Consider the following 144,179-nt stretch of genomic DNA (forward strand, 5'->3'; position numbering starts at 1 on the left):
GGCGCCCATGAATCCTACGTGTTTCTCTTTAGCTGTGATACTCCCCAAAGCACATGCACACATGTGTGAACACCTGCTGGAAATCTCTGACTGAGTGAGGATCTGGCACCTCCAACTCACCAATCCAAACCATGCTCATCTTCCCCTCCATCCCTACCACCAAGCCGACTCTTCATTCAGTTAGGGAATCACCAGCCTCCAGCCCTCTCCCGGCATCCGTTGAGTCGCTCAGTAAACATTGATGGGGTCTTTCCCCCATGTAATCTCATTCATTCCCTTGGCTCTAAATAACATCTATATTCTGATGACTCCAAAATTTATATCTCTCCTCTCAGCTACAGACTCAGATACCCTACTGCCTACTCAACCTCTCCTCCTGTGACTTACCTCACAGGCACCTCAAACTTAATGTATCCAAAATAGAATTCTTACCTCTCTCCACCATGACTGTCCCTTTTCCATTTGAACCCATATTAGTAAATAGCACCTTCAACCATGCATTTACTTAAGCCCAAAACATGAACATCACCTTGATTCCTTCCTCTTCCTCATCCACATAATTCAGCTTTGTAGCAAGTCTCATGATTTCTTGTTCTAAAATATACCAAAAATCCATGTTTTCTCCCCACTTTCACTGCCACTCCCATGGTCTAGGCTATAATCACCCTTTCCATGGACGATTCCAATGGCCTTGTTCGGGTCTTTTACTCTATGCTCACTTCCCTCCAAACTCATCTGTACCCTGGACAAGAAAACAATTTTAAAATTGTAAACAGGATCGTGTCATTCTCCTACTTCAAACCTATCAGTGGCCTCCCATTTCTCTGAGAATAAACTCCAAATTCCTTCTCATGTCCTATAAGTGCGTTGTCTCTCCGAAGTCCCCTCATGCCCTCAGGTCTATCTGTAATCACCAGACTTCTTCAAGTTCTTCACGTAAGGAACAAGCCAAGCTCCTTCTCATCCTGGAGACCTTATGCTTCCTTTTTCCTCTGACTGTGATACTTTTCCCAAGATTGTTGCTTTTTTTTAAAAAAATTATTTATTTATTTATTTATTTATGGCTGTGTTGGGTCTTCGTTGCTGCATGTGGGCTTTCTCTAGTTGCTTCGAGTGGGGGCTACTCTTCGTTGTTGTGCACATGCATCTCATTGTTGAGGCTTCTCTTGTTGTGGAGCATGGGCTCTAGAGCTCAAGCTCAGTAGTTGTGGTGCACAGGCTTAGCTGCTCCGTGGCATGTGGGACCTTCCTGGACCAGGGCTTGAACCCATGCCCCCTGCTATGGCAGGCAGATTCTTAACCACTGTGCCACCAGGGAAGTCCCCAAGATTGTTCCTTCTTTGACCCTCATGTCTCAACATAAATTTGACCTCCTCTTAGAAGCCTTCCTGACATTCTTAGGTAGGTTTGTACTTGCTTACCCACCATTTTATTACCTTTCCCTTATAGTATTTAACTACTTTCTGGATTTGTTCCTTGCTTGTTTATTGCCTGTCTTCTCCATGAGGGTAGAGACCACATCCGTTTTTTTAACCACTGGATTCCCAACACGGAGAACATTGGTACATAGTAATTGCTCAATAAATATTTGTGGAATGAGTGAATGTTTGGAAAATAAATGCAACTTTAATATTCACAAAAAGTTGGATAAGACACAGTCCTTGCTCTCCGGGGATGAACCACTCAGTAGAATATAAACTCATAATTGTAACACAGTTATTTCTTCTGTGAGAAGCATAGTCCAAATGGTATGGAAATGCAGAGGTAAGCACAATCAGCCCTGCCTGGGGAATTTGTAGAAGACTTCACATAAAGCTGATAAATAGATGGCATGGGACTTACTACACATGATAGGGATTTGGTAGATTTTATGTGCAGTTGGTTGAATCAAAATTGAAATTTATCCTTGCATTTTAGCTTGAAGTCAACTCAGGTAATCACCTGATGCTGGAGATAACAGCTGGAAATTTTGAGTATCTTTATAAAATATAGTCTCAGTACTTCTAACAAGATAATTAATCGGCTGGTATCTAAAATGCATTTCCCCTCCTTCACCCTTCAAAAAGATAGTCCAAAAATTCTACTCAGTCCAATGTACCAATATTATGAATGGAAAACTGCATGCTGCAGGTATAAATGAATGAATTGAGTTAAGAACAGAACAAGAATCCTGTCTTATTCACTACATCTTCTTCTCAGCATATATGACAATCATCTTAGGCTACATCATGCTGTAGTAGTAAATGATCCCCAAATCTTAGTGGCTTCCACACCAGGGATTTATTTCTCACTCATGTTATGTGGGTGTTTGGTTCACCTTTATTCCCTGGGCCAGACTGAAGCAGCAGCTCATATCATGTTGGTCTGGAGGCAGAGGGAAGAAAGAGATGGCAGAACCAAGTCATGGCTCTTAAAGCTTATGTTTGAAAGTAGCTAATGTCGCAGTTCATTGGCCAAAGTTGATCACATGGCCAAGATGGGCATCACTGAGTCAAGGTTGTGAAATCCCTGCAAATATCTGGTGGTAAAAATACAACCTACCATGACATATATAAGTCAAGTTCATTGCTGACGTTATTTCCATTACTGTAAGAATGCTAAGAAATACTTATATATGATCTAAATAGGAAGTGCACTTAGAGACAACAGATGATGCTTGTGATGGAGTCATGTAGCAGGAAATATCCTCGCAAAGACACAAATTTCAAATCCTACTAATCCTGCAGAGCCAGAATGTCAGGTCTCCTGCAATATTTCAGTATATAATAGCTATATGAAGAACACAATGGTTTTCTCTTTATGACCAAATGAAATAAATTTCAATCCATAAATAAGGAATATTACCTTTTCTTCAAAGCACGTGAGGTTTTTTTTTTTTTGTAAAATTAGAAGTCTTTTGTATGCCGATGTATTTTATAAACTGGCAAATACTGTATACAGAAGATTTTGGTTGGCTTTAAGAATTAGGTTTTTCTCTGTATGTCATAGACATATTTAAAAAAATTTAAGGTCATATCCAGCACCTTCTCATTCACATAATTAAGTGTAACTTCAAACAGAGATTTTAGAGGGGGAGCAGGGGTCTACCGTTTAGTTAAAGCAAATACTCAACCACATGCTCCTTAATAACAGAGAACACGTCTTAAATATTTTTGGATCTCCAGCAGCTAGCTAAGTACCCAGTAAGTTCTCAATAAATGTTTCATGCTAACATGTTATATCAAATTTCAAAATGCTCATCAACTTGACCCTGAAATTCCCATTTTAGAAATCCATCCTAAGAAAATAATTGAAAATGTTCACAAAGAAAATAATTGGAGATATATATGATGTTTACCTCAGTCCTATATGTAATAGCAAAAATATTAACAACTAAAATATCCGACAACAGAGTACTAGTCAAATACATAATAGCATATCATATAATGAAATATTATGCAATTATGAAAAAGCATGTGTTCAAAGAATATTTGATTGTAAGGGAAAATGAAATATACTATGTGGGAGAAAAAGCAGTTAAAAAACTAGTAGGTACAATGAAATCTCATTCTAATAAAATTCAGATATAAATGTACACATATATATTCACACACACATACCTACATGCATGCATATGTATCTGAACAAAACAGAAAAAAATGATCTGTTACAAGGGAAAAAATTCACATGTTTCTTTCAAGCCCCTTCTGGCTTATAAAGATGGGGGATACTTAGTCTACAGAGAGGAGAGATACATGTGAAGATGTGAAGAGAGGGGAGTCTGGGGCTGGGGACCAGGCAGGCTCTCTGTGGCAAGACTTAGGACAAGCAAGGAACTGAGGCAGTTGGCAGTTGATGACAGAGAGCTCAGATGTAGGGTGGAGATTTCTTATTCCATGTTGCTGTGCAGTATGTATTGCATCCTTCTCCTTTGCCTTCCCCTGAAAACTTTGGCAAAATCTCTGTTTTTCTCTTCTACTATGTGAAGATAGATTTACTTTGAAAGGAGATGTCCACCGTGTGACTCTTGCTCAGGGGCAAGACACAAGGGTACCAGAGGGCCCAGCGTGCCTAAGAGATCTTTATGAAAGAAAATGCACCAAAATAGTAAGCAAACATTAGCTTTGGGTTAAGAGAGAAAAAGGTGATTTTCATTTCCTCTTGGTACTTTAATGGATTTCCCAAATTTCTGCGATGAATATGTATTGCTATTATAATCAGAAAAAAAATGTTATTTTTAAAAAATAAATTGATGTTGAATGAATGAATAAGTGAATAAATCAATGAATGAGTGAATTAACTGATTAGTGAAATGATTGACGTGGGCAACAGAAGTGCAAACAAGATTCTAATAGACAGATTTGCTTGTTCTTATTTCCTGCTGTGGACATTAGTCAGCCTCTATCTTTAGATGAGGCATATTTTTAAAAAGAGAGAGAGAAAAATACTCTTCAGATGGAAGCAATATTTTCATGCCTTCTACTCTCTGACGTGTGCAAAATGCCTGCATCCCATCCAACCTGGGTTAAGACTGACACGTCTCTTATCTTTTTCTCAAGGTCTGTGGCCAATATCCTCAGAATTCACTAGCACAGAATTCCATGAAAATCAAAGAAAACAGGCAATCATTGGAAGAGGCAGCATCTACAAAGAAGCCTGCTGCCTGCTGACTTTGAAATGTTGTGGCTTTGTGTTTATATGGCTTTGTAATATCAATGTGTGTGTGTGAGACACATACAGGCATGAAACCAAGGCTGCAAATTGCAAACATACTTAACACATCCAAACATATTCACCCTGAACCAGTGCCAACCCACATGTGCTGAATGTGTCAACAAACTGCCTCATGTGTTCCTGTCTTCCACGTAAACCCTGTCAGGCAGGGCTGGAAATCGGGTGCCCTGCGCTGGATGGAGCTATGAGGGCTTCTATAGAAAGTATATTGTGAGCCCATATGGGCTGGTGGAGGTGACAGCTGGGTGAGGACCTTGCCGCCTGCCAGGGAGAGAGACGAGAAGCCTGCCCCAGAGTTACAGAATCCAGGCTGAGGATGGCTCAAGGACATGGGGAGCTTTCTGGAATATTTGGGGAGGACAATTACTGGGTGGACTCTTGGAGAGGAGAGGGAATGAGAGGGAAAGAAGAGCCTGCCTGACAAAGCTGAGTTAGTTAGTTAGTTAGTTAGTTTGTTTGTTTGTTTGTTTTGTACAGACGCTGCTGGCAGCAGAACATAGTGGGAGAGTGTGTTCAGCTACATTAGTCAGGGATGGAGTTTTAATAGGGCTGCAGAAGGAAATGATGACGGCAAAGTTAGGAGCAGTGAGTAACTCAATTTGTGACAGCCAAGCTCCCGGGGAAACGACAGCAGAAGTACCATTTTTCTGTTTGGCCCCATGGGGACTGGGTTGCTGTTGGGGGTCACAGCAGAGACTGGTACTGGGCACTTTTACCTGAATAAACACGAACGAGGGCCTCTGGGAGGTAACCCTGCAGCTCCTCCTGCCGTGACCCCGAGACATCCTAGGGCTCGTCAGCAATGCCAACCTGTATGGAAATGATCCTGAGCAGCAGGGGACAGAGCTGTCATTTATGGTTACAGCAGGGAGGGACAGCACCTATTCCTGAGGAGGCTCTGTTCCTGGATGGGGCGGGGTGGGGGGAGCCTCTTAACTGCTGCAGCTGCTAAGGATGGGGAAGGTGACACCGAGGTGTGCCAGTGGTCAGCAAGTCTGATAAAGGGGCAACTGGTGACAAAGCTGGCTGGGCTCAGGCGCCTTTGAATTAGAAAAAGACATTGTCCTACTAGAGAGAGATGCATGGCTTGATGGAAAAGTGGGGGAGGGATGCAGTCGGCCTCCATTTGGCCCCCTGGCTGGGCACACTTGTTCAGAGTACCATCTGTCCAGCCATATGCAGCAGCCGTGAAAACCAGCCTTTGATAAACAAACTCCTTAGCCTGGCATTCCTGGCCCTCCGTGAGCCAGCCCCACTCTGACTGTTCATCTCAATCTCTCATACCTCTAGCCACAAACCCACCTTCCAGCAGAAGGCAAGTCCTAACCATTCTCCAAGACTGCATTCACATCCTCACGTTTATTTATACTTTTGCTACTACTGTTCTTTTTAGCTGTAATGCCCTAATCACATCTTTGCCTAACATTACCATATGCATTTTTAAGGTCCTGCTCTAATACCACCTCCTCCAAGAAGCCTCCTCTGATTGCCTCCAAGTCAAAGTGATCTTGTCGTAACTTAAGCTCTTGCAGGACTTTATCTCTATATCCTCATGTCATCATTTTGGGGTCACCATTTACCTTTTTCTACCCTGTGTGATAGTTTTTATGTGTCTTATCTTTTCTACTAGACAGTGAGCCCCCTGAGGGTAAGACCTGTTTCTCGTTAATATCACATACCCCATAGCATCAAAGTGGTGTACTTGGCACATGCAAGATGTTCCCTAGGCTGTCTTGTGGAAAGAGTATTGGGCAAAGGAGGTTTAGATTCCAGCTCTTGTCACTTGAAGACAATAATAGCTAATCATCATTTATTTTTATGTGTGTCAAACACTGTTAAAAGTGCTTAACACTGGGGCTTTCCTGGTGATGCAGTGGTTGAGAGTCCGCCTGCCAATGCAGGGGACACAGGTTCATACCCCACTCTAGGAGGATCCCACGTGCCGCGGAGCAGCTGGGCCCGTGAGCCATGGCTGCTGAGCTTGCACGTCCGGAGCCTGTGCTCCACAACAGGAGAGGCCACAACAGTGAGAGGCCCGTGTACCTCAAAAAAAAAAAAAAAGTGGTCACCATTCATAAATATGTTTTGAATTAAAGAAATAAAGAATTTGTCATCCAGAGTAGTATATCCAATAGAAATACAATGCAAGCCATACATGTTATTTAAATTTTTCTAATAAAGGCAAAACAAACTAAAATTAACTTTAGTAAGATACTTTATTTAACCCAATATATCCAAAATTTTATTATCTCAACACGGAATCAATATAAAAATCTCAATAAGATATTTTACTTTATTTCTTTATAGTAAGTCTTCAAAATCTGGCTTGTATTTTATATTTAGAGCACTCTCACTTTGTTTTTTGTTTGTTTGTTTTAACATCTTTATTGGAGTATAATTGTTTTACAATGGTGTGTTAATTTCTGCTGTATAACAAAGTGAATCAGCTATACATATACATGCATCCCCATATCCCCTCCCTCTTGTGTCTCCCTCCTACCCTCCCTATTCCACCCCTCTAGGTGGACACAGAGCACGGAGCTGATCTACCTGTGCTATGCGGCTGCTTCCCACTAACTATCTATTTTACATTTGGTAGTGTATATATGTACATGCCACTCTCTCACTTTGTCACAGCTTACCCTTCCCCCTCCCCATATCCTCAAGTCCATTCTCTAGTAGGTCTGCGTCTTTATTCCCATCTTGACCCTAGGTTCTTCATGACCATTTTTTTTTTTTTAGATTCCATATATATGTGTTAGCATATGGTATTTGTTTTTCTCTTTCTGACTTACTTCACTCTGTATGACAGTCTCTAGGTCCATCCACCTCACTACAAATAACTCAATTTCGTTCCTTTTTAAGGCTGAGTAATATTCCATTGTATATATGTGCCACATCTTTTTTATCCATTCATCTGTTGATGGACACTTAGGTTGCATCCATGTCCTGGCTATTGTAAATAGAGGTGCAATGAACAGTGTCGTACATGACTCTTTTTGAATTATGGTTTTCTCAGGGTATATGCCCAGTAGTGGGATTAGAGCATTCTCATTTTGGACTACACATTTCAAATATTCAAAAGCCATGTGTGGCTAATAGCTACTATATCAGGCAACACAGATCTAGTAGATCTAAGAAAAAAACCCTCTCTGAAAATCCTATTATGAAGTCAAACTTCCGCTATTTGAGTTATGATGAATTTTCTCTTTTCAACAGCTCATCATTAAAATGTAAATACTTCTGGGAAATATCAACTAATGCTGAAGCTGGGCCAATGTTGCATCTTAGACTAGCGGCGACACTCAGAAATACCTTCAGTGGTTAAAATTGTGAATCCCGGAGCTGGACAGACCTGAGTTCCAATCATGACTCTGCCTCTTACAATTCCTGTGACCTGGGCTGAGTCCTTTAACATGGCTGAGCCCAGTTTCCTTATCTGCGAGATAAGGAGACATTAGGATCGAGGGAGAGAAGGCTTGCAGTGCCAAGACAGAGGCTCAAAAGTGTCAGCACACCTCCTTTTCCATCGACCTCTGTGTCACTGTGTGTCCCTCTCCCTACCCCTCCTCTATTGCATAGAAACCCCTTTAAGGTTTTTGCCCAGATGAGTCACCATTACTGGGGCCCTGCTTGATTGACTCTCACAAGGATTTGTTGAGAGTCAATGATCCTAGAACATGAGGCATGAAGGGGGTCCCAAAAATTGCATCATGGTTATAAAGGTTGTCTCAGTGCCAGTACTGGTCTGATGAGTTTGAGGTCCATTATGACTCTGACTCTCCCTTGGAACCTGGTCTCAGCCTCTGTACCCCTCCTCTACCCCTGCCTGGGCCCCTGCTCCTAAGCCATGGGGTAGAGCAGGCTGGCCCTCAGTGTGCTGGCTCCCATCAGACCCAGTCCGAGAAGTGGACTCTCCCTCTGGTCCATCCACTAATGCCTCTTCTAATTATTTGCCTTCTACAAGCTGCCTCTCCAGGGCCTAGGACTTGTCTCTGTTACTCTGTCACACACAGTCTGTCACTTGACTTTGTCTTGTCCCACCAGTGAGGCAAAGGTAAGTTGTGTGAGAAGCCATGTGTGGAGGTGAGAACAAGTAGAAGAGCCCTGGGGGCCAAGGTCTACATGTTGGGTGTTATCCAAGGGATAAATGGAAAAAGCCATACAAGAGGAAAAGTCCATAAAAAAGAGCATACTGCTCTGAGCCACGAAGACCAGTGAAAGGCCTAATGGCATAAGGAGAGGTGTGAGCAGAAGTCTGGGGCTGTCAAGAGAAACAAGGGAATGACCCATGAATGGGTCAGGCAGTCCCAGAAGCTAAGTGTGCTAATGAGGTGTTGGTTTCAGAACAATCCTTTCCCTTGAGGCCCACGTAGGATCTTGGGGGTGGGAGTGCCCAAAGCCTCCTTGTTTGTTTGCCAGCGTTTGCAAACACCTCAAATGCCTTGCAAACACTCCTGCCCATGTGCTGAAAACACCCGCCATTTCATCTTGGACTTGTCCCCATCACTGCCAGCCACTCAGTGGGCCATGGCAGCTAAATCAGCACACGTGGCCAACTTGAAGCCAGTGCCTATGCCTCCCAGTCCTTCCAGCTCATGGCCTCGCCAGCTTTGCTCTAATTTACAGGCCATGACCACCTAATCCTGAGTCATGACATTCGGATGCTTACCGTTTGGAAGGGTTAGACTGATCCAGCTAGGAGGTAGCATAGGCTACCAATGAAAGGCTTTAGTGTCAGAAAGACCCAAATAGAAATCCCAGCTCTACCACTTGTACAACCTTAATCAAGTGGTTTCATCTCAATTTTCTCCTCTGTGGAATCGGTGTAATAAGATCTATCTTACAGAGTTGCCAGGAGATATAAAGGAGAGTATGTAAAGTGCATTCAGTACCTAGCATGTAGGAAGCACTCCATCCATGGTAGCTTAATTTAAACACACATGAACACCTCCAGTGGCTGATGATGCATGGAGTGCAAAATCCCTAGCCTGGCCCACAAGGCCCTGAGCAAGCTGATCCTGCATCCCCTCCATCTCATCTTTCACACTCTCCACAGATCCTCTTCCCTCCATCCATACTCAACCACACATAGTTCCAATACCAGCCACGTGCCCTGCTGCTACTGAGACTTTGCACAAACCACCTCTCTTTCTTAGGATGCTCTCTCCCACCGTCTTCACCTAACTGGCTCCGACACCCACCAATCAGCCCCCAAGCCATGTCCTCCAAAGCCTTCCCTAATGCTCCACCTGAAACGCAGGGCTTCCCCCTCTGCAGAGTCTAAGGCCCCTCGTCAGCCCCTTGGCCATATCTCTACTCTTTGTGCTGAGACCTCTAACCGAAAACTCTGAGAGCAGGACCACTTATGTGCCTCACACAGAAAAAATAGTTAAGAAGAACAAATATGTAGTGAGTGCTTACCCTGGTTCCAGGGAGGATCACCTCCTCCTCCATCACCTATGAAGTGGACACTGTCATTAGCTCTGTTTTTCAGCACTTGAGGCGTTTAGGCATTAAATAACTTGTCCTGGTAAAACCAACTGTGTGAGGGGGTGGAGATTCCAACCTGGGGTCATCTCACTCCAAAGCCTGGGCACATAACCCTGCCATGCAAGGACCAATGAAGGAATGAATGAATGACACGATCAGGTTCAAATGGTAGAGCAGTGATGTAGACTCTTTGAACAATCATTTGTGGTCTTTTTATTGCCTATCTATAATTTATGATATATATCATCACTCTTGATGGTGAAATATTTTACAGAACCAAAACTCAAAGAGAAATAAAACACTGAACAATGGTTTTCACTGTGGCTCTGCTCATGGAACACCTGCCTAACACCTTGGTTGTCAGCGACCACCCTTGGAGGACACAGGGGGTGGTGACCAGCCACCTCCTGCCTGTTTTCCTCCTCCTCCTCCACAGTGACCCTACTGTGTCACTGCAGAAGCTCATAAGGCACTGAGCGCCCACGAGGTCCAGGCACAAGTGGTGGGGATGCTGGCTGACCATCTCACCTCCTGAGGAGGAGACTGGAGGGAAGAAAGAAACATCTGGAAGCAGCAGCATTCTGTTCTGGACCTTGCGCACATGAATGATGCGCTAAGACAATTCTCTGCCTTATCATAAATTCTGCAAACTCATGAACTTCGCAATCTCTGAAGCTCAGCGCTGTATGGGAGCCACTTATCTTGTGCTGAAAGCAATATAAAAACAGATGGCAAAGAGTGCATCGGGAGATAAATCAGCGGCCTGGCTGCCAGGAGTTTGCGGACAAACCCAACATGGCCAGACTCTCAACTCTCGGACACGGGGCCTGCTGGGAGGGGCACTCCTTGGGTGACGTGGCCAAGCTGGCAGAGAAGGCGGCTGGCAGTGGGGAGAAGCAGAACAGAGTCCCATTGGGAGGACAAGGGAAGGGCACCTTCATAGGCAGCCTTGAGAGAGTGGCCAGCCCTTTCCCAGGAGGAGGCTGTGGGTGGAGGATGGCTTGGGCCTCTGTCCACAAAACTGCAGCTGAGACCCAAGCTTTAGCATTTACAAGGCACTTTCCCATAGTTGCCACCCAGAATCCTCACTGTGACCTGGCAAGGTATTTATTTTTGCAGATAGGGAAACTGAGGTTCAAGGATTGTGCCTTGGCTGAAGCCACACAAAAGAGGCAGAACTTCAACCAAATTGTCACAACCCCAGTGCTCTGTCACTCACATCACAGGGTCTGCATTGGCCATGTTTGACTCCCACCATAGTTCCCTGAAAAGATGGAACAAAAAGGAAAATATGACTCAGAGTTGAAGTACTTGCCTGGGGTCTGAAGGCTGGTGTGCAGCTGGGCTGAGGAACACCCCATCTGGTACTTCTTCTACCTGGGCTGCAAGCCAGGCTGACACACCACCTACAGCCCCCAAAGCAAGAGTGAGCTCCCTCAGACCCTGGATCAGGCCTGCAGGGGACAGGCCCCCCAAACAGAAAGACGGCGAGGAAAAAGGTAAGGAGACTAAAGAAAGCAGGAAGAGTTGGAAGAAGAGAAAGGGAACTTCAAAGGGCAAGAGCCACGGACAGGAGAATGAGAGATGAGGAAAAGAGAGAGGGGAAGGGCCTCCCTGGTGGCGCAGTGGTTGAGAGTCCGCCTGCCGATGCAGGGGACGCGGCTTTGTGCCCCGGTCCGGGAAGATCCCACATGCCACGGAGCGGCTGGGCCGGTGAGCCATGGCCGCCAAGCCTGCGCGTCCGGAGCCTGTGCTCCGCAGCGGGAGAGGCCACAACAGTGAGAGGCCCGCGTACCGCAAAAAAAAAAAAAAAAAAAAGAGGGGGCGGGGAGTGTGCACAGGAGGCCCAGGAGGTGGGAAGCTGGGGCCCGACATGGCCGGAGGAATGACTCTGCAGCACTGGGCCAGGGGCAGCCCATCCTTGGAACGTGTACGATGGAGTGGGACACCAGGGACGCTGCCTCTGTGTTCTCTTAAAATGCCACAAGTGCTCTCTTCTCAGAGGGGCCCCACAAAGGGCATCTGATCTTTGTCCCTGTGCAGCACAGACGTATTGAGTGAGCACCTACTCAGCGCCTAGATCGGCTGAGTGCGGGAAGGGGTTGCTGATACAGACAAGCATGGTGAGGTACCACGATGGGCCTGGAGTCTTCGGATTAGCTCAGGCCCACAGCTTCACAGGCTGAAAAGGGGAGCTCAATTAGGACCGGACTCCAAATAACAAATGCAGTGGCAAGAACACGAGTTTGGGAGGCAGGGTGAAGCCCAGAGCCGCGCTGCTGATGGTGTGAACTTGAGCCATTCCGGAACCTCTCTGAGGTTCTTCAGTGGTCACATTGGGCTGATGCTGCCCCTTCAAAGACTTGTGAGGTGATAGATGAGAGACCCGGAGCAGACATCTGACTCGTGGCATCCAGTAAATGCCTGCTCCCTCCCCCCACATCTACTTGAGGAGTGCCCTTTCCTGTATCTTTAATCCTCCCCCCACCCCTGTCCTCAGCCCCGTCCCACGCTGATCACACCTTCCCTCTACAATGCTTCAGCCTTAAGCACTAGGCTCAGCCTTGCCCACGTACAGGGGTTTAGAGATCCTCAAGTCTTTGTGTTGTATTTCTGTCCCTTTGGTTGAACTTCCCCAGCATAGAGACGGCACCTCCCATTCCCTTTAAACCTTCACAGTACATCCCACTCCAGGTCCCTGATCCTGGGAGCGTTTGGGCTGAATGACTGTGTCCAACACAACTTCATGTCGGATCCATTTAATGTATATGGAGTCCCTGTCCTGTTCCACATCCTACTGTGCAGGACATGTCACACTCATTGTCCTGTTTCATCTTCCCCCAAATCCCAAGAGGTGAGTATAGCATCTGTCTTATCAATGAGAGAACTGAGGTCCAGAGATGGGAGGAGTTTGCCCAAAGCCACACAGATCCTAAGAAGCCAAGCTGGGATTTCCATATTTAACAACAACAACACTAATAATAATGGTGAACATATAGCACTATTGACATTATCTAATTTGGGTCTCTCAACAAACTTATGAGACAGATACTATTATTATTCTCATTTTACAGATGAGGAAACTGAGGCACAGAGAAGTCAAGCAACTTTCCCCAGGTCCCATGTTGTTGAACCCAGGCAGGTCTGACTACAGACTGAGCAGATGTCTGATGCCTGAAGACTTCACACAGCTCAAGTGTAGCTTCTGTGACTCTGGATTCAGAGATGGGCACACAATCCCAGATGTACGTGCCCCCAGAGCCTCTCTGCATGGAGCGGTGGTTCAGGGAAGGATTCCACTCTGCCCTGCCACCCTGCCCTCTCCCAGGAAAGGCTGACACCAGTTTGGAAGCAAAGCAGAGAAAGACCAGATGTGGGGAGGGGCTGAAAGAAGCCTGCCTTTCACTCAGGCAACAAGCAAGATGCCTGCTCGTGTTTTTGCAAAACATCCCTCCCCTCCCCAAAATGAGCAGGCTTACAGCCACGGCTGCACTGAGACAATAATCACTAATCAAGTCGAAATTTCCTTCTAATCAGTTCAGTTGTTGAAGGAAGAAATGCAGCCGGGCTTGTGCTGGGAGGATGGCGTTCATCACCACCACATGCCAGAGGGGCTGCCCCTGACCATCCTGAGCTCCAAGCCTCTCTTGGCATCACAGGGCCTTCTCTGGGTGCTTCTGCCTCCAGTTCCCCCAAATCCCAGGCTCAAAGGGGCTAAAAATGGCAAGAATGGAGCCATAGAAAGAATGTTGCCTCTGAGGTCAGACACCTAGGGTTCAAGGGTGGCTCTGCCATTCTCAGCCTGGACCTTTGGAAACGTTACTTGACACTGTTGCCCTTCTGTTGCAAAAAAGCGATTGAAAATAAGTTGTGTCTTCCTGGAAAATTCTACTCATCCTTCAAAATGTAGCTCAAATATCACTTCCTCTATGACTCCTTTCCCAACCAGCATCTTGTCCCCTTCCCTGAATTAATTGTCCCTCTTCTTCATTTCCCAAATCACATTGCTCAAATATCTGCCAGAGTACTTATCACTCTGAGTGATGGTTTCATCATTTACAATTCTGTTTTCTAGACCAAGAGCACTTGAAGGAAAGAAAACATACTGTATTCATAACTGTGACCTCCACACCTGCCCACCACAACACCCAGCACATAACAGATGCTTATTAAACATTTGCTGAATGAACAGTGAATGAAGAATAAATAAGTGGTATGTGTACTTGAATCTGTCATTTGTATTCAAATATGATGTCTCCTGTCTTATTCGATGTTGTTATCAAGTGCAAAACCTTTTACAGAGTCTGACACTTCAGCAATCATCATCCACAGGACTGGAGATACGCAGGACATAAGAAAACTGGGTGATCAACAACTCCTGCAAAATTTCATCAAGAGTTTTCCAGTTACTGGCAAATGCACAGATCCTACTTTATTCAATCTAGATTAAACCTCTTATTGAGAAGACTTTAAATTAAGTGTGACTGAATTAGCTACTGTTACTCTTTTTTTTCCCCAAGATCTGCTAATCTCTGTGTGAGGCCCTCTCTTCCTGGACTGATCGGTTTCCTCTCTGGCGCACTGGGATTGATTCTCTATCTTCCAGGATATTGAGTGGCAAGGCTGTCAGGCAGGGAGAGATACTGAGCCTGCTGGTGCAGCAGGGCCCTCTTTGCTGTGAGATTCCCCCGCAGGAGGGCTGTCTGGCATTTGGAGAGCCAGCCGGGACAATAGGTACAGTGCTTGTGATGTGCTACTGCTAATAGTAATCTGTGCACTTGGATGAGCTTCGGCCGCAAACCCTCATTTCACAAAATGGAGATGCTGGGGAGTTAGCAAGGCCACAAAGCCTCTTATGGTACTGACTCTCCTCAAGGGCAGCAAAGGGCAGATGGATTTGCTGCTTTCCCTCCCCTGGCTTTGTTCCCTACCCCCACCTTCCAAAAGGAGGCCTATGTTCCTAGCCTCCTCTTGATGTTCTTGAGGCTGGATACCTAACAGGATGTCTGGATATCTGGGCAAGAAGCCCATGGAGCACAGCAAGCAGGGCAGCCAGGATGTATGGAAGGGAACATTTTATGGGTTCAATTGTGCCCCCCAGAAGGATGTTGCAGTCCTAACCCCTAGTACCTGTCAATATGACCTTCAGAAATAAGGTCTTTTCTGATTATCAAGTTAACATGAAATCATTTGGGTGAGCCTGAATCCAATAGGACTGGGGTCCTTGTCGAAAAAAATGTCCTTATGGGAAATTTTGACAGAGACCTACCACAGCCAAGGAACTGCCAGAAGGTAGAGAGAGGCCCAGAACAGATCATCCTCTGTTCTTCAGAGGAGGGCCTTCAGTGCCTTCAGAGGAGCAGGGCCCGGCTGACACCTTGATCTTGGACTTCTAGCCTCCAAAACTGTGAGACAAGGAATTTCTGTTGTTTAAGCCACGCAGTTTTTGGTACTTTGTTACAGCCACCCTAGAAAACAGTAGATAGCCTAACCAGGTCATTCCTGAGACAGAGGGGACAATGGAAGTCATCACAGAAAGGATGCAGGAGAGATGTCTCTCCTGTTTCGTAGCCCCAAAGCCGTAGTCAAAAGAGCTCAGGCTTTGGATCAGAGCCATGTTTGACTCTGTTTTCCCACTCACCATGCTTCAGTTTCTCCCTCTGTAAAATGGGATAGAAGACTGAGCTCGCATTTCTGCCAAGAAAATCAGACTAGAAAATGTATGTAAAAGCCCAATTTGACATAAGCACCTGATTCAATCCATTGAAACTGCTAATTCCTGTTGTTGTGATTGTAATAACTATTAAATGAATACCAAAGAAAGATACCAAGAAGACAGGCAGATGTGAGCACTTCATTGAGATCTTGCTGTAGCTCTCTGATTCAAAGCTGCTGGGTCCTGGAACCCAGAAAGCAGTTTCACCTGCCTGCAGCGCCTCACCAGCCCCCTTCCTCACAGCCACAGCTCCAGTATCCGGCAAGGAGGAGCAGTTCCAGCACCTGCCCACGCTCAGGAGTGTCCTTCGGGTCTTCTTTGGTGGGAGTGCGGTGATCAGGCATTGATGATTCATGACTCAGCCGCAGTAGCACAAGGACTCCAGGCGGGTTATGAAGCCATCAATCTTGAGCTGAGATTTTGTGGAAGGCTACAGCCAGAGAGAAAAGGTAGCAGAGGCCTGGGAGGCAGGGGCCAAAAGACCTTGCCCAGGAAATGCACGAGAAGAGAAAGGAGGCACCATCAAACCAGAGTTGTTAGATGCATTTTCTATTCCCATCCTCTCCCATCCCAGCCATGCCTTCTAACTCCCACCCACCCCACCCCAAAACACATACACACACGTGCTTGATTTATGCCCCCCAGGCCAGTGTGGCCCTCGAGAATCTGCCAGCCTTGCCAATGAATCGCTGGTTTTGGTTGCTTGAAAACTTGGAAAGTCTTGAAACTTCTCAATGGTGCAATTAACACTCCTCATCTGATTCCAGAATATCTTTCTCCTGCCATTTGCCTATTCAAGCCCCCCTCCATCAGACCACACACCAGCCTCATTCCCACCCTTGAGCTTACATGTGACCCCTGCTAAGAAAGAGCCTAGGTTTTAGAATCAGATTTGTATCAGTGGGGCCCCAGCAAGGAGTAGGGTGCACTGAAAACAAGGTAATTGATGGGGAACTCAGTATAGGCACTGTCTTACATAAGTGTGGGCAGCCTTAGGGAAACCAACAAGGTGTGATGAAGAGAAGGGCCAGCAGCAGCAGGGAGCCTTACCACCCATAGGTCAGAAGGGCAAAAGAAGGGAAGCCTGCAGAAGAAGATGTGAAAAGGAATTCAGTAGACCTGCACTGTGGCTTTCCGAAGAGGCACCAGTGGGGAGGGAGGTGGGAGATAAATATCCTGACCTCACTTCCCCCCAGCCAGTAAACTGCCAGAGCCTCCCATTGGCAAAACACAATAGGAAGCAGAGGGCAGGGGAGAACATTGACAAAATTCCTGAGTCTTATTCTCCAGGGAACAAATCAGGGTGAGGAAGGTGAAGAGAGGATCCAGGTGAGCAAACAGAAGATACCCAGCTTAAAACCTGAGATCAAATTTCAATTCTTCCACTTACCAGCTGTGTGATTTTGGACAAGTAAATTAACTACTCTGAGCTCCAATTTCTTTATCTATTTAAAAAAATGGAGTAACGCTCTTTCCATGAGTATATCATTGTGAGGCTAAATGAGGTAATATTTTCTAGCTAGTTAATGTTAATAAAATAAAATAAAATAAAATAAAATAAAAGACAGCCATTTATTTTCACATTCTGAATTTTTTAACCAGCCATTTTGCTAAATTCTTTTTTAGCTGTTAATAGTTTTTAAAATGCTGCTCTTAGTTTTTCCAGACTTACACTCATATCTAAAAATGGTTATTTTTCAACTTCCTTTTCAAAATATATTACTTTTTCCAGTATGTACATCACTGTCTCCAAAATAATGTTGAATAATTGTGATGACAGTGGGCACCCTTTTCTTATTCCTGACGTTAACAGAAATGCTTTTTTAACCGTTAAGCATGATGTTGGCTTTAATTCTACATGAAGAAAACGCCCCTCTCTTCTGAATTTAAATCAGGAACAGGAATTGCATTTTGTTAAATGTGTTTTCATTCAGCATCTTTTGAGCTAATCCCAAGGAGGATTATGCTGGTTTGACTGCCCCCCTGCTGCAAACCCACACCCTGAACTCTATCAAGAGTGCATCCAGAATTCCAGGCTGTCAGCACTCGGCCTGCTCACAGTGGGACAGGCCACCTGTGGCTGTGACATGGTCCTCAGAAGATTTAAGGGAAGCCCCTAGGGCTCCATCTGTCCCTGGTAAGACACCCCACCCCTGTTGTGAAGACATTTCCTGGCACACCAATCCCCAAAGGAGGTTACATGTAGAACCGATGATACATCTTCCCCTAAAGACTTTCAGGGCTAATCTCATCAGGCCCTACAACACTGTTTACCTCCTTTCCCACTCTACTCATATCCCCACACAAAAATGTTCCAATACAAATGCCACTCAGTTTCCCACCTCTTCAGACCCATAAGACCTTTCCCTGTACCTCTGGAACCCATGGTATCTATCACTGGCAACATCCCCTTAGGGGATGCTCAAGCTCTACTTGACTTGCTCAGTGAATCCAGGTTCATCACCTTCTTGCTCAGTCAATCCTGGCTGTGCCCCAAAGCATCGCTTCCCAGGAATCCCTCCAAATGGTGGCTGCTGGTGCATCCACAACCCACCTACTGCAGTCTGGAATGCGCCAAGGGTTCCCCTTTTCTTCCTTGCTGCTTCCAGGCCATCTCTTTTCCATCCTTCCTCTAAATCACCAGCTCCTTTGAAGCACATGTTATCTGTCAGCCCCCGTTGCAGTTACCTGTTAGCCATCCTCGCTGGAATGATTCCCTTCATCTCTTCCTGTCATTGGTCTTAGCCACTTCATCATCTACATGGATGATTCACACAACACCCGGCCTTTTCACATCTTTGAACCCTTCAATTCCAACGAAGTGAGGAGTTATCCTCTAACTTCACTCATGCCCTAGACTTTGTTACTCCCAGTTAACTGCTCTGCCTTCCCACTCTGACTCCCAGCTAATCTCCTTCTCTTACTCATGTCAGCACCTCTCCTCCAAAATTATTTGAATCCCATCACTAACTGCTACGCATTGGCTTCTCTTCATTTTTTTTGCTCTCTGAAACTTCTCTCCATTGTCTCTTGCCCTCTCCTCCTTGTTACTCAGCTTGCATTCCAAATCACATCACTATAATCTTTCCCTTGAGTATATCCTCAGCTCCCTTGCTCTTCTCCTCCGTTACATGCATCTGGCAAAACCCCAGCTCTCCCTGCTCACTCACACTGAAGAAGGAGGATATAGCTACTCAACAATTTTACTACCTTTCCTTCATTCCTTATCCCATTCTCCAACATAACTATTTCATATTGTGGTACCAACAGGTAGTCATCCCACAATATCTGTAATATCCTTAGTGATCGAATCTTTAGTTGGATATATGGTTGCCCAGAAGACTACATTTCCCCATCTTCCATTGTGCCCAGTGGAATCGTCATGTGGCAGCTTTTGAAAACTTCCTTTAAAAGACTGCAGGTGCCCAATCAGTTTACCTCTTCTCTCTTCTTTATTTTGCTGCTTGAAACATGCATTTGACAGCTGGACCTTCATTTCAGACTATGAGGGTGAGGGTCATGTCCCAAGAATGGTGGAATAGAAAGCTGGAAGACCCCTAGACCCCACGGAGGAGGTCTCCCACAGCAGCACTGGGTAGCCTACTTACAAATTTCTAACTTATGTAAGCCACTGTTATTTTGAGCTTCTGCTACTCATAGAAAAATAATACCTTAACCCAGGGGTCCCCAAACCCCAGGCCGTGGGCCGATAGCAGTCCATGGCCTGTGAGGAACTGGGCCACACAGCAGGAGGTGAGTGGCAGGCGAGCGAGCAAAGCTTCATCTGCCGCACCCCATCGCTTGCATTATCACCTGAACCATCCCCCCTGGTCGCTCACATTACTGCCTGAACCATCCCCCCACCCCCCGGCTCTGTGGAAAAACTGTCTTCCAAGAAACCGGTCCCTGCCAAAAAGGTCATGGACTACTGCCTTAACCCATACATACTCTCTCCTTAACGTCTAACACCCGCCTTCTTACTCTTACTCTCAACTGATAATCTTGCTTATTTTGCCAAAAAAATAGATGCAATCATAAAGGAATTTCCACATCTTCCCACCACGAAAACTATCAACCTACCTGCAGCTGTATGTACATCCTCTGCCATCCTTTCTTGATAGTGGACCAACCCAACTGTTCCTGTTCCTCCACTGGTGCATTGGAGCCTACCTCTCATCTACTCAAGGATTTCATTCCTTCAGTTTTTCATCTCTCTGTTGCATCATCAGCATTTCCCATTATAAAGGATCACTCCAAATAACATTTAAAAAGCTTCACTTTCTCTCATACTTAAAAAAAAAACCAACAACAAAACGCAAAAGTACACTGACTTCATAGCATTCTCCAGGCATTTTCCTCTGTTGCTTTATAACAAAACCCCTTACTTACCAGGTGTCTATTCTCCAAGTCTCCTCTCTTCCCATTCTTTCTTGAGCATCATTCCACTAGGCTTTCATTTCCATGATATCATGAAAATCCTCTTTGCAAGGTGGCAACAACCTCCACTTTTCCAAATCCAAGAGTCAGTTCTCACTACTCCTGTCACCTGATATCTCAGCAGTAAGTCAGCATGGTGGATTAACACCTCCAACTGCAGACATTGTCTTCACGTGGTTTGGGGGACACTCCTCTCTTTTAATTTCTTCCCCCTTCACAGGCTGCTCCTTTTCAGTCTCTTGGCTGGTTCTTCCTCATTTCTTTGACCTCTAAGTGATCGTGTGCCCTTGGACTCAGGCCACAGACCTCTTCTAATCTCATCCAGTCCAATGGCTTTAGTTACCATACATATACTGATCACTTCTCATTTCATTTTGTTAGGTCTGACCTCTCTCCTGAACTCCAGATTTATATTTCAATATGTCCAACTGCCTATTCCACATCTCCAGTTGGATGACTAATAAGCATTTTAAACTTAACACAACGAAAATCAAATTTATGACAATGCTAGACTTGTGTAAAGAGGGGAAACTAGGCTGCCCTTAGATGGACGTGACCATGTAAACACTGAGTACTCTTCCCCGAGTCAAAACCATCCTAACAAGTGGTTCCTCCATTCGCCTAGTTCCTCAGGCCCAAAACCCTTGGGGTCATTCTTCAATCCTCTTTTTTTCCCTCCCTCTCTCTTTTTCTTTCTTGACTCTCTCTTGTTGACTCCCCATCTAACCTGTTAGCAAAGCCTGTTAACTCTGCTTTAAGAATGAGGCCAGAAATTAATTACTTTCCCACTTTCTTTTGCTCCTACCTTTGTCCAAGCCAGTTATCCCTTCCTGGGACAACTGCAAGGACACCAAAATATTAGAATCTGTTCCCTGGCTACCTCTGTGGTTTCACCTGTGACCTCTTTGCCCATCTCCCACTTTGCTCCAGTCACACTGCCTCCTTGCTGGTCCTGCAAGCTGCCGAGCATGCTCCTGCCTTAGAGCCCTTGACCACGAGGCTCCTGATGCCTGAAATGTTCTTCCCCCAGATACTCACATTTCCCTCCCTCCCTTCACTTAGGTGTCTTCTCAAAATGCTCCTTGTCAGAGAGGCTTTCCCTGACCATCCTATCCAAAATAGCACCCACTTCCTCCATCAATCTCTGTCCCTTAGATTGCTTTACTGTCTTTATAGAATTTATCACTGCCTGATATTATATTATCTATGTATTTATTTCTCTGTTTATTGTATGTCTCTCCTCACTGAAAATTTAAGCTGTACAAAAATAGGCACTTTGCCCCCTTCTCCTCCTGCTAATCTCCAGCACTTAGAATAGTGCTTGAATAACAGAGGCATTAAGAATATTCCTTATTCTTAAAGACGCAGATGTAGAGAATGGACTTGAGGACATGGGGAGGGGGAAGGGTAAGCTGGGACAAAGTGAGAGAGTGGCATGGAATATATACACTACCAAATGTAAAACAGATAGCTAGTGGGAAGCAGCCACATAGCACAGTGAGGTCAGCTCGGTGCTTTGTGTTCACCTAGAGGGGTGGGATACGGAGGGTGGGAGGGAGACGCAAGAGAGAGGAGATATGGGGATATATGTATATATGTAGCTGATTCACTTTGTTATAAAGCAGAAACTAATACACCATTGTAAAGCAATTATACTCCAACAAAGATGTTAAAAAAAAAGAATATTCCTTATTCCTAAAAAGATGTAGTACATATATATACAATGGACTACTACTCAGCCATAAAAAGGAATGAAATAATGCATTTGCAGCAACATGGATGGACCTAGAGATTATCATACTAAGTGAAGTGAGTCAGAGAAAGGCAAATATCATATGATATCACTTATACGTGGAAACTAAAATACGACACAAATGAACCTATCTATGAAACAGAAACAGAATCATGGACATAGAGAACAGATTGATGGTTGCCAAGGGGGAGGGGGTTGGGGGAGAGGGAATGGGAGGTGGGGTGAGCAGATGTAAGCTATTATATATATACATAGAGAGAGAGAGAGAGAGGGAGAGAGAGAGAGAGGGAGAGAGAGAATGGATAAACGGCAAAGTCCCACTGTATAGCACAGAGAACAATATTCATTATCCTATGATAAACCATAATGGAAAGGATATATATATATGTATATATATATATATTTATGTATAACTGAATCACTTTGCTGTACAGCAGTAGTTGACACAACATTATAAATCAATTATACTTCAATGAAAAAAGATATTCCTTATTCCTTTTATTCTTTAAGAACCATGAGGACAGAAGTTAGCCTCGGCCACAGCTGGCTGGGGGCAGGATGAGAAATGCTGATGACCAGCCCCTCATGAGAAGCTAGCCCTCTGGGAGCTGGCTGCCCCAGCCTGGAGTGGAGTTTCTCTCTCCCTGGGCTGGGGGGAGGGAGCAGGTTTTGGCTTAAACACCAAGACGTTTGCTTTTCTTATAGTTTAGTAGATTTTCTTAAATAGATGTTTCTCTTTTTTTCTGTATGCCCTCAGGACCATTTCCAGAGAACTTAACTTTTTTTTTTCTTAAATAATTTTCACCAGTTTTGAAAGGGGACAGCTCCTTGGATCTCCTCGCACTGTCATGCCAGAAGTGAAACTGATAGTCCACATAGATCATCCTGCTTTTATCACAGGATGTGCCAGGCTATTCCCTTTGCTAATTTTTTTTTATGCTTCAGGTATAGAGAGTTGAGCTAATCATAGTCCTCAGTGAACCACCATACTATTGTCTGTGCAGGGCCCCTCTCTTGTGATATATTTTTAAAAATTTATCTCTTTTAATTCCAATTCCTCATTCCCATTCTTGTTCCAACCTCACAGGCATCCAGACTATTGTGTTTACTAAGTATTTTTTGTCCTTTATGTCATGTAAGATGTGTATTGCATTATATACCAACTTCTTTTTCTTTCTTTTTTTTTTTCCCCTTAGCACAGTTTTTAGGATCTAACCATGAATATATCCAGTTTGCCACCCTTTGGTGCTGCTGGTACTCTAGTATGTGCTCCCACCCCATTGTATCTGCCCACACTCCCAGCAATGGACACTAGATTGCCTTCAACTCCCTCGCCACAAATAATGTTGCAACAGATTACTGACCTGAGCCCTTGGACGCTTTAATCAGGAGAAATTGATAAGAGGTCAGATGAGAAATTCAGGCAAGGCTTTACTGGGACTCGTGCTGCAGCACAAGGCAGCGAGAACAAGAAAGAGGTGCCCTTGCTCACTTTCCGAGGACTGTGGGCTATTTCCTTAAATGCGGTGAGCGTAGGGGCAGATGGGTAGGTTGGGTTGGAGGCGGGGCTTAGGTGGTCAGCCCACCCCCTTGGTGGTGCCGTGTGCAGGGATCATGAGCAGTACCCTGCTTTTGCTCCCGGCACCTCAGAAGTGGCAGTTGGGTTTTGGTCTTTCTGTATCTTGTTCATAATTTGCCCCAACTGTGCATGCACCCAGTTAGTTTAGTCCCTATAGTTTCTTTGTATTCTGTTGCTTGAGGAGACGTTTGTCCAGGTGCAAGCACTGCAGCAAAGGGTCCCAGGTCCCGGGTCCCAGCCTGCCTCATTCCTATGGATCTGTGTAAGAATCTGTCTCAGTTATTTTCCACAAGTGCTGGACATAGAGTTTGCTAGATTGTAATTTGTTTAAGTGTGTCAACACTGCTGCACCACTCAATAGTCCTCTAGCCAGTCACAAAGGCTCTGCACCCCTTCCCACCAAAACTTGGCATTATCCTCATTTTGCCATTCTACTAGGTATAATTTCTCTTTCTTTGATCACTAATTAATTTCAGCATCTCTCCATATGCATATTCATCTTCAGGGTTTTTCTCTCTATATTGCCTATTTGTATCTTTACAGTTGACTTTTTTTGGTGTGTAATATATGTTTGGTACCATTTAAGTGCTTTATATTTTCTATATCATTTAGTTCTCATAACAGCCCTGTGAAGCAAGTAATATTATTAATTTCCTTTTATCAAGACCAAAACTGTGATTTAGAAAGCTTTAATAACTCTCCCAATGTCATATGCATTTAATTAGCTGCTGAGCCATGACTCAAATTCAAGTCTCCTTGGCTCTCAAACTCTTGTGCTTAATCCAACAGTGTACTCTGCCTAACAGAGGCACCTCGTATTGAGTGATGCCTGGACAAGACAGTCGGAGTCTTTCTTGGGAGAGAGGGCATTGAATGCATTCATTTCTTTAATAACTATTTAGCAAGTACCATGATGGGTGTTGGGAGTAGAGAAATAAATAAGGCAGAAAGGTTCTTGCTCTCATATAGCTTTGGGCCTAATGGGAAGACAAATACTAAATAAACACACAATGATTTATGAGTTACAATTGTGGTAAACACTTTAAGAACACAAGTGGACCCAGTCGGGCTGGTTTTTCCAAGAGTGCCATTTAAGGTAAGATGAAGCAGTAGAGAAGGCAGTTTAGTCAAAGCCCATGAGAGTAGAAGCCCCAAGCCAACAGAAGCCATTGGGGACAGAGGTGCAGAGGAGACAAAGACAGGGAGAAGTCTTGAGATTACTGCTGCCGATAGCATTTATTGATACAACCATTTTGGAAAACAATTTGACAATATCTAGTAAAGCAGAAAATACACACTCTATCGTACAGCAATTGATTTTCGGCCCATAAGCCCTAAAGACACTGTCGCCCACACATACAAGGATGTCATCGCACCAGTGCTTGTAATAGTGAAAAACTTTTTTAAAAACAAAGTGTTCATCAATAGAGGAATGGATAAATTGTGATATAGTCACACACAGTGGAATACAGTACAATAGCTAAAAAGAATGAGCTTGATCTGTGTATCGACATGAAAATATCTAAAAAGCATAAAATAGATACACACAATATAAAAGATTTATACGGATGTTAAAAACCCAAAACAATACTCCATTTATCTTTTATAGATTTACTTTTAAGTAGAAAAAGCATAAAAACATGAACCAGAAGGTTACAGAGAAAATTCATGATAGGTGTTTTCTCTGAAAGGGAGGGTGAGGAATGGAAGGGGGATGAGAAAAAAGGAAACTTTAGTTTTATCTGTACTGTTCTATTTATTTTATTTTAAAATGTGAAGCAAAATATACAAAGTATTAGTATTTAAAATTCTGGATAGTGGGTACACTGATGTTAGTTTTATTTTCTGAACATTAAAATATTTTGGACATTTTGAAAGAAAAAACATGTAAGCAAAAACAAAATAACCAAGTTTAGTCCATTAAAAATGGCATAACACTGAAAATGTTAATACCTTTGTTGAAGAAACCACAAGAACATCTTTTCCAACAGCAATTCTATTGCTATTGATGAAACGTTTCTCTAGGGTAAGGTATTACACTGGCAGAAAGTAATCTTTGGCATTTTAGTCTCTGTCAGAGTTTTAAAAATAATATTCAAGCTATTTTGATAACTGTAGTTTATTGTGCTGGAGAAAGAAAGGAATTAGTAATAGGTCACTTGTATGTCTGGAACAATACAGCTGCAGCTCCCTGTTTCCATCTAGAAACCAGCATGTCTTACTTCCTCCTCTGCTGCCTCCACCATGTTAGTTAGGCTGTTACAACAGTGATGATCCATTCCTCCAGTAGCATTAACCCTTGAGATGCTGCACTAAAACATAACAATCGTGAGAACTAGCTGTATGAGTCTTAGAAAATTTGATTGATCATGAGACATTCACCATGCCATGAAAATTGAGTACCAACTTGTAACTGGGCAGGACCCTATGGGGCCTTCCCGGGACAGACCCTAGCTTTCCTTGGCCTCCTCATATCAGCCTGAAATCCAGACTCAGCCTTCTCAGCTTCATTATTGTGAACACTCTAGTCTCTCCTACAACCTGTCCTTCTAAAGCTCTTTCTATAACTGAGCAGGACCCTGCACATCCTCTACTTTAGCTCTTCTCTGAAGTACCTAGATAACACTATCTGATGCACATTTCCCGAGTTGTTTTACAGATGTGAAAACCTCCACCAAATGGAAGACATTAACTACTTGATGACCATGAGCACATAGCCCCCAGACCTACTGGTGCCTAAGGATGGATAATGTTAACCCCTGTGACATGCCCTGTTATCCCACCATCAACCAATCAGAGAATTGTGCAGGAGATGATCACATACCCTGCGACTCCCCATTCTTCACCTGGCCTTTAAAAATGCTTCCCTGAAACCCATCAGAGAATTCCAGTGTTTTGAGCACTAGCTGCCCTGCAATAAACTCTGCACTTCCGTTCACCACAACCCAGTGTCAATAGATTGGCTTTGCTGCGCGGGTGCGAGTGGACCCAAGTTTGGTTGGGTAGCAAACTGAGCCCAGGTTGGACTCAGAAAGATCAAACTAGCAATGATTTGTAAGCATGACTATTCCAGTAGCTTCTTAGCATCCTTCCAACACGGTGCACTCCCTCCCACCAGATATGAAACATGCCCTCTTGTCTCATGTATAGGATCCATTCTTTGATGTGTAGATCTTGTTTATGTCCTCTGAAGACCCCAACTTATTTAAAGTTTATATAAACCTGGATCTGAGTTTTCTATTGGAAGGATTTGAAAAGTTACAAAGAAAGAAATTAGCTAGGGACACAAAAAAGAAAAGAAAAGAAAAATTATTAAATATGTGGTTATTCACAGTTATTTTGTTCTGAGCAGATAAAATTGGGGGTTGGCAGAAAACATGAGAGGACGAAAATTTGGCCCTGCAATTCAATTTCTACCCATGAAGCCTAAAGACACTGCCACACACATTGTGACAGTTGTCTCTCAGTAGCCTCCTAAACTGAATTAGGTAGAGAGATCAAACTATTTTGATGTTCTGGGACAATTCATATAACACAAAGGTTATGAGTTTCTTGAAAGTTGAAACTATCCACTGGTCAAAGTCCTGGACTGAGAATCTTTATTTCTGAGAAAACAATCCATTAGCCAAGACTTCTTGAAAACTTGAAATGTTTATATATGTTATTCTGACATAATTATAAAAATTGATAGTTTTCATTTTCTTCATGAATTTGAGTTATTTAGCCTATAGCTTTTAATTATATGTCTAAGTAGTTTTGATACTCACAAAGTTCTTTTGCATAATGAATTCTTTATTCCTGAATTCACACTTTTGTTCCATCTTAATCAGATGAAGTGCATCCTCAAGTAGTTTTCCCAATGAAGAATATTATTATTATTATTATTACCTACAATGAGAGCTAACTTTTTTTTTTTTTTTTTTTTTTGCGGTATGCGGGCCTCTCACTGCTGTGGCCTCTCCCGTTGTGGAGCACAGGCTCTGGATGTGCAGGCTCAGCAGCCATGGCTCACGGGCCCAGCCGCTCTGCGGCATGTGGAATCTTCCCAGACTGGGGCACGAACCCGTATCCCCTGCATCGGTAGGCGGACTCTCAAACACTGCGCCACCAGGGAAGCCCCGACAGCTAACATTTTTAGAGCTGAAAGGTGTGCAAGACAGTCTTCTAAATGCTTTATGCAGATTATATCTTTTAAGATTCAAAATAACTATACATGATATTGCAGTTCTATATAAGGCACTTAATAGTACTATTGTCCCCACTTTGTGCAATTTACAAGACCTTGAACATCTGAGAACATAAACAACAACAGACCAGTATATATAATTCTTGAGTCAGCCACATTCTCTACACAGGCAATCCAAATACAAATTTCTCTATTGATTTTCGTATTTAGTGTTGCTGAGAGGAAGTCAAAGGTCAGCAGGATTTTCATCCCTCGGCAGCCGCCTGTCTTGTTGTTGTCCTCAGTGGTGGTGGCCTGTTTTGTTTTGTTTTCCTCTGATGCCACTTATGGTGGCAGCATGGTGCACTTTCCATTATGGCTTCCTGGAACAAAGTGAGCCCTTGTGATCTGCTATGCAGAGTGTTCTTCATTTCTGGAAAGGTTTCTTCCATTCTGCCTTGTTTATTGAATTTGCTACACTTGACGTTGACTGTACCTTGAAGACACCAGCAGAGTTCTGTTCTCTCTCTTCCACATCAATCCTATTCTCTTCCAGCTTTCTCTGCAATAGACAGGAGTTTTTTTGTGTGTGTAGTAAGCATCGCTGTTTTAATGTTCCACAACGTCAGATCTGCTCTTCATTGCTTCCAATGGGATTTTAATTCTTCTATTGCAATTCTAGTATCCTTGGAATCCACCCCTAACTCGGCCTGTTTTCTTCTTGGTCCATATCCTTATTTAATCCTCTCACCCAAACTCGCTCTTTTCCAGTGGCTTTCAGGTCCTATTTCAAGGAGACCATGTCCTTACATCCCAATGAAAACAGCAAGTAGCTTGTAATGCTTGGGATGATTTAGGTTGCACATAATACAAAACCAACTTACACTGCAGCAAAGCATTTCAGGGACATTTTGAACAGAGCTCAGCTCCAGGCCTCAGTGCTTTTCTTCTTCTGCCCTCCTCCACATGCCAGTTTCTTCACCGAGCTGGCTTTCCGAGATACGAAGCAGACACAATCCGTCCACATAAAAAACGAGCACCACCTCTTACAATTATTGGGGGGAAAAAAAGTCCTAAACTTCACTCTGATTGGCCACCTTTGGTTAACCACTCTGATTGGTTAATCACTGTGTCTGAGGAAATTCATGCAGAGACTGGCTTGCATCTTTTAAAACAATCACTGTGAAATGGGGATGGTCCCTGGATCCCTAGCGATGAAGATGTGGTCACTTGGGGAAGGGGTTAATGGCTTAAAGAAAAATATGAGTATGGGTAGGAAGGGAAAGGAGAGACTGACCTAGAGTTTGCTGAGATTTGGTCTAGGTCTTAGTTTTCTGCAGCATTTTGGGGGTTTTGTCTGTTTGTGTGCCTAGGTATCTTCATGGAGAATCACAGGTGATTCTTCTTTTCCTTACCCCTCCCACATTATCCACCAGTAAGAACTATCAACAATAACTCGAAAACATTTCCTGAATCTGACCAATTCCTACCATGGATCTGTTTTCCTCTAATCCCAGCCACTGTCATTTCTCACCTAAATCAAGACCACTGTCATTTTGACAGTCTATTATTCACCAGACAGTAAGAGTACTCTTTTAAAATAGTATCTAAAATATCCACTGCATTTAGGTTAAAATTTGATATGTTAATGATAGCATACAAACCCTACCTAAAAGGGACAGCTTTTCACTATATTATAGCTACAATGTCCTTCTTTTGGTGCCAACTTGATTTCTACCTCAGGACCTTTGCACTAGTTATACTCCGTATCACATGGGTCCTCCCCACAGAAAGTTAGACTTTTCCTGACCATTCCGTATAAAATCATACCCTCCCAATTACCCCATGACTCTGTACTCTTCTTGTTTTCTTTATGGTATCTCTCCTTTATTGAATTTTTTTTCCCCAGTGTAGTAAAAGCTTCTTTAGGGCAGGACCTTTTTTATACCTTGTTCACTGCTATGAGAGTGCCTGGCACTTAGCAGTCACTCAATAAACCTCTTCAGAGTGAAAGAGTAAATGACACAGGACAGATTCTGTGAGAGGTTATTGGCTGTGTGGAGCCAAAGATCCACATATATGCGAATCTAGATTCCACATATATGCATTCTAGATTCCACATATATGCATTAATATAAGATATTTGTTTTTCTCTTTCTGACTTACTTCACTCTGTATGACAGCCTCTAGGTCCATCCACGTCTACAAATGACCCAATTTCGTTCCTTTTTATGGCTCAGTAATATTCCATTGTATATATGTGCCACAACTTCTTTATCCATTTGTCTGTCGATGGGCATTTAGGTTGCTTCCATGACCTGGCTATTGTAAATAGTGCTGCAATGAACATTGGAGTGTGTGTGTCTTTTAGAATTATGATTTTCTCTGGGTATATGCCCAGTAGTGGGATTGCTGGGTCATATGGTAGTTCTATTTTTAGTTTTTCAAGGAACTTCCATACTGTTCTCCATAGTGGCTGTATCAATTTACATTCCCACCAACAGTGCAAGAGGATTCCCTTTTCTCCACACCCTCTCCAGCATTTGTTGTTTATAGATTTTTTGATGATGCTCATTCTAACCAGTGTGAGATGATACCTCATTGTAGTTTTGATTTGCATTTCTCTAATAATTAGTCATGTTGAGCAGCTTTTCATGTGCCTCTTGGCCATCTGTGTGTCTTCTTTGTTGAAATGTCTATTTAGGTCTCCTGCCTATTTTTTAATTGGCTTGTTTGTTCTTTATGATATTGAGCTCCATGAGCTGTTTGTATATTTTGGAGATTAATCCTTTGTCCATTGCTTCCTTTGCAAACATTTTCTTGCATTCTGAGTGTTGTCTTTCAGTCCTGTTTATGGTTTCTGTTGCTGTGCAAAAGGTTTTAAGCTTCATTAGTTCCCATTTGTTTATTTTTGTTTCATTTTCGTTACTCTACAAGGTGGGTCAAAAAAGATCTTGCTGTGATTTATGTCAAAGAGTCTTCCTCGTATGTTTTCCTCTAAGAGTTTTATAGTATCTGGTCTTATATTTAGGTCGTTAATCCATTTTGAGTTTATTTTTGTGTATGGTGTTAGGGAGTGTTCTAATTACATTCTTTTACATGTAGCTGTCCAGTTTTCCCAGCACCACTTATTGAAGAGACTGTCTTTTCTCCATTGTATATCCTTGCCTCCTTTGTCATAGATTAGTTGACCATAGGTACGTGGGTTTATCTCTGGGCTTTCTATCCTGTTCCATTGATCTATATTTCCATTTTTGTGCCAGTACCATATTGTTTTGATTACTGTAGCTTTGTAATATAGTCTGAAGTCAGGGAGCCTGATTCCTCCAGCTCCATTTTTTTTCCCTCAAAATTGCTTTGGCTCTTTGGGGTCTTTTGTGTCTCCATACAGATTTTAAGATATTTTGTTCTAGTTCTGTAAAAAATGCCATTGGTAATTTAATAAGGATTGCATTGAATCTGTAGATTGCTTTGGGTAGTATTGTCATTTTCACAGTATTGATTCTTCCAATCCAAGAACATGGTATAGCTCTCCATCTATTTGTGTCATCTTTGATTTCTTTCATCAGTGTCTTATAGTTTTCTGAGTACAGGTCTTTTACCTCCTTAGGTAGATTTATTCCTAGGTATTTTATTCTTTTTGTTGCAATGGTGAATGATATTGTTTCCTTAATTTCTCTTTCTGATCTTTTGTTGTTAGTGTATAGGAATGCAAGTGATATCTGTGCATTAATTTTGTACCCTGCAACTTTACCAGATTTACTGATTAGCTCTAGTAGTTTTCTGGTAGCATCTTTAGGATTTTCTATGTATACTATCATGTCATTTGCAAACAGTGACACTTTTACTTATTTTCCAATTTGTATTCCTTTTATTTCTTTTTCTTCTCTGATTGCTGTGGCTAGGACTTCCAAAACTATGTTGAATAACAGTGGCGAGAGTGGTCATCCATGTCTTGTTCCAGATCTTGGAGGAAATGCTTTCAGTTTTTCACTGTTGAGAATGATGTTTGCTGTGGGTTTGTCATATATAGCCTTTATTATGTTGAGGTAGTTTCCCTCTATGCCCACTTTCTGGAGAGTTTTTATCATAAATGTCACCCTCTCTACTGCTGAAGTGTGTTGATAAGGGTGGGAGGTGAGTGAGATGGGGGAGAGGGGGGCAGATTATGGTTACATTTCAAAGAAGGATGTGTTATGTTCATAGCCACTCATCAAGGCAGGAAAGGCAGGTGGGTCAGAATCCAAGTCTCCTGAGCACCATCACGTTCCTCTCCTTCTACAGGAAGGAATCCTCCCTATAATGACGTGATCAGCATTTGTCCAAAAACAAGAGACAAAAGAGTTTAGACAGGAACTCTGATTCGTAGAGCTCATTTTCTAAGAATACATGAAATATATAAAAGAAATTGATATGAGGCTCTGTGGGGAAAAATGGTTACAAACAATTCATATAACAAACCCTGGAAGGCTCATATATCTTCCTAGGTTTATTAAATTTTATTTCAAAAGTTGGTTATAAATCAGCCAACAAAACCCCTTTTCAAACCATCTCCAATATCCTCCATTGTTGTTAGTTAGAAACTTAACTGCCATTTTCACAAAAGACATAACACTTTCCATGGCCTTCAACAGTCAATAACCTTGGCTGATTTAGACTCTCCATTTTGGCAATGGGCTTGAATAAGCCCCAAGAGACTAAGACTCAAAAGGCTGAGGGATGGATGGGGAGTGTGGGAGGGCTGCCAAGAAGTGGGGGAAGGCAGAGAGAGCAGAAGGCATCGCCAGCGTATGTGGAGAAGCATGGAGGGCAGCCCTGGGTGCCCCCAGACATGCCCCATGCCCTGTGGTGAAGAGCAGGAACTTCGCCCCCAGGCAGATCTGAGCTGCACTCTCTGTGTGGCTACGTCTTACAAGTGTGTCTTGGTTGGATTATCAAATTGTTTTGAGCCTTTGTGTTATCATCTGAAATGGGTAGCATCACCTAAATCATTGTGTAGTTGGGAGCATTAAATGAGATCATGCATGTAAAGCACTTAGCTAAGTGCCTGGCACATGTAAAACCTCAATAAATACAATTTCTCAGGGGCCCTCCTGTCAACCGCACATCTGCTCTCTCTCGGGACAGTCAGCTACTATGGCCCTGTATGAATTTATAGTAAAGCCTCATTAATTTGCACCTTACTCACTTAGAATTTATGATAAGTCATCAGTGGCCTAAGCTGAAATTTACTTTTATAAGGGCTATTTTTTTAAAAAGTAACAGGGAGGTTCAAACAAATTTATGAGGGGACTATTTAAGTTAATGAACCATTCACTGTTACTTTAGAAATAGTCATTTACATACAAATAATGGATGTGCTAATTACAAAAGTTTCTTATCTACACAGGAGGAAAGCAGGCCCCTGATTCAAAGTATAGTTCAAATTATTGAAAGTATAAAAGTTGTTTAAAAACTTAGCTTATTAGATGATGTTAAGAAATTGATATGATTATAAGGTGATAGCAATGTATTACCAATTTTTAACATAGCTATCTTGTATATTCAAGTATTGGCCATTTTTAAGAGAAAGTTTTAGCCAAGCCCTGTTCAAGTACATATGGAATAAAGGAGGAAGGAAAGAATGCAATAAAGGACACAGTTCTTCCCTCCAGGGTCCCTCCCACTGCTGATGTCATTTTTTCTTTGCCATTAAAGGAACTCTGGTCCTCACAATTACAATTTTCTCAGTAAATAACGACCATTTCTCCACTGTTTGAGGCTCTAAACACATTTTATTTTTATTCTGATAAAAACTGACATTTTCTTATAACTCTAGGCTTTTTTGAGAAACAATTTACTGTTCATCCTTTGAGCTTTAATGAATAAAGTAGGTAATGAATATATGTAAACACTGCTCATTTAAAAGCATTGATTTGGAATGAGAGAAGCAGGAGTAAAGAAAAGATAAAGTGGTCAGTTGAATGGAAACTTTCGTTTATTTGGAGAGAATACAATCCCATGGCGTCTACCAACTGGTACTGAAGGGCAAAACAAATCCTAATTTCTTCTGACTTTTAACAGAGAGCTCAAGAGATGCAGGAGACTGTGGGAAGACCTAACCCGTTTCAATAATATTTTTAAACATAGTAAACCTTTGGGTATGGAATTTCACTCTGGCTAAGATGACATAACAGGATTGGATTTACCCTCCCATCTGAAACAAATATTAAAAACAACTAAATATATGAAACAACAGTTTTCCAGACAATAGACATCAGACAAGGAAAGACAGTGATCCCTTAGAGATGGGAAAAAAATCAGGTGGGTCTTAGGATTGCTCCAGCTTCCTGCCTGAGATGTAGCCCATAGCATGGTGGGCGGGGGGTGGGCGGGTGGGTGAGAGACATCCCAAGGGGATCCCAGAGGCCTTCCTGAGTTGAGGAGGTAGAGCTTAGAGTCTGGGGAGGCCAAGGCAGCTAGAGTTCAAGGGCAGAGTAGCAGAGAGGAGACAGTGGCACTGAGAGCTCCCCAGACAACTGTAGGGGTCCCCTTCCAGTCTACCACTGAGCACTGACCAGAACATGCATGTGGAGAAACTACCCAATACCCTTCCACTAAGCTGAAGACTTGCAGGGGTGGTGAGGAGTTTAAGGAGGGATGAGGACAAGGGCTGGTGACTGGTTCTCACCTGAAAGGCTATTCAACAAGGTAATCTGTGAATGTTACCAGAACCATGAGGCAGAGTCACTGTCTAGAGGCTCTGGGTTGTAACTGTTGAGATTCAAGAGGATGATTGAGATGGTGAGACAAAGAGGCAGATAAACGGATGATGCTGGGCATCTTCCTTCAGGGTCCCTCGTGCTCTGTTACTGGCTCTTTTGTAGAATCATGAGTGGTTACTTTAAGGACTGCCCTGGGCTAAATATCTGGAAACTTCTAACTCTTAAAATAGTCTTCTCCGTATCTTACATAGACCAATTTTCTAAGTAGTGGAGAACTATTACTCTCCCAGCACGCCTCCCTTTTTTCTTCTGGTCAATTGCATCCCCCTCCTCCTAGGACCTGGGGCCTGAATGGGGGTGGCCATTTTCTGACATGAGCCCACAGAGAGTGGGCTCTTGGTCTGTCTAAGCCACTGTATCAGCCCCAGACCAGAGTGACTCCACAGGAGGTGGACATGTGGTCTAAGGCAAGCCAATCAGAGCTCTTTCTTGGAATTTTTTTTCACACAAGAACTGGGAGAAGAACTTCCTTCCTCTATGGTGGTAAACCTAGGATGATGGGATCTTAGAAACTGCAGGTGGCCACATCCTCAAGGAAAATGCTGTTAGTGATTAGAAAGAAAAGATGACACAGAAAGAAGTAGAAATGATAAATGGAGTGAGAAAGACCTTTAGGGATTTAAGTTATTAGGTTTGGGCATTCCTGATGCCATCATTATGTGAGACAACAAATTCCCCATTTTGCCTAAACTAATTCAAACTCACTTTCTTTTATCTGCATCAAAAGAAGATATAAGGAGGGCCTCCCTGGTGGCGCAAGTGGTTGAGAGTCCGCCTGCCGATGCAGGGGATACAGGTTCGTGCCCCGGTCTGGGAGGATCCCATATGCCGCAGAGCGGCTGGGCCCGTGAGCCATGGCCGCTGAGCCTGCGCGTCCGGAGCCTGTGCGTCCGGAGCCTGTGCTCCGCAACGGGGGAGGCCACAACAGTGAGAGGCCCGCATACCGCAAAAAAAAAAAAAAAAAAAAAAAAAGAAGATATAAGGAATACACTGTGATTTCTTATATCTAACTTCTGAAGTAAGAGAGAATACATTTAGTCCTTGTTCCCCATGGCATTTCTTTAGATATTTGAAAATTATTATTACATCATTCCTAAAGTATGTAATTTTTTTTTTTTTTTTTTTTTTTTTTTTTGCTGTACGCGGGCCTCTCACTGCTGTGGCCTCTCCCGTTGTGGAGCACAGGCTCTGGACACACAGGCTCCGCGCCCATGGCTCGCGGGCCCAGCCGCTCCGCGGCATGTGGGATCTTCCGGGATCGGGGCACGAACCCGTGTCCCCTGCATCGGCAGGCAGACTCTCAACCACTGCGCCACCAGGGAAGCCCTAAAGTATGTAATTTTTTCCAAGAAAAATATTCCAGTTCTTTCAACTAGTCCTAATATTCTATGGTTTCCAGGCCCCTCCCTATGCTGGTTACTCTACTTGGGGTATTTTCTAGTTGCCTGTGATCATCCTGAAATATGTAAACCTAACAAGTAAGGTGCCCCCAACTTGGTCCTATCAGTGACTGGCCCACACTCTGGGTGCAAATTCTTCTGTTAATACAACCTAAGGCAAAGTCAATATTTTAGGCAACTCCATTATTCTTGGCTAAATTGAGATTGTGTTTATTCTGAATCTCCAGTTTTCACATGAATTCTGCAGAGCCAGATGTCCCCAACCCCACAATTGTGCAATACACTTTTTGAATTGAAGACTCTATAGATTTTCCTGTTCAGTTTCATCTCACTTTGTTACCCTCATGGCCCATCGTGTTAAGATATAAAAATCTGATTCTTTGATCTTTACTATTAGTTATCAGTTCTAAATATGGTAGAATCAAACTTTCTTGGCTAGGATGATGGACAGAACATTTAGGGTGCCCTAGACATACTCTCTGCCTAGCCATATGAGCCCTTAAAAGGTAAATTCCAGATGGGCAGGAGTGACTGGTGTCTTCTTGCCATTCCAATTGATGAAAACCAGAGCTGCCTGATCTTGTATTTAATCCTATCCACTATCTATTAAAATTCACTAAAGCTTGCTAAGCCTCATTTCCTTGAAAGCCTATCAGGTTTCAGTTTCATCAAAGTCAAGTGTATTTAATTAACACAATCCAATTCATTCTGGAAGTGGTCAAGTTCTCTGAAAGGTACTCAACAGAGTTACTGGTGTTTTTATAGGAATTAAACATATGATAAAATAGACAAAAGTAAGCATGCTTTATACATGCCATTCTTACCACCTCTTTTGCATACAATTGAATAAATTACCTTTGGTTAGGAAGCATTAATCCTCTTTGCTAAGTGGAGTAGTTCTCATCTGAGATTCAGCCTGCTAAGGAGTGCCTTGGGAGCCAAACTTTAGCCATCTTGTACTGGCACAATGTGGAAGGGACATAGTCCTTTGGAGAGGACTGCTCATTTTGTGATGTCAAAATTTTGCCCTCTGGCCTGATCTGGGGCATTTAAACCCCTCACTAGCTCTCCCTCCCTGGTACTTTAAATTCTAAGAAGAGCTCACAAGATGGAGGCACAAGATTGCATATAGGAAACCCAGGCAGTTACAATCAAATAAGCTCAGCAGGACACAGTCAGCAGGAATTGTGTAAGGAATTGGTGTGAATATTTCAGTCCCCATGCTTCAAGGAACTTCTCTGTAATGAGTTAAATAGTGACTTGAAAAAGATATGTCCATATCCTAATCACTGCAACCTGTGGATATTATCTTACAGGTTAAAAGGTTGAATGTTACCTTATTTGGAAAGGGGTGTTTGCAGATATAATTTAAGCTAAAGATCTTGAGATGAAGAAACCATCCAGGATGATCCAAATGGGTCCTAAATCCAAAGACAAGTGTCCTTAGAAGTGAAAGGCAGAAGGAGACAGGATGCAGACAAGAGAAGAGAAGACACAGAGGAGAAAGTGATAGGAAGATGAAGGCAGAGATTGGTGTGATGCAGCCACAAGCTAAGGAATGCCGACGGCTACCAGAAATTGCTAGAGCCAAGGAAGGATTCTCCCCTCGAGCCCCCAGAGGAAATGAGGCCCTGTCAATGCTTGTTTTCTATCTTCTGGTCTCAAGAACTGTGAGAGAATAATTTCTGTTGTTTTAAACCACCAAATGTGTGCTAATTTGTGACAGAAGCTTCAGGAAACTAATAACATTCTCCATAAGTGGCTGAGTAATATCCGGGAAAATGTCAAAAGGGAGAATGCGGTGGTGCCTCCCTCATGTGTCCCCCAAAGTGTACATTTTATACTCAGCCTAAAGCTGCCCTCCTTGTTGCCAGCAATGCCCAGGTGTTAGACTGCCCTTCACCCTTTACTGAGACCTCAAAGGCTGTGCACGGCTATCCTATGACTTAACCCTGCTCAGGGCAGTTAGCTGTTGCTGTTTATGTTGGTCTGGTTTCATATGGATACAGATTTTGGGAGGGGATGGAGGAGACCATTGAGGAGGGTTTCCCTAATTCAACAGGCTCTGGGGATGGAAAGAATGGGAGTGGCATCAAATAAGGCCTGGGCCAACCAAGCCACCAGCTGCCCAGAACTCCAGTCAAGAAGGGCCCTTAAAATGTAACGTGAATTCGCTGGAAATACAGGGTCATTTAACTCAGGTTTTTCATACCAAAATCCTGACATACATACCAAAATGTACCTTTGTTCCTCTCTCCTCTCTCACAAGTGTAGACAAACTCATCAAGAAGAAAAAAAGAAAGCTCTGTTTCCACACATCTCTCTTGAGATGTGGTTGTTTGTTTATCTGTCTGTTTTTCAATGCATACAAGCAAATGCAGCCCAGGTCAACCATTCTTTTTCTTTTAATTTCAGCACTCACTTTTGCATTTCAAGAGCTCTTTCTTATTTTCTGATCATCCTGTCTCATAACACCCAATTCCTTTTACTATGGATGTAATATTGCCTTGACTTTCTCTGAGAGGCACTAATAAGTTTTGAAGCTCTGATCATTTTGTTTTGTTTCATAGAGACTTTCCTACCTTTTGAAGAATCTTTATGTTCTCCAAGATCTTTAATTTTCTACTTATTTTTCTTCATCTTCCTTAAGTTGCAGGTTTTTCTCAAGGGCTTGTAATAATTAATGTGGTAGACTCTATTTTCAAAAGATGGCTGCAATAATATCTTACAACCCACATGATTTTCTACAACATAATACACTCCCCCATCAATCTGGATCTGGGAAGACTCTGTGATTGCTTTGACCAATAGAGTAAGGCTGAAGTGACAGTTCTGAGTATGCCCTTAACTGGCTCCGCACCTTTTGCTTTCTTTCTCTTGGAAATCAGCCTCCAGGTAATAAGTGTGATTACCCTGAGACTGCCATGCTGTGAGAAGACCAAGCCACACACACACACATACACACAGAAAGGCCAAGGAGAAGTTAAGCACCAGGCATGTAAGTAGGAAGCCATCTCGGACACTCAGCCCAATGGAGCATTAGATGACTCACTGCCCAGCAGCCACCTGATTCTAACTGTATGAGAGATTCCAAGGGAGAACCACCTAGGTGAGCTCAGAAAACCTAGAGAACCATGTGAGATAATAATAAGTTGTTATTTTAAGCCACTGAATTCTGGAGTGGTTCTTCAGGCAGCAATAGATCACCAGGACACTTGGTTTCTCATTCATATTTAAACTGTGGCAAGAAGAAGACTGGAAGCATCTGAGCTGGGCTTATTGGACTGGTGACCTTCAACCTAAAGATATTGATTGAAACTTATCTTTGAGACCTTCAATACTGCAAGGTGGAGAGCTTTGCTCTAGAGCACCAAAACCTATACCAGCTTCCCTAGTTCTTTCTGGAGTGTTCTTTAGAAAAGAACCGTATGATTTTTTTTCTTGGCCTGCTGCAGTCTTCTCTTGAGCAGGTGAAGGTGAAGGAAGGATGGGACAAGATGCGTAAACTATTCCATATACACACCTCAACTCTCCTGCTGCTTGCCTAGGCTCAGTCCTAAGACTCTGGGGCACTGAATGGCAGACACACTCCCTTCTCAAAAGCAGTCACTTGGGTAGATTTTTCTCAGCTCATCTTCTCCCCTCCACTGCTTTTCAGTCATGACTTGTTGGGGGCAGGATTGGGGGGGTGGCTTTCCATCTTCCAGAAGTTTGTTGAGCTCTTTCTCTGGTTAATGGCTCATCTCCAACTCTCTGTTTTATTCTTTCATGTGTGTGATGCTGGTAGTTGTGTGTGTGGGGGGGTGATTATTCATTGTTTTATTCCCTCAGAATCATTTTAAATTTGGTTTTAGTTCATTTAAAATTTAGATTAGAAGATTAGAATAGATGTGTTCACTCTACATCCTAGAATCTATGTTTTATTTAAATTTAAATCACTTTAATATGACTTCCAAGAAGTTTTTTTGGCTTGAATATTTGAAAATAATTTTCTTACACTAGAAACCAAAAAATATTTTAAAAAATTTAATTCCACTTCTGGTTTGGATATACACTTTTGCAGGAGCCTCCCTTTCAGCCTAACCACCAAAACAGCCCAGGTAATGTACGAAACCATAGATTTAAAAAGTCCATCAGAGGAGAACACAGAGAAACTCAAATGAAATAAACTCCAGAATATTAAGAATCTTTTATAGAAAAGAAGAGATTTGCTCTTAATCTCATCCCTGGTGAAACTTCGGGAGGCAGAGAAATCCACAATGGTGGGGTAAGGAGAACTTTGAAGGAAAGTCTAAAGAACTTGTTAAGCCCATGTGTGGACAAGCATGGTAGAGTGGAGTCCTGAAGAACCATAGCCACAGAGCAAGCCACCCCCCACCCCAACTCCAATTTTTATGGGGTTTTGCAAAGCATTTGTGGATAGTATGCCAAAAATAAGGGGGCAAAGGAGAGCTGAGTGCGATCCACCATGAGACAGATGAGACCATCACCAAATGCAAGGCATATGCCATTTGAAATCAGAGGGAGGGATAGAATAAAAGAGCTGAGATAAAGGCAACAAAAACATTCTAGGCTCTCAGGCTGATGGCAAAGAGAAGAGCTGAAACCATCAGCATCTTAGATACTCCAGACTTTAACCTAAGGGAGATTGGAACAGAGGAGAAAAAACAAATAAACAAAAAAGAGCCCAAGGCACTTAAGGTTTTCAACCGCCAAAGACTAGGCGAGAGGCAGAATTTCTGAAAGAAATCCCTTCATTAATTCCAGGTCTTTGCAGAGGGTTGTGATGCTGCCCTAAGAAGACCCAGGTGTAGAACAACAAGACTGATAAAGATATTCCCAGGCTCAGAAAAAGGAGGGCTAGACTCAGGAGGAAAGAGAACACCTCAGAGACCCAAAAGACAGACCACTGGGCTGTAAACCAAGGAGAGATCTTGCATAGTTCAGAAAGCTTTTATTAGTTCTCAGAGCTCAGGGACTACTGAAGAATATGTCCTAATTTCATCCTCAAAATATGTGCAGTCAGTGATAAATTGAATCAAACTAAAACCACAACAAAGACCAGACCCAGTCCAACTACAGATCTGGTGGCCTGATGTAAAACAGGGCATGCCACTCCCTGAAGTCAAACATTATTTGTCAGTCTCTACTTTGCTTTCATGCAAAATGTCCAGAAAAAAATTTAAAAACTCACAAAAAGAAAAAAGGATACCCATGGTTAAGAGAGTAAATAGTAGTCATGGAAGCAGACATAGAGATGATCCAGAGGACAGAGAGGGACATTAAAATAACTCTGTTAAAAATGCTAACAAATCTAGTGTAAAAGATGGAGAAGGTGGATGAAAAGATGGAACATTTCAGTAGAAGCATGGAAACTATAAACTAGAATGAAATTAAAATGCTAGAAATGAAAAACAATATTAAAAATGGGTTGATTAAATGGGCTTAACAGAAGAATGGACACAAACAAGGAAAGGATTGGTGAACTAGAAGACAAGTTAAAAGAAACTATCCAAATTGAAATATAAAGACAAAAAAAAAAGAAAAGAAAAAAGAGTGGAGGGGAGAAGAACAAAAAGGCATTTGAGATCAGTGGAGCAATGTCAATAGTCTAACGTGTAAATGGACTATCAGAAGGAAAGGAAGGATAAAAGAGAGAAAAAGAAATATTTGAAGAAATAATATCTAAGAACATGTACCTGGGAATACTGATCTATAGCAATCAACTCTGAGATACATGCTATTAATAGTATTGGAAAACCTATCTTAAGCTTACAAGGAACAAAAAATATTATACTCATAAGCCTTGTGAGAAGTCTATTCAGGACAATCTTCATCCAACAAATAGATGACTAGAGAATCCTGGACAAAATGACTGATGATGAACATTGAATATATTTAAGCATAGAACTGAGGCTAAAATGATGATTAAGACAAGAGTGGAAGAATAGTACGTAAATGTTATAGGTTCTGAAAAAGAAGAAACCAAACAACTAAAATGGGGAGAGAGGGAAAAGAAAATGAGGGAAACAGAATAAACTCATTGATTGACACACAGACAGTAAGTAGGAGACAGAGGATATTATTTAAGTCTTATAAACTCAGCAGTAGTAGCCTGTGTAAGAAAAAGGGGAACTTTAGGTATTAAAAGTTATTGGTATAAAGGTAAGTTCTAGAACAAATAAAATGAGACTTCCTAAATACCAAAAGAGTTACAAAAAAAAAAAAAAGAAAGGAAAAATATCACATAGAGAAAAATGTTAAATCAATGAGAAAAGGACATAACAATCTATTTTTTTAATGAGAAAAGTCTTAACAAACATTTGCAAATATATATATATATATCCAAATGACCAATATGCATATGAAGAGAGGCACAACAGCAATAAACTACCCATATAAATGCTTCAGAATGCCTAAAATTTAAAAACTAACAGTACAAAATGTTGGAGAGACTGGGCAGTAAATTAAAATTGTGTACACTGAAGATGGGTGTGTAAATTGTACAACTACTTTGAAAAATTATGTACTGTAATCAGTATCTACTAAACCTGACCTAGAAATTAGACTCCTGATATGTATGTACCCAACAGAAATGTATGCATATGTACACACATTGACATGAAATAGCATATTTATAGTAGCTTTACTTACAATAGACTGACACTGGAAGCAATACAAATATCTATCAACTGTAGAATACCGAAATAAAGGGTAGTATATTCATGAAAGGTAATATATTACAGTCACAATGCATAGCTAAAAGCAGTCATCTCTGAGACATACATTTTGAGCAAAAAGGCCAGACATAAAAGAGTACAAATTATATCAGTCCATTTATGTAAAGTTCAAAAGTAAACAAAACTAATTTATAGAGACAGAAGCAGAATTGGAGAGATATTGGCTACCAAACAATATGCTGGATGCTTCTGGAGTGCTAGTAATAGCCTAGATCTTGATCTAGGTAGTGGTTACCAGGGTTTGTCCACTTTTAAAATTCAGTCATGTAAAATTTTTCTACTTTGTATGTCCTAATTAAATTAATTTTTAAAAAAATCAAGACTGAAAATAAATGAATGAAATTTCCAAATCAAATGGCAAGAAAAAGAACAAAAAATTAAACAAAAATAATGCAGAAGGATGGAAATGGTAATAATAAAACCAGAAATTATTGAGGTAGAAAACAGAAAAAGTAATAAATAAATGAAAATGTTTCTTGCTTGAAAAAAAAAATCAATGTAATGCACAAGCTACTACCTAATCTAATCAATAAAAAGGAATAAAACACAAGTATAAAAATTAATGATTAAAATGTGGACATAACCATTGAAATAGAGGAAGTAAAAATGAGACACTACTTAACATAATTATGCAAATAAACTAAAAAGTTAAATGGATAAATTTGCAGGACAATGCAATGTACAAAATTTGACCTCAGTGAAAATAGAAAGTTTACATAAACCACTTTCCATAAAGAAACAAAGAAAGCTGTCCTAGAACTATAGTACAAAAGAAAGGTCAAGCCCAGATGATTTTACAGGTGAACTCTACCAAGCATCCAAAGATCAGAAAACCTGAATGCCACCTAAACTGTTTCAGAGCACAGAAAAAGAAAGAACATCTGCATAAACTGAATGTTTGTGTCTTCCCAGAATTCATATGTTGAAATCCTAACCCATAAGTGATGGTATTAGGAAGTGGGGCTACTGGGAGGTGATTAAGTCATGAGGGTGGAACCCTCACAAATGGGATTAGTGCCCTTATAAAAGAGACCACAGAGAGTTCCCTTTTCCCCTTTTCTGCCATGTGAGGATGTAGCAAGAAGACGGCCATCTATGAACAAGGAAGCAGGCCTTCACCAGACAATGAATCTGCCAACACCTCATCTTGATCTTCCAAGCCTCCAGAACTGTGAGAAAAAATTTCTGTTGTTTATAAGCCATCCATTCAGTCTATGGTATCTTGTTATATTAGCCTGAATGAAATAAGGCAACACCCAAATTCTTTTTATAAAGCAAATATAACATTTCTACCAAAACCTGGTAAAAATGGTGCCCTCACAAAATTACAAACCAATGTCGCTTCTAAATATTGATGTAAAAAAGCCTAAATAAAAGCAAACAGAATTAAAGATCACATTAAAAATAGAGAGAATATATCATGACTAAATAGGATTTATTCCAGTAAGGCAAGGATAAATCAATATTAAGAAATCTATATAATTTAACATATTAATAGAGGCAAATAGAAAATGAATGTGATTTTCTCTAAAGAAACTGCAAATGCCTTAGATAAAAATCCCAAACATAATCCTGGTAAGGATTGATGAATACTTTCTTAGAAAAATAAAAAATGCATATCTCAGTCCTGAAACTAGATTTTTATTCAGTGTGGAAACATCAGAGGTATTCCCTCAAAAGTCAGGATGAAGGCAAGGTAGCCCACTATGTATTGGAGGCATTAAGCAATGCAATCAGATAAGAGAAAATCTTTTGACATCTATGAATTAGAAAAGAAGTGTATCTATCTATATTCATTTGATAATTACCTGAAAGTGTATGTCAAAGGACAAACAATACAAAAAATAAAATACTTCAGTAAGATACCAGGATATTGAATTAAAATACATATCAATAGCATTCATGTATCCAATCAATAATTAATTCAAATATATAATGAAGGAGAATACTCAGTTTACAAAAGCAATGGAAAAAATCAGGAACTAGGCCTAACACAAGTGTGCAAAACTCGTATAAAGAAAACTTGAAAAGAGTCCTGAAATCACAAAAATAGACTTGAACAATGGAGACATCACTTTTCCTTGGATAGTGTGGTAGATAGAATAATTGTCCCCCAAAGATGTCCATGTGCTAATTCCCAGAGCTTGTGATGTGTTACCTTATATGACAAAAGGGACTTTGCAGGTATAATTACATTAAAGATATAGAGATGGGGAGATTATCCTGGATTATCTGGATGGATCCAACATAATCACAAGCATCCTTCTAAGAGGGAGGTGGGGGATCAGAGTCAGAGAAGACAATTTGAACATAAAGGTAGAGGGATGTGGGATTTAAAGCTGCTATACTGCTGGCTTTGAGGATGGAGGAAGGCCACAAGCCAAAGAAGATAGAAAGGCAAAGAAACAGATTCTCCCCTAAGTCTCCAGAACTAACACAACATTACTGACATCTTGATTTTAGCCCAGTGAGACTGACCTTGGACTTCTGACATGCAGAATTGTAGGATGATAAATTTGTATTGTTTTAAGTCACTTAATTTGTGATAATCTTTTACAATAGTCATAAGAAAACTAATAAAGATTTAATGACTCAACAGCATTAGAAATACCAGTTCTCCCACATTAGCATATATTTAAGATGATCCCAATAAAAATATCATTAAATTTTTATTTTCTGGAATTAGAGAACTTGCATCCAACTTGGTCACTTCATATATATGTGAAAAACTCTGAAAACAAGAAAACTGAGAAGAGGCCAGCCATACCAGAAACTAGAACATACCACAAAGCCATGGTAATGAAAACATTATGGAAATGATCACATAGTAGACAGACCAGTGGAAATAAATAGCAAATCAAGAAATAGACCCAAGTCCATCTAGAAACTAACTGTATAAAAAAGATTGCATCTCAAATGACTGGGATAAAAATGATTTTTTAATAGATGGTAATGGGACAACTAGTATTCATTCCTGAAATTATATACCAAAATAAACTCTAAATGGATCAAAGATCTAAAATTAAACTATTGAAGAACTAAAAGAAAATATGGGTGAATTCCTTTATAACCTAAAAGTTGAGAAAGACTTTCTACACTATAACTCAGAATCCATATAAAATAAGGATAAATTCAACTACTACATAAAAAAATTTTTGCATGACCAAAATGAAAAAGAAAAATCAATAAACAAATTATCAACTATTAAAAACAATTGCAAAATATATCATGTATAAACGACTAATCTTCCTAACATGTAAAAACTCTATTTTTTAAAATGTGGGAGATGGATCAAAAAGCATAAGCAGATAGTTCACCAGAAAAGATATACAAATGTCCTTTAAATATGAAAAAAATGCTCAGCTTCACTCATAATAAGAGAAATGCAAAATAAAACTAAATCAAGACATCCTTTCTCACCATCAGATTGCCAAGAAGTTAAAAGCTTGACAACATTCTGTTAGCAAGGCTGTTGGGAAACCAACAATCTCACACTTAGCTGGTGCAAGTGCAAAACAGTACAATCCAGTGGAGGAGGAACTCACAATATCAAACAAAATTGCATACATCTTAACCCTTTGACTCTGTAATACCACTTCCAGTGTTTTACCCTTAAGATACACCTTAAGAATCATTATGTGAGGTGATGGATGTTAGCTAAACTTACTGTGGTAACCATTTCTAAAAGTATTCATCTATCAAATCATTATGCTGTATACCTTAATGTGATACCATATGCCAATTAGATCTCAATAAAACTGGAAAACATACACCTACAGGATTTATATGAACTTCTGGTTCCCAGTTTGACATGTAATAAGCTTGAAAATGATCACTTTCACCCCCATGATGAGAAAAAAATGCTGAACAAACTGAAAATCAACAACTCTTCTTAGGTCCATCAGAGAACTGAGGTCAAAGGGGAAACCACTGGCCTGAAAATTGAACAGGAAAACATGGAGAACCACAGGCCCAGGGAGCAGAAACCAGTGCTGGAGCCAGCAACTGGTAGGAAATCAGTAGGAAAACAAAGGTAATTGACTAATTGCTGGGGACTGAATGTGCACTAGTTTGAGAAAAAGTCTTGGGGACCATCAATAAGGGGGCCTACAGTTTCCTGAGTTTTATCTCCAGGAGGCTTATTGGTTCTGAGGGTAAAGAACTGAGAATAATCCCCTTGTATTTCCAGGAGCCAGAGGGGCAAGGGGAGGGGTACATTAACTATTTAAAATACACCCAAAGCTTTCCTTTTTCCTTAGCAAAGGTCTGCCCTCAAGAAAAATATTTTGTCAGGGCCTAATTGACATGAGGGAAGGGAAGTGCCCAAATTCAGCCTCCTCTGACCTTCCTGTCCCACCTAAAGGTAGGAGGCGGGAAATAAACTGAGAAGCACTTGTGAAGGTCACAGCCTTGGGCAAAGACTCTCTAAAAGATTGAGACCTGATCATAGGATTATAGAACATTTCCCCTCTCTCCCTCCCACACCCTCGCCACCCCAAAAATAGGGTTCCCATATAATATCAGGGGAATATAACTGGAAGAACTGCAAGTCTCAGATATTGTTTAAGAAGAAGTCTCTAGGGAAAACCAAAGACAGCAGAGGAGACAAAAATAGAAGGATACCAGGGGGAAAATTTTAGCTTCTGACACCTGCAGCCACAGCAAACAGTAAACACAGCCTAACTCCTAGCCAGATAAACATAAAACCTCATACTAATGGCCTGTTTATCTCAGTTTCTTTTATTTGGTAGAGTATGCCCAATTTTCAACCAAAAAAAAAAATGCTAAAAGGCAAACCATACAGTCTGAAAAGACAGAGCAAGCAGCAGAACGAGACTTAGATATGGTAGATTTTGGAATTATCAGACCAGGAATTTAAAATAACTATGATTAATGTGCTAAGAGCTCTAAAGGAAAAAGTGGACCACATGCAAGAACAGATGGGCTGTGTAAGCAGAGAGATGGAAACTCTAATAAAGAATCAAAAGGATATGCCAGAAATAAAAAACACAGTAACAGAAATGAAGAATGCCTTTGATGGGCTCCTCAGTAGATTGGACACAGCTGAGGAAAGAATCAGTGAGCTTGAATATATCTCACTAGAAACTTCCCAAACTGAAAGACAAAGAATTAAAAAGAAAAAAAAAAACAGAATAGCCAAGAACTATGGGGAGACAATTACAAAAGCTATAACATATGCATGATGAGAATGACAGAAGGAAAAGAAACAGAGAAAGGAACAGAAGACATACACCTCCACAAAAACAAAACAACATATGCACACGGCCACTCAATGAAGCACTATTTGTAGCAGCAAAATATTGGAAACAACCAAAATGTCTATCTATGAAAGACTGAATAAATAAACTATGATTTATCCTCTGACAGCGCAGTACTATATAGCAGTAAGAAAGAATGGAGAAAATCTCCATTAGCTGACATGGAGAGATTTCTGGGATATATTGTTATATTTTAATTAAAACATAATTTAGATTTTCTTTAAAAGTACAAAACATATACATATTATTTGTATCTTTACATATTACATGATATATTATTCATAGAAGTATAGATATATAAATAGATATAGATATTAGAATACTACTTTTTTTTTTGCAAGAAAGACGGGCTTATTTTTGCAAAAAGAAACACAAGAAAGATGAATTAGAAGTCAATAAAAATTGTTATCTTAGTGGGTGAGTGAAAATGGGGAGGAAAAGATAGGGATGGAAGTGAGACTTCCCTAAATGCAACTTTTGCATGATTTTGACTATTGAGCCATGTAACCCTTTTGCATATTCAAAAGTAAAATTACATCAAAAAAGGATGAGGGCTTCCCAGGTGGCACAGTGGCTGAGAGTCTGCCTGCTGATGCAGGGGACATGGGTTCGTACCCCGGTCCGGGAAGATCCCACATGCCGCGGAGCGGCTGGGCCCGTGAGCGATGGCTGCTGAGCCTGCACGTCCAGAGCCTGTGCTCCGCAACGGGAGAGGCCACAACAGTGAGAGGCCCGCGTACCGCAAAAAAAAAAAAAAAAAAAAAAAAAGAAGCAGATCCAAAAAGTGAATGCAAACAGAAATAAATGAACCTAACAAAATATTGGAAGCAACCTAAATGTCTGTCCATAAAAGATTGTGTGATTTATTGTCTCACAGTATAGTACTATATGGTACTATTTAGCAGTAACACAACCACACACAGAAAAAGAACTTTCGAAGTAGCTCTGAAACATAACACTCTGGTTGTATACACTCATGGCATATATGCTAAGATTTTTAAAGAAGCAAAAATATCTGAACATTATTTCATAAGTTTGCTATTAAAGGTGCTATTGGTAAATCTGAAACTCTTTATTGTACATAGTAAATGTATAAATGAATAAATATAGCTATGTTTTGGGGAATGGGGTTCTCACCACGGACAGGGGAGAATCAAATACGGAATGGGTGAAGGTGGGTGGTGTTCGATTTCATCTGCAGATATCAGTTATCAACTCACAATTTTGTAATGTTCCCTAGTTGTGTCCACTGAAAGGGTCTAAAGGAAATGACCCCCAGCATATTAAATGATATCCTCAGAGAAGCTTCATTTCCATGCCTAGTTCTCCACTCCAGTCCCAGCCACTTCCCATAGGTGACAATTTCCTTTTGTTTCTGATTTATCCTTAGTTTCTTTTTGCAAAATAAGCAAAAACATACATAAGTATACAAAACATTCTCATTTCTCCTTTCTTACACAGAAGGTGCCATATAATGAAACTTCATGCCCAGCACTTGATTTCTAAATACCAGTCCTCACTAAAAGAAGTCTCCTTTAAAAATGACTGATTCCATATCTGAGGTGTAGAAATTACAAAGTAAGCTTAGAACATTTTTTGTGCTAGAAAGCAAGGGAGACTCAAAGACTGAAGAGGATATAAACAAAGGACATAGGAGCTAGCTTGAAAGGGCTCTGATTAGAAGAATGTTGAATAATTTGAACATCAAAATTAGTAGTGAAGGTAATAGGCCATAATATATTGAATTTAAAAATCCATAAATTCATAGTCATACTCAAAGAGAGATAGAAAAGGTGAGGGGGGATGAAGAATAAAGTTCTTTATAGGAGCTTGCCATCTAAGAAAGACAGAAAGGATGAGAATTTAAAAAATCATGATTTTGCAGTCATCAATATAATCATTGCTTCCAGCAAGGATCCTCAATGGATGCTAAATTGGATTGGATTAAAGATTGTTGGGGCACAGTACATTTACAAGATTTCAAAGTTTCACCCACCCTTATCCCCCACCCTCACACCCCAATTTACTTCTTACATATAAAGATAATGAGCTACGTTTAAAATAGAAAGATCTGGAATACAGCACCTTACCCAAGTGATCAAATTTAGCAACACCAGTAATAAAACTACCTGATGTTATATGCCTCCTTACTCAATGTATGACAAATATACAATATCAACGATGTAGTATTATTGCTAAATATATATTGAATATATATATGCATATATATACATATATTCTTGCTAAATATCTATATTCAGTACTATATATATATATTAATATATTATATATATATAATATATTAATATATATATATTATATATAATATATTAATATATATATAATATATTATATATATAGTGACCCCAAGTCTAAGCATGAAGAAGTAATCATACAAAATCCAGATTGAGGCACTCTACCAAAAATCTAGCTTAAATTCTTTAAAATGAAGAGGTGAGGGAGTCCCTCACTAAGGTGAAGGAGTGTTCTAGGTGAAAAAAGACTAAGGATAAATGATAACCGCATTCAGTACTTGATCCTTGATAGGATTTGGGACTGTGGGAGGGGCAAACAACCTTGATGGAAATGTTTGGATCGATTAGGGTAAATTGAAAATGGGCTGTACCATTAAATAGTATTATTGTATTAACATTAAATCTTTGGGGTATAATAAAGGTGTTGTGGTCATGTAGGAAAATAATCTTATTCTTAGAAGAATCATGCTGGTAGTTTAGGGATGAAATGTCAGGATGTCTGCAACTTACCTTCCAGTGACTGAGAAATAAAAATATATGTGCATAGAGTGAAAGACACAGAGAGAGCTAAAGCAAGAGTGAGAGAGAGAAAGAAAGCAAGTACAAATATGGCAAAATAACAGCAATTGATAAATTAAATGTGAGTATATATTGACGTTTAATGCAATTTTTCTCTAGATTTGAGATTTTTCAAAATAAAAACTTGAAAAAATATACAAAAGTTAGAAATAGTTTTTAGACTTGCAAATGAGTGAAAATGGGAAATTGAAATATATTGTAGCATGATTTGTAACTATAACCATGTAAATTACTTCTATTGTAAATAACTGAGTAGCCAAGCTACAGCTAAGAAGGATGATAAAACTATAAAATGTAAAAAGAAAAAATAATGAAATGTTATGTGATTTTGAGTATTAAGAAAAAGTATATAATTTTAATAAAGCAAATTCAGTTTTCTCATGTCTCCACTAATAAAACATTGAAAAAGGTAAACACTATCATTTTGCTCTTTTAGTTCAAGACAGAGGATTTAACATATGCATTTAGCTCTGCTCTCCTCCGGATTCCAGATTTATTTTATTTTAGCTTTTCAAATGAGCACATGAAGACTTAGGCTGGAGAGGAAACTACAGTAACAAAATTCTGAAAACTAGAAAATGGATGGGCAGGTAGTGCCTAACTCAGCAGTTGAGAAGTCACTGCGTCCTAAACCTTTGTGATGGGGAAAACCACAAAGCAACTCAATTTACATTGCAGAGCCCATAAAAGAGGTTCAGAAGTGGGCAACACAAGATATTTTGGGAAGTGGGGGGTGAAGGTGGCTTAAAAAGAGAAGGACTGGCTACATGTTTATTTTAAAAAGCTGTATCTCTTTGGCACTCTTAGTAGCCATGAGCCTGTCCCTTCCCCATAAACTGGAGGTTTATTCTCTGGAAAGCATAAAACAGGCATGTTGAGGGTAAGAGTACCATACTGAAAATAGAGAGATTAAATAAAAGTTTACATCAGACTACTGAGAACTGGCCTCCAAACTTCTTTTTCCACTTGTCTTCCAGTAAGCTGGGAGCCAGGCATTTAACAACCAAACAGGGAATTCGAAGTCCAGGCTAAAGTGACCAGCCCCCAAAGAGACTTAAAGATAGTGACACAGGGGGTTCCCCCATACTACAGCCCAGACAGATCACACTAACAGGAGAGCCACAGTTGACAAGTTCCATCACATAACCAAAGTGCCCCAGGCGTAGATATAAACAACCAAGGATCATGAACATTTGAGAAAACATTTAATGTGAAAAAAGGAGATCAAAAGAACAAGGGGATGGAGGAGGGGATAACTAAGGAAACAGAAACAATTCAAGACAACAAACCTTAATTAAAAAACTATCCTTAGGGCTTCCCTGGTGGCTCAGTGATTGAGAGTCTGCCTGCCAATGCAGGGGACACGGGTTCATGCCCCGGTTCGGGAAGATCCCACACGCCGCAGAGTGGCTAGACCCGTGAGCCATGGCCACTGAGCCTGTGCATCCGGAGCCTGTGCTCCACAATGGGAGAGGCCACAACAGTGAGAGGCCCACGTACCGCAAAAAAAAAAAAAAAAAAAAAAAACTATCCTTAAAATCCTCAGAAACAGTGACAATATTGTATCAATGAAACAAGAATAGAATGCTGTAAGAATGGAACATACAGAAAATTTTAAAACTCAATAGACGTAAAAGATACAATTGAGGAAAAAGGCCCAGTAATTAGAACAAAAACACAAATAGAAAATAAGAGAGGAAAAATATAAGAAAATATGAGAACTAATCTGGCATTCAGAAAATGCAGTTTCAAAGAAAAAGCAAAGACAACAAAGGGGAGGAATCATTAAGATAATAATAATTTAAGAAGTCCATGACCAACTCTCTGTTCTTCACCACCCCTCCACACCTGTGACTCCTCAGATCTTGCCCGACTCTTGATGACAGACACCTTCCTCTTTCCTGTTGCTCAGAAAAAGGAACTGTCATCAATTCTGATTCTTTTCTCTCTCTCACATAAGCCCACATCCCTAACACCCCAAAATCTTGCTGGTCCCAACTTCAAAGAGAACCAGAGCTTGGCCAAATGTTTCCCATTTCATTCTGAGTGAAAACCAAAGCATGTTTAATGGAGCATAAGGCCCTAGGTGATCTGACACCTCTTACCTCTCTCTTCTTAACTCTCACCTCCTCTTATCTCCTCTGCTGGCCCCTCTGCTCACTCTGCTCCAGTGACACTAGTCTTCTGTGGCCCCTTGAGTCCTCCAGAAATGCTCTATCCTGACAGCCTTCACCCTTGTGTCATGTCAATATGTTCTTCTTCCAGATATCAGTACAGCTTGTCCCCTTAGCTCTTTCAGGACTTAACTCAAATGTCACCTTGGTGGGGCTCTTCTTGATCACCTTACTTAAAACTGCAACTATCCCAACTCTCTACCCCCCAGAATTCCTTTTCCCTCCTCCCTATTTTTTTTCTCCATTGTCTTTGTCATCATATAACACACCAGCTGTTTTACTGTGTTTGTTTATGATCTTTCTCTTTTAGTAGAATAGAAGCTCCCTGAGGGCTGGGAGCTTTCACTGTTTTACTCCCTGTTGTGTCACCAGCATAGAGAACAATGCATGGAGCTTAGGGAGCACTCGATAAATATTTGGGGAATGAATTATTCAATAAATGACTGCTCACTGAGTGCACAGCACAATGGATGGAAATAGATCTATACCAAGAATATGGTAAGGAGGAAGGGGAAGAAAAGACCCTACAACTTGCAAAAAATAGGTCATTTATAAAGGATGGAGAATCAGAGTGGCATAAATCTTTCAACAGTAATAACAGAAAGTAAATGCAATGGAGTAATGTCTTCAAAATTCCTAAAAAAAAAAATCCTTTCTAGAAATCTATATCCAAAATGTCAATTAAATGTAAATGCACACTAAAGACACTTACAAACATGCCTTAAGGCCTTTGTACCAGTTAGTCCCTCTTCATGAAATATTCTTCCCCCAAATAACATTACAGTTAATTGCTACACCTCCTTTAAGTCTTTTCTCACATGTCAGCTTCTCAACAAGGCTACCCTGAGTTCCTCTGACTCTGTCCTAGTGCCCCTGATCCCAATACTCCCCTAAGATCCAGACAAGAGGGCCTCTGACCTGGGTCTAGGTTTTGTAGGGCCCATTGCATCACATACACACACACACACACACACACACACACACATTATTAAAAAATATATGCATATCTCTGTCAATTGGAATCTGGTCATCCAAGCTGGCCCAGCACTCTCTCTAACTGTCAATGTCCACTCTCAATACTAATGCCATTCAGGCCCCAGGAAAATGTATCTCTCCATCTCTTTCTTTCTGTCCTTGAAATAAAAGGAAACTATACCTGAAAACAGGAAGTTTTGTGGATTGGGTCATTGCCAACATCAAAGAGGGACACTGCTTTGGAGTTCAGGTAGAATTTGAGCTGCAGAAACACTTAAACAAGAGACTAATTAACTTGTCAAATCTTTTCTCTCAGATAGTGTCAATGCAGTAGATTCTTACATAAGACAGTAAGAATGTGCTAGAAAGTACATTTTCTAGCACATCATTTTATTACTTTTCTTTGAATTCCAATTTGTGGTTCTAAGGTACTCACAAAATCAAGAGATACCCACAGCAGTTGCACATGGCAGCTGAAGAATAGTTTGCAATATGAAATGATCCACATTGCTCTTAAAGTTGTATATATCTAGGTCTAGATAAAACATAAGTCAAGTGTGATGCTAATTAAATGGGTCCTTACCTGATCTCTTGCTTCAGGCTCCACAGATGTTAGGGGCAGGGCTGATCCCCTTGTCCTTCTCTATTTTTTCTTTCTCCTTGGCACTTAGCACTTTCTAAAATACTATATAATTGACATATTCATTATGTTTATTTTTGTCATTAGACTTTCTCTTCTAGAATGTAAGATCCTCAAAGGCAGGAATCTTGGAATAGTATTCACTGAGGAGTCTCAAATACTTAGAACAGTGCCCAACACTTAAAACACAATTCCTTCCTAGAATTCTTCATAAGAGCTCAATGAAGTTGAATGAACTAATGCATGGCTTAATTCTATGTGTTTTCTTTTAAAAAGCAACTGAAGCATGCGCACTCCCAAACAAAGGCTAAATCAAATGATAGGAAGACATGGGGTTCAAAATCCATGGATCATGTATAAGAGAGACTCAAAGGGCCTATCCAGGATGATGAGGAAAGAAAAGCCCAGCAGCTGTGCAACAGGCGGGAGGCTGACAGGTCCAGACTGGTTCAACTTACAAGGCTCCCGAGAGATTTCAAGAAGATGAAACTGACACAATAACTAAGATGGTGGAATATATCAAAAGGAAATTTATGCAACTGAGGAAGTATTTGATGTTGAATTATTGACAGTAACAGGGAAAAACAAACAAGCAAGGCAATTATTAACTCCAGGGAACAACATGTTTGACAGAAGAGGAAAAGTTGGCACACGGTGTACCCCATGGCCTATAACAGTCATAATAACATAAGCACAGAACATCCATGTGAGGGTGTCATGGGGGACCAGGGAGGATGACAACCAAACCCTTATCTTCCATATGGAGAGTCAAGGGATTATGCCTGAAACAAGAAACTCAAGAAGCAGTAATATAAGAAGTGTATTTGGCGATATGGAGATAAATACCCAAAGAATCGGCTAAGAGGCGACAGATTGATTGTTTCTGGAAAGAGGGAAATGGAGGGGTGGGCATGGGGGAGGATTTTAGTTTTTCATAATAAGCCTGGAGGAATAACTGATTCTCTAAACTGTATGCATGTAAGACTCTAATAAAAATAAAAACTAGATTAAAGTAAGCAAAGCCCACCACAAATCACATGCATATATAGACATATAGATGTACATGGATCAAGAGGTGCACGTGCCAACCACAGAAAGTGGTTACTTTCCTCTTAGTGAAGCGAGTGAGATGTGGGCGTGGCGAGGAGGGTGGGTGAGGAGGAGGTGGATGACTCATGTTTTGCTCCGTTTCCTTCAATATTGGTTTTGGTCTCAAAGAAAATGCAGTCATGTATAATTTGAGAAATTAGACAAAAAGATACATATGGGCAAAAGAATGACATTTGGAAGAAGTATCAAATTAACAGTTAATCTGAGGCAGCCCCTTATCTAACTGTAAATTGGAATAGGAGACAGAGAAGGGGAAAAAAGCAAGAGCTTTCAGTGGAGATTGGAAAATGAGGATTGGAGTCCTCCAGAGTCCTGGGAGAGGACTTTCAATCCTGAATGCAAACATGAAAACTCCAGGGTTCTGTAGAGGCACGGTACTTTTGCAGAGAGACTGGTCCTCACACTGCATCTTTGATGGAACCCCAAATCATCCCCTCCTGGCTGAATGTAACAGCAAAGCTCCCCCACCCATCCAATCCCATCCCCAGAATTTAGGTTTGCATCACTCTGTGGGTTGGGTTTTTTCTAAAGGAAGGAAAGTACCTTCCTAGGAATAAGCTGCATGATGTCTGCCTCCTGCCCTCTGGCCAGCCTCACAGATGGACCACTCTGGCCAGCAGCCACCCAGTGCTGCCCTTGAGTGTTCTCAGCCCACTCAGCCCTGGCCTGCTCCCCTGCCGGAGGCCCCTGGGAGCTGTAATATCATGGGCCATTACAGCAGAACATTGCCTCTGCTGCAGGGGCAGCTGGCTCGCCCCTGGAGAGCTGGGCCTCAGCAGATGTTACATCTCCCTCCCCACCGTCACCAATGAGCAAGGGGAAGGTGTCTCTTACTGGAGACATCAGGGCCATCCGGCAGGCCAGCAGGATGCCTGAGAGGCAGTGCCTTTACCAAACGAACACTTCTTGCATAATGGTAGGTCAGAAAAGAAAACATGATGGTTTGTGGGTTTTGCTTGATTTTTGTTTGGGGTGGGGTGACTGAGGAAGAAAAGGGACTATCAAATCACAACAAATTATTATCCATCTAGGCACACATTAAGCCTTGCTAATTTCATGTATAGACTCAATCAACACTAGCTGAGAAATAGTCATAATAGCTAACATTTGTTGGATACTGAATTGTATACCATGTTCCATGCTGATTCTTCATATCTATCATCTCAGCTAATCACCACAAACTTATGAAGTAAGTGCTGTGATCACCCTAATTTTATAGATGAGGCAGTGAGACTTGGGTTAAATAACTGGCCCAAGATGACAAAGCCTGAGTGCCAGGATTGACCCATTTGTCCCTGGTTCTTGGATATTACACTCTACTACCTTCCAAACAATTAGAGGCTAGGTTTTGAGCTAGACACTCTAGGTCAATCAAAAAGCTTATGTTTACTTTAGGCTGCGGTCTTTCCAAACCATTTGGGGTTGAGGACAATGAAGTTAAGTATACATGGTTGGGGTTAGGGTAGAAAGGCACTGGTTTGGTGATAGCACAGGTGGACTTAGGGTAAAGGATGAGTCCAGATTGTCCTCACTCGTGGAATAGCAAATCCATTAACTGCATGCCTGTGTCTCATTGGCTTAGGAACCATGCCAGACTGAGCATGCAAGAAGCTGGCCTTCAGACCCTGCAGCTGGGCAAGGTAAGGGCAGGCAGGCAGAAGCAATGGGTGGGAGGGATTGAAATGGTCGGGGAGGGAGAAGGAAGTCTTAGAAGGTTAGTCAGTGAAGCTTAGCTGAGATGCTATCAGAGCCACTGAAGACTTTTGAGTAGGGCAGAGTCAGGATTTAAAATAGTTTTGGGGGACTTCCCTGACGGTGCAGTGGTTGAGAGTCCGCCTGCCGAAGCAGGCAACACAGGTTCGTGCCCCGGTCTGGGAAGATCCCACATGCCGCGGAGCGGCTGGGCCCATGAGCCATGGCCGCTGAGCCTGCGCATCCGGAGCCTGTGCTCCACAACGGGAGAGGCCACAACAGTGAGAGGCCCGCGTACCGCATAAAAAAATAATAATAGTTTTTGTCTAACGACTGTGGATGTATAGCATTTGTATGCAGAATGAACAGGAACAAGAAAAGATGGGAATTAAGGAAGCAGTTCAAATGGTCATGAAGCCATTCTTCTAAACCTTAAAAACCTCATGTCTATGAAAATCATGGAAATGACATTTAAAATGATCAAAACAGCCTTGCAAAGGAAAGAGAACCCCGGCTTCCACCACCTTCTAAAAGATGCCCTCTGAACTGCCTCCCTGCCGGCTTCCTTCTTCACTCCTTCTATCCTCCTGCAGGAGGATTCTCCACTGACAGTGACCACGGAGGGAGCAGGAGGCCAAGGAGGATTTCGTTTCCGTGAGGACTACTTTGCAATTGCCCAGTGCCAGCAATACATACGCAGCTCTGTGTAGAGAGGAGTTTGCATTGAATCTGGTAGAAAGGAAACTCAAAAAAACCTCTGTCAGAAATGACAGCTCTTGACAAGATGAAAGGAAGTGTCTTGCTCAGATCTTCACTTAAAACAATCTGGAGTTCCATTAGTATTCATGGAGGAGATGCAGCGTGGAACAAGTGCAGCCCCGTGAATAAAATTAAAACTGGTATTGACTCTCGGCACAGAAGGAGGGTGGGAGGGGGCTGCCGGGAGCTGGCTGGCCTTCCACAGCCTTGATTCTTAGTGGCCAGATGTGACCCATTCAAGGCACTGCATGTACGTTTCAATGGGGCGATTTACCGTTGTCAACAGCTGCCCATCACCATGCCTTTCAGCCAACCGCATCCACCTTCTGATTTCCAGGAGTGAAGTCAGCCTCAGGTACCTCCTTTGTTCATCCCAACATCATCCCAGGTGGACCCTGTCCAGGTGCTGCTTCTAACCGGCTCCCGATTCGGCTCCATTCTGTGTTATGATTCGTACCCTGACCTTTGAGGTCCCTGTTGATATTTGTTCTCACAAATTCTGATACTTCTTAAGTATCAGAATAAAGTGTCTCTTCTTAAGGCCTTTGGTTTTTATGTTTTCCCCTCCCCATCCTGCCAGCCCATTCTACTTGAGACCACAGAACACCCAGGCCTGGTCTTCCTGAGCTCCAACCCAGCTCAAGCCCAGTCTGCTTTGTCCTTAAGTTGAAACTTTTTGTACAAGTGGGCAGTAGGGTAGGGCCATCTTCCTCAAACTGTCCCTTGCAAAACCCATCAGGCTGGTCATCCCCAAGGGTGTCATGCCCACCTACAAGGGATCAGGAAGGAAAAGGGAAAGTTTTTTCCAGGAAAAAAAGAGTTGAAAATTTTCACTTGCCTATTCTTGGCTCCCTTTCATGGTTCCTACAGGTTTAGGGTGACCCGGTTCTTTGGAGGTCTGATATGTCCTCAGCGCTTATTTGCAAGGCCATGTTAGCCCCTAATTGTATTTGCAGCTGCAGCTCTTGACTCCAGAAGGTGGTCCCCTGTTCAGAAAAACACCTCCGTCTGTCACTGCTGCCCGTATGTTTCCCATTTCCTAGACCCGCCTGAGCAGCTGTCTCCAATGAGCCGCAGACAAGATTTCTGCTCCAGAGAATCCAAGCTGAGCAGGGCATTCCTAAGAGCAACATCCAGCACCAGGATGGGGGGCCTGGGTGCTGTGAGAGCTGGGGGCCTGGGAGAAAGCAAGCGGCCACTTGGCAGGGGCCCTGCCCCATGCTGGAGGGACCTTACCAGCTAACCTCCAAAGTGACAAAGGCACCATTTCCAGCCACTCTTTTTTTTTTTTTTTTTGCCGTACGCGGGCCTCTCACTGCTGTGGCCTCTCCCGTTGCGGAGCACAGGCTCCGGATGCGCAGGCTCAGTGGCCACGGCTCACGGGCCCAGCCGCTCCGCTGCATGTGGGATCTTCCCGGACCGGGGCACGAACCCGTGTCCCCTGCATCGGCAGGCGGACTCTCAACCACTGCACCACCAGGGAAGCCCCCAGCCACTCTTCATACAGTTCTCATGTTTATTTAATGACAAAGGACAAAAATGACTCTCTCAGTAATGTTCAGGGACTCCAGAAAATGCTATTACAGACCCACTTGCCCTCACACCCCCCTTACTTCCTCACCCCCTTACCTGACTTTACTCTCCGGCCCTCTGCTTTATTTTCACCTCACGTGACAGCATTCCCTCTCCTCATCTTTGCCTCTTGAAGGTTCACCCTGAGTCTGAACAAAATAACTGGTTCGACTTGACGGTGGCTCTGCTTTTCAGAAGATGTGTCCTTGGCTCTTGGTCTCCCTGAGGTCAGAGGCTAAAGCTCTTCATGATGGAATGACAGCAATCCTCTTAAGGCCTGAGAACCCAGGCCCTGGAAGTAATGGGACTCTGGAGCTCTGGACAGCTACTGTGTGCACATAATTACTCTGACTGTGAGTCTTCCCATCGACCGTAGTCTAGACATGAAAAGGATCGGTTTGTAGCCGGTTTGGAAAGAGCAGCTAACTCTTCTTTCTGTTGTCATCTGGTTAACTTCAGATGTTCCCAAGTCCTCGAAAAATGATTCAGACCTAATATGATGCCTCTCTTAACTAAGCTGCGTTTAACAAGGTCACTTCTGCACCCTATCACCTTCCAGAAGCTGCTACCAGAAGACACGGCTGGAAAAGTTGGATGATAGTCATTTTGGTGATAGAGGTGGAGACCTTGGTGATATCAACCAGTCATAAAGACTGGATCTCTCCTCTGAATGATGTAAGTACTCTCTTAATGATGCAAGTACTTCTGTAGTGCTTACTATGTGCCTTGTATTGTACTATACACTTTACAGGTGTTATTAACCCACTCGATCCCCACAACAGCCCTTTGAAGCAAGTTCTCTTACTATCATCTGTATATTTTAGATGTAGAAACTGGCAGAGAGAGGTGAAGTAACTTTGTGTACTAGCAAGTAGTGATGCCTGATTGAAGCGTCGAAGTCTGACTTTACAATTCAGGTCCCATAAGTATCAGAATAAAATTCTTTCTATGACAACATGCCCTCATCCATTTATTATGTGTTGCTGATTATTCATTGTTGGTCATTTTCGGAGGCTATGTTTCATCTGTAATTAAATCATAAGATATTTGAAGGCCAAGACCGTGTTTGATGCATCTTTGTATTTCTCACAGCATTCTTATTATTTATTATTATTTCTCACAGTGTCTTACATGTCTAATTGCTTAATAAATGATTACTGATTAATGTGGTGAAGAGAAAAAAAGAAATTAATCTAACCAATTTCAGTCTTTTCTATAAGTTATTTTGCCTCCTGAGAATCTCTCCAAGAATATACTTTACTCCCCCAGGAGAAGTTATTTTTAAAACTAAATAACCAAGTACTTAAGAAAAATTCATCCCTCCTGATGAACTGATGTTCATGCTGTTTCCCTTTTTATTTCTGCTGCCAAGAAGCTCAAGGCTATTTTTTTTTCTTTAGAACACTTGTTATATTTAGTCTAAATATTCTGGTACAATTATATCCCCCTTTATTATTTGACCTTAAATATGTGTTATCCTTGTATTCATATTAATAGCTTTATGAATTTTTTATCCATGTATTTTATTATAAGCCACCTCACTTACTTTTTGGATGTCTGATAGTAGTCTGGAGTAGGTGGACCTCAATTTCCTCATCTGTAAAATGGGGAATGCAATAGTCCCTACATCACAGGGTGGTTGTGAGGATCATATGAATTGAAACTTGAAACACCGGAGAAAGAGCCTGGCATATTATAAACACTCAAATGTTAAGGAAGATGAGGAGAGGAAGGAAGGAGAACCAGAATATTCTTCTAGATGTCCATAGAACATTTATGTGCATGTGTGTTGAAAATAATTTATATCTCTAAGCCAGGACTCTTTCCTGAACTTCAGCCTTGCATATCTAACCACCTATGTGTAACTTTCACTTCTATATCTAATAGACACCTCAAACATGTCCCGAACTGAACTCCTTATATTACCATCCCAGATATTTCCTTCTTACAGTCTTCTTCCTCATTTCAGACAAATGGAAACCCCACTCTTCCACTTAGGCCCCAAACTTTAAATCTCCTTTAAATCTGCTTCTCTCACACACCACATCTGATCCATCAGGAAATACTTTGGCTCTACCTTCAAAATAGACCCAGAAGTTGACCACTTCTCACCCCTTTATTCTTGTCACCCAACTCAAGGACACCTGGATTCTTGCAGTAGCTTCCTAACAGGTTATATCTTTCCCAGTCCCCAGCCCCATCCATCTGTTTCCAAAGCAGCATCCAGAGTGATCCTGCCAAAATATGACTCAGCTTCTCATTTCACTCATAGCAGAAGCCAAAGCCTTTACCGTGACCTATCAAGCCCCAGATGACCTGCCCTATAGGTTATAGGTCCCCTCTGACCCTCAACCCTTCCTGGCCACTCACCTCCTGCCCTTCCTTGAGACAGGTAGGCATGCCCTCACGTCAAACTGTTTTTTTCTTCCCTCTTCCCTAGATCCCTGAAGGCTCTCTCTCACCGCCTTTAGGTCTTAAATATCACCACATAGGCTCGTCCCTGACCACTCTGTCTAAAATCACAAGCCCCCCAACACACACACAGACACCCTACCCTTCTGCTCTGCTTTATTTTCTCTGAGTAGCACTTAACACCATGCAACATTCTATAGGGAGACAAGATAGAGCTTACTGGTCAAGTTCATGAAATCTAGAGTCAAATTACCTAGGCTGAGTCACAGCTCCACCCATTAAGAGCTGTGTGATCTTTGGCAAGTTACTTAGTCTTTCTGTGCCTCCACTTCTTCATCTTTAAAATTAGGTTGTTGGGATGATTAAATGAGGTAACATATATAAAGCATCTAGAGCAATGCCTGGCATAAAGTAAGCACTCTATAAGCATTAGCTACTACTTATTTGGTTTATTATGTGTCTCTTCCACTAGAATGCAAATTTCCATATAAAAGGTAGTGTCATGTGTGGTATTTTAACTGAATGAAAGATTCTTTAAATTCTATAGTGCTTTACAATTTTCAAAAGTTTCACATACATGATTTCATATAATCCCACAATAACTCTTTTTTCCCTACCCCTATCATGCCCTCCCACCTTCCCACTCCCCACTGGTAACCACTAGTTTGTTCTCTATAGCTGTGAGTCTGCTTCTTTTGTGTTTTATTCACTAGTATGTTGTATTCTTTAGATTCCACATGTAAGTGGTATCATATAGTATTTATCTTTCTCTATCTGACTTATTTCACTTAGCATAATGCCCTCCAAGTCCATCCATGTTGCTGCAAATAGCAAAATTTCATGCTCTTTTATGGCTGAGTAGTACTCCATTATAGATGTACCATACCTTCTTTATCCATTCATCTGTTGATGGACACTTAGGTTGTTTCCATGTCTTGGCAATTGTAAATAATGCTGCTATGAACACTGAGGTATCTTTTCAAATTACTGTTTTTGTTTTTTTCGGGTATATACCCAGGAGTAGAATTGCTGAGTCATATAGTAGTTCTATTTTTAGTTTTTTGAGAAACTTCCATACTGTCTTCAGTGTTGTGTGTTTTGTTCATTGCTCTGTTACCAGTACCAGGGAAAGCACCTGGCATTTCTTAGGTGCTCAGTAAATGTTTGTCAGATGAATGAAGCTAGACCCTGGGAGAGACATCATGCACAGACTTAGCAGTCATTTTTTAAGAAATGGCATGAAGTTTTAAAAGTGAGAAACAGAATAGAGAGAAGGAAACTAGAATGTAAACAGAAATTAAGGTCTGAATCTTTATTTTTTCTTGACATTTATAAGAAGAAGTAGAAGTAGGAGAATCAACAAATAGAAGTAGAAGTAGAAGAAAAATCAACAAACGAGGCCAAGAAATGGCCACCAAGGCTGGGTGAGACTTGAGATAGTAAAAAAAAAAAAAAAAAAAAAAAAAAAGTCATAAAAACCAGGGGAAAAAAAACTTTAAGAAGTGGGGGTGAGAAACAGCACTGAACATTAACAAGAGAGGGACCAGATTGGGGTCCAGGTATGACCCCTGGATCTGGCAAGCAAAAGAGCACCAGATACTCTCAAAAAAGCAAATTTAGTAACAAGGTAGGAAGGAAGCCAAGACCAAACTAAGCCAAGGAGAAATGGCAAATTAGGAAGAGGAAGCAGCAACTATTGACTATTTTTGACATTAAGCAGTGAAAGCAAATGGAAACAAATGAAAGAGGAAAGCTGTCAAAATAGAACTCTTCTCACTTCACACAAAGCCAGTCTTCACTATGACTTTTCACACTGTTTTCAAGGGAATCATTGTTATAATTTACTAATTATATATTTAATACATTTACTGATCACTACTTATGTACTGTTTTTACATGTAGCAACTCTCTCCCTCTCCCTCTCTTTCTCGTTTTATATTAGAAGAGGGGTTTTTTTGTGTGTGTGTTTTTTTTAAGAATATGTGTAGTTTGGGTATGTGTGTATATAACTGGCTTCCAAACAAGATTGGTGGGTAACCTTTATAAACTCTCATTTTCTTTTCCCTCTTAGGACTCAAAATCTCTTTGTGGACTGAATCCATAAATAAATGATATGTCCAGATGGAAAAAAAAATGCTGTGTTCTAAAAAGTAGTGGCTTGAAAGAATACCCAATCCTCACCTACCCTACACAGGTACTAACTGATTTTCTAAATTCTTTCAAGGCAACAGAAACAACTAGAACTGCAACTCCAGTCCATCTCTTTTGTTGTCTGTGCTGTGCTACAATAGTTGCAACCAGCAAACAGCAAGGGGGCCCATGGGCAGCAGCAGGCCTCTTGGGGTCCCTGTAATGGGCTGCAGAGAAATGGGAGAACACAGAAGCCAAATCCTGGAGGGCCTCTGGCCTGCACAGAGACCAGAGGAGTGTGCCAGTTCCCCAGAGTTCTGCTCTGGAGTTAAAGCCATAACACGACCAGGTTGTAAATTTCAGGCCATAGTTCATTAACTCCAGAAGTTCAAAACGATACCCCCTGCTTGCCCAGTCAATGCAGCTGAGAGTTTTCTCGGCATGTGATGATCCATCAACAATTGGATTCCAATATCTTTTGCTTCATTAATAGAGTCACACAGGCCCCTCCTATGGAGCTGAGTAAGGCTCCTGCCTACATGCCTGCTTGTGGCTGCCTTTGTGCAGGGCTGTATTTTGAGCCTCAAGCTACAGGCAGACCCCAGGTGCACATTTTTCTGAACTCTGCTAGCCCAGGATCTCCAGTTTGACCAAAGTTAACATGAAAATGCTTTCCATAGGGCTGGTTTAGCTTTATCAAGATGATTCCAGTGCCGATTCAAGGCAGTGCAGATCTTAGGAAACCCTATGCAGTTTTAGGAATCTGTATTACCTCCTAAAACTCATTCCTGTGGCCTAGTTCACTTTCAGCCTGATGGTTATTTACAGTCTAAGAGGCATGTCACTGACCCACTGGGACCCTGGGAAGTAACCTCCCCTACACATGTTAACCAGGCAGTAATCATCCGCCAGGATGAGGCAGGGGCAAATCATGCCAACAATGACCACACGAGCCACAGCTAAGAAGGGGATGCTAGGATCAGAGTTTGTTAGGCTGAGTGCGAGCCACAGCAGCCGAAAGCATGGTGAACCACGGATGTGAGCGCCATCCATATTCAGGGGACAGTGGTCACTGTCAAAACAGGAAACCACAATCTAGCACTAGGTCTAAGGACATTCTTCACGGACAGCCGTGAAGGCAATGGATTCTAAGCTCTATGCTATAAACATGGCTTCTTGTCCTGGCTTGCAGGCACGGGGTGGGATCCTGGCTTACCCGCACAGAGTCAGGAGGCTGCCCCTTCTCTTCCCCAGATTCCCTTCCCCCACGCAGACAGCCCTTGAAACAATGAGGGTCTGCAATACAGATAAGAGGGCACCACCGCCTCGATTTCCAAAACCTTTGTGAAATTCAAATGAGGCTCTTTTCCTTAGCAACCCTCTCCCGGTGGGAATTCATTCTTTTTTTTCCAGCTCCGAAAGTATCTTGCCTTCTAAACCTCTGAAACTACATATATTGTGGACCCCATAAACCTCCATTGCCCATAAGCAGTAGTAACATTTTCTGCCTTCTGTTAATAAATTGTTCCTCCCTTTGCACAGCAGAGAAAAGATGAAGACGAAAATGGGGGAGAATTATTTCCCAAGTATTGTTTCTCTAACAATAGCAATCCCTGCTCCTGAGAACCCTATTTTGCTTTATACTTTCTTTCTGAAAAGTGGTAAAATGTGACAGTGTAATAACCCAAAAAGCAGTGTGAAGGGCCTGATTCCCCAAAGTGTCCACTGAGAAAACAGACAAGTGTTTCCATCAAGAAGGAATTGTGTGTATTGAGAGAAGCTAAGTGCACAAAATAAGGGTCTGCTTCAAGTGGGGTCCAGATGGCAAGGATTAAATGTTTGGATACTTTGCTTCACAATAGAAGCATTTGCAGGAAGAATGGGGCGCTGTCTCTTTCCTTAATTGGGATAATGCACACACACACACACAGAGCAAGTGTGTGTCTTCTTCAGTATAAAAAGAAAAATGGCTGGTTTAAACATAAAAAAGCACCTGGCCAAGAAACAAGCAATAATGTTGAGCAAAATCAGAATAGACTTCAAAGGCAGTGGCCTTGGAGTTAGATACTGGGGAGAACCTCCAGACATCTTGTGTCTGAACCCCTGAGACATACAGCCAACAGGTAGTTTGAAGATGGATCCAAGGTGACCTTTGTAAGTCAGTTCAAATATCTGCCAACGTCAGACTGGTAGAATGGACTAGCTAGATCATCAACTCTGTGGATTCTGGAAAAGACTTTCTTCTCTCAGTTCCTTATGATTTCCCCTTTTTCTAGTTCCTGACTCCTCCTCAACATACCTTTGGATCACGTCATGTCCTGGCATCACCTTGCCAGGTGGGAAGAATGCTTGTAGGGGTTGAGAGATGGGGATGCCTCCTAAAGTGGTCAGAGGAGTCCACCAACAGAGGAATGCATAAAGATTCCACATATACAATAGAATATTACGCTGCCGTAAAAAAGAATGAAATAACACCTTTTGCAGTGACATGGATGGACCTAGAGTTTGTCATACTGAGTGAAGTAAGTCAGACAAAGAAAGACAAATATCATACGATATTGCTTATAAGTGGAATCTAAAAAAAAAAAAAAAAAAACGTACAAATGAACCTATTTACAAAACAGAAATAGAATCACAGATGAGGAAAACAAAATTATGGTTACCAACAGGGAAAAGCAGGGGGATAGATTGGGAGGTTGGAATTGACATATACACACTGCTATATATAAAACAGATAACTAATAAGCACCTACTGTATAGCACAGTGAACTCTACTCAATACTCTGTAATGACCTATATGGGAAAAGAATCTAAAAAAGAGTGGATATAAGTACATGTATAACTGATTCACTTTGCTGTACAGCAGAAACTAACACAACACTGTAAATCAACTATACTCTAATAAAAATTAATTAAAAAAAGAAGCAGTCAGGGGATGATTTGCCATGAGAGAAAGCCAGGATACTGGTCTGAAAAGACAAAAATCACCAGCAGTAAGACAGCAGTTTGTATCACATCCTAAGTGGTAAATGCAGCAAGTTTGAGACAGACACAGAATGAGATGCAAATTCAGGTTGGGCCGAGAGATCAGGGCTCAGAAAGAAGCTCTGAGCCAGGCAGGGCTGCAGCATCTGGCCAGACATGCTGTGTCCTGTACATGGTGCCTTCTTGCATGAATGGTACCACTTCTTCACTCTGTACCTTGTGACTCTATAGGTCCTCTCACCAAAGAGTCCAATTATAGCTCCCTACTCTTTGACTTTGGATTTGGCCATGTGACTCGTTCTGGCCAGTGGAATGTTAGCCAACATTAGGGTCAAGGGCTTCAAAGCACTTGGGCCTGCTTTCAGCACTTGGACATTATCAGGGGAATACTAGGCACGGACTAGCCTGTTAGTCCCAGGAGGGGGATGAGGTACTATGGAACAGGGTGAACTGCCCAGGTGAGCTCACCCAACCCCTGATTAACCACCAGATTCACGAGAATGTAAGACTGCCACTTTACGCCACAGAGTTTTGGTGTGGCCTGTTATATGGCATTTGGTGGCAATAACTAACTGATACAGATGACAACTTTCCCCTCTACCAACGTTTATGAGTTTAGTTTTGCAAGGGGCGAGCAGCAGGGCCCGATTCATTCAGTAACACTGTCCCCGTGCTGAGCAGGCTCTGGGCTGCCCTGTGTTGACTCCCTGCTGCAATTAGCCAGCTTCCGAGCCCCAGAAGCCAAGGTCAGCCACATTCTATGAGCAAAACAGGGTGCAGATGTCCAGTAGGCAAAATGACTGCCCAGGTCCTCTCATCACCTGGGAGGAGAGTCAAGACAACCCAGCAGAAGTGTCAGCCTCCCCAATGGACTCCAGATGAAGGGCCGTCAGCATTCAGGAGAGAAGTTTACTTTTAGCTGAGGCTCTCAGGGGAGCTTTCAAGGAAGAGGTGACTTTGAACTCGATCTTGAAGGATGGAAAGGCTTTGCAGATGCGGAGAAAGGGAGGCTGGGGAGGGTGAAGCCCTTCAGGCAGGGGAAGCGGCAGGAGAACAGGCGCATACGCCTTCCCCAAAGTTCCAGAATCACCTTAGCGCTGCTGAAAGCTCTTTGGCACCGGGCCATAGGCAGCGTTGGCACGTGGGGATGGGGAATCTCCTTCCAAAAACCTAATTTGTCAACACCCTCGGTTCAGAGGAGAGAAACAGGAGCCAGAGTCTCGTTAGCTTTGAACGTGCACAGGACCTAGCAACAGAGCGGCTGCTGCGACGTGGACACGGCCTCTGTAAATAGCACCGGAAGGGCTTGCAGCTAATAGGGTTATTAATACCTGTCACATCCCCGGATGGCAGAAGAATGTGGAGGTTTTCTACTATAGATTAAAACCAACCAACAGGGACTTTCCCGAGTCCGGCGGTCACAGCTCTCTCTTCAGACATCTTTTCCTGCAGCCACACAGGCGGGGGTAAGTAATTGTCCCAGGGAAGGATTGTCACCGTGGTAAATGCAAAAGCAGGAACAGACTTGCCTCCTTCGCCTCAGGCAAAAGCATGGGTATTTGAAATTCACACGTCATCCCCAAACCTGGCTTCCATGGGCAGCTTTGACCTCTTTCCTGGCCCAGGCAGTCACCCCAAAGAAGAGCCACCTTTGTCTGGGCTTCATGTCTCCGGCTCCTGGGAAGGATCCGAACATGGCAGGAGCTGAAGGGAGAAGGGAAGAGAACGAAGGGTCTGGATGTTCTGCAGAAAACTGGGCTCTGGAGCTGGGGCTCAGGCAGGGGGGCTCCTCGGGGACAAGTTCTGCCCAAGCTGGTGACACTCCTTTCCCCTCTGGGCCCTCAGACAGTGGCTGGAGGGAGGCTGGGGACGGTGAAGCCCTTCAGGCAGGGGAATTGGCAGGAGAACAGGCGCGTACGCCTTCCTCAAAGTTCCAGAATCACCTTAACGCTGCTGAAAGCTCTTTGGCACCTCCTCTCTATTGCCTTTCACAAAGATGCCCCCAGAACCCTCAAGAAAGGGCTCCAGTAGCAAACATGTCAAGGGGGTAGAGCCCTGCTGGAGGCTTTTCTTTAAATAAGACATATCAGCCCCCTCCTCACCTGGGAGAACTTCCAAGGGAAAAGGCAGCAGGTAGGAGCACAAACTCCCCTTGACCAGAGGGTTACCAGACATCCCAGGAGAGATGGCACATAGCTTCGTCCTGCTTCCCCTGCCAGGTCTATGTCACTCACTCCTCTTCCAAAACAGAAAGCTCTGGACGCTAGTGGAAGGCCATGAAGTTCTGAGAGGGGCTTTAGGGACCTGTGCCACCCTCACAATCTCTCTGCAGGGTGTCTGTCCTCCCAGGGCTCATCTGACAAGGGCACCAGGCAAGCCTTGGGGTAAATCTCAGATGCCCAGTAGAGCAAGAGAAACAGGAGGAAACGTGGGGCTCACAGTGTCCTGTTTGGATGGAACCTGCCCCACAGTCCCTAGGCTCCAGCTCCCTGGAAGAGCCAGGTTCTCTGAAGAGGCCCTGCCCTATGATACAGCAAGGTCTGGGGCTCCCTTTGGAGAGGGAGGCCTGGTTGTACCTTTGTTTTGGGGGTCCTTCCTTCTTTCCCCTTTGCATTTTCAACTACTCCTGGCAGTCCAGCTCTCCACTCTCTACTGTTGTGGGCTGAATTTTGTCGTCTCCCCACCCCAACTATCAAATGGAGCCCTAACTCCAATATGACCTTATAGAGGTAGGGCCTTTAGGGAGGTAATTAAGGTTAAGACGGGTCATAAAGACAGGGCTCTACTTCAATATAACTGATACCTTTATAAGAAGAAGAGATACCAGAAGTGCATGTGCACAGAGGAGAGGCCAGGTGAGAACACGGTGGTAAGGTAGCCGACTGCAAGCCAAGGAGAGAGTCCTCACAGGACACCAGCCCTGCCGGCACCTTGATCTTGGGCTTCCAGCCTACAGAACTGTGAGAAATCAATATCTGTTGTTGAGGCCCCCCAGTCTGTGGTATTCTGTATGGCAGCCCTAGCTGACTAATACACCTGCCTTGTCTCTCTGCCCCTGGGCACCTTGGTGTCTTCCTGGAGAGGAGGAGAAGTCATTCTGACTCCAGTTAACCACCACAAATTGGTGTGGAGGACAAACGTTACACACTGGATTCAAGGATGGTGTTGCCTAACGGTTAAGGATATGAGCTTTGAATTAATAAGCTGGGCCCATGGGAGGTTATTTTCCTTTCCCAAGGATCCTCATCTGTCAAACGGGATGATAATTGTTCCATTATCATAGAGTTGTAGTAAAAATACAATTAAATAACAGCACAGGGTAGGCACTCAATAAAATTTCTGTCATGCTTATTGATATCTTGCTACCTCTGATATACAGTATGACCTTGGTCCTGGGTTCTCCACTCGTAAATAATGATGAGAGATGCTTCCCATCTTCTAGGTATGGTGAGAGTTTGAAAAGAAGCAAAGATAAGGAAGAGCCAGGGAGGGAAAATGCCTCAGCAATTGAAGACGGCTTCTGTTGTCGGTATCATCATCATCGTCATCTTCTGGCTCTGATGTTACATGAGGGATGCACAGCGGTCTCACCCTGAGACTCCACCCCGTATTCTGGCTATTGCTCCTGCAGCAGACTCACAGGTATCTCCCAATGGAGGTCTGATGGCCTGCTACTTGCTTCTACAGCCACTTGCACACACAGAACCCCCACCTTCCCCAGTTTTCCTGCACCACCCAGCTTCCAGCAACACAAACAGTAGTCAGTGGGAGAGCCAGCAAGAAAGCAGAGTGAGTCACTCTCGCACCTTCCCACCCCCATCCCTGCCGGACCTTGGTCCCATGCCAGCAGGGAGGGCATGCCCTTGCTTCTCTCCCTCCAATGATGTGAGATAAATGACGGGGGTGGGGGGGCAGGGGGTGGTGTGGCGCATACAGGGAACCCACAGGACACAGCCACGATCCAAACGCAAGCCACGGTGTTGGGAATTGAGTGACAGGCCTGCCCTTTCCATCCCCCCACCTCAGCAGGGCTCTGAGAAAGGACACTGCCCAGCAGCCGGTGGCCCTGAGAGCCATCCTGGGTGGCCAGCTGTTTGCAGCCCAGCCCTTTCCTCCTTTCCTGGTAAGCCTTCTGTGCATCCCAGCAGCTGAGGCACCCTGCCAGTCCCAAGTCCAGACATTTCCAGATGACTCACTGCCTAGTGGAATGGTCCAGAACATGAGGCCTTTGGGATGGGGGCGGGGGTGTCCCAGGTGGCCCTGGAATCTCAGGATTGAGATCTGGACTGGCTTTGTCTCCAGTGGCCATTGGCATTCCCTCCCCTTCTACCAGAAACTGGGAGGCCCAGGGCAGAGGAAGGCAGGGCCTGCTTGGAACCAGAACGAGAACATTCTGGAATGCATTCTCCATGGCCAGGGCCAGCTTACCATAAACGGCCTTCACAAGGCCCTCCTCCTCTTCCCCAGCTCCTCTCAAAAAAAAAAAAAAAAAAGAAAAGAAAAATGGTAAGAAGCACAATCAAATCAGCAGGTGACATTGGTATCAATCCCAGGACTCTGGCACACGGAACAGTGTAAAGAGCTGGTAAAGAAGCGCACGAGAAGTGTTATTTCTGAGTGGGGACAAAGCACTCCACACTGCCAGGTTGAGGGAGGCCCCACTCGCTGCCCTCCACCCTCTCTGCTGTTTACAGTAAAACTTCTTCACAAGACGCTATTAAGCTTGGCAGTTACTGTGAAAGCTACTGTCGCTGTTGACTTCCACAGCCCCAGGGAATTTTATCCAAGACAGAGTGGCTTCAACAGAGAGACCCAAACCACCACTTGTTTCTCTTCAGAAAGTAGAAGGTGCCCTAGAGAGAGAGAGATGAGCCATCCTTGGGCTGGGGAACGTCGGCCCCCTTCCCCCACTCTGTGGGCTGGAAGGACAATTATGAAGTCAGCAGGGCCGGTGGGAGAGATTCCAGAGCAAAATGAAAAGCAGTTTGTCCATTATGAGGAGGCCAGAGAGCGTGGTCCAGACTCTCCTGTCTTCTCAGGTACTTTGATGGAAGCAGAGAAATTGCCTATTCTGGGATCTGTAGATTAAAAATGGACACAGGACCAGTTTGAATTATCTGGGGTAGGGAGGCAACAGGATCCACACTTGCCTGAACAATGGTGACAAGACACAAGGACACACCTGAATTTGTCAGCCACCTACACCACCTCCCACCTCCCTTCCCTGAAGCAGGTACAACCTCCGGATATAAGCCACCGAGGGACTTGTTTAAAATTCTCTGATTAATTCACGGCATTTATCTTGCTTTCATCTGATCTTTAGAAGGGAGGAAAGCCTTGGTGCCTCACCCAGCATCCTGAAGCAAAGCCTTATTCATCTCCATATCTCAGGTGACACATCCAGGCGTTCACTAAACACTGCTTGGATGGATGGTGTTGCGCATTTGATCCAGATGTGGAAAGAGCAGTGGGCTTTTAACAAGAAAACCTGGGGTCAAATCTTGGCTCTGTGATTTGCGAGCTATGTAACTTTGAAGCATAGGTCCAATTTCCTCTTTGGTAATTTGGGGATAATAATACCTCCATTACGAGGCCATTGAGCAGATTAAACGAAATAGAGATGTTAAAGTGCTTATCACAGTGCCTGACACATCAATAAATCTTGTTGAATCTGAATCTGAGGGATCAAACATTGACCTCACCAAGCCCCACAGAGAAATGACCCCATACCTCTGAATGGGGCACAGTCAGCAACTGGTATTATCTGCTACAAATCTAGGGTCACGTACCACTTCCCTCCAGCATCTCTGAGCCACCGCTCTCTATTTCCTTCCACTCACTCCCCAGCAGCTGTATGCTCAGGGAAAGCTAAGAAATTTTAATATCATCCTAAGTCAAACATCATTATGAAAGTAAACCTGCTGGGGAAAAAGTCATGTAATGCATCCCAAGGCCAAATGTAAATGATTTTTAGATTTTCCATTATTTTAGGTTACCCATGCCCAGGACAGATGGGAAAGATAACCTAAATTCATGCAGATAGTCAAGAACTGATGATACTTAGAGACGGCTTGCTTGTTCCAGATTCTAAAGCAGAGATCCTCAACCTGATCCCAAAGAGCATCTACTGCTCATCTCCCAAAAGGCTTATGGTAACTCAAGATAAGGATGGTAAGTGGGTGTGATAATTGCAGCTACTAAGCGCTACCTTTAAGCAGGGGAGAGGTCTCATGTTCTGGAAGCTTCTGAATGAAGTAATTTACCTAACTCCTTTAAATCTGCATAAGTCCATCTGCAGGCTCCATTCTGCCCCAATCTCAGAAGATCAATCTTAACTGTAAACAAGGGAAGACTGGCCTACTTATATCTCAGTAATGAGTTGGTCTCTCCCTATCTTGTATCAGCTATTTGTCCTAGATGTCATGGGTTATTGTCTCACCCATGTGGAACAGTTCCTGAGGCCAGTTTCCTACCTGATAATCCAACTACAGTGATGTTCTCCTATCTGAGCCAGGGCCCCAACAGCAATCTTCTGCATGCCTGTAGCCTGCCACCTCCAGTTCTGCCATGGGAACCTCTGCAGATTGTCAGCCAGGAGTTTAAATAGACACCCTGGATCTAACGTTCAGCTTTGCTCTTGGCTGGTACCACCCCATAGATGATAAACTCAACAAAGGCAAATTTTTGTTCAATGCATTTATTCTTATATACCACATGACTAGGATACAAGAATATTGCCTTGCACAAAGGAGGGCTCAATAAATATTTACTGACTGAATGTCCTGCCTGTCTCTTTCTCTAATCTCCTGGTTTCTCCCAGCTTTTGAACACAGGTTCTTGTGTTCCCATCTCTGGAACACCCAGTCTCTGGCTTTCCCCTGAAAGAAGGTGTTATGTGCAGTGGAAAGTTCAGGACTTTACAGGCAGACAGATCTAGATTTAAGTCTCAACTCTACCACCTCTAAGTTATGTAGATCTGGCTAAGTTGATTAATTTTTTACCTGAGCTTAACTTGTTTAAAAGATTAAGTTATAGAATCTGCCTGCCAATGCAGGGGACACAAGTTCGAGCCCTGGTCTGGGAAGATTCCACATGCCCCGGGGCAACTAAGCCCGTGTACCACAGCTACTGAGCCTGCGCTCTAGAGCCCGCGAGCCACAACTACTGAGCCTGCATGCCACAAGTACTGAAGCCCACGCACCTAAAGCCCGTGCTCCACAACAAGAGAAGCCACCGTAATGAGGAGCCCATGCACCACAACAAAGAGTAGCCCCCACTCGCCGCAACTAGAGAAAGCCCACGTGCAACAAAGACCCAATGCAGCCAAAAATAAATAAATAAATTTATATATTAAAAAAGATTAAATTATGTATGTAAAGTCCCTAGTAGAATTCCTGGAGCATCGATCAGGTTCAGCAATTATTATTCCTTTCTCCACTTTCCCACACACAGAGATGGCCGTCAAGAGTCAATGGATAACTTAGATACCGTTCCTTTTGTATTTATGTTGCCTAATAAATGCTAGCTCCTTTGTCCCTATGTTCATTCAGTCATGAAAGAAAACATTCACTGGGCCCAATGGTGTGCCAGGCATTGTGCTGAGTGCTGGGGATTATGAAGATGGAAAGACATAAGCACAGAGCTCCAAGAATTCCTGGTCTGGGGTAGGGGGAGGAGCCAATTCAGCAGATAATTGCATAAATCTAGGTCAGGACAATAGGAAATGCAAAGTAGATGTGGAGGTCCTGAAACTGGTACCCATCTCTGACCATCTGACTCTACCTGTGCATGAATCCTTGATCTGGTTCAGACAGCCAGCACCCAGGCCTGACTGTGGAAATCACTGGCTCCATTGAGGTCCAAGATTAACTAACAGGTTCGAGAACTGTAGACATTCCAATACAGAGTTTTCCAAAACCCACGGAGCAGACCATTCCAGACAGTTGTTTACCCCTTCTCTCCACTCTTTCCTTGCCCTTCGGTAGCACGAGGTGCTGCTGCCAACTCCCCTCTCTCCCATTACCCCCTCCTGGGGTAGGCAAGAGGTTTAAAGAAAAGAAAAGTCTCCAATATTATTTTGTGTGGGAAGAAGAAGGAAACTACCACTCACTGTGTGCCTACTTTGTGCCAGGCATCCCGCTGGCATTTCACACTTGCTGGCTTCATTCTCACAGCAGTTCTCTAGGACAGACAAGCACTGCTTTACCCATCCCACAGATATGGACACTAAGGGTATAAAATACTCGTTTGAAGTTAGTTACTAAGTTACATAGAAAGCCTGCTCTGGGTAGACCCAGCTCACACAGTTGTGCAGGACAGCCAGTGGCCAAAAGCATGCAGCTGAGGGGCCAGAATCCAACCTGTGCTCTGCTCACCCAGATGAGCACCTGGCCCAGGGCTATAGCCACCTGAAGGAAGGGACACCTGTTCCCAGTTTCACAAGGGCACCGTCTGCTTGCCATGCCATCATCCATCAGGCTGAATCTGCCTTCTCTCTTTCAGAAAAAGATTCCCTGTTAGGTAGTAGCAGCCTGAGGTGGGAGCCCGCTTAGCCCATCACCAGAGTCTGAGCACTCCCCACAATTCCCTGCTGTCCCCCCAAACTTCAACATCTTCACTTTACAGATGAGGACACAAGGGCTACCACACACTTACCGTGAGCCAATTCTTAGAATAACCCTGCAAGTGAGAATTAACACACAAGAAAACAGAGCCTGGAAAAGGCTAAATGGACTGACCTAAGTCATATGAGTAAGTGCCAGAACAAGGATTTGAACTTGGATTTCTTTGGCCCTGAAGCGTAAGTTCTTTCCATTGTACCAGGCTGCCTCAAGAAAAGAACTACGCAGCACAGCTAGCATTGGAACCTGTTTTTGTTTCCAAGTTCAATGAACAACTGTTACTGAATGGCTGGGGACAGTCCTGGTCATCTACAGGTACCTAACAAGCCACCCCCAAAACACAGTGTGTTAAAACAGAAACGAGGATTGATTTTGTGCAAAAGTCTGTAGTTTAGGCAGGGCTTGGTGGGAATGGCTGGTCTCTGATCTATGTGGCTTCCGCAGGAATAGCTTGATTGGGGTGAGAGAATTCACTTCTACAATGCTGTCACCTGGGAACTGAACTAGGGCTGTCATCCAGGGGTCAGGATTCCTGCTCCCATGGACCTCTCCATTGGAATGACTTGGGCTTCCTCTCAACATGGTGGCCAGGTTCCAAGAACAAATGTCTAAAAGTTCCACTTGGTCTCTTCTGACCTAGTCTTGGAAGTTCCAGAAAGTAATCTTCTCTGTCTTCTCTTTTGACTGAGGAAGTCACAAAGGCCAACCCAGATTCAAGAGGAGGAAAATGAGACCACACCTCTCAATGGGAAGGTAGAAGAGAATTTGCAGTAATCTTTAATCCACACAGGGACCTTGGTTCTAGAGAAAGTTATCAATGACTTTTCAAAAAATAACCTTTTCATTTTCCAAAAATAGGCTTCATTCAACTGTCACGGTGTCAAACTGACTCGTATACAGATAGTTCAGTGTTCACGGGTAGGGATTTGGGTGACGACTGGACAGGCAGCCTCACCCCTGACCTACAGGGAATGTGATCGCTGGAGGAGCTGAGCTGATTCTGAGCCCAGAGCTTTAGGGCGTGTCACAATCCTGGCTGCCCCTCACTAATAGCAAATATCACCAGAGCAAAATCAATCCGCACAGCATCTGGTCTCCATATACCGGTTGACTCCAGCCAGGCCCTTGGCCCCCTCACTGTCACAGGTACTAAATTCCCCTGGACATGCATGCCCGAGAAAGCCAGGGTTGAAAAATACTAATAAATCCATCTGAACACTGTGTTCTCTTGGGGCTTATCAGTATTTCAGTTCTAGTCACAAAAATAACATACTGTAAAAGACTGATTAGTCATCGGATAATTGAGTTCTTAAATGTCAAAAACAATATCGTATGAATATTCAACAGATCATGCTACTGAAACTTACCTGTTCCATCAACAATGACTAACATTTCTCCCCCAATTGTTCTTTCCCAGAAATTATGTTAATATAACTTTTCTGAGGTGATGAATGTGGTTCTTTTTAAAACATATTGTCTTACAGGTTAATGCATAATGAGCTGGTTAAAGGAAAACAGCTTGGGGGTTGAGCTGGATTTGCATCTCTCTGCATTAGCTTCAGCTCCCTGTGCAGACAGAGGGGGCATCAGAGTAGAATTCCTTCCAGCAATGGATCAACTTCAGAACTCTACTCTTTGTGAATTTTATTTCTTATTTATTTATGTACTGGTTGGTTGGTTGGTTTTTTGCCTGAGACCTGGGAGGGATGCACTGTTTTCATGCAGCTTAAGTTTAAACAAGTACCAAGGTTCAAGTTTGGTTGGAAGCTGGTGCATAAATGAATTCCATGGAAAGTTAGGGTTTGGTGGGCTAAATGTATTTGTAAGACCTTATCTATGTTTTTCTGTACTCTTGTGCATGCACACACACACACACACACACACACACAACCCCTTCATATCTGGCAGGGAAGCGGGGAGGGTGTGCAGTGTGGCTGGAAGGGATTCTCTAAGCTTGGAGTCCAGAGAGGAGGGAACTCTCCCAAGCAGATCTTGCTTTCCGTTTGCCTGGCCTCAACAGATGTTGCAGCAGCTGGAGCAGCTGGTGGGGTGGGAGCTGATGTTGGGGTCAGCGCACAGGCCCTACAGTGTGTCAGGGGCCTTGCTCTTGGTGGGAGCAACAGGACATGCCTGCACCAACTGCTCCTCCAGCAGACAGTGTCACTCTGGAGGCCGTTCTAGCTCTTTCTAGCCAGAAGCATGAGACCTTCCGACTGGAGTTTTTCACTCCCAGCCCTTAGCTGGCCCCAGCCTCAGCCCAGCCCCGTGGGCTTAGAATGTGTACGGATGAAGATGGGTGTTGATGTAAGGATTTATAATCACTTCCATCATCCTAAATCTCACCCCACTTCATCCCCAGCCCATTTCTGCCAGTCCTAGTGTTGTTACACCATCATCTACCTAATAAGCCTTCAAGAACTTTGTAATGTTTCTGTCGTCCCGCTCCTGTCTTTCCCAGGAGAGCTTTTATTTTTCTCCCAGCCATCCTGGCGAACAGTTATTAAAACTTACACAGGGCTTCCCTGGTGGCGCAGTGGTTGAGAGTCCGCCTGCTGATGCAGGGGACACGGGTTCGTGCCCCGGTCCGGGAAGATCCCACATACCGCGGAGCAGCTGGGCCCGTGAGCCATGGCCACTGAGCCTGCGCGTCTGGAGCCTGTGCTCTGCAATGGGAGAGGCCACAACAGTGAGAGGCCCGCGTACCGCAAAAAAAACAAAAAAACAAACAAAAAAAAAACTTACACAGATGCAGAAAGTACCCTGAAGCTGGACCATGGGTACTGGCTCCCTGTGCTTCCAGTCCGTCCCGACCCAACTCCATGCTTTCCCCATCTTTCTGTCCTACAGATGCCGGCTCCCTGATGATACAGCAACATAAATATCTGCTTACAGAAAACATATCAAGAGCCACCTCTTCCCCTGCCCAAGATTCCAGGAACTCAGAGAACCAAAAGGAGACACTAAAATGATTCATTCATCCCAGCGCTTCCTCCTGCCTCTTGCCCAGTTTCAAATGCACAGGCTCTCCCTGCTATGTGCGGTTGGGCCAGCCCATGAATGACAGATAATAAGCGGTTTGACTTGGGGCTGTCAGGCAGGCCATGAGGATTGAGTGCTGACCCCAAAGCTCTCACACCAGGCATCGAGGAGTGGGGGAGTAGTATCAAGTGGACAGCAGTCTCTTCCTGCCCTGGAGGGGCTAACAGACCATTTTCAGAAGCAAGACCCTGTGGACAGCAACCCGGAGCACTGCCCACAGGCGGGCAGACTCCTCCCACCACCTGGGGAGGGCTTGCGCTCAGCGGCCAAAGCAGAGGCCAGAAGCTCGGCCCTCACCCTTGCCGGCCACGTCTGAGAAGCAGAGGGGTTGTATCTCCTTAAGCATGTTTTTTTTTTTTTTTTTTTTTTAAAGAAGATGTTGGGGGTAGGAGTTTCTTAATTATTTATTTATTTATTTATTTTTGCTGTATTGGGTCTTCGTTTCTGTGCGAGGGCTTTCTCTAGTTGTGGCAAGCGGGGGCCACTCTTCATCGCGGTGCACAGGCCTCTCACTATCGCGGCCTCTCTTGTTGCGGAGCACAGGCTCCAGACGTGCAGGCTCAGTAGTTGTGGCTCACGGGCCTAGTTGCTTCACGGCATGTGGGATCTTCCCAGACCAGGGCTCGAACCCATGTCCCCTGCATTAGCAGGCAGATTCTCAACCACTGCGCCACCAGGGAAGCCCAAGCATGTTTTTAATTACTGCAAAAATGTGTCATCCGAAGTGGCAGCGTGGTTCTCAGTTACCCGCATGCAGATTGATGCTCTCGGTATGAAGTGGTTAGCACAGACATTTAAAGCCAATTAGGATCGTGGTGGGGCAGCTCCGAAAGAGCTCGTTAGGAAGGCGGGTGGGGAAGGGAGGCCATTATGCTCACCAGATAACTAAGTTATTTGTACTTTTGATGGGGAGGAGGGAGCTGATTGGTTTCTTTAATACCTCCCCTTTGATATCAGATGGAGCTCTGGACACGTGCACGCACAGACACACACGTACATACACACACACAAGCAGCCTTCCCGGGTGATGAGACAAATGCAATTTTAATGCTTTAGGAGGTGCTGCCAATGAAGAGAGCTGGAGAAACAGCAGATATCTCTTTGGCAAAGCCTCTGACACCCTGCCATGCCCAGCAGGCTGAGGGCGCGCAGAGAGGGAGGCCCAGAACCAACAAGAGCTGGGTTTGGGTGTGGATGAGCCCACGGCCCTGAGAAAGCCCTCCCTGTTCAGGGCCCACACGGAGAAGCATGGCACCTGCCTTCCCGAGGTGGACCCTGAAACCAAGAGGGGGGATGCCTCTAAAGGAGCCAGGTGACACTGGTGATACGTCCCTGCCTATGTCCTTGGTTAATGCCGGGTGTGAGCCAAAACCCCGGGGGGTTCTGGGCTATGGTGGCTGGAGGGAGGGAAGTGAGAAGGACCTCTTGTCGGTCTCAGCATGGAGCTCCTCTCTTGTGACAGGCGTCTGAATCCCCATTGCATTTCTCCCCCTGCCCCCGCCCCCCCACCCCAAGTTTCCAGGGAGCAGCGAGTTTTGTCTCTCCTGCCCAGCACCTATGCTTATTCTTACCTGCCCGTGGGGAGGCCTCTGAAGACAGTGCTCATGTTAACTCACTTTGTTCCTACATGTATTCATTCACTCAGACTTTTATTGAGGGGAGCGTGCCAGGAAGTGAGCTAGGAGGGGACGGAAAGGCCCAGAAAGAATTGAGTAACCGTGGTCGGCAGACACGAAAGCTGCGAAATGCCACTGCTTCAATGCACCACACTCCTCCTCATGCTTTGTCACTGCAGGCTGTTCCCTGGGGTCCACCACCCCATGGAAAGAACCTGGCTCAACTACATACAAGCTATGTAATCTTGGGTAATTACTTGGTCTGTCGGAGGTTGTTTTCTTGCCTCTAGATGGGGGGCTGTTGAGAAGAGTAAGTAAAATGATATGTAAAATGTAGCCATTGTAATAGTAATAATGCTACACCGTAGGATCTCTGCTGTACCTATGCTTTCTTCACAGATGGGAACTCATCGGCTACAAAGATCTTCTGAACTTATACCTTCCCCAGGGTCTGTGCCACACACCATGGTTCTCAGAGTCTTTCTGACCACAACTTAGTGAGACCTCTTGGCCCATCGACCTACATTTGCCATTGACTGGGATTTTTTTTTTTAAAAGGTACCCAAAACTATCAGGTACATGATGCACATTAATGGGTTATTCTCTGATAATGCCAGAAATATTATCCCAGCTAAAGGGAAGAATGGTTCAATTTTAAATAAACACTAGTGCATTTTCAACTCAGGTCTCACTTGGCATATGAATGAGCCATAGACCATGCTTCTAGATTTATTTCTAGAAGGCCTCTCTCAGAGCCCTGGGCCAGGAGCAGAGAACTCACAGCACAGGGTGCTAAACTACCTGATGGGAGCCCTCCCAGGGACAGATCCAGACCCCAGATCTCCCCAGTGGTTAACCCCACTACCATGGGCCCCCAAAATGTTGGGAGTATTTTGAACGCTGATGATCTTGTAATTTGCAGAAATGTTGATATCTCCATATGCCGCCTCAGAGTGGGATTGTCTCACAACAAGCATGAGAGAATCACACCTCGGCAAGGAGTTCAGTAAATTCATCTGTGAAACATATTTCAATTCCAAAGGCAATTTTCTAATTAGTAACGACACGCAAAGCCTTGGCAATCTGAAAGCAGTTCTCAGCAGCACTGGTCTTGAGCTAATCTAAGCCCGAGAATGAGGTACCAGATGCCTCCCTGGACCAAGACAGGCTTCTGCAAACCCTCGGGCTTTGGTTTGGAATGGAGTAGCAACAGACAAAGAAGTGGATCTTCCCCTCCACCAAGACCCTTTCTCTTACAGCCAGGGCTGGGAGCCAGAGGGACTTAGTAGGCAGTGTAGTATATTCATCCATTCAACATTTATTGAAGACTTGCCAAGGGTATGGACCAGAAAGACATAATTCTTGCCTTCCGGGAGCTTATGGTTTACTGGAAAATTCAGACATTATCTCCCAAAAAATTGAGTAACTAAGGAGTAGCAAAAAGGGCTATGACAAGGATCCTAGCTAATCTGAAAGGTAGAGAAAGTTTTCTCAAAGGAAGTGATGCTTAAGCATACTGAGGTGGATCTGAATTCCAACCATATCATTTATTTTAGGTATACATTTTGGCAAGTTAGTTATACTCTCTGGGTCTCAGTATCTTCACCTATAAAATGGGTACATAATAACCACTCACAGGTTTACTATAAGGATCTACTAAGATAATGTACTTAGAGTGCCTGGCACCATTTAAGGCACTTAATAGGTGCTCAATAAAAATACCTCTTGCTATGGTTTCAGGAGGCCTCCCAACCTGTGGCTGATGGGATGTACAGGGAGCACAGCTCAATCTTCTATCCCTCCTCCCAAAGGGGGACGGACAAGTTATCTAAGCAGGGTCTCAGGGACCAGGCCAAGAGAGCTGGGCCCTGTTTCTAAAGAGAATCTGCAGGACCTGACAGGATGAGCAAACAGGTGCAGGGGAGGGCACGTCATTAAGAAGCCCACCTTGTAAATGAATCAAATCCCACCAGGCCTTCCAAGCCTGGAACTGAGGTGAGCATTGTGAGAATGAAGACCCAGGCCAGGAGAGAGGACAGTGTTTCTGTACTCAGGCTGCAGGGCTGGGCGCCCCTGGCTTTGCAGGAGCAGTGGGCGGCCACCACCTGTAACTGGGAGTCTTGGATCCTCTGACTACATTCCCTTGGGAGACATGAGTTTTAATCCCAACTTTACCCCTACCTCAGTGGCCTTTATCTCTGCCCCCTTCCCAGGTTCTCAGCTTCCCCATCTCTAAAATGGAAAGAATCCTCCCCAATTTTGTCCAACATCCTATGCAGATTATAAAAGCCAATGAGATCCTGGGTAGAAATGTGTTTTACGCTCTAAAGAAGAAATCCCAAGGAGTGTCACCTGCAACCCATAAATCTTTTTTTCTCCATGGAAGCAGATGGCAGCACTGAGACCCTCAGGAATGGAGGCACCCCCCACACACACACCTACAGTGGTGAGATGCTTCCCTCACCCCACTGCATCCAGGGCTTCGCACCTCCAGCACCTTCAGAGCGCTGTCCCTCTTGCTCCTTTACATCTCATTTCATTACATCTGCCTTCCCCAGGCCACACTCTCACTCACGGATCCCAGAGCCCTGAGCCCTCTTGAGCTTCTGGATGCCCTTGTCAGAGGCCCTGGGCATTTATTTTCTCACTGCATGAGGTTGCACACTGATACATTTGTACCACAGGAAGCAGAAAACTAGTTTAACATCTCATTTATTTCATAGATGAGAAAGTAATTCCCTGCTGAATGATTGTCCCGAACCAACAATTCAGAGAGGAAGAATTTACAGGGCTGCCAAGGACCGGGGTGTATTACTGTAGTGCCGTTATATAACGGAGCTGGAACCTTTTTTTCTCTCTCCTGTTAGCCTGAAGAGAAAAGCCATTAAATATGATTAAGGTTAAGAGATTGCTAAAATTACGAACAGCCGCCATTCAATTATTTTGCTCTGTAAAATACAACACAGATTGGAGTTATTTCTCTGAAACGTGTTTTTAGAAAATAACATAACACAACAAATGTGGTTTGATCTAGCAAATCAGGTTCCAGATACCACTTCTAATGCAAAGCTAAAAGGTTCATAATGTAACTCAAAGTTTGGAACTTAAAGTCGTCAGGTGCTTACTTTATAGAAAAGCTTTATAAAGAGAAAAAAAAAATCAATACCACCTCGACTAATATTCTGAAGTTATCTACAGCCAGAGATTCAATCAATTGTATCACCCATTAAAGGGACAGACAGAAAATTAAAAAAAAAAAAAATTTAAAGAACCAGCAACCACTTGGCCTAACAGATATATATTTTGGTCGGGGGCAGGAAGGGGTGTGTGTAAATCTCTCAGATATTTTCTGGCAGTTTTCATAGGGCCAAAGTGGGGTGCTGAGGGCATTAGTTTCACAGGGAAGTGGTAGGTAAATGGGAAAGTAACTCCTCCAAATCTTTTCCTCCCAAGAGCACTCCTGGTGAAGGGAAGAGTCCATGAGGACAGCCTCATGCTGTCCTTGGACTTATGGTTCACACTGCAGATGACTTACTCTCAGCTTAGAAAGAATCAAAAGCCCAACTGCACCGAAATGAATTTTCTGTCCAGTTTATATTGAATGCTAAAATAATTGGAAATTCAAAAAAAAACCTCTATGTAGATAGATTAGTGGCTGGAGACTTCTGGTTATTATGGCTAATAAAACACAAGAATTGGGGCTTCCCAGGTGGCGCAGTGGTTGAGAGTCTGCCTGCCGATGCAGGGGACGCGGGTTCGTGCCCCTGTCCAGGAAGATCCCACATGCTGCGGAGTGGCTGGGCCCGTGAGCCATGGCTGCTGAGCCTGCGCGTCCGGATCCTGTGCTCCGCAACAGGAGAGGCCACAACAGTGAGAGGTCCGCGTACCGCAAAAAAAAAAAAACAAAAAAAAAAAAACAAGAATTATATCACACTCTGCTCACAGACTCTAGCCCAGGACTCACAGTCCCTCTAGACAGAATATAAGCCATTTATGAGAGTAAACTTTGTACACAAGCTAAACACATAAAGCCGTGTATTAGAATTGGACAAAACATTGCAAGGCAAATAAAAGCTAGCTAAATGCCACATTCCCAAGGGCAGCTGAAGCCACCTCCTGCGTTCATGAACCACAGATGGATTTTTCTCTTTGCTGCTCCAGCAACTAAAACACAGCAGCCTCTCACAACTGATGGGCCAGCGAGGAAACTGACAGGTTCTGCCCTCTCTCATCATATTTTCATGCCTAGACTCACTCATACCCGAAGTCCCAACACACTGGACACTCACAGACCTCTATGAAATGAAACAGAGGCAAGGAGTGTCAGAAATTTGTGAGCAAGAAGGCACCAGGGAGGAGGAATGGGGCCACTTTGCACAGGCTCAAGTCACCTATTGGTTACAGTGATGATGTTATCTAAAGCAAAAATAGAAACACACACAGACAAAGGACTTGATCTGACTTGTGCATGTATGTACATAAAAAAAAAAAAAAAAAACAGGCCTAAAAACCTTAGGAGAGGACTAAATACCTTAGGGGAGTCCCTAAAAATCAATGACAGGTGACCATCAGGGACGTTGTAAGGAGACAAAGGCTGCCTCTCCCAGCCTCCTCTCGGCTCCCCATGGACCCTCCCCCATACACCCTCCACTGGAATCTTTCAAACTTTCTGCATTTATTCAGTACTGTTTGCTGAGCACCTACAGTCTATGCCAAGCAAGCATCATGCTAGGAGTTGAGTTCCTGCACCCAAGAAGCCCTTTATTTAGTGAGGGAAATTATATACATGTACGAATAATTATAAATCAATGTGAACAAGATGCTATAAGAGCACAGAGAAAGATGCCCTAACTCCCCAGGGCAGTCAGCAGAGGCTTGAGGCAGAAGGTTTGGGCAACCTCGTCTCGAGGGTGGGATAAGTGTCAGTGGCGTAGGGGAGATGGACAGAGGGAGGCAGGGGTGGGCCTGCCAGGTGGACAGAGGGTATACAAAAGGCACTACGATGTGAATAGAAACGGCAGGTCAGGGGATGGTTCATAGATCAGCAAGGCCAGAGTACAGGACGGGAAAGTGAGAGGCGCAGAAGATGAGAAAGACAGACTGAAGCCACATTGTGAAGGCCCTCAGACAGACACCACACTAAGGATGACGGAGAAGCACTGAAAGTTTTTCAGCAGGGCAGTGACATGATGAGGTGTGTGTCTGAGAAAGAGAGCTCTGGCGGCGATGCGGCAGATTGAAGGGGGTGGGATGAAGGCAGAGAGAAAAGGTAGGAGGAGGGGAGGCAATAATCCTGGAAAGAAACCACGAGGGTTTGAGCAAAGGCTGTGGCTGCAGAGGTGACCAGACGGCGATTGATTTAAGAGGTATTTAGACAGTATCTATAACACTCGGTGTTGATTGAATGTGAGCAATAAAGGAGAGGGAGATTTTGAGAATGAATCTGCAGCAGAGATATCCAGCAGGCATTTTGGAAATAAGGGCCTAGGACTCAGGGGGAATTGGGGGCCTCACAGGTGCCACAACATCTGCTCAAGGTCACAGAGCGGAAGGACCGTCCTGTCCTGGAGGACAGCCATGGTTCCCAGATTCATGGGCCCCAGTGATCCTTTGCTGTGGGTCAAAACTCCCTAGCTCCAAATCAAAGCAGAGATTGCTGTGAAATGAAAGAGAAAAAGAAGTTGGGAAACACATAGGTCTTTGGATCAACTGCCTTGTCAGGGCCTCACCTTCGTCTATAAAGTGAGGCAGTTATAAGACACAGAGGAGGTATACTGAGGTATATCGAACTCAGAAGTAAGGCCCCTTAAAAGTCTAGATGCAGAACACCAGAGTTGGGGTGATGTGGTTAGAGGGCCCCGGATTCCTCACAACACTGACATCTGTTCTGTCAGATGAGTTCAAGGCAATCAGATAGAAAGGTACCAAATCAGAAATAGGCAGGCTGATGGGTCACGGGATACTCAGCTTCCTGCCACAGGATGTCCTAGGCTCTCCTATGTCTGTCCACAGGTTTATCAAGAAAGTCTCCAGCCTAGTGCTTAACCTGGACCATGCACTGACTCCCTAGCAATTTCTGCCACATTCTGCCAGCTCGAGGGCAGCTGGACCAAAGAGAGGTCTCAGTTCCTGGGCCCTGCCTTACGCTCAAGATTCTCAGACCTGCCAGCAGCAGATATCCTGCCTGGGTCCCTGACAAGGGCTTGGTCATATCTTTCCTCTGACTCTTTAGCACCTTCCTACTGACAGGGACAGCTGGTGGGGACAGGGTAGGCATGGTATGATCGGCCCTGAAAGCTTTGTGGGAGCTGGTGCACTTTCAGAGGGAATAGAGAAGAAAGCAGCATGTGCTTCTGTGGTGTCCGCACAGGAGGGGAGGGGAAGAGAGTGCTGACCAAGGATGCTGGGCACCCACTCACCTTTGGCATCTCTGTCTTGACCTCAGGCATCTCTCAAGAGCACACTATCCAAATTCCTTCCACTTTTCCAGGCTTGATGACATGTTTCGGGGGCTAAAACAAAGGACAAAGAAAAAAGCACTGCAGGCATGGATCCATCTGAACTAGAGTCAGTCTCTGTAAGAAAGCTTTTATGATGCCAGCATGACTAACCAAGCATGGTTTTATTCTACCCCCAAAGCATCACCCCCTGCCACCCCTCTCCGTGACCCTCCCCACACCCTCTTCTTCCTCCACACCTAGCCAACTTGAGCCAAGGACCTAGCAGCAGCACCCACAGGGTGAGAGGTGGGTCTCACCACTCACCAGGAAGGAAAGAGAGAAAGAAAAGATGCTCACATGTTGCCAAGGCTTCTGTTGTATAATGTTATGGCAGGTAAGGCTGGGGCTCCTTTATGTACTTAATCATGCTCCATTTCCAGCTGACACAGCACCACTTAATAAGACTCACTATCATCTTAGGAAGGAGGATGATGAAGCTGGGGGAGGGAGCGAGGGGGGAAGAAGCTGAACAGAGAGGATGAAAATGATAGGACTTTGTTCTTAAAAAAACAGAAAGTCTGTTGTCAGTTTAGATTATAGTCTAAGCAACCAGGGCAGGTCCTCAGATCTGCAGAGCAGAATGTTCTGTACAGAGGCACTGAGATAGAAGAAGCCAAATCCTTTCCTAAAGAAAATGGGATAGCTCAGGATGGCATTTATCTTGGCTTCTGAGAGCAAAACAGACCAGGGAAAGCAGTGGTTCCTTTTCATCATTCCTGACCTGGACAGTTGCCCAAACTTATCTCTCCAACTAAACAGTCATTTCACTGAAGGCGAGGAGGACATCCTCTTATCTTCATAAAACTGTACACCATCAAACAGTTGCTGGCCTCACATTGGGCTGCCAGTAAAGACTTGTTGATCTGACAGAAAACATCGTTTCCGCCCAAGAGATGGTCTTATCTCCCTTGATGAGATAGAGAACAAATAGAAATTTCGAGTGCAAAGGAGCCTTCGAAATCAAATCATTGAATTTTCTCACTTCATTCATTGGAAAACTGAGAACAAAGAAAATTGCAAACAATGACACAACTCTTAGTGACTCAGCCAGGCCTCAAACCCAGGTCTTCTGAGTCCTTATCCCACTGTTCTTTCTGTGACGCCTTGTTGCCTCTTCATGCGTCTGCCCATGTTCACAGGCATCCCTTCATCCATCCATCCATCTACCCATCCGTTTACCCATTCCTCCCTCCCTTCTGCAAGTCAAGGCTGGGTGTATGCATGGGATAGTGGGGGGCAGGAGTGTAAGAAGATGACTCAAGCCATGTCCCACCCAGTTCCCTGTGCCCCTCACTCCTGAGAGGGGAAGGACTATAGACATGAAAAAATATACCCCAGCCCAATAGGCTGAGAGTTACCATAGGTACAAAGTGCTATTTAGCGCAGAGTATAGAGTAGATCAGGTGGAATGGGGGCAGAGGAATTTGGGAAGGCTTCACCAAGAAAAGGTCCAAGTGGATTTTCCAAATAAAGAATAGATGGTGGCCAATCACAGAAAGGAAGGAAGGGGCTCTGGGCAGATAGAACCCAAGGACGCTGCTCCTAAAACTCTCTCTCCCCTTGGCTTCAGGGTTACCATTCCGTTACGGCTCTTCTCTGCCTTCTGAGCATGCCTCGATGTCTCTCTCAAGGGCAAGCTCATAGTAACCTCACAACTGTAAAGTGTCTATTGGATTCGGCAATCAGGTGACCACTGGACACTGTCCCTGGCCCTATACCTAAGGTCATGTCTACCAATTAGTTGCTCTTGTAGCCCCACATCTCATGCCTCCTTAACACTTACTACCATTGTCATCTGGTATTTGTCTAGGCCATCTTCTATGTTAATGTCTGCCTGCCCTAAGAGGCGGGGCTAAGGTCCTGAAAGGAAGGGACTGTTTGGCTATATCCCCAGTACCTGGTGTGTGTCTGTGTGTGTGTATGTGGCATATGCTCAGTCAGTGAAGCAGGCATGAACAGTGAGAGTAGAAACGCATGTTCATAGACCAGAGACCAAATGGAATAAAACCGGGGTAACAAATGCTGATCACTCTTTCAAGAAAATGTGTGGTGAAAGGCAAGAGATAGTGCAGAAGGGAAAAGGAAGGCGGGATTTAGAAGGGTCTTAAGAGGAGAAGACTTTCTAAAGATTGAGGGGTGGCAGGTAGAGACTGGAGTTACAAGGTCGTGCAGCTTGGAGTGATAACACTGGGCCAGGTTTCCAGAGGAATGAGATCATAAAAACAGAGAAAACGTTTTGCCCAGAACAGGAGAAGAACACGTCTCTTCCAGAACAGGGAGAAGCAGATACTCCACACAAAAATTAGGTATCTACAGCACCTACACTGGCATCTTATCTGCCCTGTTATGGGGGTACTGTTTTCAACTTGAATTTACAAATAAGGAGTTATTTGTGGACTTTTTCAACCTTGCTTGCAGAGAAAAGTAACAAGTGTCCCTAACCCTAGACAGCCCTGGTTCTCCATCCACTGTGGCAGGGAACCCAGGGCACATCCTCCCCGGCCAATCAGAAAACACCTGTCCAAAGGTCTCTGTCCCTCTCTCCCCACTGGGGTATTCTCCCTATGACCTCCCCCACTCTACTCTCTGCATGGAACCAATTCCCCTGGGTGTGAGTTTCTGATCTCAGTCACTTGAAAGCAAAGCTCAAGGCTCTCAGAGGCCAGAAGCTTCTGGGTGCTGAAAACACCTGTTGTGATGTCTCAGAAGTGGGCATTGTCCTCCAGGGATGGGTTCTGGCTCCTCTGCCTTCACTCTCACAAACAGCTCTCTGAATTAGGAGCTGGATCTACAGCCAGAAGCCGCGGCTCCTCTCAGGCTCTGCCGCGTAGGCTGAACTGTCAGCCTCTCTGTCCCACATCCACATCCCCGTTTGACCCAGGGTCCTCTTCAAGAGCCTTTTCATCCAGAGCCATTTTCCTCCTCTTGACTAGAAGAGAAAATGGATTCTCTGCTCAAGAGTCTGGGAGCCATGGTGATGGCCATTGCTAAGGCACAGGAAAAGAGGGCAGCTGGTGAGGGCTCATAGAGAAATAAAGCTTACAGGATGGGGCATCAATGCCTGCTGTCTGGGTGCCCCGCAAAGCCCCCTCAGCAGAAAGTGAAACGATCCCATCTCGATCCTTTTCTGAAGACAGAACCATCCTGTGGAAAATCCCAGGGACCTCATACACATTGAAAGGGGAGTTCACTGATTCGTTTTCTTTCCTAAATGATTTGTCTGAAAACTTGTCTTGTAAATGTTCCTAGAGGGATGCTGTTGTCTTGGAGGAAGCCATGGTATAAAGGATGGAGCACAGCCTTAGGGGTCAGATCATTCCAGATGCAAATTCTTCATCCGTTCATAGTCGTGTGACTTAGGGCAAGATGCTTAGTCTCTCGGCCCCCCTCATCCTAACACGGGCTGAGGGTAATGATGCCAACTTGTAGAGCTGCTGAGAGTGTTGGAGATACTATAGGAGAAGCATCCCACACCACGCCTGGCACCTGGTGGGTATTCAGCATGTGGGATCTTATTATTATGACGGGGGCCTATGTAAGAGCCCAGAGGAGCAGACTTGCAGAGAAACACGATCTTCACTACCCTTCACTACCTCACACCTCCCTTCCCCAGTCTGGCTGTGTGTTGGGGAGGGATGCTCATTACAGACGGCCAGGGGAGGAGTGGGGTCAGGACCGGGAGCTGTGGCCAAAGATGGTGGAGGAGGGAGGGCACATCCTTCCAGCTCACCCTTCTCTCCCGAACACGACAACAGCAATCAGCTTCTCTTCCCTAACCTGTTTCCATGGTTCCCACCCAGACTGCCTCTAAAATCTGTCACGCTTTCAGCATAATGTTCAGCGAGCACCACAGCAAATAGCTCTGTGTCGCAGGCGGGGTCCAGGCCGAGCCCTTCCTCCTGTGTCCTGGGGAGGCTTCTGGCCTGGGGTGGGGGGGGGTGTGGCCAGGCTGGGCACCTAAAGCCCAGGTTGCCTTTGAGGGCACCACTCTGTCCAAATTACCTGGGCTTGCCAGGTCGCTCTCACATGTGGACCCATTAGCAACATTGCGTGTACAGCCTGTCAGCTCCCTAATTACACCCTTTGGTGGAAGGCTGGCTGGGAGAGTTCCACGCTTTCTGTCGGGTACCTTGCTCCATGCTATTGTCAGAAAGTTTCCGTGTGGCCTGTCTGTGTAGGGGGAGCTGCTTCTCTTTAGCTGGTGTATTGTTTGGGAGTTTTTTGGTTTGTTTTTGTTTCTGCCCTTTTTTGGCTTCAGGTAAGCTGGCTTTTGAAGGGAGGACTGAAAAATGACAAATAGAAAGAACATACAGATGAAGTCAGAAAATATGAATTTAAACCTCACATGTATCATTTATTTGCTGGGTGATTGTAAGCAGGTCATATAACCTTTCTGGGTCTGTGCAATGGGTATGATAAGAATACCTATCCCGACAGCATTGCTGCGACAAGCAGATGAGATAGTGTATGAGAAAGTCTTTCTTAACTGTAAAACAATCAATAAATATTTATTATTCTTGCAGAACCATGAATTTTGGACCGGAGCATGTAGCTAACTTGTTGAATGACTTCGGATAAATCACTTAACCTCTCCGAGTCTCTGTTTCCTTATCTATAAAACAAGATTAATAATATACACCCTATCTTCTAGAATTGTGAGAACCAACCAAGGTTCAAGACAGGAAATCACTGTGAAAAATAGAAAGAGCTCCATACCTGTGGGGTAGTGGTGTCACTTAAAGCAGGATTGCAAATCAGAATGGGAGATCCAGGGCTTCCCTGGTGGCGCAGCAGTTGAGAGTCCGCTTGCCGATGCGGGGGGCATGGGTTCGTGCCCCGGTCCGGGAAGATCCCACATGCTGTGGAGCGGCTGGGCCCGTGAGCCATGGCCACTGAGCCTGCGCGTCCGGAGCCTGTGCTCTGCAACGGGAGAGGCCACAACAATGAGAGACCCGCGTACCGCAAAAAAAAAAAAAAAACAGAATGGGAGATCCGGGGAGGGGGGTGGGGGAGGGATAAATTGGGAGTTTGGGATTAGCAAATGCAGACTATTATATATAGAATAGATAGACAACAAAGTCCTACTGTATAGCACAGGGATCTGTATTCAAGATCCTGTGATAGGGACTTCCCTGGCGGTCCAGTGGTTAGGATTCCACACTTCCAATGCAGGGGACGTGGGTTCGGTCCCTGGTTAAGGAATTAATCCCACATGCCATGAGGCCAAAAATTTTTTTAAATAATAAAAAATATGCTTTAAAAATTGACTTTCTTTAAGAGAAATATCCTGTTATAAATCATAATGGAAAAGAATATGAAAAATAATGTATGTATATGTATAACTAAATCACTTTGCTATACAGCAGAAATTGGAAACCAACTATACTTTAATAAAATAAATTTAAAAGACCAGAATGGGAGATCCCCAGGTTCTGGAGATTTCACTGATCTCACTCTCCCAGGCGTGTACCACTGGGTCTGGAAGTGGATACCAGGAGGCCATGGGCCATGCAGAGGACCACAGTGGGCAGTGCAGGGCCCACATACTGTAACATAACATAGAAATTTTGTCAAACACTTGCCATGTTCCAGACACTGTACCACACACTTCAAGTCCATGATCTCATTTAATCCTCCTACCAGCCCTGTAAGACAGTCCCAGGAGTATCCCCCATTCAACGGATGAGAAACTGAGGCTTAGGGAGACAGAACAACAACCCAATTTATCAAATCTAATTAGTGGCACAGCTGGGACTTATAAACTTAGTTCTGTCTGATACCAAAGCCAAGTAACAGTAATAGCTGCTAGTATTTCGTGAGGGCCCAACGTGTGCAGAGTGGGTTCCAATGTCTCCCATGCATTAACCCAGTTAGCCCTGGCCTTCGATATAGGGATTGTATTGTCTCATCTCATTTTACAGATGAGAGAACTTGAGGCACAGACCGTTTAGGTAACTTTCACAAGGTTTCACAGCTAGTGAAACCACCGCATCCATTATGTCCAACTTGAGTTAAGGGCATCTCTGATGTCCAAAATGCCCGATCAGGTTGGGGGAGAAGCCAAGGATTCTGGCTACTTCGATTCTTCACCCCAAAGTGGAAATAAATCCTTGCTCAGGATCTAACATTAAAGCTGTGTTGCATAGATAAGAGTTTGTGCTTAGCAAACATCCATCGTCTATAGCAATCCTCCTTTTTGTCACATTAGTAAATACTACTACAAGCTTATGAATGATGATTTAGAGTTAACACATACTTTTTAGCCTATTACCTTGTTTTCATTGAAAATGCTTATATGGGCCCTTTGTTGGGAGGGCTCCAGGCTTATACGAAACTAGTTTAGGAATAGGGGGACCACCATTTAATGAATACCTTGTTATGATCTCTGTCATGGGATCACTGACAACAATCCCATTATACAGATGGGAAATCTGAGGCTCAGAGATACTAAGGTCACATGACTAGTAAGAGGCAAACCTGGGATTTGAACTCATCCATAAACTTTCCACTAAACCCTGAGATGTACCACTGAAAGCACCTCTGAGGGCTCTTACTAAACTCACCCCAAGAGGTAGAGGGGGTTCTCCTTGGGGACAAAACTCCCAGGATAGGAGCTGGTACCAAATGCCAGAGGAGGCTGGGAAATCCTTAGCAAAACATATAGTATCACTCCTTGCAGAGAAGCTGCAGATCATGGCCACTGTCCCTAGTGCAGTATCCCTTCCTCTAATGTGTGTGCGCATGTGTGGGCCAGACAGAGAGCATCCACCCCACGTGACTTCAAGCCCCAGCACCCGCTAGCCGCCTCACCAGGATGTCACCTGCAGAAACCATCAATCAGCAGCTCAGCCCTCATCCTCCCTGACAGCAGGGCAACACTTTTCACTCACCTCCGAGAGGCCTGTCTCTCTCAATGGACTCTGCCGGACGGATACAGAAAGTGAAGTCCACAGCAAGCCCTACCCTGCCCCAAGATTCCCACTTCCTAAAGAAAACATTTCTTAGTGCAAAAAAGAGGGTGGTCGAGGACACTGTCCAGAAGAAAACGCACCCCTTCCTGGGCCAGCTGCTGAAAAACCTTCTCCTGTCTGTCACCAAGGGTGCACTCAGCCCCATAACTGGCAAGGTGGTGTGAACAAAAGCCATGCGCTTAGAATCTAGAGAGCTGGGTGCAAGTCCCAACTTTGCTGTGTGCTGTCAAGTAGTTTAGTTGCCCTCTCTGGCCTTCTCTTCCCTCCTCTGGAAAATCAAGAGGTTGGACTCTGAACTCTAAGAGTCTATACCCACAGTCTCTACCATAGAAGTTCATTTCCCAGTGTCCTGCATGGAACGCAAAGGAGCAGTCAGGGATGACTAGAAAAGCCTAGCTTCTCCTTGAAAGCTGGAGATCTGAGGCTTTCAGATTCCACAAGTCCCATCTTGGGACATGTCACACAGCCACCATCCTGAATGGTGTTAAATCTAGCTCCTGGCAAAGTGACTGGCTCAGAAAGGGTGTTATGGAAAGGTTTGCTGGCTGGAGGGATGAGGAAGTGAATGCACGTCTTTGGCTTTTTGGTCCACTCCCTCCATTATTTCCTGGTCTACCCCAAGGTGACCACCCTCCAGAGTCCACTTCAGGACCCCACCTGGCCCTATGGCCCACACCTGAATGATGGTTTTCCCGCAGAGCTGTGGCCCTGGCTTTGCCCATGCCCTGATGGATAGATGCCCTCTGTACAATGAGTAACCCTTTATCTGACAGGTAATTAGCCATGGAGAAAGCCAATTAAAGCAGAGACCATATTAATAAGAGGGTGTGGGTGTGTATTTGACTAAAGATGCACAACGGGGCTTCCCTGGTGGCGCAGTGGTTGAGAATCTGCCTGCTAATGCAGGGGACACAGGTTCGAGCCCTGGTCTGGGAAGATCCCACATGCCACGGAGCAACTGGGCCCGTGAGCCACAACTACTGAGCCTGAGCGTCTGGAGCCTGTGCTCCTCAACAAGAGAGGCCGCAACAGTGAGAGGCCCGCGCGCGCGATGAAGATTGGCCCCCGCTTGCCACAACTAGAGAAAGCCCTTGCACAGAAACGAAGACCCAACACAGTCAAAAATAAATAAATAAATAAAAATTAAAAAAAAAAAAAAAAAAAAAAGATGCGCAATGAAGTACTTTGATTTGCCAAGAAAACTCTTCTGGGTCTGTAGAGCCTGCTTTTGCTGCCAGAGAGATGGAAACCTCCAGCAGATGAGCTCCTACAATTCAGGGGAGCCCAGTGCAGGAGGGAGGGTCAGGATATTTGACTCACTTCTTTAATGGACGTATTAGTCTAACATCTGCACAGCTGCCTGGGTGTCAGCATCCCTCTTCCTGGGATGCCCAAGCAGCCCCTGCAGCACCCAGAGAAGGAAGAGCCCCTAGTTGCAGTCACTGTGTGTTTATTTCTGTGGGCAGTGGGTTTAGGAGAGCAAGTGAGTCCTGGGACAGTCTGGGAACTGGAAGATGCCTGGAATTTTAATTCTGTGTATTCCTCTGTGAGTGTACCCCCCTTTGCTATGGAGCTGGACAAATCCCTTGCTTCTGAGGACTCAGCTTAAGGTACCACCTCTTCTGGAAGGCCTCCCCTGACTGCCTAAGCTTTGTAAGGAACCCAAAACATTATTTTCTATTGTAAGTTATCTAGAGGCAGCTAGTGGTGAAACACAAACCTGGAGTCTAAGTATCTGGGTTCAGATCCCTGCTCTATATAACTTCAGGCAAGTAACTTCTCAGTGCCTGACTGTTCCCATCTGTCAAATGGGCTAGCAGCATCTTCCTCCTCGAGTTGTTATGAAAGTTAAATGAGAAAATGCACGAAAGCATCTGGAACAGCACCTGTCACGTGGTAAGTGCCTACCATCACCACCACCCTCATTTCCTGCTTCCTTATTAATACCCCTCTGGGAGCTTGCCAGTTCTGAGAAGGCAGGACACGCACACACACCTTTCTCGTAGCTCCATAAACACTTGCTCAGTGACAAAAGGAAGGACTGGGCAGCCTGTGCCTCCATATCAGAGGCCAGACAGGCTTCTGGAAGCCCACACCTTGCAGTAGAGTCTGACTTATCCCTCAGCGTGACTCTCTGTCCCCACTTCCCCTCCCTGGGAGAGGCGTCTCTTCCCTCCCGTACAGGTTTATTTGATACAATAAAGCAAAGTGAGAAGGAGAAAGAGAAATGAATAAACAGCTGAGCGTAAATGGCTCTGAGATCCCAGCCTCCCCAGGTGGGCCAGAGCCTCTGGGGAGGGAAGCCAGTGGCATCAACCCCTCAGTGTGGAACCCGGGAGCTGCTGGAGACATTAAATGCCGATTACCCCCAGGGCTTGTGGTTATAGCACTGTGGGAACCCACCCCCTGAAGGCCTGATTGCTTAAGCATCTCTTTGCAAAATGTTTATTTTATTTTTTTCCCCATGAATGTTTAATCAGTACCTTGACGAGATGCACGGCAGCCCTCTCCAGAGAGCAGCTGGAGGCTGCGTGATCAGCCCTGGCTTTTATGGATGGTGGCAGAGGGTGGCCATCACCCCACATTCACTGCCTCACTGTCCCCAGCCCATGCCTCCGGGTCTCCCACCTCACTGTGCCGAGCCCAGGGCGTCTAGCTCCCCAGCCGGCAAGAGGACTGAGGTGCGGCCACGTTGAACCTTCCGTCCCAGTCTGGAGGCGATGGGGGTTACTCTCCCCCAGTCTGCTGCCTGCAGAGCTTGGCCTCATGCAGGGAGGAGGTGGGGGTCCCCCAGGCAGCCCCAGGCAAAACCCCTGCTTGGACAATTCTGCCTCTCAGAGCCCAGACCAGGTAAAGGAAAACCTGGGCTTGCCCCCTCGAGGATCTTGAAGTGGCTTATTAATCCCCTTTTCCCGGCCTCCCTTCAGCTTTCTTTCTTTGCCCAAAGCCATCTGCATAAACAGGGACCTCTCCCCACCTCACCCCATTCTGGCAGGACGCGTGCCCCAGGTGACTCGCTCTTTGGATGGCCTCCAGCTCCGAGGGGTAGGATGTTGGGGCCATCGGGGACTCCCAGATTCAAGGAGCAGCCGACCTGTCTTCCCTTCCTCCAGTTCCCCGCTCACTCTGAGCTCTGCTTCAGGCAGCCTCCTGGATTCTGCATCCGCCTCACTTATCCCCAGCCTCCTGGGATTACGGGCAAAGTCATTACCTCAGGATTAAGCTGCAGTTTGATTCTCATCAAAGACTCTGGTCACTGAGTATTTGCTTAACACCAGACCTTTCAGGCCCCATCAAATTTAACAAGGCCTGACAGATTTGGGATTAAACAGAGAAACCCAGACAAATCCATACTTTCATAGGAGCCCCCAGTGACTGTGGCAGGATTCTCGAAAACCAGAGACCCTAAAGTTAGCTTCTTTCTCGGGTGACCACGGCAGGGACTCTCCTCCCCAGGCTGGCACCCCTCACCTCTGCCCAGCTGCCCCGAGATTGGATTTGATGCTTTCACTCTCTCCAGTGAGGAGAGAGCTCAGCCTGCTTGATGCAGCATTGATTTAGGACCGGGAGGCCAGAGGGGAGCTGGAGGGGTGGGGTGGGCAGGGCACAGCTTGGGAGAAACTCACCCCTCTGGGTTCCCGCTCAGTCTGTCCCCACCTCGACCCTGCACTTCACTCAGAGCCACTCTGATCTCCTGAGGCCCCTCTGGGGTGGGTCTCAGATGGCCTTCCCCAGATCTACCCCACCAACCACAGAGGCCCACCATCACCACCCTGATTCAGAATGGCAGCTACGCCAAACTCAGAGCAGTAGACCCAGCACAGCCTTGCAAATTGAGTTCAAAAATCATTTTGTGACACATGTAATCAAAGAGACAGCATGATGATGTGGAAAGCTTGGAGGCCGCAAAGTGGGTTTCAGATCTGACCCACTGGTCATGTGGCCTTAAAGCCCTCAGTTTCCTCACCTCTAATATGAGACCCTCCTCTGAGAACTGTTAGACAAACAAGCTGAGAGAAGCTCTGTAATGTTTCCCGGTGCAGTGTCTGGGCAAGTAGATGCTTTCCAACTTCTTTTTCCTTTTCGTATTTGGCTATGCAATTTGATGAATTAAAAAAAAATAATAAAAGGCCTCCACCTCTTGCTTCCTCATTTTATTTTTCTACCAGAGTACATACAGTGCCCTTTTCCCTTCTGAGCGCCTAAAAGATGCAGCGTTGGATGAAAATTCTACACAGTCAACACCAGAGAAGTAGCAATTGGTGCATTTCTTGGAGGCCTGTTACTCTACCTCTCCAGGCTCTTTGCCCAGTTCCTTTGGTCCTGCCTAACTGCAAATTTGCCCGCCCCCATAGCCTGGCTTAAGCTCAAACTTCATCTTTAGAAGCAGGAGAGTTGGGGGAGCGGACGTGGGGAGGCTTCATTTTAACTTTTATCACTGATACAAAGAAAAACACGGCTTGTGTTTACTTGAAAATTAATTTTTTTGGAAATTACTTTGTCATTTGTTTTACTCTCCTTAATTAAAATTTACTTGATGAAGAGAGCAACCCATAAATTAACTCAAACACAACAGCAAATTAATTAGCATTTAGTCACTAGACATTACTCACCGGCTGGACAAATTGTTTTCAGGCTGTCACAAAGGCGGAGCAGGGGCAGGGCTGGCTGGCTGCTGTGGGTTATTTTGGCCGGTGCTCTCCAGACAGTACCTCTTTGTCACCTGCCCTTCCATGAACTCAGGTCACTGTTGGAGCAAGATCCCTCTGAACGAAAGTCCAGACCAGACCTTTGTAACTTCATGTCGGGGACACTCATTCCTCCCTGGAAACAATCAGGAAGAAAACCATCATCAGGACAGAAAGGCTGTGTTGGAGCAGCCCTTCCTGGGGCCGGAAGACAGCACGGTGACCTCAGGGGGCCCCTTCTAGCCACAGGGACCTGAGGTTCTATGAAACACGGGCTTAGAGGATCCAGGGCCAAGGCCCTTCTATTCTTAAGCCATATTCCAGATTCCTGGACCTGAGGAAGAGCTTCCCAAAGGAAAGAACTGGAAGGATGGCAGGGAGTTAATATAAGAAACAAGCTGGACTGAACCGTTCCTGCTGACGAACGATCCTGCTTTCTTTTTTTTTTTTTTTAATATCTTTATTGGAGTTTAATTGCTTTACAATGGTGTGTTAGTTTCTGCTGTATAACTCATCCTTATTTCTTGCAAAAGAGGATCCAAGGTTAGAGTCAGCTGGTTAAGGACCCAGGCAGGCTGCCTGGATTGGAATCCCTGCTCATCTTGCTGCTTTGTGACCTTGGGCAAGTTACCTAACCCCTCAACCTTGGTTTCCTTGTATAATAATTGTCCCTATCTTTGAGAGCTGCTGGGAAGAATCGACAAAAGAGAGCAGGTAAGGCCCTGAGGAGTGGCCTGGCACGCAGTGAGGACTCAGGAAGCACTGGCAATGGGTTTGAAGCCGAGCCTGGCCACTTACCAGTATCCCAACTACTCCAGGCCTCAGTTTCCTCATAAGTATGGTGGACAACAAAGGAGGTTCTTGTTTTGAGAAGTAAACAATTTAATACAAGCAAAGTACTTAGAATAGTAGAATAGTGTCTGGTGCATAATAAATGTTCAATAAGTGGTCATTAATATTACTACTATTATTATTTCATAGACACCCTTTTCTTTAACACCTTTATTGGAGTATCATTGCTTTACAATGTTATGTTAGTTTCTGCTGTATAACACAGTGAATCAGCTATACGTATACACATACCCCCATATCCCCTCCCTCTTGAGCCTCCCTCCCACCCTCCCTATCCCTCCCCTCTAGGTGGACACAAACCACCAAGCTGATCTCCCTGTGCTGTGCAGCTGCTTCCCACTAGCTATCTATTTTACATTTGGTAGCGTATATATGTCCATGCCACTCTCTCACTTTGTCCTGGCTTACCCTTCCCCCTCCCCTTGTCTTCAAGTCCATTCTCCACGCTTACGTCTTTCTTCCTGCATAGACACCCTTTTAAACATTGTGACCAAGTCAGGGACGTGGAACCCAAAGCTCACAAGGCCAGTTCCCCTCACAACTTGCCTCCCTGAGGCACAAGGCCCTGCCAACGAATGGACACGTCAGCACCCCCGGCCCAGCCAGCAACAGCAGCAATACCACGGCTAATGCAGCCTGGCTCCCTCCTAACTCTGCAGAGTGGCAGCCCCAGAAGTAGTCCCCCTTCATGACACACAGGAGGGACGGCCCGATGGGGGTGCTTGCTGATAAATAGTGATGTACAGCAGGCTTCTCCAGCCAAACAATGCTGCCAGGGGAGGGAGGAGGATGTGGGAGTGACCCGAGTCTGTGATCAGAAGAAGGGTTGTCACAGGAGGCTCCTGACCCACCCTGTACTTTCCCTCTCCCGCCATGGTCTCCTCCATCCACCAAGTGAGACGCTGTCCTGACCAGGTCTACCAGAAGGCCTGTCTGAAGGAGCAGCTTTGCTGCACATCATGTTAGGAACGGGCATTCTGAGATCCCCTGAGCTGGTCCAAATCCCAGCCCCAGATATGAACCACCTACATATCCAGACCAAGGTCTCTGTGCCTCAGTTGTCCCAGCTGTAAAGTGGGAATTATTATAGTACCTGACTCACAGTGTTGTCATGAGAATTGTAGGAATTAATACATATAAAGTGTTTCCCTATCCCAACACGTGGAATAGAAGCAGCACTATTATTATTAAATAATAATGTCTTCCATAAAATAAGTGCAGTCCACTCACTTACATTTTTTTTTTTTTTTTTTTTTTTTTGCGGTACGCGGGCCTCTCACTGTTGTGGCCTCTCCTGTTGCGGAGCACAGGTTCCGGATGCGCAAGCTCAGCAGCCATGGCTCATGGGCCCAGCCGCTCTGTGGCATGTGGAATCTTCCCGGACCAGGGCACGAACCCGTGTCCCCTGCATCGGCAGGCGGACTCTCAACCACTGCGCCACCAGGGAAGCCCTCACTTACATTTTTGTGGAGCGTTTATTATGTAGATGGGAGCATGAGAGCAAGTGAGAACACAGCCCCGATTCTCAGCCAGGGGTGTCTGTTACATGGTGAGTTACACCCAAGCATGTTCACCTAAGTGGTGGTAGCCCGTCATATCTCACTTTGCCTGTCATTTATTTCATTCAACAAATATTTTTGGAGCATATGCAATGTCCCAGGTACTGTAAAAGGCAATGGGGATATATGAAGCCACACAGAAATAGTCCTTACCTTCAGAGCATACAGTCTAATGATAATAATGGCAATATCACAGTCAGTACCAGATGCTACGGTCTCTACTCAGCATCCATCATCCCATCTTTCTTCCTGCTAGAGCCCCCATGTGGTCCTGAACCATCCCTCCTCCAAACCCATGAGCCTGATTGGCCCAAGGGTCCCCTGCCTTTGATTGTCCTAGGAATGGGTCTATGAACCAATTTCTATAGAAATGTGAGAGGAAGGTGCTAGAGGGCCCAGGAGAAGCTTCCTCTCTCTCTCCCAAGAAAGAGTCACAGGAAGAGACAATCTCTCTCCTTTCTCAGAATAGTACTGTGTCTGCAGGTGATGCCTACATCAGTTAAGCCATTTTAGACCATGCTGCAGATAAAGCTGATACCCAGGATGGCAGAAAAAAAAAAAAAAAAAGAACGAACGCAGGTGCTGAAGACACCGCTGAGACCTTGAGCCCACCTACCCTGAAGCCTGATCTACCTTTGAATCTCCTATTATAGGAGATAATACATTTCCCTGTTGTTAAGCCAGTCTGAGTCTGTTTTTTTCTGTTCTTTGTTTGCTAGTGTCCTGTGGAATCATAATCTAATAGTAATACATATTACTATTAATAGCAAACATTAAAAAGCACCTGACATTTCACAACACGTTTTCACATTTATTATTTTACTTGATCTTCAAACCAGCACCACCCGATAGGTCTTCCTTTCATCCTCACTTTACGGATGAAGCAGCAAAGGCTCAAGAGGTTTGATGACTTGCCAGGTCGTGCAATTGGCAAGTGAGGAGCTCGTTCTGTCCCAACTTGGGTCTGCTCGTTCCATTTTCTGTGTTCTCACTCTTGTCCTTGCTGGGCTACCATTGCTCCAGCATTTGGGGGGAACGTCTCTCCTGGAATGCACTGTCATCAATTTAATAAATAACAAACAGCCCCCAAAGCAGCTTTCTGCTATTCCAGAAGAATCCAGGCATGCTGGTTTAAACCACTAGAGTTTTTCTTCTCATAAGACTTCAATAGATCTCATCAGAAATATGAGACTTTGGAGCGGTCCAGAAGGCAGACAAAGACTGAACCTTAGGGCTTCCCTGGTGGCGCAGTGGTTGAGAGTCCACCTGCCAATGCGGGGGACACAGGTTCATGTCCCAGTCCGGGAAGATCCCACATGCTGCGGAGCGGCTGGGCCCGTGAGCCGTGGCCACTGAGCCTGCGCGTCCGGAGCCTGTGCTCCGCAACGGGAGAGGCCACAACAGTGAGAGGCCCACATAACGCAAAAAAAAAAAAGGATTGAACCTTAATGTCTTGGGCAGTGACCTCCATTGACTTCTCCCAGTGGACAGATGGAGTTCAGTTCAGGGATCAATGCTAGATCATTGAAGAAGAGAGCCAATTACTGCCCTTAGCAGTGACATTTGTGTTATCTCCCAGCACGGTTCCAGAGGGACTTGGTGCCAAGTTCAGGAAAGGGGGGCCATAAAACATGAAAGAAGGAGTCACATGAAAGACCTATGAACAAGCCCTGGCTCAGAGAGAAGCAGGGGACACAGTGGAGCCAGGCTTGGGCAGGAGAGGAGGAGAGGGTCTTGGGACAATAACTGTCCAGATCAGGATTGGATAAAAGGTGGACCAGGATAGAGGCCTGCATGTGTTTGTGATCAGAGGAAGGCAAGCCAACAGAGCAGAGACCAAGGATGAGCTCAGGGAAAAGACTAGAACCTAAAAGTGGGTCTGATGTCAGGAACTCCTCTGAGAGAGAGAGGCAGGGCCCACAGGAAGAGTGGAGCTCAGACCAGATGCAGTGGAATGAGATGGTCCAGATGATGGACCTTTGACCTCATTCCCACTTCGCTTTCTTCCTCTCATTCTTAAAGGAGCCATGCACAGATTCTGAAAGTTTTAGAACAAGGGGTATTAGAGTTGTCATTGAACCTTTAGTCCTGGGGATGGGGTAGGGAGCTGAGGAAGGGGGTGATACTCTACTGTTGGAGTTGAGGACTGTTCAGGAAACAGAAGAGAAAACAGAAACAACATTCTCTTGTGGAGAGGCACCAGACCCCAAAATAAGGTGGAGTAGGGCCATCTGATCAAAAACCACAGTTGAGATGGCAACTGCAGATGCCAAGAGGCTGGAGAGAAGGGGGACTGGTCCCTTTACCTTTAAAAGAAGACTTACATGGTCCCCAGGAGAAGACCACAACTCGGTACAGCAGGGAACAGTAGGGAACAGAAGGGAAGGTTTTGAGAAGCTGTGAGAGCTGACAGGAAAGATCAGTAATCCTTTATGGCTACCTATGCCCTTCCACTCAGTGCTGATGTGCCGTGCGAACTTAAGGTTACATATATGCTTGCCATGGAGTCCAATCTCCATTCTTTGAGCATTCTTTGAGATTTGCAAAGAGTCTAAAGTCTGCTAGAGGCAACACAGTGAATAAAGTGGGTGACCAAGGTGGGTAATATCACATTTTGGTCAATAACCACTTTTTTGGGTAACGGTTGCCATTTCCAACAATAAAAACTCTGAGGTTCAGAAAGAGTAAATTTCTGTCCAAGCTCACACAAGTCTGCTCTTAGAGTTGGTGTGGTTGAATGGCAAGCCCAGCCTTGAAGTTCAGACAATGGTTCTGTCATTTTCTATATCTATCAAATAATGATACAAATACCCAGCACACAGCATTGTTCTAAGACTCTAACAAGATGGTGCATGGAAAGGGTCTGGTCCAACAGCAGCCATATTGAAGGCACTACAGAAACACTGGTACTTCTTCTTCCTCTTCCTAAAAGACCGGCCTGAGCGAGGGGTCAGATTGGACTCCTTTTGTGTAGCACAAACTCTCTCGAATGCTTCAGAATTTCTACATTACAAGTCTGGTTGAGTGTTTGACCTTCTGGAATTAATTCTGTGTGAATAATGTTATTGATGTCAATAAAATAAATCAACATTATCTTTACTTTTGGTCTTGGCTCCACTTTCTATGGTCTGAGCGATACTGAAATTCTCCATGGCGTGCATGGGCTCTTAGCTTCCAGCTCACAGTAGAAATGGCAGCAACAGCGAACACTAACCAGGCACCTACTCTATGGCAGGTACTAAACTGTTATTTGCATCTAATCTTATGTAACCCTCCCAGCAGGCCTATGAAGTAAGAATACTAATCCCCATTTTCTATAGGAGGAAACCAAGGCTCAAGAGGGAAATTAACTTATCCATGGTTACCTGGTTGGTTGTGGAAGAAACCAGAGTTAATCCTAGCTTCCTCTGGTGCTAATGTTGATATTCTTCTTCAATAGCACACAGCATCCCAAGTGAACATTTTATCTCCACATGTATTGTTTCATCTGTCTTCTTTAAAAAAAAAAAGCAGAAATAAATGCCAAGACTTTGTTTCTCTTCATCCTTCCAACTACATAGTAGAAGTTGTATAAAAACTTTGTTCCAGTTCAGATTTCCTTCTAGAAAGAATCCGTCCCTTTATCTAATTTTAACTCTTCAGCCATCCTTCTTTCTGAATGTGAGAAATCTCTGACCTTTTCAATATTTCCATCGGGCCATCGGACAGCTGCTCCATGTATCACTGTAGACAGCTTGACTTTGGTCTCCAAAATGTGGGTGCCTTCGCACAAACTGGCTCTGGCATGATTCCATCTGCCTATGCCACTCTTAACTTGCCAAGGGTCTCACCTTCATATTTATTTGCCCTCATCCAAAATGGGACATGAAACTTTTGCTCAAACATCAGCTGTGTACTTTCATGTCAACACAGGACAACACACACTTCTGGTCACCTAAGCTACTTCTTCAAAGACAGAGTAATCTACTGTATTTCAGTGAGGATCCTCATCTTCCACAACCACTCAAAAATTTCATCTCAGCATTCTAGATTCACAGCACTGAGTGATAACCAGATCTCTTCATATAATAATGACTCTACTCTCCATCAAAATACAAGCTAAACAGGGAGATCAGCTCGGTGCTCTGTGACCACCTAGAGGGATGGAATAGGGAGGGTGGAGGGAGGGAGACGCAAGAGGGAAGAGATATGGGAACATATGTATATGTATAACTGATTCACTTTGTTATACAACAGAAACTAACACACCATTGTAAAGCAATTATACTCCAATAAAGATGTTAAAAAAAATACAAGCTAAAAGTCACCCTTTGACTCAGTAATATCACTTCTAATAATTTACCCTGAGGAAATAATTGAAATACAGACAAAGATTTATGTGATGTTCACTGCACATTTTATATAACAACCAAAAACCGGGAACCATCTCAATGTCAACAATAAGAATATGATTAAATAAATTACAGTGCATAACTACAATGGAATAATAGGAAGCTTTAAAGATCATGTTTTCTAAGAATATGTAAAGACACGGGAAAATGTACACAATATAGAATTAGATTTTCTTAAAAGAAAGAAAAGAAAGTCATTTCAAATATGTAAGTGAAGAGGGAGTTAGCTTATTCTGAGTGGCTCTTTGGGGAGAGATAGAAGTAACACCAATAAGAGAAAGCTACCTAGAAATATTTTTGGGAGCAATTACAATTTTTCTAATGGCTATAGTTGTCCAAAGTTGTAAAAGATTTCCTGGGTAAGTAATGATCTCCCCCATATAGAAGGAATTCAAACCATGGCTGGGCAACCACTAGAAAGGGACATCGAAAAGCGGACTTGGGCACTGAATGTGGGACTGACTCAGATAATTCTCAAGGGTCCTTCTTCCTCTGATATTATAAGATTGTGTTAGAGCTTTTGTATTCTAACCATGTATCTGAGCATGATCAGTGTTGAAGAAGACTAAACAGAGAAGGCATGGAGAATCAAGGCATGAGCAGGTCAAATAGAAAGTCTGATCAGCCATAAAGTTTCCCAAGTGATAGCAGATGGGTCCAGCTTAGAGGCTTCCCTGGACCATATTTTATGAAAGCATGGATGCCCCTCACTCAGACCATGTGGGTCAGTCTTTGGTCCTTCCAAAGAAATTCTTTTCTCTTCCTCAGTGGCCTGTTTTGCATGACACAATCCTCCCATCCTTGTCCACTTGGAGCCTATATTCATCTTTTCATCATGGAGAGTTATGGTCCTCATTGAAGGGACTTGCAATACAGAGCTGGAAGGACAGAGCAGTCTTTGATGCCTACTGTCCTTTGTAAAAATAGCTTCACCATGGTATAGCTCACTCTTTCATTAGCTGTACATCAGGCTTATTGTGCGTATGTGTAGTTTATATGGGGACTTTGGAAAATCCTGGGTTATGAGGCAACCTCAAGTTGATGGCCCCTGTGAAAGGATGGAAAAGTTACCTTGGAAACGCTAAAGAGAGGAGATTTGTGTAAGACAAAGAGGAGCCTGAAGAGTTGAGCTTTCAAAAGGTCAAGGAGCACCTAACACCCAGACCTTGATTTTTTTTTTTTTTTTAACCCCACATTTGTTTATTTATTTATTTTTGGCTGTGGTGGGTCTTTGTTTCTGTGCGAGGGCTTTCTCTAGTTGTGGCAAGCAGGGGCCACTCTCTTCATCGCGGTGCGCGGGCCTCTCACTGTCACGGCCTCTCTTGTTGCGGAGCACAGGCTCCAGACGCACAGGCTCAGTAGTTGTGGCTCACGGGCCTAGTTGCTCTGCGGCATGTGGGATCTTCCCAGACCAGGGCTCGAACCCGTGTCCCCTGCATTAGCAGGCAGATTCTCAACCACTGTGCCACCAGGGAAGCCCCATAGATCTTGATTTTTAATACCACTCTCCAGTAAAATGAATTAAGCCTCCTTGGAGATATGGCTGATTCTAGGGCTGGAGCTGGAAATACACAAGATGAGCCCAGAGCATCTTATAGTACCAGAAAATAAGGAAAAGCTCAAAAAATAAAAGGATAAGCAGATCAAAGGGATACAGGAGCCAACCCAAATGAACTCCCATTGGCCAAAACTGAAAAAAAAAAAATTGAGCAACCGAATAAATAATGTAGCATATTATTTTAATCCAAAATATAAAATAAATATCCATGAGTCCATACTGATATAAATAAATGATTGAATAAATAAATAAATGGGGAAGGAGAGACAAATCTCCTGGGCCAAAGAATTCCAAATAATTTATGTAGATACTTTGCCCTCAATGAGGGAGTGAGCAGAACTCCTCCCTCCTTAAGTGTGTGTTGCAAAGAGTGTAGTGTGGGAAAAAAAAAGGAACTTTACAGTGAAGAAACCTGACAAACAAGACCTCAGCCAGGTGATTAAGGTCAATATCAACAGTGATCATCCACAGTGATAGTATGTACCCTTGATATAACATGATGAGAAGCGTCTTTTACCTCTGTACTCTTCCTCCTAAACCCCATAATCGCAATCTAACCAGGAGGAAAACATCAGAAAAATCCTAACTGAGGCACGTTCTACAAGAGACCTGGCCAGTGCTCCTCAAAACTATCAAAGTCATCAAAACTAAGGAAAGTCTGAGAAGCTTGTTAACAGCCAAGAAGAGCCTAAGGAGACATGACAACTAAATGTCATGTGGTGTCCTGGGTGGGATCCTGGGACAGAAAAAAGACATGGGTGAAAAATAAGGAAATCTGAATAAAATACCAACTTCACTTAATAATAAGGCTTCCACTGGTTTCTTACTTATGAAAAACGTATCACCCTACTGTAAGATATTAACAATAGGGGAAATTGGGATGGGGCATATGGGAACTCTCTGAATTCTCTTCCAATTTTTCTGTAAACCTAAAACTATTCTACAATAAAAACTATCTAAAAAAAGAAGTCTAAAGAAGAAACAGGAGAGGATTTGACCTGTGTGAGCACTTTGTGGAAATTGACTGAGGCCAAATGCTCAGAGAAAAACAAATTGGATGGATTTCTAACATTGGCAGACCAAGAAGAACAAAGCAATAGGCAAGGAGAAGCGGGGCGCTTTGGGAGAGCTAGTTTCATCCTGAACCTGGGGTTTTGCCTGGTTCCTGCCGGAAATGCTCCAGCTTACTCTGTCTTCCAGATCTGAAAGAGATTGTCTGCCTGGTTGTGAGGAAAGCTGGCGCGAAGATCAGAGGCTCTGTGTTAAGCAAGACATAGGCACACTCTGAAACTCTGTCGCACACCAGCCATTTGAAAACCTGTGTTATGTTCTATAGTCTGAACTCCAGGACTCACTCACGTGGAATGAAGTGGTTCTTTCATTTTTAACAAATAGCGAGCAAGTCGATGGCTCAGGCACCTTCCAGCAGAGAAGACGGTGGTATAGCCCAGGAGCGGGGGCAAGGTCCACAAGGCGTCATTTGGAGTGGCACAGGGCACATCTGCGTTTCAGTCGCCAACTCATGTTTCCTGGAAGCAGAAAAACCAGAAGCCAAAGAGGATGGATGGGAGTCCCTGGCTTCTGCCATCCTGGACTCGGGTGACACTGCGGGCGGGAGAGATTCGAGGAAAAGGGGATCCAGTAATGAATGAAACGCTGGGAAGCTGAACACATCCCTTGCTCAGAAATCAAAAAGTGAAATTGTAAAAGGGCAGAACTTAGTTTCCTGTGACCTTAGATGCCTGTGTGCTTAGCCCCTGATGCCGGGGACTTCCTGCTAGCAGTGGGGTCAGCCCCGCCTCCCTATCTGTAATCTACCAGTCCTGGGGATTACTTCCCCCCCAGAATGCCCTCCTCGCAGAGGCTTCTCTGGGGCTGGCTGCCACTTTGGACCCAGAGGGTACCTTCAAGCAGCACCTCCTTATTTCCCCCACTTGCTCACATCCCAAAGAAAAGTAGTAGAGAAAAAGTTTGGGGGGTCTTATGATTAAAAAATTGGCTAGGCGATGTTTTATGCATGCATCTGTTATGCTAAAATAACCATCCTTTCTAACCAGGCCCACCTGCTGTCTTTTTCAATTTTAAGTATTTCTAAGTAGCAATCAAATCAGTATAATTTGTTCTTTATCTCGGCAAAACCATTGTGAAAGAAAAATGTGACCATTATGTTACATCAGGGAAAAATACAAGCCCTTTATTTGCAGCCTTCTCTATATTCTATCAGATCTCACAGTTGTCATTATGCCAGTTGTATTTAATGTTGTTCAAATGAACAGAGCTTTCTTTAATCACTACAGCCTTCTTTCCCCTAAATGCTTTTTTCCAAGGTTATGGTTTTCAGAGATAAATACATAAATACCAATGTTATGAATACGTTAAGGGTATCCAAGAGACAGCTCTCAGGATTTGTAGCAAGAACCTGCTGCCATTGGAGTTACACAATAGCTGGCTGATGTTTTGAGTATGAAGTTACTGGGTATTAGAAGTCCTGATACCCGCACAGAGGCGGAAGGCTATTTTGAGCCGATCACAATAGACCACTCAGCAGATGCTGACTTTATAAATCTGGTATCAGGATCCTCACTGCTAATAACCAAAGCCAACAAGTCCAGAGCTATGAACATCCATCCTTCAGATCTGGGTCGGCGTGCTCTGTCCTGCAAGCTTCTGGACCACACCTGCAGGCGGGCATGAGGATTGAGGTCAGACTTGTAGACCATCTACTTCGATATACTTTCTTTGCAAATTAGCAGCTGGAAGCGTGAGGAGGTTAATGACTTGCCCAAATGCATATGTCCAGTTAGAAGAAGAACTGGGATTTGAACCCAAGTCGGTTCAAAGTGTATTTTTGCTTAACTGCCATCTCGGGCACTCTGACTTTTTAGCAGACATTACATGGGATGATTCCGAGGTTATATGAATCCTACATTTATTCATTCAGTCATTCTGTTAGCAAATATTTACTCTTTGCTGAGATGCTGAGGACAAAAATTATCATTATCAATAGCTAATATTCTTGAGTGCCTGACAACCTTTCTAAGTACTTAATGTAAAGGAAATCATTCCCCCTGACAGTAACCCTCAGGGGTAAATACTGCTCTGTTCTCCATTTTACAGATGAGAGAGGGAGGGTACCACAAGGTTAAGTCACTTGCCCAAGGTCACACATTGAGGAAACCATGGCACTGACAGCCTGGGTCCAGAGTCAGCACTCTGACTCGCTACAGAGGAACAATGTGCCCATGTCATTGCAAGTGCTGAATAAATGTTTGTTGAATAAAGCATTGTATCTTGCCCCAGAGAAGCTTACAATACAGAAAGGAAACATTTATGTAAACAAATAATGGAGATGCAGATATGATATGTGTCAGAAGAAAAACATAAACAAGTACAAATGGGCGAATAGACATGCTGGGAACGGAGTGGTGAGATCCAACCAGGAGACTGGGGGGTGGAGCATAGCACAGGGAAAGAGTGGAGGTGGGGACATAGTGGGTGGAGCCAGGAGATCCAGGTCTCCTCTTGCACTGTCTGTCATCAGGACAAATTACAAGGTGTCTCTGTACCTTCCCATGTCTAGCAGGAGAATAATGGCTGTACTTTTTAACTCAAGGGGTTGTGTCCAGATTTATAGGAGAGAGTATTAGCAAAAGTGATGTATAAATTGTAAATCCCTTATTGATTTTATGTATAACTAGTGGATTGTGAGCTCCTTGAGGGCACAAGAAACATCTTATTCATTAATTGTATGATCTTTGCTCAGCACAGTGTCTGACATGCAACAGGCATTGTTGAATCATAGAAAGAAGGAAAGGGGGGGAAGGAAGGAAAGAAGGAAGGAAGGAAGGGAGGGAGGGAGGGAGGAAGGAGGGAGGGAGGGAGGGAGGGAGGGAGGGAAGAAGGAAGGAAGGGAAGCGAGGAGGGAAAGGAGGGGGACAACTAACCAAGAGGTCAGAAAGAGTGCTGTATCCGTCAGGGCTCTCCAGAGAAACAAAACCAATAGCATCATACATACATGTATGCATATAGTAAGGGATTTATTTTAAGTTTTTGTTTAAGCAATTGAAGGGGCTGGCAATTTCAAAATCCGTACGGTAGGCTGGCAGACTGGAAGCTCAGGCAGCAGTTAATGCAGAATTTCCTCTTTTTGGAGAAACCTCAGTTTTTGTTTGTAATGCCTTCTACTGACTGGATAAGGCCCACCCACATTATCAAAGGTCATCTCTTCTCCTTAAAGCCAACTGATTGCAGATGTTGACCCCCATTGACAAAATACCTTCACAGCAACACCTAGATTAGCATTTGATTAAAGCACTGGGAACTGTAGCCTCGCCAAGTGGACACAAAAAAAAACTATCCTGGATGCTGTTCCCAGATGAGAAACTGGTAGACCGAGGCACAGAGGTAAGGAACAAATCCCAAAGTTAAAAATTTATCTTTATCTTGGGATTCGGCCAGGGGTCTGGGTGGGATGGTGAGCTGCCAACTAGAGGGCACCATGGGCAGCTGGAGACAGCTGAAGGAACATGGGAATTTAGGGTTATTTGCTCTTCCGGGGGTTGGAGTTGAGGAGTTTATTAAAAACGCAGCTGGGGACCCCATTCCAAAACCGCTTAATCTGAATCGCCAAGGTGGGCCCAGCAATAGGAACTGTATAGCTCCCAGGTGACTCTGATGTAAACAACGAAGACCGTCGTGTAAGTCAGAAGGTGGGGGACTTTGGATTTCTTGTAAGAGGATAGATTGAGGAGTCTCAAAGACCTGGGTTCAAATTTTGCACCTACTACTCATTAGCTATGTGTCCTTCGGGACATTACCTTCCCTAGACCTCAGTTTCCCCATCTGTAAAACGGACCTCTTCCTAATACCTCTGGGGTTGTAAAAGTGAAATAACACGTGTAAGAATAGACATGGGGCGAACATCCCACAGGCATTTGTGGGACTGAAATTAGTCATCTGGGGACAGTCAGTAACTGGTGCTGCAGGCACCCCACAAAGTTTGCTACTGAAAGGCTCTGGGATGAGGAGTGTTGGGAGGCCATCCGCCCTGATCCAGAACCACAGCCTGTCCACTGTCTGTGCAGAGCACATTAGTAACAGCAGGGGTTCCTTTGCGTCACTGCTGGGACAATTGTGCCACCTGCACTTGGGAAACGCCAGCCCTGCCTCTCAGCTCAGGAAATGCTACAGATTTCAAACACAGCCTCTGAGCTTCTTGAAGGTGGCTCCTTCCAAGGTTCAAGGTTGGGCATGGTTGTTGTGCTTTGCCGGCTGCTGTTTTCATTGTTTCTGTCACGCCCAAAATTTCCATAACAAGCTTCCTCATCCACACATGTTGCAGTAATATCCTTGCGAACTGTGGGTTTTCCCATGGCCACCAAGGACTTGGACAACTAAAAAAAGACTTGAATCTAGATCACCCCCCACCCCAAATCACTCTGGGATTCTAAACAATCCTTTTAATATATTCATCAGGTGTCCAATGTCCTAGAAAGCAGCAAAGTGGAGAGGAAAAGTCTAAGCTTTGAGAGACAAAAAGTTTAGCCCGCCCTTACTGTTTCCCAGCTCTATGACCTCAGGAAAACTGCTTCATCTTCCTGAGCCTCAGTTTTGTCATCTGTAAAATGGGGATGATATTATCCAAGTTAACAGGTTGCAGGGATCAAATGGGATAAACTGGCACGTGGTGGTGCTGGGGTTCCCCTCTCTTCTGCTGTTCTCCCCTCTCTGGGAACTGCCCTGCATCTCCTCCCATACTCCCATCGACACACAGTTTGTTTAGTGGCTATCACCTAGAAGCTAGGATAAAACTCATTTAAGCATGATACATTTACTATGTAAATGAGATACAGCCTTGAAGACCAAAATGCCTTGGAGTTTACACACCCCCAAATCAGCCCAACTCCAGCTGGGTCACCTTGGACAAGTCATTTGACTTCTCTGAACCTCAGATTCTTCTCCCATAAAATAGAGGTTGTCTGGGGAGAAGAAATAGGACAATCATGCACGTGAAATGGCAGCACAACTACAGATGTTCGTTCATCGCCCCGAGTGACTCTCTAGTTGTTGGAATGTGTGTGTCAAAGGGAACTTCCAAAAGCTCCCAGCCTTTCCTGCCCACTCTGTCCCCAACAAAATACACTTTCCAGAGGTTGCCCTGTCTGTAGGACTTCTCAAAGTCTCCCCTACACTAAAAGAAATTCTGCAAAACCCAAAATCAACCACTGTGAACCAGAAACCCTTAATTCGTTTATGAATCCAGCTTGACTACAGCTATTTCCATTCACCCCACATACATTCATATACCTTTGAGTCTCAATTTTCTCAAGAAGAAGAGGCTGGCAAGCTAACAAGTGGGTGTAGGTTTTATTCTGGAATCCATCTTCCTGGTCAGGATATGCTCAGCTCAGAATCTTCTTCTCTTTCTATTCAGGACTATGCAGTGTTTAGAGAGGGGCACTAGGTCATCAAAGAGACAGATAGGCTATTTTGTTTCCAGCCCTACTTGCTAAGGTGCGAAATTGATTATTCTCTGTTTTACAAAGATGTGTGGCTTCCCAGGTGAAGACAAAAGAGGATTTCTCAGTAACACTCAGTTAATCAGGGAATTGAATTCACTGCCACAGACGTTGCCACAAACGTGTAATTGAGATGTTAGACTGAGCGACTAAACGTTGTCTGGGGTTGAAAGGGGGGAGAGTAGTGGGATTCATTTAATTAGATGATTCTTGGACTAGGGTGAGATAGGGAAGTCTAATAATAGTTAAGAAGAAGACCCGTCTTCACTGAGCTCCTACCATGTACTAGGTACCATGCAAAGCCCTTCGGGGATGATCACATTTACTTCTGGCAACGAGTCAATTTAATTTGACTCCCATTTTAAAGATAAAGAAACTGAGGCTCAGAAAGGTGACGTGATTTGCTAAGGTCACAGATATGGTAGACGCCAAATTTCCATATTTTATCCACATGATGGAAATATTACGGCAAAACAGCACATTTAATTCTCTTAATATTGAATACTTGAATTTTATGACAATGAGAGATTGAATTGCAGTTCTTCCGAGGTTTATTCTCAGAGGCTGTTCCAACTGAAAGAAAACCACTTCCGGGACTGAGAGTCCTTTGTCCTAGTCCCTAAGAGGATACTTTAGACCTGGTGGATTAAAGGGAAGGGGAGCAGAGGAAATCCAGCTCAGGAGTATGGAGGACGGGGGGCGGTCAAGTTTAAGAAGGAGGGAGGGGACCCTCTCCCCCTCTTCTTCCCCACCCTGCTAATACCCTTCCTCCTACTCCAGCTTTTCCTAGAATCCTCTGTCACTCCCTGACTCTAAGAAAACTCCTTCAGGAAACTCTGGCAGCAGCTGGAGATCCAAACTGGCTCTGCAGAAAATACATTAATAACCATAAGCAGGAATGCCCACTGGTAATACTAGGAAATGGGACTACAAATGAAAATAAGATGACTTGGAAGGTTTTAAAGGGAGGAAGGATATCGTCAAAATGCTCTCTAAGGGCTTCCCTGGTGGCGCAGTGGTTGAGAGTCCGCCTGCCGATGCAGGGGACACGGGTTCGTGCCCCGGTCCAGGAAGATCCCACATGCCACGGAGCGGCTGGGCCCGTGAGCCATGGCCGCTGAGCCTGTGCATCCAGAGCCTGTGCTCCGCAACGGGAGAGGCCACAACAGTGAGAAGCCCGCGTATTGCAAAAAAAAAAAAAAAAAAAAAAAAAAAAATTCTCTCTAAATAATACTTCTTTGATTAGGAGTTTTAACGCAGCAAATCCCTCCCAGGATGTCTCAGGATGTGAATCATTACGATTTCATATTTTTCAAACTTTCGAAATAACAGTATTCAGTATTTATTAGAATACAACAATAATCGCCTTTAAATTTTATTTATATTATATAAACATTTTACTAGTATATAATAGTATAGGATTATATAAATTATAATAGTTAAATCCTATGATTTTACTATTATAAAAATAACGGTATTTTGTACCAACAAAAATACCAGTACTTTTGTACTTACAAATAGTATAGTACCCATAATGCTGGAATACCCCAAACCAGGATTGCCATCATGAATTATGTTCTTTTTCTGCATTACCTCCAGTGAGGCTGGCAAATGCTGTTATAGCTTCTGGAGAAGCACTTTGCACGTTAGCTCATTTGCCCCCCACATCGCAGGTATGAAGCAGGAGTGAGTTTGATACACATTCTGCAGATAACAAAGCAAAGTCTCAGTGTCACCCAGTTTGAAAATGTCTGAGCCAAGATTTGAACCCAGCTTGGAAAATTCCAGATCCCAAACTTTGACCCTATTTCCTCTGGTGTCTTCCATCCATGCTTTTTTTCCAACAGTGGGTGAGCCTCTGTTTGAGACCTCCATGCACTGACTCTTGTTATCCAACCTGCTCTGTTCCCTGTCAAAGAGCTTTTCCAGGTGGAAAAAGAAAGCAAGAAGAACCTGGGGCAGCCAGGCCTGCTGTTTGAAGACATTCCTGGGCCCTGGCTGGCATCTGAAACCTCCGAGTCGCTTCCAGCCAAGGCAGGGTTCTGCTGCTGCCAGGATAGAAAGGTTACAGTCATTTTCCTATGGAAGGATAGGGTGGGGCTTCCCTGGTGGCGCAGTGGTTGAGAGTCCACCTGCGGATGCAGGGGACACGAGTTCGTGCCCCGGTCTGGGAGGATCCCACATGCCGTGGAGCGGCTGGACCCGTGAGCCATGGCCGCTGAGCCTGTGCGTCCGGAGCCTGTGCTCCACAACAGGAGAGGCCACAGCAGTGAGAGGCCCACGTACCGCAAAAAAAAAAAAAAAAAAAAAGGGTAGGGTGATGGATAACATGCATAGATACGTTTTCATGCTGGGAGACCTCTTGACAAGCACTGGGAATGGAAGATGCAGACACACTGGGCAGGAGAACATTCTGGTCTCTTTTGGCGCCGGTTCCCAGCCGCACCCATGATAAGGCTGCACAGGTAGAGACAGACAGTCACCCCATTAGCGACCCCTTAGGCAGAATCGGGAAGAGCCAGGGAGCAGCAGTGGGTCAGCCCCCAGGGATTCTGCCCAGGACCCAGGAGTGGCTGGGATGAAGATGAAAAGTCCGGAAGAGGAAGACAAAGGCCGGACCAGGGACAGTGCGATCATTGAAGCAGTGCCCAACAGAGCTAAAAACAGGGCTGGCTCCACAGTGGCTTCCCAGGGACCCGTGCTCTGAAGGGAGTCCATGCCTGGGCTTTCATGCTCTGTAACTGTCATTTTGAAATTCTTAATGGTTTTATCTTTGAATCTGGGTTTTGTAAGAAAGTCCAACTGGACCACGGAGCATGCGCTGGGGCTTGGAGCATCAGCTGGCGTGTGGTTCTAACTCTCCCACCTCCCACCTACCCAGGACTGGTTCTCAGCAGCCAAGTCCCCTGAGGATGCCAGTGTGGGAGTGTCCAGAGAGCCTGCCCCACATGCCAGTCACATGCCCAGGCCCCAGATGCCTATGAAGGTCTGTATTTGCCCACAGATATCACCTGCCCGAATGAGCACATACTAAACAGCAAATAAAAACACCATGAGCCAGCCGCCCAGAGCAAGGAAAAAGCTTTTGAACAAGAAGCCCCACATTTTCATTTCTCACTCATCCCTGGACATTATGTCACTGACCTTGTTTCAGGGGGAAACTGAGACACAGAGATGTAACACCATCCCACCAGCCCCTTGCAGCAGAAGTGGCACATTGTGGGCTTCCCTGGTGGTGCAGTGGTTGAGAGTCCGCTTGCTGGTGCAGGGGACACGGGTTCATGCCCCGGTCCGGGAAGATCCCACATGCTGCGGAGTGGCTGGGCCCGTGAGCCATGGCCGCTGAGCCTGCGCATCCGGAACCTGTGCTCCACAACGGGAGAGCCCACAACAGTGAGAGGCCCGCGTGCCGCAAAAAAAGAAATGAGTTACTAGTAGCAGGACTTCAAGTCCTTTAGAAAGTCAGGATAATAACAATGATAATAAGTAGTCATGGCTTATTGAATGCCTATATTGCCAGACATGGATAAAAAAACAGTATCTCTAATCCTTACATCAACTCTGGAAGGAAGAAAATATGACCCCTATTTTACAGAGAAAGAAACTGAGGTTCAGAGAGGTACCTTGCCGAGAGTCACGCAACCAATAAGTAATAAAATGGGATTTGAACTCGCTTTTTTCTGACCCTGAGAGTAATTTTGGTAGCATAATAGTATCCTACTACCCCTATGCGTAAGGATGATACTGGGTTTAAGGAGGCCAAGAGGGACTTGATTAAAAGAAATGGCTCTTCCAGCTTCTAAGCCTAGGCCCAGAGGGCTGCTGAGATGGTAGAGTGCTGTCCAGGTCCATTCAACCTGGCTCAGGAAGTGAGGGCAGCCTTGGCGTTGGAAATCTCAGCTGGCATCTACTCATCAAGGGAGATGTGACTGACAATCAGCCCAAGCCATCTACACTGCTTCTACTTAAAGTCGTTTGTAGCTCAGATCACTAAGAATCCATTCATGAACTAATTTTTTGAAGGCCCTTTGTGCAAGGCACTGTGCTAGGCACCAGTGGCTCAGAATAAATGAGACTGACCTAGCCGCAGGCCACATGGATTTTAAGGACCTGGTAGGGCTATCTCTTCAAAAGACCACAAGCCAGATTAAGAGGTACATTTCACGGGGCTTCCCTGGTGGCGCAGTGGTTGAGAGTCCACCTGCCGATGCAGGGGACACGGGTTCGTGCCCCGGTCCGGGAAGATCCCACATGCCACGGAGCGGCTGGGCCCGTGAGCCATGGCCACTGAGCCTGCACGACCAGAGCCTGTGCTCCGCAACGGGAGAGGCCACAACAGTGAGAGGCCCGCGTACCACAAAAAAAAAAAAGAGGTACATTTCACAAGTCAACCTAATACTCAGGACCAATCCACACATACATACTAAAACCAGTTTCACAGACCTTTACTAATCCTTACTACATATGATACTATATTGTGTCCTATTAGATACTGTTTCAGTTTTTAAAATACTAATCATGAACAGTTGGATTGATTTTAACTGATGGATCACCAGAAAAACTTCTCGTAGGAGATACAGTCAAGTAAGTAGTAACGTGCTAAGAAGTTCCAGGTTTATGGAAGCACATGGGATGAGAAGCCCCTCACCCAGTCAGAAGGATCAGGGAGGGCTTCTTGGAAGAAATGACCTCTAAGCTGAGATGTGAGGAGCCAGATCATACAGAGATTTTTAGTTCTGTAAAGGAATTTGGACTTAATCCTATGAGCCATGGAGAACCACTGGAGACTATTAAACAGGCATGGCAATCATTGGAACTATTGACAGTTCTCCTTTTAGGCTCAGGTTAGCAATGCATTTTCCTCTCCCTTTTGAAGTTATATGTAGCCACATGAACTTGTTTGGTGCCGTGAAATAGAGCCCAAGTGATGCATGTTACTTTCTGTGGAAGCTTTAAAAGCCAAGGAAAAATTTGCATGTCTATTTCCCACAGCCTTGGTGACCCTCAAGATGGAACTCAGTAATCCTAACTGAAATAGAGCAGAAAGTGACCTGATTTATTGAAGTTCACCCTGAGTGCTAAGAAAAAAAGCAGAGAAGGGGGATATAAAAGTGTCCAGGGAAGACCCCACTGCAAAGGTAATTTTGAGTAAAGACTCAAAGGAGTTGGCCATGCAGATATCTGGAAGGAGAACACACCAACCAGAAGTAACAGCAAGTGCAAAAGTTCTGAGACAGTGTGTGCCTGGCGTATCTGACAAACAACAAAGGAGCCAGTTTGGCTGGAATGAGCCAAAGGGAGCAGAGTGGGCAGTGTTTGCCAGACCCCCTGACTACGTAGTATTTTCTCCAGGAGCCACAACTTCTGGGACTGTTGACCCATGGAAACTCTTTGGGAAACAAAGACCTAGACTATCTCAGTTTAGAAAAGGGACAATGATATGGATGGATCTTGAGGACATTATGCTAAGTGAAATAAGTCAGAGAAAGACAGATACTGTATGAACTCACTTACATGTGAAATCTAAGAAGCTAAACTCATAGAAAAAGAGATCAGATTAGTGGCTGCCAGAGGGGGAGGGAGAATTGGATGAAGGTGTTCAAAAAGTATAAACTTCCAGTTATAAGATAAATAAGTACTGGGGATATAATGTATAACATGATGACTATAGTTACTGCTGTTTAATGGTATATTTGAAAGTTGCTAAGAGAATAGGTCCTCAAAGTTCTCGTCAGAAGGGAAAAAAATTTGTAACTCTGTGAGGTGATAGACGTCAACTAAACTTACTGTAATTATTTTGCAGTTTATGTATGCCAAGTCAGTATACTTTCCTCCTTAAACTTATACAGTGCTGTGTCAAATATATCTCAATAAAACTGGAAGGAATAAAGACATAATGAGTGGTTGAAGGATCCATAGGAGCAGAACATTCCTCATCTTTCAGAGGGGTCCCCAGAGGCTTCCCTGCTGGGCACCAGGACTCTTGGGTGACTTCTACAAAAGTGATATTACCTCCTATGCCCAACTCTCTCCTGAAGAGAAACTTGCTTTATGCAAACAGGTTGTACTGTGTTGCTGGGATTTTAAATCTTTTCTTGCTAAAAATAAATTATTGTGGAAAATCCCAAAAGATGAAGTGCATCTCTAACCTCAGGGGGTCGAGCGGCCCTCCCTCAAGTGCATGGAACTGGGCTTCCAGCTCTTATCATCAGCAGTAATCTGAGGTCAGGAGGGGTTGCCTGACTGTTCCCGGCTACAGGGGCTGCTTGCTGATTTCCTGGGGCCCCTGAGAGAAAAACATAAACTCTGCTTTAGAACAGTGCCTGTGTTTATTTATTGGTAATGATCCTTTTCTTAAGATTCTTGAACGCATGGTTGTCCCTATAGTCTCTAAAACCTCCACCTCATCCCTGATCACTCATAATGTCTGCAGTCCTGAGAGTCCAGCACATCAAAGCCATGCAGCCCTCCCTCCCAGCCGGCACCAAAGGGAAAAACAAAAACAACCCCACATCTTCTCTAGGGTTTCCGGAAAATAAGGACAGGAACCTTCATCTCCCAGAGGCAATCTGCAGTGACAAATGGACCCAGACCACCTCTGCTCCTGCTATCCTGGGCTCTGTGGGCACTCGCCACTCTGCACATGTGCATAATAGTAAGATCTGCCATGTGTCTGTGCCAGGCTCTGTATGAAGGGTCTAGGTTATTTTGATCTTTCTCGGCTCCAAAGCTACCCACTAATTCCCAGGTGGTCAACTGGTCACAGCAGGGACCTAGAGCAAGAATCCAGGTGGATTTCCAGCATTGGAAAAAGAAACTCAAGGCACAGGTACCACCAAGCATTTAAGCCATTTTATCCTTGTGTATAACATCAATAGAGCAGCTGCTAGATGCTGACGACTAAATGATGAATAAGGCATAGTCTCTGCTCACTACTACAGATCTAGAGATCTAGATATATCATATAGAGTATATGTATCTATGTGTATATATATATATATATGTATATATATATATATATATATAGTATGAATGAATGAATGAATGCTAAAGTATGATTCATGCCATTTGATACATGCATAAATAGCTTGAGGAAGGAACAGTTAGAGGTAAGGGGATGTGCAATGCAGGGAGAAAGTCAGAAAGAGACAAGAAAATAACATTGGATTGGGTCTTAAAGGATGAGAAGGGGAGGACATCTCAGAGGAAGGAGCAGCTTGTGCAAAGGCACAGTGATGTACAAGTTCTTGACCCATGTCACTGGATAGCATGAACCATTTCCCAACAGCCAATGTCAACGTTCATGGGAATCAAGTAATTTTCCCACGTGCATGAGCTCTAATCACCTCAAGAAGGGTAACCGCATCATTCTATCACTGTGTGAAAGACCCTTGTCATCACCACACCATCACATATACATCTAAAACCAACCATGTTTAAGGCCCATGCCAAGTATGGAACCTGCAAATACATATAACAATATTAAAGAATAATAACAACGAAAGGAGTTATTGAACACCTAATATGTGTAGGTACCAGCTGGGTTCTTTATGCTCATTCTCTAACTTATTCTCCCAATAAACCTAGAGCACAGTTATTATTATTCTTGTTTTATAAATGGAGGAATTCATGGACACAGTCTCCACTGTAAGAGATTTAGAGATGAGTTGCAGAGGCAGGATGTGCTTAGAAAGATAAGCAGCCACTCCCAACTGATACCTAACATTTATTGAGCACTTACTATGTAACGACTCACAGTGACTAACATTTATTGAGCATTTACTATGTAATAGGCACAGCACCAAGGGCTTCGCATGCATTAGTTCATGAAGCTTTGCAATGCGCCTATAAAGTCAACGCTATTATTATACCCATTTCCCAGAGAAGAAAACCGAAGCACAGAGAGCTCAAGTAGCTTGCCCAACATTCCACAGCTAGTCCAAGACGAGAGCCCATGACTCATATGATCATAAGCGTAACTCCGTAGTTCACTTGTCCCCACTCACCACACTCCAGGTGCAGAGAGCAGGTACTAGGGAATTTTCTTTTTTTTTTTACATCTTTATTGGAGTATAATTGCTTTACAATGGTGTGTTAGTTTCTGCTTTATAACAAAGTGAATCAGTTATACATATACATATGTTCCCATATCTCTTCCCTCTTGTGTCTCCTTCCCTCCCACCCTCCCTATCCCATCCCTCTAGGTGGTCACAAAGCCCCGAGCTGACCTCCCTGTGCTATGCAGCAGCTTCCCACTATCTATTTTACATTTGGTTACATGAGGAAATACACGTTGCCGGCTTCACCATTGCACATGGCTAAGCTGAGCCTTCCAGAAGGACAGGTTTTAGATAGACGAAAGAAGCTGGGGTGGCCAGGGGTAAGGCACTGACTGATCTTGCTCCAAATTGGCAGTCTCCAAGAGGCTGCTCGAGGTGGCATCCATGCTCTTCATGAATTTACCCCATCCAGGGTTTGATTGTCAGTCTTGCAGGCTGTAGCACTGGATTTTCTCAGCTCACCAAGAAAAGAGTCATATTTCAGAGGTGATCTAATGCAAATGCTTAGCATATTAAAATCATATTGCCTTGAAACACAGTAGTTCTGTTTATTTGACTAGTACATCCTCTCCATATGCAGAAAGCCAGCTCATAATCAGAATAATAATAACAGCTCATACTTGTTGAGTTCTTGCCCTGTAGTGCATGCTTGAAGCATTATGTAAAGAACAAAACAAAAGGGAGTTAGATAAATTTAATATACAATGGCATCACACTAAGACGAACTGATGTGTGCATCTCCCCAATGTGGATGGTCTGGCCAGTGAGACAAAAACACTTGAGGGACTCCCCTGGTGGCACAGTGGTTGAGAGTCCGCCTGCCGATGCAGGGGACGCGGGTTCGTGCCCCGGTCCAGGAAGATCCCACATTCCGCGGAGTGGCTGGGCCCGTGAGCCATGGCCGCTGAGCCTGCGCGTCCAGAGCCTGTGCTCCGCAACGGGAGAGGCCGCAACAGTGAGAGGCCCGCATACTGCAAAAAAAAAAAAAAGAAAAAGAAAATACTTGAAATATAATGGTGATGCCTGCCTCCATCACCATAATGGGGCTCTTGGCCCAAACTCTCTCCTCTTTGTATGGTCATTGCCTTGGTGACTGTCTTTTCTTTATGCATTAGGGCTGAGCAGTGTCACTTCTGATTAACACATGCTTCCTGTAGGTGTGTTAATACATTCAATCAGGTTACTGTCAAGTCTTACCGCCCAGGGAACTATTCTGTCTCCTGAAGGTGACTTTGCGTATCTCTGCTCTGTACAGACCTTAAAGTTTAATTCTCGGCAGACAATCCTAGTTCCCTTATCTACAGATTCTTGGAGAGGCCTCATTTCAGCCCCCACATACAGGCAATGTCCAAAAAAAAGACACCAAACATATTAGGAAGCAATGAATTTTACTGAGGCAGAAAAATTGTGCTGGGAAGTTAAGTTTGGTGAGATGGGTTGGACCATGGAACACTGAATGCCAGAATCATCACTGCCAAAAATCACCACCAAAGTCCACCATTGTGTTGGATACCAAATGGAACAAAGCACAAATAAACGTATGTGTCTGTCTGCTCTCTCTCTCTCTCTCTCTCTCTCTCCCTCTCTCTCAGTACACACACACACACACACACACACACACACACACACACACACAGTACCTGCCTTTCATGAGCTTCTATTTTAGAGCAGATATCACCACCTTACCAACAGGATCATAAATTCATTCATTCATTTTTTAATTCATGTTTCATTCATTCATACTGCACATATTTATCAAGTGCTTCCTCTGGGTAAAGGACTATTCTCAGAAAGGTAGCTTCTGGTCTCACAGTGGCTCTAACTCCTCCCCTGGTCTTAACTCTGATGAAATAGATGCAGAAGAGGGAGGAGGAAGTGCCTACCCTTCGCCAGACCAAGCTTACCACCTCCACTCCAAAAGAGGTGCTGAAGCAGGGAGAGTAAGAAAGACAAGGTCGGGCTTCCCTGGTGGCACAGTGGTTGAGAGTCCGCCTGCCGATGCAGGGGACACGGGTTTGTGCCCCAGTCCGGGAGGATCCCACATGCCGCGGAGCGGCTGGGCCCGTGAGCCATGGCCACTGAGCCTGTGCGTCCAGAGCCTGTGCTCCGCGACGGGAGAGGCCACAACAGTGAGAGGCCTGCGTACAGCAAAAAAAAAAAAAGACAAGGCCATATATCATTTCTGCTCCAAATCCAAAGCATGGTTAGAAATGAGGGAAGTGGAACAGATGAAGTTTAAGTCTGATTTGGGATTTGAATTTTAAACTTGACTGGAGTGTGTTTTTTTCCAAAACCAAAGGTCACCATAAAACTAAAGACTTTTTTCCAAGGTGTCAAGGGGAAGAAAAGAAACATAGCTGGAAACAGACACTGCAAAATAAGACATTTAAACCAAGTCCATTAACATTTACATGATTTTTTAAATTGGTCCGATTCTTTGTGACCCCACTCCCCACACTGTGGTTTAATCCCCATCATCTCTCGGGGGGATTCCTGCCGAAGCCTCCTTACAGATCCATCTTCATCCACTCTTGCCCTGATCCAATTCCCTTTCCAGGCAATAGTCAGCTTGATTTTTTAAAAACCTTCTGATCATGTTAACATCCCACTTAAAATCCTCTATTGCATTCCCGTTGCTCTGGATAAAGACAAATCTCAACAGTAGAATCTTTTGGTTAGAAGGACATACTCAGGAACCAGATGCACTGGATTTAATCATGGCTCTGCCATTTACTAGCTGTTGGCTAGTAAATTATTGGCACCATCTCTGTGCCTTGGATTCCTCAGTAAAACGGGGATAATCATGGGACCATCACATCATGGGATAGATGTGAGGATCAAAGGAGTAGGTATCTGTTAAGTTCTTGGAAGAGTGCCTGGCTCACAGCAATCACTGTGAAGTGTTCCATGTTGATGGAAGTACTGCAGCTTAATTAACAAAAAGTAGAGTGAGCTGCCAGGTAAGACTGGAGAGGCAGACTCACTCCTGAATCCTCACTACTTGCCATGGAGCCTGGCACGTAGCAAGTGTTCAATAATTATTTGATGGATGGATGGGTGGATGGACGGATGGATGGATGAGATAGAATCCTCCTCCTAAACAAAGGCTCCTGGCCCGAGGCCTTGAGTACTGCTTACACAGGTCCCTGATGCCATCTGTGCATCTCCCTTTCCTCAGTTCTAACGGCTGCATGGAAGGGGCTGCGGTAACTTAGCAACGAGGGCTTCTGTAGAGATGAAGCTGCAGACAATAAGATCAGGCACCTCATCCCACCGTGCACTTGAGAACAGCGTATGTGCAAACAGGAGCCTGCACCTCTGCCCCTGGACCCCTTCAAGCCTTGACACTGCTGCTAGGAGCAGTCCTGGCCCCAGTGATATGCTTGCGGAGGTGAAGAGACAGGATGCCCTATGGGATGTCCCGCCAGCCCAGGGGAACTGTGAGAGGATGGGAGGCCTTTGGTACCCCAGACTCAACAGGGAGAAAAAGCTGAAGGCAGGGGTATTATGGAAGCATCCCCCCGCAAAACCCTATTTCAGCCATGATGAGAGGTCCGGGCTGGCGGTCAGAGGAGGAGCCAGGATCTTACACAAGCCACAGTTAAACAGACACGATGATCTCAGGATGAAGGTGGCTGAGACTTGTTATGGCAGGGAAGGCAGAAACAGCATCAAAAGACAACAGACTGGAATGTGCCAAATAAGCTGCCCACACACAGAAGGGATAGCTCAGGACTGGGAGTGAAGGGACAGGGATTCTGGTGACGATCGGCTGTGGTTTGTCACCACTTTGTTCCAGGAATCGTTCTTTCCTTTGTAGAATAAGGGGATGGACAAGATCTAGGTCCCTCTAGAGCTATTGGCCATGAATCCATGCCAGTACCCACTCCACAAACCCCCCACCAAAGATTACTCATTTGTATTCTTTTTTTTTTTTTTTTTTTTTAATCATCCCAAGTTCCTTTTTCCAGCTCCAACTTGATTTTACATGTAACTTGCTTGGAAGATACAAGCATTGGCATATCCAATTCCCCATCCTCACTGCCCACTCCCCAGCCTGCACCACCACCAGCCAGTGCCACTCACCGGAGCGGGAGATGTATTCAGAGTAGCTGCTCCAGAGTCAGGGTGAGAGTGAGAAGCTGTCCCAACCAGGAGGTGTCAAGGTGTCTGGAATCTACACGACCCCTCTGAACTAAGCCCCTGATTCAGGGAAGGTCTAGCAGGGAGGATCAGATGCTAAAGAGACTCCGGGTGGGGTCTTTGCCATTGTGACGGAGGTGGGAATCAGGAGATGGGCTGCTGTTAAAGGGGAGGAAGCAGTCCTAGTGTGTCCCACCCGACGCAGCTAATCCTTAGTGAAAGCAGAGGTGGAGGGCTTGGTGCAGGGTCAGGAGGGGGGCAAGCTGGGGTGGCCTGAGGGTGATGGGGGGAGCCCAGTTCAGCTCGGCTGCAGCACCAGAACCCAGCAGGCCTGCCTGCTCCCTTTCCACTGCTGAGAAGCCTGAGCTGGGAGGAGACTTTCACAGGGAAATGCCTGCCAAGAGGTGGTCACCCATAATGAGGCAATCAACAGGGTAATTACTGGCCCTCCAAGTATCTTGGAAACTGCAGGTGAGAGAACTTGGCCAACTCGAGGCCTCACGCGTCTCTCATGAGCTGGAGGCCCAGTTGAAAATTAGACAGTAGGGATGGGCGAGGGTGAGGCTGCTTTGTGAACACGCATTTCATCTTTTCTTGCCTCTTCTTTCCTTTCCCTCTCCTTCTGGCACAGGTTCAAGGCTGTCAGCAAGTGCCAGAGGCCTGGGTATTGGCTGGGAGATTGAGGCTGCTGCAGATTTTCCTGGCATCTTTGAAGACCAGACTCAACCCCAGCCTACATGCTCCGTCCCAAAAAGTTGAGCTCCTGTACTCTCTGATGGAGGCAACTGCTTACAGGACTCCCACCCCAGGACCAAGGCTGGGACAGGCCCAGCTGTGCCCCATCTGCCCGCAGAGGCTGATGCAATCATGTCACTGCAGGCTAGCGACTTGGTGTCAAAGTGCAGCTTCTTGTCCACCGACGGATGACTGGATAAAGAAGATGTGGCACATATCTACAATGGAATATTACTCAGCCATAAAAAGAAACGAAATTGAGTTATTTGTAGTGAGGTGGATGGAACTAGAGTCCACCATACAGAGTGAAGTAAGTCAGAAAGAGAAAAACAAATACTGTATGCTAACACATATATATGGAATCTAAAAAAAAAAAAAATGGTTCTGAGGAACCTAGGGGCAGGACAGGAATAAAGACACAGACGTAGAGAATGGACTGAGGACACAGGGAGGGGGAAGGGTAAGCTGGGACGAAGTGAGAGAGTGGCATGGACATATATACACGACCAAATGTAAAATAGATAGCTAGTGGGAAGCAGCCGCAGAGCACAGGGAGATCAGCTTGGTGCTTTGTGTCCACCTAGAGGAGTGGGATAGGGAGGGTGGGAGGGAGATGCAAGAGGGAGGGGATATGGGGATGTATGTGTACGTGTAGCTGATGCACTTTGTTATACAGCAGAAACTAACATGCCATTATAAAGCAATTATACTCCAATAAAGATGTTAAAAAAAAAGTGCAGCTCCTTTGCAAATGTCTTTTTCTCTCTTCTGTTTTGAACTCTGAGGCCTAATCCCTTGTAACTCTTTTATTCTAGTTAACCAAGTTGGACTAGTTAACCCAGAAAAAAATGGGAGTGATTAAACATGCAAAACGTCTGGAACCGTTGAAGCTATTGAATAAAATGGGTTTGTTTGTTCTGGCTGAGGGCAGAGTGGAGATTTGGGGGGGAATGTGAAAATGAATGAGATAATTTTTTTAGTGTCTTTTATAGATGGCATGTCACTTTGTTAGTTTAGGAGCATTAAAAATGTATAACATAAAGCTGGTTCTGCTCATAAAGTGATCCTCTTTGGCATATTAAAATTTAAAGTATAGTTTATTCAGGCAGTAATTACACTTTTACTAATTGAATTTATCTTTAAATATTTCAAAGTTTTTTTAATAAATTGAGCTACAAGATACTAAGCCTCAAGGTATTTGTATTCAATAGTGTTTGGGAGATAGGCAAAACCTGGAGAACAGAAGAAATCACTAGCATTAGAGTAAAATGAGAAAAAGGGTTTGTTTTCTGGCTTTTTCTAGTGCCCAGAAGGGCAAGAAGCCAAACAATACATGACACAGTGCTTTACTTTATAAGGCTCCTTTATATACATTACCTTATTTGATTTTCACAACAGGAGTCTAAGCAGAAAAAGAAAGGGCTGTGTATTTTAAGATAAGGAAAATGGAACTCAGAGAAGCTGAGTGACTTGCCCAAGTTCACACAGGAATGGCAGAGCTTAGATTTGTCTTCTGACCCCAGAGCCCAGGCTCACTCACTGTTAGAAAAGATTCCCCAATAAAATGTCCTCAACAGACAACTGGATTGGCAAAATGTGGTATATACATACAATGAAATATCATACAGCCTTAAAAATTCTAATACTTGCTATAACATGGATGAAACCTGAAGGCATGATGCTCAGTGAAATAAGCCAGCAGAAAAGGACAAATACTGCAGGTTTCCAATTACATCAGCTATCTAGAATAGGCAAATTCATAGAAACTGAAAGTAGAATGGTGGTTGCCATGTGCTGGGGGGAGGGAGGAGTGGGGAGTTTTTGTTGAATGGGTGCAGGGTTTCAGTTTGGGGTGATAAAAATATTCTGCAGATGGACAGTGGTGATGGTTGGCACTTTGTAAATGTGCTTAATGCCACTGAACTGTACATTTTGAAATGGTTAAAATGGTAACTTAAAAGGATATGCCCTCTAATAATTAGCGATGTTGAGCATCTTCTCATGTGCCTCTTGGCCACCTGTAGGTCTTCTTTGGTGAAATGTCTATTTAGGTCTTCGGCCCATTTTTTTAATTGGGTTGTTTGTTTTTTTGATATTGAGCTTCATGAGCTGTTTGTATATTTTGGAGACTAATCCTTTGACCGTTGCTTCATTTGCAAATATTAACACATATATGTGGAATCTACAAAAATGGTACAGATGAACCTAATTGTAGGGCAGGAATAGAGACGTAGACGTAGAGAATGGACGTGTGGACACAGTGGGGGAAGGGGAGGGTGGGATGAATTGAGAGATTAGGTTTGACATAAATACACTACCATGTGTAAAATAGTTAGCTAAGGGAACCTGCTGTATAGCACAGGGCGCTCAGCTCGGTGCTGTGTGATGACCTAGATGGGGGGATTGGAGGAGAGGTATAGGTCTAAGAGGGAGGGGATATAGGTATGCATGTAGCTGATTCACTTCACTGTACAGCAGAAACTAACACAACATTGTAAAGCAATTTTACTCCGATTAAAAAAAAAATAGAATATGCCCTGAACATAATTTTTGCCCCCAAGGAAGCCACTTTATTTGCTCAGCTAGTCTTTTCAGCACTTTCTGCTGCTTCCAAATACCCCATTCCTTCCCATTTACACACTTCTTGAGAACAAAAGCTTTGCCTTGCTTACTGTAAGATTCTCTTCCATTACAAACCAACCTAACCAATTTGGTCCTTTTTGTAGATAGTTGAAGGCCATGCTCTCATTTGCAGATGGTATGTTACAATAAAAACAAGTTTCAGGCTGGCTTCTCCCATGCAGACACAGATTTATTGGCAAGCTGGCCTCAAACAAACAGCCTATCCAACAAACTCAGTGAACTCCCAGCCTTCTGACCTTTGAGGCCATGTGAGCACACCTTGCACAAAGGTGTGGCAAAATTCTAGGGATGGGTTAGGAGTCAGGCTTTCAAATTCTCTGATTAGTGGCTGTAAATAGAACTGGTTTGGGGACTTCCCTGGTGGCGCAGTGGTTAAGAATCCGCCTGCCAATGCAGGGCACACGGGTTTGAGCCGTGTTCCAGGAAGATCCCACATGCCGCCGAGCAACTAAGCCCCTGTGCCACAACTACTGAAGCCCGCGCGCCTAGAGCCCGTGCTCCGCAATGAGAAGCCACTGCAATGAGAAGCCCGTGCGCCGCAACGAAGAGTAGCCCTCTCTCGCCGCAACTGGAGAAAGCCCCTGCGCAGCAACGAAGACCCAACGCAGCTGAAAGTAAATAAATAAAATAAATAGATAGAACTGGTTTTAAATCTTAGGGCGCCATTCCAAAGAGCACACGTTACCATTGGCCTTGGTCAATTTATAGACCTTTCCCACGCACGGTGGGGAGAGCTCCTGTATGATACTTCTGGCCAGTTTGCACATGTCAAAGCCTACTGGTTTCTCCAAGAGAACCATTTCTAACATCCATTATGCTAATGAGAAAACCCTCTATTGTTGATAGGAGATAAAAATAGCTGAAAGTCTTGAAGTAGCTGCCCAGAGAGTGTGGTTTCTGCTTGGAGTCTTTCAAATGTTAACTAACCAACCCTGAAGTCTGTATTCCTGATTAGGATTCTTCCCATGTTAACTAATTGCCCCCTAGAATGTGGATCAAAAGGATATCTCACAGTCAGGGTTTGCCGGATAAAATATATATAATATTTGGGACATACTTACACTATGAAATTATTTGGTATTGATCTGAAATTCACATTGAACTCTGCATTCTGTATTTTTATTGGCTAAATTTGGCAACTCTGCTCATACTCTGTACAGTGCCAAAAATGTTTTGAAATGAACTACAGACAGTGTAACATATACCTTTGTTAGGAAAAAAATGTTATAAGTTAATGTCTCCCTGATTTGATTGTGAACATTTCCAAGCCTGGCTCTTCTCCTGCTGCAGAAGGCAGACAGTTCTGAGCAGGTGTAACAGTTTGCTACTTGTTTTAAAATCCACAGAAATGAAGGAATTTTCCTGCCTCTCTCCATGGTCCTTCCTTTCAATCCTTGATGCCTAGGATGCCTAGGAACACATCCATTGACGTTGGGATCAAAATACAGCAAAAGCAGACCCACAAACAGAGAAAGAATTTCCTGAATCTCCTGTTTGTGTGTGTGTGTGTGTGTGTGTGTGTGTGTAATGGTCTCACCCCTGGATGCAGAAATGTGTCTTTTACTCTTGACTGTGAGAATGATACTGCGCTGCTTGTTCCTGGTGGACAAGAATTACAATGATCTGATATTCTAGGTAGTTTCACATTAAAATCTTTCCCTTGCATCGAGGGATTTAGAATTCATTGGTGGAGGGTAGGGAGGCAGAGGAATAATAAAGACAGGATAATAGCATCTTATCTGAAAGATTGTAGTCATCATTCTAAAATAAAATGAATATAATTTTTGCCCCTGACATGAATTTTATTTTCCAAAATGTTTCTAATTTTCATGTTTACCATTGTTCAGGGGGGAAAATGCTCAGGGCAAAAATAAAACAACATTGTCCCCCGTTCCCATCCCTCAAGTATTTGAGGAAAGAAAATCTTTTTTTTTTTTTCTAGTTGGGGATTCAATAACTCCTCCCAAAGGCCCCAAAGCAGGTGAATTGTTTAAAAAAAAAAAAAAAAAAAAAAAAAGCAGTGCCCCTTCTGGCCCCTGTGTCTCCATAGCTCCTGGGAAAGGTCACTCAGCAGGTCAGCCCCTCTTTGGGGGCCCAGGGAGCCTGGTCTCCCACCACCTGCGTCCCTGCAGCTGCAGCTTAATAAAGCTTAATAAAAGGTGTGATTGCTATGGCAACCTCAGTAACACTTTCAAATAGATAGCCAATTATTATTCACTCATTTACTGTTTACTGTAGCGATGCCAATCACAATGAACACCAGGAGTGTATTAATGGAGATGTGAGCTGCACTGGGACCCTGGGGATTGGCCTTGTAACGCCTCATTCATTAGCATCCTGCGTTCAAGGTGGGTGGGCACACAGCCACTCCCTCTGGTCCCTCAGCACCCAGTACCACCCAAGCTCGCGCATGAGCACACACACAGAAAGAAATGGACTTGGTCTGGAGGTCACTGCAAGACTCACTCCCCTGCAGGGAGACTCCCAGTGCACACCTAGATCCCAAGACAAGCAGATGGACCCAGACCTTGGCTTGGCCCCAGAAGGTGTTTTCAGTCGTACTTTTATTATTTTTCACCCTTCCCTCTGAACCCTTTCCCCATTTCAAATTTGATAAATACAGTGCCTCGTTTGACTCAGCCGAGCTCTCAGGGGAAAATAGACCAGCCCGCCCCCCTTCCAGGAGGCCTTCCCAGTTGGTGGTTCAAGATTAGGAGGGGAAAATACTGGTGGTTCTCCTTTTTTGAAAACTCTCTGTTCTACTCCAGGGCCTGTGCCTTGCCATCCCCCTGCCACTCCACCCAGCCTGGTAAGAGGTCACACACGTTCACCTCATCCTGGTGAAGAGAGGCCCGGGCAGCATGACTCCGTGAGATATTCATGTGTGCTTTACCCGGAAGGTCATTTCTCTCCCTCTTCAGAAAGCAGCAGGCATTTCCTAAAGCAGAAGATACAGGAAGACAACTTCCACCCTTGGTTTCTTGGATGGATTTTGCCAGGCCTTCCCAGAGAGGGAAGAAAGAGGGCTGGGTGTGTACAGGGGGAGTCGAGGAATTTCCAAGGCCAGGCAGGGGAGAGGGTCTTCGAGGGAAGGGCTCGTTGGTGTCGCCGAGAGCCTCGGCATGCGTCCCAAATCTGGTATGAAAGCAACAGAATCACCTACCCTCCAGGTTCATGCAGGCCTGGAAACGGCTACATCCGCGGGGACCAATGGGGACCAAGGGAGGAAGGACCTTCCCACAGCTTCCTCAGTGCCTGACCCTGGCCCAAGGAAAAGGGTCGGAGAGAGTCTCTGCCAACCTGGTGGATGGGATCCAGCATCAGATCTTATTTAATTTAAAAAGTCAATAGAGCAGAAGCGTGACAGTCCTTGTACACTGGAGTGCGCGGTAAAATCCAGACTCACTCCACAGGCAGGCTGGCAGCTCCGGTTACCAGGGAGACACCACTCACAGGCACCCTGCTCTTCAGCGGGCTTGCCCTGCCCGGCTCCTTCCTGGGGACCTGAGGCTCCCAGCCCCACCCTGATGCCTGCAGCAGCTCCCACTCACTGTGCCCGGCAGGACCAAAGCCAGACAGGGGTGGGAAGGTGTGAGAATGACTCACTTGCTTTTGCTTGTCTTTGCCCATGATCAGGAGGTTGGGGCAGGAAAAAATTAATCTGACATTCATTAAAACAGCAAGGAAGACTTTATTCAGGACTGCTGCGATAGGCGAGAGAGATGGGGCTCAATCGGGAATACAGCAAGGACAAGTGGGGTTTTAGAGCCAAGGAACAGAGTGCATGGAAAGTTACCGAGACAGGAGACATCCAGTCTAGGGGCTGCCACGCGTGGCTTGAGGGATCTTAGTTCCCCTACCAGGGATCGAACCCAATCCTAACCACTGGACAGCCAGGGAATTCCCCAGGGTAGGGGATTCTTGCAGAAGGCAGGCCAGTGAGATCAGAGATCAAGAATAGGGGGATTTGGGGCTTCCCTGGTGGCACAGTGGTTGAGAGTCCGCCTGCCGATGCAGGGGACACGGGTTCGTGCCCTGGTCCAGGAAGATCCCACATGCTGCGGAGCGGCTGGGCCCGTGAGCCATGCCCGCTGAGCCTACGCGTCCAGAGCCTGTGCTCCACAACAGGAGAGGCCACAACAGTGAGAGGCCCGCGTACCGCAAAAAAATAAAATAAAATAAAAAAATACAACGGTTCGCCTTCAGGCAAAATCATAGAAGGGATGTGTTTGAAGTAAAAGTGAAGGGTGCAAACGAGTGTCTAGCTGACAGTAGGCACTCGAAAAATATTTGTAGATAGAATCACAAACTAAATCTGGATGAAGGGGGAGAAAGGAGTCAAAGATGATTCTGAAGGTTCTAGAAGGATCTCTTGGCTGGGAGTTGAAGGTAGACAGGAGGGAGCTGATACGGCTGCTGGGGGAGCCTCCCCTTCTGCCATCCTGACTTCCACCAACCGTTCTCCTCACGTCTCGAAGGCTGCCTTGTCCTGCCACCACGGCCAGATTCTTGCCCTTGGGAATGTTCTGCTCCTATCAATATTTAGTTCCTTACACATTTTTAAAAGAAAATTAAGGGGGCTTCCTTGGTGGCGCAGTGGTTGAGAATCTGCCTGCCAATGCAGGGGACACGGGTTCGAGCCCCAGTCTGGGAAGATCCCACATGCCGCAGAGCAACTAGGTCCATGAGCCACAATTACTGAGCCTGCGCGTCTGGAGCCTGTGCTCCGCAACAAGAGAGGCCGCGATAATGAGAGGCCCACGCACAACGATGAAGAGTGGCCCCCGCTTGCCACAACTAGAGAAAGCCCTCGCACTGAAACGAAGACCCAACACAGCCAAAAATAAATAAATTAATTAATAAACTCCTACCCCCAACATCTTCTTTAAAAAAAAAAAAAAGAAAGAAAGAAAGCATTACAGAAGGGAGCTGGTGTGACTGGGAAAAAGCAAGTTTGGGGAGGAGAAAAGGTAAACAACTAAGGAAATAGAAATGAATGGTGGAAGGTGAAACAATAAAGAATCATAGTCTCAGGAGAAACATTTAAAAAAAAAAAGAAAAGAAAATTAAAATGCATATTCACTTCAGCTTTCCATGGTGGATGGCTGTTCTGACATCTGGTGAAGGGGAGAGAAAGGAGAGCCGTGATCAGTAAGGGAAGGGGACTCTAGTTCATCACACGGTCTCTACGTGCCAGGCTCGGGAAGTATTCCACTTAATTCCCGCAATAAATTTATGTGTTTGGTACTATTACCATCAACCACATTTCATGGAAGAGGAAAATGAGGCTCAGAGAAGCTAAGGGACTAATCTAAGATCACACAGCTAGAAAGTAGGGAAGGCAGGGTCCAACCTGATTACCTGGTTCCAGAACCCTTGTTTTTCCATTGCCCCTTCTGAAGAGCCAGAGACTGAAAGAGAAAAAGATAAATGATAGTGTTTTAGTCCAGTTGGCAGCTCTGATAAAATACCACAGACTGGGTGGCATATTAACAACCGAAATTAATTTCTCACAGTGCTTGGAGGCTGGGAAATTCAAGATCAATGCACCGGCAGATTCAGTATCAGTGTGGATCCTCTTCCTGGTTCATAGATGGTGACTTTTTGCTGCATTCTCACACGAGAATGGGAGGGGTGGGGGAGTTTTCTTGGGCTGCTTTTATAAGGGCACTAATCCCATTCCTGACCTAATCACCTCCCAAAGACCCACCTCCTAATACCATCCCCCTGGGGGTTAGGATGCAGCATATGAACTTTGAGGGGGGCACAAACATTCAGATCATAGCAGATAGTAACACAGATGCCAAAAAAGAAGTGTCAGAGTAAGAAAGATTGTAGAGTAGTGGTGAGGGTGGTACATGTATGATGGGTCCTTCCCTCCAGCCTTCATGGGGGCAGCTGACGCCCACCCACCCTCTCCTTTTACAGCAGGTGCAGGCTGAGTCCTGCACTGTCTACCTGGCTGTGTCACTCTGCACCGTATCTGCTCTGAGCTCATCCCCCGACCTCCTCCCACTAGCTGTCCCAGTGGCGCTGGGAGGCCTGCCCTCTTCTCAGAGGCTCTTCCTACCCTCCACGTGCTCACGGCCCTAGGGGGTCCCACAGACCTGGAAGCAGTCCACAAAGAAAACCAGACTGGACTGGTCCACCCAGACACCCTGGTGCCCATCTCCTAATATGTGAAGGAGCTCCTGGGGCCTCTGAAGCTCAGTGGGACCCAGTGAGACCCAGTGAAAGAGGCACCTCTTCGGTGAAGCCTTCCTTGACCGCATCACCTAGAATAATTATTACTGTTACTGTGCTGTTGTTTAAGGCTTACTCTGTACCAGACTTTCTGTAGAGCATCTTACATACACTTCCTCCTTTAATACTCACAGCAACCCTGTGAGGACACAGCGATGGAGGGGTAGAGAGGTTAAATAATCTGCCCCAAAGCCCACGCCAGTAAGAGAGTCAGAAACAGCATCTGAACCCAGGCCTGCCTGACTCCAAAGAGTTCACTCTTGTCTGTTACAACACCCTTCCTCCTACAAGCAGCTCTGTGCCCCCACGGTGACTGGACATAGAGTAGGTATTTTAAAAAGAAACACACTGTTCTTCTCTACCCACAGGATACTTCCAACACCAGTGTGTGGAGGTTTTCCCCACACCAACCAATTCTCCAACTCTTCAGTGAAACTGGGTGTCCATTCACTCAATACAGTTAAGGCACTAACTATCTGAGTTAGTCCACACCCCACAGGTTAAGGGTTCAGCCCCAAGCCCTTCCTTCCAGCTGGGAAGTCAGATGCCAGCTGCAAGTCCAGGTTGTCACCTGACCAACAGACTAGAAATCAGGAATTTCCATGACTCTCTCCTCAGATTCAATAATTTGCTGTAATGGCTCACAAAACTTTGAGAAACACTTATATTTGCCTTTATTATAAAGGATAGAATAAAGAATACAGATGAACAGCCAGATGAACAGGTATAGAGAGTGAAGTCCAGAAAAATTCTGAGCCCAGGAATTTCTGTCCCCATGGAGTGAAGGTTTGCCATCCTCCCAACATGTGGATGTGTTCACCAATCCAGAAGCTCTCCAAACCCCAGGCTCTAGGAATGTTTATGGAGGCTTCCTCATACAGGCACGATCAATCTCCAACTCCTCCCCCATCCCCAGAGGTCAGGGGGTGAGGCTGAAAGTTCCAACCTTCTTTTTTTTTTTTTTTTGCGGTACGCGGGCCTCTCATTGTTGTAGCCTCTCCCGTTGCGGAGCACAGGCTCCAGACGTGCAGGCTCAGCAGCCATGGCTCACGGGCCCAGCCACTCCACGGCATGCGGGATCTTCCCGGACCGGGGCACAAACCCGTGTCCCCTGCATTGGCAGGCAGACTCTCAACCACTGCACCACCAGGGAAGCCCAGTTCCAACCTTCTAATCACACCTTGGTCTTTCTGGCAACCAGTCCCCATCCTGAAGCTCTCCATGGGTCCCAAGTCACCAATCATTCATTACCATAGAAAAGACCCTCTTATCAGCCAGGAAAGTGTGAGGGATTTAGGAGCTTTGTGTTAGGAACCAGGATCAAAGACTAAAGATATATTCCTTATCATGTCACCATATTCAACAAACATCTGATGAGTGACAAGCTAATAGGGCATGAGGATGCTGGAGCAGCACCATCAGCAGAAGTGGTGACTGGGTCCCAGGAAGGAGAACCTCTGGATCCAGGAGATGCTGGGAGTCCTGCTCAGCCCTCCCCTCATCTCAGTCACTGCTGAGACTGCCAGGAGGAAGGCAGGGTCCCTGGAAACAGAACCAGGAGATGCCCTTGTTCTCTACATTGATTGGGTGTCCTCAAAGCGTAATTCTAAAAAAGTCACTTAAATGCTCTAAGTCGTATTTTCTTCATCAGAAGAATGGAAGGGATAAGACTCGCTCTACAAAAGTCACAGGGTTTCATGGGGACTTAATGGCATAATGGATGTCGAACACTTTATAACTGTAAAATACCACACAACTATGAGGCTTTTTCATTAATTATACATGAGCACACACATGCCCACACACCCACATCCACAGGCAGCCGTTCACTCAAATGCACGCACTCTTGCTCCAAACAGAAATTAGCATTACACGGCGGCCCCTTCTGAAATCACATGCTGGAACCTCCCTGTGCCCTCCGTCCTCCCTGGTCCATTACGCACTTAGACTGAGTGGGTCCAGGAAGATTGAGGAGGGGCTGAAGAGCTTCAAGGAGAAGCAGGTGGGTCTGGAGCACAGACTGCTCAACCCACACCTGCACGTTCTGCCCCAGTGTCTGGGTTTGTTTGCATTTCCTTGACTAAGAGGCATGTGGAAACCAAAGAAACAGCCTACCCCGTTGGAGAAAGTGCTTGGCAGAGCATGGCTAACTCTGGATAGGAGGCTCAGATGCAGCAGCTTTCTTTGGGTGTCTACTCTTCATTCATTCACCTTTCCACTCAACAACATTTACCAAGCACCTACTATATCCCAAGAGAAATGCACTTCCTGCTGGGAATCCAAAGACAAGCAAGTCATCCCTGCCTTTGAGGAGCTCACAAGGGCAATTACAGAAGCAGGACCAGGCTGTGTGATACAGTGAACACATTCAGGAATGGTCATTTGCTCTGATTGGGCAGAGTAGATGGGCCAAGCCAATGGGGATGAAGAGGTCAGAGGCAGGGGCCCATCCCAAGAGCCCTTCCTGCCACACTGATGAGTTTAGATTCCATCCTGTGTGCAATGGAAACCACTAAAGGATGTTAGGAAAGGAAGTGACAGGACTAAGCAGATTTCCTTTCTTTCTGTTTTTTTTTAAGTATCTTTCCCCTCTCTTTCTCTTTTACTATATTCCTATTCAAAATTGGTAACAGTTACGTAAGTGTACTAAAACTGGTGAAAGAATGAAACGCTATGTGAAGAAAACCTCCACAATTTCTCTCATTCCATTTCTATTACCCCTCTACACCAGTGATTGTGTATTCCCCGAAAGAATAGTATTCCACACAGGAGCTTGTTAGAAATGCAATCTGACTGCAATTAATAATACTGTCTTGTACACATGAAAGTTGCTAAGAAAGTAAATCATAAAAGCTCTCATCACAAGAAAAGAATTGTAACTGTGTGGTGGCAGGTGTTAACTAGACCTATTGTGGTGATCATTTCACAATATATACAAATATCAAATCATTATGTTGTACTTGAAACTAATATAATATTATATATCAATTATACCTCATAAAAATTGAAAAAAAAACAAAAAAAACACAGAATAAATGCAAGAGTTACCAGCCCTTCAGGTGATTCTGATGCTTACAAAGGTTGAGAACACTTGCCCCACACCCAGCAATTTTCCACACCTGTTTCTGTGTTCATCAAGCAAATATGAACATGTACACAATATAATGCCATTTTTTGCACTGATTTTTTTTTCAAAAATGCATCATACCCTTTACTAAGAAACCTGCTATCTCATATGGCAACACACCTTCTAGTCGACAGATAGAGAAATAACTCAGTTTTTAAAATATCTCTTTAATTCTCCAGTTCATGAATGTAGTAAATTTATTCAACCAATTATTGTTGGACATTCAGGTCAGTTACAATTATTTTGACACTACAATAATGTTACAGTAAATAGCCTTACCCATGTAGTAGTATGTATGGGTGCTTTTATTCCCATAGGATAGATTGTCAAGTGGGAATGCAGAATCAAAGGTTCCAGTATTTTTAATTTTAATAGATATTGCTAGCTTACTTTTCCTAAAATTGTAGCAATATACAGTCCTATCAGTAAAATTAAGGATCCCTGTTTCATCACATGCTTGATCAACCCTTGATCTTATAGCTTTTCAGATGAACATTTTAGAAAACTCACTATGGCAATTCTGTTCAAAATAGATCTGATTCAATGGGGAGAGGGGCAAAACTGGAGGCCAAGAGTCCAGTTGGAGGACTATTGAATTAGTCCAGGTGAGTGATGGTAAAGGCCTGAATTAAGAAAGTCACCATGGGTACTATTTACAATAGCCAAGACATGGAAACAACCTAAATGTCCATTGACAGAGGAATGGATAAAGAAGACGTGGTACATATATACAATGGAATACTACTCAGCCATAAAAAGAATGAAATAATGCCATTTGCAGCAACATGGATGGCCCTAGAGATTATCATACTAAGTGAAGTAAGTCAGACAAAGACAGACAAATATCATATGATATCACTCATACATGAAATCTAATTTTTTTTAAAAAATGACACAAATGAACTTATTTACAAAACAGAAACAGACTTACAGATATCAAAAACAAACTTATGGTTACCAAAGAGGAAACGTGAGGGAGAAGGATAAATCAGGAGCTTGGGATTAATATACACACACTACTATACATAAGATAGATAACCAACAAGGACCTCCTGTATAGCACAGGGAACTCTACTCAATATTCTGTGATAACCTATATGAGAAAAGAATCTGAAAAAGAATGAATATATGTATACATATAACTGAATCACTTTGCTGTACACCTGAAACTAACACAATGTTGTAAATCAACTATACTCCAATAAAATTTAAAAAAGAAAAGAAAAGAAAGAAAGTGGCTGTGGGGATGGGGAGGAGGGGCCTGATATATGGGGGGTACTTTCACTAACTGACTCATTTAATCTACATAATAATCGACATCATCTACAGATGAGAATTTAGAGAGTTTGATATTGTGACTTGCCTACATGTCCAAGGGTTGCTGATCACTTCCTAACCCATCTATAGCTCATCCTAAGGGAACCTGCCCCACCTTAAACCCCCATCATCTAAGTAGCACGTGACCGCACTCTTCCAGCCTGAGATAACTCCATAAGAGGTGAGCACGGTACCTAAGGAATACTGATCCTTACAGTGGCTAGTGATCTATGGTCTAGGAGGATAAGAAAGATCAGGTTCTTTCCGGGGTTTGAGCAAAGACTTTCAGAGGAAAACTGCTCTTGGTGGTAGTGGGTGGTACAGCAGAAAGTTTGTGCAAAGACAGGGCTGGGGAGGCCATGGGCACAAATCAGTTGAAATGATAAGTGAGGAGAAATCATGAGTAAGGGGTGTAAGCTGACTGAATGGAGAAGGAACAGAGCAGAGGCACAGAGAAAGGCCAAAGTGCTGAGAAGGAAAAACCAGGCTGCCAAGGGAGGCAGAGAAGCAGTTCCCAAGGGCCACTGTGAACCCAGACTCATCTTCACCTTCATCCCCCATGCAGCCTTGCAGTACTGCAGCCCCTGCCCTCAGACCCCTATGAGATGCCTGTTTCCTCAATAAGCTCTCCCCTCCCCTCCATACCACTTGAGTCCTTTTAGGGATCTCTGCCCCTTATAACCAACAGATCTATCAAGAACAACAAGGCCACCAGTGTTCATGAATAGTTGAGTATTTACCGAATCTAAAATTATGTGACTTCAAGTGAAAGCTAGGCAAAGAAAAAGATAATATCTTAGTATGTCATTTACAAAGTGCTTTTATCAAAGTGCTTTTATGTCATTTTACAAAGTGCTATATTATCTATTTCAGCCTGTCCCAAAGAGGAAATAGAAGTTCAAAGAAATGAAATACCTTCTCCAAAAATGCACCATTAATAGATGGAGGGTGTGAGGCAATCCTGGAATCTAGGTCATTGGTTGCAAATCCCATATGTGTTCTGCCCTGCCCTGCTGAGATGGTACCCAGCCCATAGGGGACCTGTTACCCTGTCTCATTTCACTCTTCCACCTGCACCCCCTTTGTCACCTAGCTGTGGTTCTAAAGTCTCTTGCTCCATGCTTCAGCTGAGGAATGTGAGTTCTAGTTCAAATCAGGACCTTGGCAGGCAGATCCAAACTTCACCTGGTGATTCACGTGTGGAACCTGTGATGTGCTCTGAGGTTAGCTGGAAGACCCCACCACTCAAAGGGGATCTGTCCCAGAGGAATGACTTGGGACTAAAATCTCCATCCCTTTCTGGTAAGGCCTCTCCTCAATTACATCTCTGGAAAAACATGTCTGTTTTAACTTTGGAGTAAATCATTAGCCTCCACCCAGATAGAAGCATGAATAGGTTTAAAAACTAAAAATAACTAACATTTATTGAATGTTTATTATACTTCAGGCATGGTGCTAAGTTCTTTACATAAATTCATTTAAACCCCCAATAACCCTATGAAGTAAGTATGGTTACCCTCATTTCTCAGATAAGGAAACTGCAGCTAAACGAGGTTAATTAGCTTGCCTAGGGATACAGGGCTAATACGTGGTAGAACCCGGATTTGAACCTGGAGAGTCCGCCTCCACTAAGCCTGTCAGATTAGCTGGATCCTCTTAGAGTGCAGGTCCCGAGGAAATGGATCAGGAGAGAGGGAAGTCTGTCCATGGACAGAGAGCAGGTGGGGGACGCTCACAGTTTCTGGTGCTCCTTGAGGAGATACGATCTGGACCAGGGCATCTGGGGACAGGCCAAGGGCACAGGTGACCAGGCTAGAGAGTAGGTATGTGATTCCAAGAGGAGGAGAAGTGAGGGAAGAAAATGGTTTCCCGAGGAGGCAGAACAAGCCTTCTTCACATATCGTTAGCTGGTGGCAATGGCCATCCCTCCCAGCTTTCTGCCATCCTTTGGCTGCCTTGGGTCTGGTCTAGGAGACAAAAGGCTACCACATCCCTAGACAAAGCCAAGGAGCAAAACATTCCGTCTGGCCCCCACCAATCACTGTCCCAGGTGCTTCCCAGGGGAATCTCACTGTAAGATTCCTAGCTTTCACTGGGATTTTGCAGACATGGCACTTTCAACTAGTTCGGGGCTCAGGAGACCCACACTCTGGACCCTGAGGAATTTGGAACCTCAGCTAACTCAGCTCTCCTCTCTTTGGTCTTGAGATTCCCCTTCTGAAAAACATAGGCATCTAGTGATACTGTGATGATGCCTCAGACTTCCACCAGTTCAAAGCATACTGTAGAGAAAGAGGAGGATCAATCACCAGCTCTGGAGCCAGAAAGACGTAGGTTCAAGTCCAATCCTGTTGCTTATAAGTTGTGTGACTCTGGGTGAGTCATATAATATCTTCGCACCTCACTCACATCAGTGGAACAGGACAAGCTACTCTGCTGATTCCCCAGGCTCGCCTGGAATGAGATTGTGCTTGTGAAAATGCTTTGAACTTGGTAAAGCCCTTTACACGTGCATGTGTGAGGAATCAAAATCTGTGAATTCTTCCCTTCCCAGCCTCTCCTAAAGCCAGATCTGCCAGGATCTCATCCATACCCCAGCTCCAGAGGGAACAGAATCCAGAAGGATGGCATGGAGCCAGAATCACCCTCTTCCGGGCCAGGACCATTCAAGACCTTCGCCCAGGGCAAGCCTCCTTCCGGCACCAGAGGTGACTTTCCTTTGCCACAAGCCTGGAGGACTCTTCCTCCCTTCCTCTGCCCAGTGTCACCTCTGAAAGTCAGATCTGCTCCCTGGACTGTAGTCACCTCCAAGCTGAACTTGGGGCCATGTCGGCTTGTGACAGGAGCTGCCCAGGCCCATCTGTTCTGGAAAGCAGAAGGAGCTCACCGCACCACCATCTCACAGTCCATTTTTCAAAGTTTGACGTCAATTTGCGGCCTTAGATTGGTTTTTGTTTCTCCGTACTTTGTTTTCTTTTTCATGATGAATGGTTATTGTCAAGCCAGCTTAGAAGAAGCGATAGGCAGGAGGTGGGGGGCGGGTCGGAGACAGCACAGCGAGGGGGAGGGGGTTCTTGGTCGGGCTATTGTTTACATTTCTTTTTTTAGGCTAGAAAATGGAGTGGGAGGTACCTGAGGTCACAACTGGGTCCGATGAGACAGATACCAGGGTCATGCGGTAGCTGTCTGGTCCCTTTATCCGGGCTGGGAGATGCGGAGACCTCTGTCCCCTTCTTTCCCCCACAAATACACGCCCGGTCTGAGGGACGGGTGGCGTGTCACAGCTGCAGCGGCTGATGCTGTCAACTGCAGATAAATACAACTGAAACAGACCCAGGAAATTATTTCCTCTTAATGGAAGAATTATCAGGCCCTGAGCAGCCTGATCTAAGGGCTTTTAGAAGTGCACAGTGAAATATACCTGAGTCCTCTTTCAAACTCCTCTCTCCTCCCCACTGTCCCTCTGGGGAGGGCTCTGCAAAAAGCGTCTCCTCCCAGACTCTCTGCTGGGGCACAGCACACACTTCTGGCTTGAAGACAATAGGATCTCAGAAGTCAGGGCTTAGGTTCACAGAGTTAGGTTTCGTAGAGTCTTCAACAATACGAGCTTGAAAGCGCATTAGAAATCACCCTGCCCACCTCTCTCATGTCCCAGATAGTTACACTGAGGCCCAGAGAGAAGTGACTTGCCAAAGGTCCATGGTCACTCAGCAGCAGGACAAGAAAATAAGACTGTTTTTTTAATGGAAGTACAGTTGATTGACAATGTTGTGTTAGTTTCAGGTGTATAGCAAAGTGATTCAGATATATATAGATATAGATATATTCTTTTTCAGATGCTTTTTCATTATAGTTTATTACAAGGTATTGAATATAGTTCCCTGTGTTATACAGTAGGATCTTGTTGTTTATCTATTTTATATATAGTAGTGTATATCTGCTAATCCCAAACTCCTAATTTAGCTCTTCCCCCCCTTTCCCCTTTGGTAACGATAAGTTTGTTTTCTATGAAACTAAGGCTTTTCACTCCAATTTCCCTTCCCTATTACCCAAAACAGCCTGGCCAATCCTTGCAGCTCTCTGAAGCCTCTGACATCAGTCACTCAAACACAGGCCTACAGGCCCAGGGACATTGGATTTTAGGCAGGTTAATGCCTTATTAAAGATGGTCCTCGTGGGCTTCCCTGGTGGCGCAGTGGTTGAGAGTCCGCCTGCCGATGCAGGGGACACGGGTTCGTGCCCCAGTCCGGGAAGATCCCACATGCTGCAGAGCGGC

This window comes from Mesoplodon densirostris, chromosome 7 (assembly GCF_025265405.1).
Source record: "Mesoplodon densirostris isolate mMesDen1 chromosome 7, mMesDen1 primary haplotype, whole genome shotgun sequence".
Lineage (NCBI taxonomy): Eukaryota > Metazoa > Chordata > Mammalia > Artiodactyla > Ziphiidae > Mesoplodon > Mesoplodon densirostris.